This window comes from Indicator indicator, chromosome 30, assembly GCF_027791375.1.
Source record: "Indicator indicator isolate 239-I01 chromosome 30, UM_Iind_1.1, whole genome shotgun sequence".
NCBI classification, from domain to species: Eukaryota; Metazoa; Chordata; class Aves; order Piciformes; family Indicatoridae; genus Indicator; species Indicator indicator.
In genome coordinates, this window is record NC_072039.1 from 7,160,112 (window position 1) to 7,279,444 (window position 119,333).

Genomic DNA, 119,333 nt, shown 5'->3' on the forward strand with positions numbered 1-119,333 from the left:
CACAACCTTTTGCTGTCCCACAGCTTGGCTGCAACTCCACCTCTGAGCCTGCAAGTGATGGAGAGGTCAGCTGGTCCTTAAAACAACTTGGTGTGCTCTGAGGCAGAAACCACAACAGCTAAGGGGGAAGCACTTGTGGACAAGGCTTCACCCCAAAAGGCTCAAAGAGGCAGAAGCCCTTGATGTACCTGCTTCACCCATCACCTGCCAGGCCCAGAAGCAAGCTTGTGTTCTCACAGAAGAACCAGGTGGCTTCATCCAAACTGGAGACTCTGGTGCAGCATGGCCCTGGCACTGTCCCAGGCTGCCCAAGGCCCTGTTGGCTTCAGTACCAGACTCAGCTCCCACCACACAATCAAGCTGCTGCCCTGCTGCACATCCAAAGAGACAGCCCAGTGGGCTCTGTTGCTGTCTTCCCACTCCCAGCACACCTACATACCTGTGTGCTCACCTTGCTTCCCACCCACACCCTGCATGCTCTTTCTCCTCAAGCTCTGCAGGAGCAGTGGTACAAGCCCCCAGGATGTCCTGCTTATGGGCACAGAGAAGAAAAGCAATCATGAGGGCAGACACTGTTCAGATTTGAAACCCCTGGTCCCCTTCAGAGCCTTTCTGGATCATTAAACACAGCCAGCCCTGACCTGCTGGCCTCTTGTGTGCTGCATTTGCATAATACATGAAAAGTCATCACTCAAGAGACATCTGGAGGGGCTTAGCTGGGATTGAGGTTTTAACAAGGCAATGAATCAGCTTTCAGCATTAAATGGCAGAGGCAGGGCAGCATCCCCAGTGCCAACAGCCCCCTTTGAAGCAGAGGCACCCTTTTTCTTAGAGACAAGGCTGGCAATAATAATGACCAATCCCTTCTGACTGGGAACAAAGACCTGCAGCTCTTCTGCAGTCAAGACCCTACAACAACCTTCAGATAAATAAGTGGCTTGGGAGAAAAGGTCCAGCAGGATGAGGCCCCAGACTGCTCAGTAAGTGTGGGAGCACCACACAGAGATCCAGGCACCAGCTGCTTCACAAAGTGCTGGTTTGTGTTGTCCTGGTCACACACCTGCAGGCTAAGCCTCTATCCTGCTTGGGGACCAGAGGCTTCTGAAACCCTGCTAAGGCTGGAGGCCAACAGTTAGCAAGTGTGAGCAGAGCTTCCCTTCACACACTAAAGGACCTTGCAGAGCTCCTCTCACCTCCTGCCCCAGTCTGCACTACTACCTGAAGGGCACTTGACTTGCAGAGTCCAGCTCCAGTCCCTCTCCTCCTCCTCATCAGGACACACAAGGGCTGCATCCTCCAAGACAACTGAGTGCTCCTCAGTCCTGCCTTGAGTGCCAGAGGAACCAGCTGCAAAGAGAGAGGGAAAGGCAGGGAAAGGAAGACATTCTCTGCTGAATGCTGCAGCCTTCTCTTGCTGCTAACTCCAGCCCTCTCCTGCTGCTAACAAGAGCCAGTGTGCTCCTTGGGATGCAGAGCAGCCCTTGCAGGATCACTGCTGTGACAGGGACAGAAGAGGCCTGCACTTACTCCATGGTCCACAGCTGAACGTCCACAGCAGCGCTGCCAGCAGCTGTCTCCCTGGGAATTTTTATGCCATCTGAGAACAGAATCATTGCAAAAGCAGATAAACAGCCATGAGCACACACAGCCCTTGGCAGCTCTTCTCTCAGTCCCTCCAAAAGCAACATGACATTTCCAGTGCCCTTATCAATGTCTGGTGGCACAGACCCACCTGTGGGACAGCAGCAACAGCCCTGCTCCAGGGCTCCTCACTCTGCCAGCAGCTCCTGCTTCTGACAGGAGCCAGCACCAAAACCCCTCTGCAGGAGAAAGGAGAGTGCCTGGGCCTTCATGGGGACTGTTCCCTCAGATGCTGGGAGAAGAGTCAGGTCAGCCACCAATACACATCCTTTGGCGCCCTGGAGCAAGGTGGTCAAGGGGGTGAAGAAAGGAGGAAGGAGGTTTTAGAGGCAGCTGCAACATGAGTAAGGTTTCAAACACTTTTGAATCTTGGCTCTCAGCAAGAATCAGGTACCAAGCACATGGGAGAAGCTGGTCCTGGAGCTCTCCAAAGGGTTTCAAACACTTTTGAATCTTGGCTCTCAGCAAGAACCAGGTACCAAACACATGGGAGAAGCTGGTCCTGGAGCTCTCCAAACGGGTGATGGCATTCTGGCACTGGGGAATAAATGAGCAGATGCAACTCCAAGCAGTCAACCTCACAGACTGCTGTAAGCCTGCTGGTACCAGCTCATTGCATGCTGCACAGGGCCTGCTGGTTGGGCAGATTTGCACATCCATCAACCACTGCAATTGTTTCACCATTTTTTCTGATGGCCCTGTGCTATCACAGGGGCTCTCACCTCTCCTGCACCCAGCATAAAAAGGCAAGAAAGCCAGATGATGGCAGTCACTGAGGACACTTGAGTGGCCAAACTGATGCATGCAACCCCTAAATATGTATGTGCAAGCCCATTTAAGCCCAGGCATTTAAGAGGCAGCATCTCCCAGACTGGAAAAGCTGTGAGTACTGCTGGGCCTGGGCAGGACAGAGAAGTGCCTTTAGGGGTTGCTTCTGAACCTCCCACAGGGCCTGACCACACCACTCAGGAGTGCCAGCACCCCTACTGCAGCTCCCCAGGAAATCCAAACAAGTCTCTCACTTCTGCCTTGAGAAATCATGGAGACAGGAGTCTGTGCTCCCAAGCACAGGCTGTTTGGCACTGCCAGAGAAGAAAGATTGGGCATCTGCCAGAGCCTGAAGGGTATGTGACCTCCTGAAGCACACTGGACTCTAGGCTCCACACAAGTCAGACTGGCAGCTGGAGAGCTCAGCATCATGGAAGGTTTATTTAAAGTCATGGAGAACATAAAAACTATAGTTATAAAAAATATGAAAACAGTCCTCTGAGCCAGGCCAGCCATGCCAGGCCTAGGTGAGTCCATGGAGTTTAGTCCTGCGCCACAGCAATTTTTTTCCCTCGTCTCTTCTTCTTGGCTTTGCCCTGCTTCTGTTGGGTTTCCTGGCTGACACTCCCCTTCGTTTTCTTTGCAGCTGGAACTTGCTCAGCTTCATTGCCTGCACCACCTTTTCTTTTTCTGTTCATCTTCTTCTTCTTCTTTTTCTTCTTCTTGTCAGCCACAGCATCTCCTCCATTAACAGCTTCCTCCCCACTGCTCGCCGTTGCCACTCCATTCTCCCTGACCGCTCTGTTCTGCTTCTTGTGTTTGCCACCACCAGGCATGGGGCCTTTCTTCTGCTTGGGTGTTTCTGTTCCCAGGGCCTGCTCTTCTAGGGCTGCTGGCTCTCCATCTTCACTAGCAGCTGGTGCTAACCCATTCTCCAGGGGGGCTTTCTTGCGATTCTTGCGTTTCTTGGTCTCTGGTAGGAAGCCTTTCTTCTTCCGCTTCTGTGACTCCACTTCCTGCACAGCCTTATTGGCTGCCTTTTCCTTCTTGGGCTTCCTGCAGAGAGAATGTCAAAAAGTCAAGAGCAATTTAATTTACAGCCCAGGAGCAGCATGAGCCATGCTACAGGCAGAAGTGGAAGACAGGTGCAGGCATGCTGCAGGGACGAGCCTTATCCCTGGAGGTGGTCCTCAGTCTGCACAGGGACTGGTTAGATGAACAGCAGGAGCCAGCCCAGGACTCAAGAAGGCAGGTGGAGACTTGAGGAAGGATCCCAGTTCCACAGACCAGATAACATTGCACTTACCACCTTCCCAAGCACACCTGCCTGTGGCCCTGTGCAAAGCTACTGAGACACTGTCTGTGTGTCCAAGGTGACAGCCCCAGCAGGGCCTTCACTGTGCCTCAGAGGCCTTCCAGCAAGAACCACTGACAGACTATTCCAGTCCCATCTAGACAGCCTTGGTATGCATGCAAGGCAGCCACTGCTGATGCTGTTCCCTGACAGAGACCATCAGCAGCCTCAGCACCATCCAAGTCTATGCTGTTCTGCACCAGCTCAGACATCAAGGAGCCCATAATTCACTGGAGAAGATTGAAGGTCCTCCCTGGTATCCAGTCACTTTCCAGGACAGCCTCATTCTCTCCAGCCTCACATTTGCAAAATCAATCCATAGGGATGTGGTAGGAGCTTCCTAACTCATCCATCCTAGCCTAGAAATTTCTCTGCAGCTTTGGCGACAGCTTTAACCCAGGTCACCACTTGGGACTGCTGAAAGCAGGCACTTTATCCTTGGGTGATCAGCTGTCTTTCCTCTACTAGCAAGACAGAAGGAAGTACCAGATGTGATCAGATACAAGACTTGTGGTATGAACTCTCCCATCAAGGACCAAGCCCTAACCATGTGCACAGCTGGAACGATGAGCCTAGCATTGTTCCCAACAAGCAAACTGACGAGTGTTTCAACCTCATCAACTCCATTCACCTCCACCTCCAGCCTGAGCTCAGTGCCTTGATTTCTCTTCTCTTCCCACTTCCCCACCTGAATGAAGACAAGCAGCAGAGGCCCCCAGGCCAGCCAAGAAGCCTGGGTGCCCAGGGTACATACGTGTGATTCAGCCAGCGCATGGCGTTCCAGTAGAGAGAGTCGAGACGTGCCGAGCTCCCAATGCCCTCTGCCTGCTGCAGAGCTACCAGCACCCTGTCCAGCTCTGCCAACTGCACACCCAGCTTCTGCAAGAGGCAAGTACAAAGAGACAATGTGCAGGGTGAAGACAGGAGGGGCACTCTCAGCAGCAGGGCACAGGCCATCCTCAGGAGAAGATTACAGCAGGAATAGCCAATCCTGCTCAGCTTCTCCAAGATGCTGCCCTGAGCTGTTTGCAGCACCACTCGAACCAGGGGGCAAAAACTGGTGAGTCACACCATACCACCAGGTGTGTGGTTTGCTTGAAAACTGCGTCTCTAGCACAAGACTAACAGCTAGAATGGTCCTGACATAAAAGGAACTGAAAAGTCCTTTAGTACTGTTTCCTTTTCAGTTCACAGCTGGGAGCAGGGGGAAGAAGACAGATGACTATGTAACCCACCTACAGAAAGGCAGCAGCATTTTCAGTCTGGTTTCTAAAGGACATAATCATGCTGCCTTTGGCTGCTTCTACACCTTCTGTAACCCACTGGATAATTTCAGTAAAGCCAGGCAAAAAGAGGTGTCTCAAAGGCTATTCAGCTCCTACTAGAACCTTGGAAATAATCTTTCTCCTCCACCCACCTTCCTATTAGGTCCTCACAAAGAAACAGGCTGTGGTGTGAGCTCAGGGCTTATCAGTAGGAAACTGGGCTTCAGCAATTCTGCTGCCTGTGGTATTTTGCTCCAGTAAATTAGAGCATGTTGGAGACTTATTTTGTCATCTATAGAAAATCTTCTCGTGTTCAAAAAAACCTCCCATTTTTCATTAGCGAAAACAAAGCTTCACTCCTGCTCACAAAGCTCCTGAGGACCTCTGTTTCTGGAAACTAAAAATCTCTGGAGTTCAGTGGATAGGACAGAGCAATCATCTGGGAAAGCAACCCAGCTCACCCCTTTACCAGCAGTATTTCTGCTGATAGGAAAGAAGATGTCACATGTGTTTGCAGAACACTGCTCAAATCCTTCAACAAGGGCTTGGAGATCAGCTCACGAGAGCCATGATCACTCCCTCCCTTCAGACACAAGAGCTTTTCTGTCTTCAAATCCCACTAGGCTTTCCCTCCAGGGATATCTTTGGTGAAAAAAAAAAAAAATGAGGTAGGAGGCAGTGATGGAGCAGTCCCAAGGTAAAATCTAAGCCTGACATTTAAAAGAGGCCCTGGTGGTGTTCAGAACTACACATCAGGTCATGCACTCACCTGCTCCGTCACAGTTTTGAGGAGGAAGTTCAACAACTCCAAGCTCTTGGCAACTTTATCTTTCTCAGCTTTCATGGCACACTTGCCAATCATTTTCAAACTCTGGAAATTAGATGGGGAGATGGAGAAGAAATGTGCATTAAATGGGGAAATAAACCACTCTTCTCAGGAGAGAGCAGAAAGTCACTAATGACTGGCAGGGTTTAACCTGCCACCAGATTAACTCTGGAACACAAAACCCACCCAACTCTGGAAATGCTCTGGAGGGAACATGGCTGCAAATTGCTGATGCTCAGGTTAATTAAGAAACAACTGGACAAAATGACAGCAAGCAGACCACAAAGGTACAACCCTGCTGCTCTCCCTAGTTTCTAAGCTACAACACGAGTCATGTTGCTGCCTCCTGAAGAAAAAGGAGGAAAGACAACATCCACCCCAGCCCTGGAAAGGCCAGGAGGTTGCCAGACAACAGACTCACCTGAGGGACAAGAGCTACTCAGCTGCAGGAGTTGGGATTTACATGTAAAGTACTAATGCAAAAATCCATTAACACTTGGGCCTGGGCAATCCCAGTTGCCAGCAGTGGAACAGGGATGTCAATCAAGCTTAAATTCACTGAAATGACTGAGAGAAAAATCTCATTTCTCTGTGTTCCTGTTACGTGCTGCAGGGTTTCTGAGACACTGAAAGGTCTGGCTTAGAGGAAAATCACTCCAAAGATAGGTCAAGTAAAAGCCAGTTATTTACAAGTGGAGAAGGGCAGAAAATAGCCAGGAAAAGGCAGCTGGATCAGAGACATGGCCCAGCAGCTCAGGAGTACTGATCCTCTGCCTGCAGCTGGTCCTCACAGCCCTGCTTTTACATGGGAGGTTTCTTCCCCACTGTACTCGTGTGGATGCACAGAGCAGAGCAAGCCCCTCAGTTTGCATGGATTACAGCAATATGAGATAGGATTTGTAGGGACAAGCTTACTATAGATAGTGGCATGCCCCATCACACACCATTTCTCTAGAGGAGGCTGCACTTGTAGCCAAGTCCATCTCTGCTTGGAATCTGAACACACTCACCCAGCCAACAGGCAAGGTGCACTGAGCACCCTCAGTTCCTCAGGCAGCTTGCATTGCTGGCAAGTCACTGAACCAAACCTCAACTCAGAGGTGGAAGGTCAGAGCTCTTCAGGAGATGCAATCTCTCCCGTGAGACCACCTACTGCCTTTGCTCCGTTCAGACTGCAGCAAGTCTGAGGACTCTGAGCAAACCATTCTCCCAACTACCTCAGCATAAAGCTGGCAAATGAAGTCAAACCCCCCCCAGAGTCTGAGAGAAGACAGAAATGAATTCCCCAAAGCAAGCTCTTTCAGTAACAATGCCCTCAACCGAAAAATAATGAGGGACAACAAGAGTCTAAGGAACACTTTTGGGAGAAGAAGTGGAGAGATCAGATAACCTATCTGCAGAAACAGCAGCCTTCAAGTAGAATTATTTAGTGGTTGTACAGGCTCCACAGCCTGGCAGGGTCTTTTTTAAACAAAGATACAGTTATTTCCTGGCCAGCATGGTCCACTCCAGCCTTACATTGCAAAGCCACCACGTTTTGCTGGCTGGAATTCATGCCACAGCTTTATCTGATTATCAATAACTTGCTAATTACTCTCTCCTGATAGAGATAGATGCTCTGCAACTCTATTCCAGAGCTGTCATTAACCTACAAGGTCACACAATTCAATAGCTCTAAAGTCTCTCAGGTAAAATGAGAAACAAATAAAAAGAGAGGGGGGTGATTGTAAAAGAATCCTAAATCTTCACATGTAGGATATAACATCCCATGGGCTATGCACACTCTGCTTATTAGGCTTAAAAAAATATTAATAACAATAATAATAATTAAATTAATTAGGGGGGGACGAGGGGGAAGAGCCTAATCTGCATGAAATTTCCCTTTGCAATTTGAAGAGCAAGTTATTGCCAGGCTAACAGCCACTTACCTGTGGTTAAAGTAGCCTTCAGAGAGGCTATAAAGTTGAGATCTTTATTTTGCTAAGTTGCAAATGAGTTGACAGGAAGAGGGAAAAAAAAAAATAAAACATCAGTCCAGTCTGTCAGCTCTTCTGGACAAGAGGAATCAGGGCAGCACTGTGAGAAGGAGCCACACTGAAGTCAACTGTCAGTTCATCTTTTTAATATACAAACATTTTAGCATTAAGAAGGTGCTAAAAATAAATTGCATTTCCTCTTCACTGTAGATCAGTGATGTAGATGACAGCATCCAAATTGTGCTGGCTTGACTCTGGTTTTGCTGCCATCCCAGAACTGCCCTGATGCTTCAAAGGATTTGGAACAAACCCTATCCAAGTCAAGAGAGAAGTCCTGTAGGGGAAAAGCACCTGAGGGGCTGATTTTCACAAGGCTACCAGCAGTTTTCAGGTGCTTGGGAAATTGGAATATGCATCTAGTTTGGAGTGCCCAGCCAAATTCATGCAGACCTGAGGGACGAAAAGGGTGGCTTGCTCAGCTGGAGATGGAAGACACCACAGGTCTAGTGACACCAATGCCAAGAGACTAAGCATCTGTATTAAAAAGCAGTGATTTTGCATGAGTCTAGAAACACAAGCACAGTTCCACCAGCATAAACAGCCAGAAGCAATCCAGCATAATTTAGGTGCTCTGCCAACAAATAGCTCCCTACTGAAATGGATCACTTTTAAACAGCTCTCAAAGACCAGGAAGAAACAAGGAAGAGAGTAGGGGTGAGGGGGTGGGGGAAGAAGGCAAAGAAGCAGCCAAGAAGCAGCAGAGAGTTCATTCCTACACAATTCCTGCACAATTCTCTCTAGTGCAGAAGCAGAATGGCTGTAAGGAAGCTGGCTTCAGACAGCCTCACTGTTTCTCAATGTTTTGTCTTTTCCCTTCTGCTACAGAGGATGCAAAGGAAAATGACTCCAAAGAGCATAAAATTGCCAGCACCTCTGTATGTGGTATGGTTGAGCCAGTCAAGGCTCCTTAAAGACTTGAGTCCAATTCCTGCTCAGCTCAGTGTCACTTATCATCCTGATCTCACCACCACCATCTCACAGCACTTCCCCATTACATGAGATGGTATCTTCTGTCCCACATTGCTTCACTCTTGCCCTCCCAGAGCAGGGAGTGTACACAGCAGAGTGTTTGCTTCCATGGGATTTGTGCTAGCATGTGACACCAACACAAACTTGCTGCACTCTGCTTACATAAAAGAAGCTGACTTTGGACTGGGGCTGCTAGAAAGCCTTTGGGAGCAGCTCCCAAGGAATGAAATCCCAACTCTCTTCAATGGGAACTGGGTCCAAACCCCCAAAAGCAGCTTTTGAAAGCATTTGGTGTGTATGGTACTGACCATGCCGTGGGTTTGCACAGCAGACTGCTCCAGGCTGCTAACTGAAAGATGAAATTTGCACTGTCACTGTCACCCCAGTTGTGCAGGTCAATCATTTTACAGGCCCACTGTGATTTCATTTGGGGAGAAGTACAAAACACAATCATAAAATTAAAGCAAAAGCTGTTATGGAACAGATGGTAAACTGCAACACATGGCAAACGTGCCTTAAAAAGAAAAGTAGCATTTCAGTCAGCTGCAGCATCCTTAGGAGAGCCTCAAATGCTGATTAGATCACAGAAGACTTGCACAAGGTTGGCAAGTAGCTCCACTTTACATAGCAAGGCTGAGGCACAAAGCAGGGGTTTTGCTTCCAGCTATGCTACAGGTCAGTGGTGGAGGGTTAAAGGAAAACCCAGAAGAACTTGTCCAACCACCTGTTCTGTGATGGTCTGCCATGTGCTGTTTGCAAGGTATCCAGCTCTCACCCCCCCTGCCTTCTGGAAGCATTGCCAAGCTAAGAGTCACCTAATCCCATCACTCAGTGCTAAAAGCAGAGAGACCACCTGATTATCCTCAACAGCTACACTCAGGTCACTTGCTGACTATGTTGGTTGTCTCCCATTTTCTTCTGCTCCTTCAAGGAACAACCAGTCCTGCTTTACAGGGAAGCTCAGTTCCAGCTCAGTAACACCTGTGATGCTTAATCACACCTGTACATCTGAGCTGTCAGCACAGCTGGGCAGGTCATTTTCCAAAAGGGGAAAAACAGAGAGGCAGTTTTCCCAGCTAGATCTGCCATCTCATCTCAAGCCAATAGAGCAATATAGTTCCTGCCTCATCCCACATGGATTCAGCTGGCAGGGATGGTTGTGTCTTACGTCAAACATGCTGCTTCCAAAGCCTTTGGGTGTTTCTGGTGCAGGGCACTCCTGGATCCAAAGTTCTCTGCTTTAAGGATTTCCACCAGGAGAGCAGCACATCCCCAGCATCTCATCAGTCAGTGGTTTTTCTTATATTCCTAATTCCTGTATCACACGTGGAGGTATCCCAACTACTTCAGGATTCAACCTTCATTCCATCTCTCACTGCACTTTCACAGCATTCCTTCAGCTTCACAAAGTCTAAAACAAGTCTGCTGGAGCACAGGAGGTGAGCATCTGCAGTAATTCAATCATACAAGTAGGACAAAAGGCTGACAGGTAGTTACCCACACAGCTGCACACCTCAGTTTCCCCAGTATGATTTTAGTCTAAGCCCAAGATTGCCCTGAAACTGCCACACAGCAAAAAGCAGAGCCACGAGCATCCAGAGCCAAAGTCAACATCCCAGCCACTGCCCAACTTCCCCTGCAGGGGAGATGGCAATGTGCTGCTGTATGGAGCAGGCAATGCTTCTGGAAGGCTCCCCATTCCCACCCATCTGCAATCTTAGCCTTCCTGTACTCCTGGTCTGCCTGTATTTCTGCCCCTTCCACAGCAGGCACACCCTTAGCCCAGGCTTACAAGCCACAGCAGCGTCTCAGGAGAGCAGAGGAGCACGTTTCCCAGCTGGAAGTTTGAACCCCATTTACTATTTATGCATTCCCAGCACATCCTGCAGCCTATTTCGTTGTTCAAAACAAAGTGCCCTTCCCCTTGGTGGGATCAGCCTGGCAGCTCCATCACTGCCTGGCCAGCTGCAGCAGCCTGGCCAACCTGCATTCCTCTGCAGGCTGCTCCATCTCCATCCTTCCCCCCTCCCTCATGACACACCTGATGCTGACAGATAAAGGTGCAGATTCATAGCTGAACACAGTGCCAAGTGCCTTCTGCAAAACACATACCTCCACCCAGCCTGCCTGACCTTACACCCCCTGGCACAGCCCAGGGCTGCTAAGGGAATCTCTCTTCTCCAGCAGCAAATAGCTCAGCAACATTTGCACCCTACTGGACGTCCACAGGCACGATTACAAACTTCTCCAGAGGCCTGATCTCACCATGCTGGCTGTGAAAGCCAAACCTTGCCCTAGCTCCATGCTGCACATGAGCAAAGACACAACCTGGCATTTTTCTGCCACCATGGCTCTGGTCCCTACATTGGAGTCACACCAGAAGGGCTGCAACAAGCACATTTGGAGCCCTATGGGTGTGTACCCATCACCTGAGATCCCCCATGTCACCAAACAGGTAAGCTGAGAAGCCTGGGAGGGGCACAGCCTTCCTCTGCTATTTAGAGGCTAATAACAAACTGACAACCAAATGAAGTATTTGTTTTATGAAGTATTCTGTATGCTCACAGCTCATGTTGTTCTCCAGTGTAAGCAGCCTCACCTCTAATTACACTCACATTCCTCCTGAGAGGCAGGAGGTAAGCCAGCATCATTCCCTCCTTTCACAGAGGCTCAGAGAGGCCAAGTAAAACATAACTGAGTCACACAGACCAGGAGTCAGTTCTGAGCTTCTCAAAGCCCAGACAAGCCACCCCCCTTTCATGACAATATTCACTGTACAATAGAACCCAAGCTAGAACTAAATGATGGAAGACAAGCAAAAAGGGAGGAGAGAAGAGCAGGGCTTTACACATCACTTTCAAGAGCCAGATCTATTCCTAAATTCTTGTACATAAGGTACACAAGGAGAGGTTCTCACATCACCCACCTGAACAGCACAGCAGCTGCTGCCAAGAGCACAAAAAGGAAGGAAAAAAAAAAGCACTGACAGTCAGTCCTTCCTGCCTCTCTTCTCTCACTACCTTTCCAAAGACTGAAAGTATAAATGTTCAAATATTTTTTCCTTGACAACTTCTTTCCAGCAGAAACAAATCATCAAGAAATGCTCACAAAGGGAAGGGGACCACCAAGTTTCAGCTTGTCCCTGCCCAAAAGAGAGAGGGAAGGCAGAAGACTAAGCAGCCCCACACAAGCTGTAGGTTATAACTAAACAGATTTTTTTTCAGTGTTTATTTTGGCTGTTATTAGAAGGAGGAGCCCAAAAAGTCCAGAAGCCACTCTCACACAAAATGTCAATGCTTTCCCAAGTTTAGGGATATCTTTTATTTTTCCATGGGCCATACAGAAATGCAGCAGGGAAAAAAAAAAAACCCACACAGGACAGCTGAGGGAACAGAAGAGAATGAATTCTCCACAGAGACATCCAGCATTCTGAAAGCATTCTCAAAGATATCAGTTAAATCACTACTGGCCTCATTTTACAAGCTAAGAGGCTGAGAAAGGGCAATGAATTAAGAATTTATAAAGATGGACAGATAAAAGTTCAGGCAATCTTCAAGGAAAAAAAAAATGAAGAATGGCTTTTTCAGAGATTTGATGAAGTCACTGTTAATAATTTATCTCCCTGCAAATTAAGACACTGATAATCAGATGTGATGCCCTTCAGAAATGAAGGGCATGTCTACACTGCAAGGCTATCTGGTGTAACCTCCTGTCCCCCCTCCCAGCCCATTCTGAGTTATTTGAAATCCCCAGCAACCATCCAATTGCACCAAACCCCTCTAATGCCACACAATAAAAGTCTTCACAGAGCACACAGTAACTTTCAAATGATAGGAAGCTTGGAAAAGAGCTCTTGGGTTATCTGTACCACTCCTTGCACAGGCAACATGATCCCTGTCTGTCCTCCATCCATGTCCTTCTACAGGAAGAAGGTTGCCTGCCCAGTCCAAACCTAAGTAAGTGCTTAAGTAGAAGGAGGCCTCATGTGTGGATTTGTGTTTATTTCCCTCACATCAGGATTATTGGATTTGTATTTACATGCCTCACCTCAGGATTATGTGCTTATTTGTCTGGAATTCTCCAATCCTGGTGACCTGGAGTGCTGTGGTCTTGCACTGAACTTAGCTATTGGCTTCTGTGAGCATTTCTACATTCCAAGATGCCTTGAACTCATTTTGGTTTCAAACAGCTGACTTGGAGCACTACCTGTCCCTTATGACATTGAGAAAACAAGCAAAGGAAAGAGCAGTAGTAAAGTTGGGCCCTTCCTGAGATGTACTTACTGCAGAAGGAAACTTTTTCTATGGGCATGTGGTCACAGAACTAGGGGCAATGGTTTGAAAGTAGAGCAGGGTAGATGTAGGCTGGACATTAGGAAGAAGTTCTTTACTATGAGGGTGGTGAGACAGGTTGCCCAGGGAAGTTGTGGACATCTCATCACCTGGAAGTGATTAAGACCAGGCTGGATGAGGCTTTGAGCACTGATTCAATGAAAGGTGCCCAGGGCAGAGGGGTTGGAACTAGATGGTCCCTTCCAACTCAAGCCATTCTATGAAACCTTCAGCAAACTGCTGTGCACAAGCCAGAGAAATCAGCTTTAATAAAGATATTCTGAGTTGCTCAGCCATGAAAAAATGTGCTTTCTGGAATACTCCTCCAAATCCTTTCCCACTTTTCCCTGACTTTCACATTGTAACTGGGAGTTTCAGCCGAAGTTGGGAGGTAAGCTAAAGCACCTCAGTTCAGAAGGGCAAGTTGGGAAGGGGATGGCATTAAAAGGTAATGAACCTGTGTGCTCAGATCCTGGAGCTTCCTGCCCCAAATCTGTCATGGAATTAATAAAACATTGGCAGGGCTTCAAGATGCCTCTAAAGCAAACACAACAACTTTGTAACATAACAGAAAACAGAAATGTTTCTAACAAGGAGAACACCAAAAAGTGCCCACGATGAGAGCTGGAAGAGCTGAAGGACCAACTTGAGAGGCACTTGATGGAGTCAAAAAGACAGATCCCACAGAGATCTCCCAAACATGCAGCAGTTCCCTGCATGAAGTAGGGCACTTGGGTCTCTGGGGTTCTGCCACCAGCCTCCAGGCAGTCCAAACTCACAACCACCAGCACTCTCCTTAGATAACACAGGGACAGAGATTGCTATCCAACACTGAGCTGTTGTGAAGCCAAGTTAAGAACCAGTCAGATTATCCATGCACAAAGTGGGTCTCTAAGATGTCTCAAGAGACCTGAGTTTGATTCTTGGCTCAGCTCCAGGCCAAGCTTGTCATCTGTAAAACAGGGTGAACGACTTCAGTCAGCTAAAGACATCAGCTCTTGGCTTTCTGCAAAATGCTTTCTTCATTACATCAACAACTCACTGGTTTGAATTGCCTTTGTAAAGTGCTTTGAGACCTACTGATAAAAGAACAAAGCTCTCAGAGAGGAGGAAGAAGTCTCTGTTAGATGCTCTAGCACCTCAGGTGAGCTCTGTCATTTACAACATGAAGCAACTCTATTTATTTATGCTGTAAACACAACTGAGCTGTCTGGACTCCCAGCATTAGAATAAACTTGAACAACAGCAGCGAGGTTCTGTGCTTTGTTAGAGGAAACCAGGACCAGGGAGGCTAGGTCTGTGCCAGATCTATTTCTCTATTTGCTTACTTTTGCTTGCTGTCCAATAAAAACCACTCCCAGGGCAGCCCCAGGGCTTGTGGACAAGCCTTTCTGCCCAGGTGACCCAGCAGAAGAAGCCAAAAGCACCAGCAGCAAGCAGGGCTCTCACAAGAACGCTCCAAAGCACTAACCAGAACATCAAACTTGCCTCAGTGACAGTAAGGAGATGGCAAACATGAATCCCTTGTGGCTTTGATAGATGTTTTATAAGCATGCTTCAACATTTTGGGAACAAACAAGGTCAGGTTAGCTTATGTAAGCACAAGAGCCATTGCCTCCCCAGCAGCCAGAGCAGCTATTTCAGGAAGCTGTCTCTTCATTTAAAGCTCCTGGTCACTGATTCTCCCTCATCTGCCTCTCAGTTTTTCAAGCATAATTCAGTGATATCCAAGAATGCAGTTTTCTCCCATTGCTCTTTGCCCCTTTCCAGCACATATCCTGCCTAAAACCATGCCAGGCTCCCTGCTCCTCACCAAGTGATCTGCAGGCAGACACCAGGAGACAGCATCCTGTCCTCTCTCACAGCCTTACACTTGCAATGACAATCCTGCACTTCAATAGTCCCACACTGCACATCTGACAAGGGGCACAGAGAGCACAGCAAAGCCTTCAGGTGACAGCTTCCAGGACAACAAAACTGCTGCTTGAATTACGAGTGCACATCAGTACAAAGAGCTGGCCCTCCCAGGTTATTTTGGACTTCCCCTGGGCTCAAAGAGAGGAAGAGAGTTCTGCATTATTGGGTTTTTTTCTCTTAAAACAGCTGTCTGTGAGGGATGGTGGCAGGCATGACCAGTGACAGCACCTTTCAGCTAGAGGTAGGGCAATAAAAGTTCATCCTTTTCCACAGCATCATGAGCTGCTACTCCCAGTCACTATTCTCATGGGTAAGCACTCACATGCCACCATCTACCTACTTACATACCCAACTTCAAAAGCATGGCTGACCTGGACTGGCCCACCAGAACAAGTCTCAGATGAAAAGGGATGAGAATGAGCTGCAGGAGAAACTCTCAGTTCTGCAACTGCCCTCCCCACCCTCTCTCGAGCTAAGCAGAGGCACATGTGGACCTCAGGCACAGAAAGGGCTATCATTTCCAGTCCAGCCAAACTCCCCATGTCATTTCAACATCATAGAATCACAGAATCAGTCAGGGTTGGAAGGGACCACAAGGAGCATCCAGTTCCAACTCCCCTGCCATTGGCAGGGACACCTCACACTACATCAGGCTGGCCAGAGCCTCATCCAGCCTGGCTGCAAAAACCTACAGGGAGGTGGCCTCAACCACCTCCCTGGACAACCCATTCCAGGCTCTCACCACATCGTGCCCATAGCTTCCACCCAACCTGCAGCCTCTCCTTCAGTCGAGCACACAATCTCCAGCAGGCAATTCAGAGCTAATAAACTCCTCAAGGAGTTATTTTCTGATGGTGGATTTCTGCCTTTGACAAATACATACTTTCCACAGATTCTAAATTTGCTGTTTCCAGCCTCTGAGTTCAGCTACAAGGGATTTTTCACTATCTCCAAAAGAGATCAGCCATGATAGGAGTTTCATTCTTCTCCACCATAAAGCTGCTGCATGTTTGTGCAGCTATTACTCAGATAACTGAGGACTTCTGTGCCACCAAAAGACACAGATTACCTTGTGTACCTTCAAGAAGTTTCAGAGCCCTTGGCTACGAATCAAAACTATTACATGGAATATAAAGACTTCGATCCCTCCTAATTACAGCAACACTGAAAGATGTGCAGCAGTTCCAGCTTCAAGGAGCCACACCAGTAGAAGAAGGGAGCAGGAAGAAGGGGGACAAAATCCAACACATATATGTCCACTAACAGAGCTCTCATGTCAGAGCTTTTTCAGGCAAAAAAAGAGAACCAGCACCTATATGACACTGCCCTGTCCACAGGGTATACCTTGGACAGCCCAAACAAGCTGACAGGAATTCCCAGGAATTTTGATTTACTGACAGACGACCACAGAAATGAGAGGCACCAAGGAAAGCCTTGGTAGCAAAGCTCATTAAAATACTGGAAGAGCTGCAAGTTGCTAAACTTTCCCTGACAAGAACAACATAAAGGTATTGTAGATGTTTGTGGTTTCCCAGTGAATCACCAAGTCCTGCAGGTGTGCAGCTGTTAGAGAGAAACCAGGAGAAAATGGAGATGACTGGGTTGGGAGGAGAGGTGTGGCTCATGTAGTTGGAAATAAAATCATACCTAACTCTAGCCACTGGATTCCTGATATAAACAATAAATAAAAGCTACTTAATGAATGCCAGGGTTACCTGCTTCCTCAAGCATTAGAAACAGCACCTTTGAATTCCTTGATTTAAACCTGCTTAGATTTTTGTCCTTCCTTGACACAAGAAAACAGAGCTAATGTTCTGTTCCAATATGGTCAATTATGGAATGGCCTAAATTACCATGGAACCAGCATTTGAAGAGGTAAATAAAGAATGAAAGCCACATTTAGAAAGAAGTCAGCACTACAGTTATGTAGGAACACCAAGACTGGAATCTCCCATGTCATCAAGTTTAGCCACCACATCACAGCATTAATTTGGCTGCTTGGTTCCCTCCAGGTCACTCCACAAGAACACAATTGAATGGCTTTTGATCCCACAGATCACCTCCTACAGGATGGCTGCAGCCAAAAATTGTCCTCAGGTACAATCCACACCTGCCACTCAATCAGGAGCCCAGCAAGTTTTGTTGCTACCTTTTTTTCCTGCACAACTTATTTTCCAATGGTTTTTAAGGGTTTCCCTGATAACCAACATTAGGAAGGAGTCTGGTCCAGGAAGCCTGCAACACTTGACAAGTCAGAAGTCCACTATATTTCAACTCTATCTCTTTGGCCCTAAAGTCCATTCAAATCCAGAACTTGCATAACATTTTCTGGAATTAAAGAAATGTTCACAGTTATCTTTCAAGCTCACACTTACTTTTTAAAACCAGCTGTATGAACATATCCCCTAAAACTCAAATTCTGTCTCTTGGATCCACACACAGGCACCACTGAGCTGGACCACAGCCACATTTCTTGCACTCTGTGAAAATCCATCTCAGCAGTGGTGTCACAAGAATGGAGGCTGTGGAGAGGTTGGTGCTGGTCTCTTCTCACAGGTAATCAGTGATAGAACAAGAGTGGCCTCAAGCTGTGACTGGGTAGGTTTAGACTGGACATCAGGAAATACTTTTTCACAGCAAGAGTGGTCAGGCACTGGAATGTGCTGCCCAGGGAGGTGGTGGAGTCACCAACCCTGGCTGTGTTTCAAGGTGGTTTGGATGTGGTGCTTGGGGATATGGTTTAGGGGTGACCCTTGCAGAGTAGGGTTAATGGTTGGACTGGGTGATCTTGAGGGTCTTCACCAGCCTGAATGTTTCTGTGATTCTGTGAATGTTCTAATCTTGGTGGACACTACTCAGACCTGGTGCAAGCAGGCACAACCCTCCCTAAAATCAGTTAAGCTGAGCACAGCCACAGCCTCCAGCTGCGAGAACAAGCACCACACTTGTGCAAGCAGCACTCATTAGCTGCTATCTATACATTTAACACGTTGAAGCTCGTTACCTGTGTCACTTGGCTGATGCTTTCTCTGATCAATTCCTCCCACTCCTCCTCTGTCACAAAGAGCTTCAGTTCACGAAGTTGCAGAACCTTCTGGAGAAGCAAACAGGCCTGGGCCTGAAAGAGAAAAGGAGACATGAAACTCCACACTCTCTAGGGAAGGTGTTAGCATTGCAAATACCCTGCTGGAGCAAACAGCTAAGCACAGCATCCAGGCAGTGCCATGCTGCAGATCCTCAACACCACCTGTGTCCTCTGTTAGAAAACATTCTCTAGACCCTAACAGAGTCACTCCTCAGGAGACAGGGACAGAGCATTTGGTTGAATGCACATCATTGAAAGAGGTCAAAGGAGAAGGGAGGGACCATGCTGCTTCTAGATTTAGGCAATAATATCCAAAATATAGTTTAGAGCTGTTCTGAGGGCATCACTTCCTGTTTTCAAAAGTCCTTTCTGTGCCTCCACCCTTTACCATGCCCTGATGAATGCAGTAGCCACAAATATACAAAAATAAGAGCAGGCAGGTTTCAAAGGCACCCTACACTGAAACTGCTGTTCAGAGCAGCACTCAGCCTTGCCCTGGAGCCAAAGTTGCTCATTAAGGCTCTGTGTTAACACAGGAATGAAGAGAGTAGCCTCTAGAAAACCAACAGTAATCTGCAATCTTTTTACAACTCCTTTTCTATTCCAGAATTCCTGGTTTATGGCTTTCTTAGGTACAATAAAACCAGTGATAGACAACAGCAAATGACAGAAGTGAGCAGAATACACTAATGGGGATTAGTGCACATAGTCTAAAGGACTTAAAGGAAAAATTTTTGTAGCTGCATGGAGTTGGTGAGCAAATTCTACCCACAGATAAAGAAAAAAATATTGCCTCTAGCTGCCATCACACAGACTGAAACTGAATGCAGGTATAAATACTTAAAATCACTGGAAATTACATCAAGAGTCAATCTCCAAAGAAAGCAAGAGCTGCCATTTTTTAACCACACTGCAGCTAAACCCACCCTACAGAAAGCAACTGAGCAGACTTTGTAAACGTTGTCAAAAACTCCAGTGAGATCAAAAGGAAAAATGCAGTCTGGTGATACCCAACCTGCCCTCCAGATCCACCTTGGGTCCAAAGGAAGCAACTGGGAAAATGTGTAGCAGGAGGCTACCCACACTTCTACTGGAGCACCTTTAGGGAACAATTAACTGAAGAATTCAAAGTAAGGGAAGAGAAGAAATCCTTTGGATCTCCTAAGAGCAAGAAGACCACACAAATTTGCAGGCAGTCAAACAGAACACCTCATGAGCTCAAGGAGGTCTGTTTCCTATACACATATTCCAGGCTTCTGGAAGCAACAGGACACTGAACATAGGTCTCCCACTGGGTAATTCAAGCCCTCACATTTGTGTTACAGCAGAGTAATGTCCCAGTTTGCACCAGTATGGCCAACAAAGATACTATCCAAAGAGAGTGAGCTTTCACTCACAAACTGAAATCCTCCTCTTTACTTAAGGGAGAAAATGCAGCAGGGAACTGATGAGACTACATAAAAGATTTATGTTCATTTCATGAGAGCACCCTAATGCCATATCTGAGGCAGGCAAGCTTAGCCAGTCCTTGTAATTATGGGGAGGCCATGTCTTACAGAACAAATTATGGCCTGTCTGCATGCATGTACCTAATGTAGTGGAAAGTCACTGCAGTGCAATTACAACATGACCCTCAGAGTAGATGAAAGGTCATCATTCCTTCTGAAAGGCTCAGGCAGGGTCACAAACCTCAAGGCACCAGCTCTTCTTTGACCATGACAAAAGCATTCATACTGCAAGGGGGTGCAAAGCACAAAGAAGGGTCCTGTTAAGCTACCCTGATAGTACCTCAGAACTATAAGTTTACTCAAGAGGCAGACAGAGGACCAGAGGCAGCAGTGCCAAGGGCTTGCTCAGGAATCACACCAAACAGCAGTGGGCGGGAACACTGCAAGTCAATGAGGAGAAGACCTGGGAAGAAATCAAAGCCATCCAAAGGAACAAGGAGCTCTGGAGACCTGAGACTTGAACGCTGGACTGACAGAAAAGTTCCTGAATGGGACCCAGATCTCAGTAAGCACTGAGCTTGAAAAGGATTTTAAAAGAAAGGAAACCCACAGAAGAATTTCTTCTATGCATCATAAATGAAGAAGTCCAAACATGCAGACATCCAAGGATCCTGGCTGCTGCTATCACTCTTTAATAATTTTGTCACACTTGTACCTTTCATGCCTCCAGCCCCTACATTAGATCCAAGCACAGAAAATATGGTTTGGGTTTCACATAATTAAAACATTGCTATTACTGCAGTCAACATGATGCTGTGTTTCCTGACTGGATTTTAGCCCAATGATAATTCAATACTAAGCATGAATGACTTTTCTCATTTGAAAGAATAAAAAATAAAATAAAATATTTACCTGCTGGTTGAAATAAAATTTGGCTATTAAAAAAAAAAATCATTTCAGTCAGAGAGCAAACGTGACACTAATAATGACAAGGTCCTCAGTGCCCAGTACCATCTATGATGTACTTTAAGGTTACCTTACTCATCACAGAGTGACTCTTTCTACTCCTAGAGCTAGTTAGTCACATGTAGCTCCTGTACAGCTGCTTTTTCCAAAGCAAACTGCACAATTAAACACCTACAAGTTAAACCAGAAGGAGAGGAACTGATGTCAGCCAGAAAAATCAGGGGCAGAACCAAAACTAAACTTCAATTCTTCCCTCTCGAGGGCAGACCCATTAAGAAAAAGTGCTTCCAAGTACTCCTGCTGATGCCATCATATCTCAGCAAGTTCCAATCCAAACAGGAGTGGCACCAAGTTCCTTCTTTCTGAAGAAGTGCAACCACTACACCTCACTCACAGCATCCATCAGCATGTCAGAGGAGATCCTGGATACCCTATGTAGGCTGTTTAGAAAGTAAAGGTACTCAGAAAAAGCAACCTAGCAACCAGGACTACAAAGCTGCTACCCCACCTTGGAAAGTAAGTCCTCAGCAATGGCTTTTCAGATACAAATTCTTCTGTCAGGGCTGAGAAACTTCAAACCACTGCTGGAAGGGCAAAAAACAGCTCTCCATGGAATAGTCCCTGGCAGGATTTGCAAAAAGCATCTTAATCACTCAAAGCTTTATGCAGTTAAACATATGCTTTATCACCTAATGCAAGAGGGTCTAAGAGTAGAAGCACTTTGCAAAAGCAAAGAAAGACCCAGAGTGAGTCAGATCTCTAGGAACTATTTCCTTGAGGTCACAAAGAAACAGTTCTCTCCTTGCACTTCATTTTCCTTGTTTCATCTTCTCACATAGAAAGACACAACACTGCTGAAAGTAGCCACGTTAGAGCATGAACACCCATGAGGCTCTTCCCACTGCTAGCCACTGCTGAAAGCACATGCCACTATCATTTGCTCATGCTCCTGAGACAATACTAGCAACCCAAAAACATCCTTCAGAAATAAGAATCACAACCTCTACCTATTTTCTGTTCTGTGAAGCAGAGAATCATGGAATTGCTCAGGTTAGGAGGGACCTCAGAGATCTACCCCAACCTCCCTGCCAGCGCCAGGGACACCTCTCAAGGTGTCTTGGCTGCTCAAAGCCTCATCCAACCTGGCCTTGAACACCCCAAGGTAGGAGGCATCCACAACCTCCCTGGGCAGCCTACTGCAGAGTCTCACCACCCTTCTTGTACTGCATATGCACAGTCTTCAAGATGAGAACGTGTGAGAATGGTTACAAACAGTTGACAGCCACACTAGAGCTTTTTATTAAGAATAGAGGAAGAATGCTGCAGCCATCCTGTGCCTGAATTACTCCGTTGCCAAATCAAAACATTTTTTCCTTAATGTCTTGAAAAAAAAGAAAAAAAAAGAAAGAGAGAACATAAAACAGCACAAAAATAAATAAAAGTCTATTCAAGCAAGGAATAGTAGCTACATACATTCACTCCCACATAGATCTATCACCCATATGACTAAATGAGGCAGAAATGTTTATTATCAGGTCCATGTGGGAGGGGAGAGCAAACAGTAACTCACTGCAGGGCTGACCCTGTGGGTTTCTGCCAGCTTTGTTTATTTGTTTCTTATCTACAACGATTACACAAGATGCCATGCAGTAGAAACGGTTCAGATCTCTCCCTGAAATGGGGAACATGCTCACAGCAGTCCCTGAGATGTGCTGGCAATTCCCAGATGTGCTCACCTACCTTATTTAGATGCTGAAAGGGGGGTGCAGGCTGGTGGGGCTGCTGGATTACACAGCCTATCTTTACCCTTCACAGCAAAGGACAAGCCATGCAGCCTCACTATTTAAAATGGCAAGCAACTGATTAACCCCTAACAGTTCAGCCAATGCCTTCTCATTGAAAAGAACACCTAACCTAGGCATGGTAGCTGTGTAGGTCAGAAGAGCATTTGTCCCCAGTCCCCATCCAGGTGACTCACCATCTAGGAGAGCTGGTCAGAGGGGAAGAGACCAAGATGTCTTTCAGTCATTGCAGTGAAAGAGAGAAGCCAAAAGTAGACAAGCCATTTGCAATGTCAAGAGATGAAGGCCTGACCTAAATTCAGAGTTTTTTTTTTTTTTTTTTTTTACAAAGACAAGCACACTGTTAACAGGAAGATGTTATTTTCTGAAGAAAAAAGCATTTCTCACTCCCAAGTGCTTTAGGAGAGTGGCTGGAGGTGGCTTTGCAAGCAAGTGAAAAAAAGAAGATACCATGCAGCCATGATCCCATGAGAAAAGAGACTGAAATCAGCAGTCACCCACTGCCACCATCAGAGAAGTAACAAACTGGAGAAGTGCCCTCACTACAACATACCAAAGTCTGATGTTTCACAGAAGCATTTTGTCAGATGATCTCAAAGCAGTTTACAGGCTACAGTTGGTAAACCCCTGCAAATTCCCTTAGGGCATTTCCAGCTTCCAGAAGAGACGTGGTTACGTTTAACTGGCTTGCCTGAAGCATGTGGCAGGACAGAAAGGTCTCCTTAGGTCTGGCCCAGGACAGTATTTCAGCTACATCAGTCCTCCAGGTTGATGTAACAGAAGCACTGAGGAGCTTCAATGCTTACCAAAGACTTCAAAGATGGATTTTCCCCACCTTATGGATATCATTTTTGCATCGTGGACACACTTTTATCAACACGAAGCATGTCACAAGCTTCTATAGATGGGGGTTGGAACTAGATGATTCTTGAGGTCTCTTCCAACCCTAACAATTCCATGCTTCTATGATATACAAATAAAACATTACCTGGAAAATAACAAGTTTGCTCAACTCAAAATATATTTTTAGAACTGGAGCAGCATCAGGAGCTTTAGTGCTATCACCATTTCACTGCTCCTGGAAGCCCAGGAGACAAAAATATCCAGGTGGTATCACACCACCCTGGTATTTCAGAGCACTGATGTCTCCCTTTCTGGGTACAGGCTACAGCAGCAAAGCCACAGCACAACCCACCTGCCAGCACATCTGAGTCAGTGCCAGCACACCTCAGAGAGCAGCAGCTCTCAGTATGCAATCTTCAGCATTAAGACTCTCCTAAAACCATAGGGAGATGACCAAAAAAAAAAATAAAATTGCACTTGTAAAAATCCTCACCCACAGAGCCTTTTTGAGACTGCAATCACATGAATCACAGCCTGCCTTCGTGACAAACACTACCAGGAAAGCTGAGGTGAAACAATTATGTGCCAAGGAACAGGGGGGAGGGATTCTAAAGAAGCTTTCTGTGGATATTAAGGAAATAGCCAAACTGTGGAATAAATCCGTCAGCCATCTACAATTTGGTACATGGTGTTTCAAAAAACCCCAACAACCTCCCCCCAGCAAAATCCAAAGGTGTTCACAGGCCTGTTGGCTCTAGAACAACTTGTCATTGATTACTGCAAGGCAGGATACCCAGAGCACAACAGCAGAAGTCTCTTCCAATTACTGTCAAAGCTTCTGTAAGAAGAAAGCAAAACCCAAGCATGCAAAGCCACAGAGCAAGTGCCAATCTAACCCCATTTGTGCTCCCACAGTTAAACCACTCTACTTTCACATTTACATTGGGTGTGGGATGGGAGACAAAGGCTCCAACAGAGCACTTTTGAGGGCTTGCTTTTCATTTCTCTCCCACATTCGATTCATGCATTTGAGCATTTCTGAGCTTCTAAGGTATGAGTCTGTTTGCTAATGGGTTGGCAGGCAGGGTCCAAGTTGGAAACAGTCTAGAAGCTTATGCAAAATGGCAAATTATGAGAGGGAAAGGAGAATAAGGGCCACAAGAGTAGAGTTCCCTGTTCTGGACAGCAAATTGACAGCAGAGTGTTCAGAAGCAAGGGCAGTTCAATGTACTATAGAGATGGATAGATGGATGGAAAGATAGATAGATAGGTAAGTTTCTAACCTTCCTTGACATATTATAATCAGAATTCTAAAAGGCTGAGCACTCCCAAAACTGCAGGCAAGACAATCTTCTTGGCTGAGAACTGTCATGGCAGAGGACTTAAAGCTGTGACAAACTTAAAACTCCGGAATTTCACAAAGCCTCTTAACCTCAACAGCACCAAGCTGCAAATTCTCTGGGGGAGGTGAGAAGAGGGAGGGAAAATAAAGATTCTTTCCAAAGTTAAGGACAAACAAAAGATTCTCCTTCAAGATCCTTAACACATACCCTCTCTGAACAAGCATCAAACTTTCTAAACAAGCATTAAACTTATTTACATAAAATAGACAAAACTTAGCTGAAGGCTTTAGATGTAAAAAGTGAAAAGAGGTGATTAAGAGACATTTGCCAAGTTGATTTTTCTCCATCCACAAGCTGTAACTGCAGCATGGACACATCCCTCTATGTTCCAAATTGAAGGGAAGGGAAGGATAAAAACCATGAAAATCTCTCTGCAGAGCCATCTGCTTCAGGAGCTGAACTCAGTATTTCCTGCTACAACCCAGTGTCTTCAGACCAATCCATTGGCTCTTTCAAGATCTTCCCTCAGCCAGCCTTGATAAGGTCCAACATTGCAGGCAAAACGTGAGCAGGATGGACTTTGGCCAGCCCAGAAATTGTCCTGCCAGATGCCAGTTTCCAAGTCTGCAAATCTGCCCTCCTACCTCCAGGCACAGACAAGGCAGAAACGAACACTGACCAGAAACTCCCACCCATCAATCACCACCCTCTGCTCCTACACCTTCCCTGTGCACCAAGCATCACACTCTGGGCCAGAAAGGAGTTTCCTCCTACCCCTCCCTTAGTCTGGCCTTGCCAAAAAAAAAAAAAAAAAAAAAAAAGGCACAAAAAAGAAAAACCACACACAAAAACCCCCAAATAAGAGATTTATGAGCCCAGGAGCAAAATTCTCCTTGCCAAAAAGTGATCAAAACAACTGATATTTTACAGCTTACATTAAGTTCCTGCGACAAATGGATGAGAAAAATTTTGCAAAGCCAGTTAATTACAACATGTAGAGCATTTCAGTGACACCTAAATCATATTTTACAACCTGGGATGAGAAAGGCAATCTTAGTCAGAGCACTCCCATCAAACAGCCTAGGTCATCAAGCTCTTGCAGTTTTCAGGGGTTTAGAGTAAGCCAACCTGAGCCTGCTACCCGCTTTCATGAGGAGCAGATTGTACCTGTGCTTCCTTCCTCGTTAAAAACAAAAAGCAGATTTCCACAGCTAAGGCAGGATGCTTTCCATCCAGATACCTTTAAACAACTCACAACAGCTTGCAAATTAGCACACTGAAAATAACTAACTGTCACACGTGAGACGCATTTGGCTCATTTGATCACCATCATGTAGCTGAATCTGTTTGGGTCTTTTGAGTGCAAAATACAAATATCAATGAACTCTGTTGGGTTGGTCTTTTTTTTTTTTTAATGTCAATTTCTGCTTCTTTCAAACAGCCAACAGCCCTCTCTCTAGCTAGTTTCTAAACAAGCTAAACAGTAGTTTGCCAACACAAAGGTTTGTGTGTCCTCTTAAGGCACTGGAAGGTATGATCCCAAATAATTCCTAGTGTCAGTCAACTTCCCACTGTGCAGAAAATGGAAAAGCAGTCACCTGCTCAGCACTTGCTTGGCAGCAGCAGGGAGATTGAGTCTCTCACCTCCATGAGAGAGGCTCAACTCCAATGACTTCAGGAATGGTGGAAATCTCTTGCTAGAACACCTGCAAGTAGGGGAACATCAAACACCCAGGATGTGGTCCTACACTCAGACTTTGATCCCCACTTTGGAAACTCTGCTTTTGGATTTGAGGTTTCACTACCTAGCTTAATGAATAAAGAACAAAGCTCCTTGGAAGGCAGGAATGGAGACAAAACTGACTGAAGAAATCTCCATCTTTCTACTCCTTCTTCTGCCTCCCCTCTCCTTTTAACTTTATTATCCTTCATAAACCTCTTTACCCATGGCTCAGATGTCCTGCTTTAAGCAGCAGCAATGAGGAGTTAAGAAATCTATACAACTCTGCTGCTACTCCCAAGGCTCTCAACAGCAGCTGTCACATTGATCCGAGGGGCTGTTCAGTTCATTTTGATGCTCCTGAGTGCTTGTCTGTACTACAGAAAGTTTTATCACATTAGCTACACTGACACCTCCTCCTCCTCCTCCACAACATGCAAACAGCTATTGCAAGACACAAGCACTTAAACCACCATTGCTTGGTCTGTCTGAAAACGTGGAATGAGAAACTACCTATACAGAAACTACCTTTATATAATAGAGCTGCCCCTACATGAGTTATCCTCAGCCCTAACAGGTAAAAGCAGTCACTGCCTTTAATGACAAAGGCACCAGGATGGTTTTTTTAAGCATACTTGAGCCAGCAGAAAACCCAGGAGCAGCACTCAAGACACTGGAGCAGCCTGCCTGCAGACCAGGGCACACATACACTATCCACATACACACAGTCTCACAGGATATCAGAGGTTGGAAGGGACCTCAAGAGATCATCAGGTCCAACCCCCTTGCCAGAGCAGGATCACTTAGGGTAGTCTGCACAGGAATGCATCCAGGTGGGTTTTGAAAGTCTCCAGAGAAGGAGACTCCACAACCCCCCTGGGCAGCCTGTTCCAGGGCTCTGTCACCCTCACTGTAAAGAAGTTTCTCCTCATGTTGAGCTGAAATCTTCTCTGTTCAAGTTTGAAGCCATTGTTCCTTGGCTTATCACTGTGAACCACCCAGAAGAGCCTGGCCCCCTCCACTTGACACCCACCTCTCAGATATTTATACACATTGATGAGATGCCCTCTCAGTCTTCTCCAGACTAAATAGCCCCAGGGCTCTCAGTCTCTCTTCACAGGGGAGATGCTCAAGTTCCCTAATCATCCTTGTGGCTCTCCATTGGATTCTGTCCAGGAGTTCTCTGTCTTTCTTGAACTGGGAAGCCCAAAACTGGACACAGTATTCTGGATTTCTTCATGCTCTAAACCATCAATACTTCAGTCTTCTAATCAGGGACTCTGCAAATCACATTCTCCCTCTTACTTCTGAGGAGGGGATTTTTTTCCATGCTTGGTTCCTCTGCAAACAGTGCTCTGGAGGTTGCTCTTGTCAGAGCAAAAGCCTCATCTTGCACTTGCCTAACCAGAGAAGCCCACTCACTGCAAGGGGACAATTTTAGATTGGGTATTAGGAACGAGTTGTCTCATTGCCTGAGTTGTCAGGCATTAGGAAAGGCTGCCCAGGGAGGTGGTGGAGTCATCATCCCTGGAGGTGTTCAAGAAGCATCTGGACATGGCACTTTGGTACATGGTTTAATGGCCATGGTGGTGTTGGGTTGATGGTTGGACTCAGTGATCTCAGAGGACTTTTCCAAACATAACAATTCCATGAATCTATGATTTGTGCCCAATACAAGTGGGCATACTACAGCTGCTTCCTTCAGCACTGTTCTGTGGTTGAAAATTTCAAAGACTTGTCAAGGCTGGCTGGGAAATAAAGGGGGGAGAAAAAAATCATTAAAAGATACTTAATTATTAAACACAAAGGTCCCTCCTACAGCCACCAAGACCTAAGAAAAATGAAGATGTTGCTAGATTTTCAAGGCAGTAGAGATGAATCAGTGCACACATGGAGAAGATTTCACATCACAATGTTTTAGGGGATACCTGCACCTTAAATATTTGGCTTCCCTGGCAGGCTATTTGCCTGAGATAAAGGGTCTGCAGGACATGTGGACAGTCAGAACAATGAACATCCAAACTAGCACACTTGACTCCTGGGCCAGGCCTGGCTGATGGAATTAGATATTAGCTTTGAACATTTCATTTGCATACAACCAAGATACAGCTGGTGAGCATTCAAGGCTGGGAAAGGCATTATTTACCTTGTGCTCTTCTCCCACCAGAGGCCAACAGGCAGACCCCTCAGGACACAGCAATCCATACAGAACAATCCATATATTGGTCTGCTGCTCTGGTGAACACAAAGATTCATTTCTCCCTGGGGTAACCACTTACCATATCAGAAAGGCCAATCAGTCTTAATGTTTCCCTCCCCTCAAAAAAGTCAATATCTTATTATCCTAAAATTCTTGAAAAATAAAAAGATGCCATAATTAAGTGAACCAAGAGAACACATGACAGATCTGTAGCAGAGCACAGAGCAGAGCCCAGGAGCACTGGTGTCTTCTTGCTTTTTCCATGATGTCCAAATACAAGACTGAAACATTGGTGGGGATCTATTGACACCACAGGACATATTGAGACCAGAGGAGAAAGGAACAGCAATGAACTCTGTGCCATGCATCCAAGCCTCTCACTTCCCACATTAAAGAATAAAAATGGTTTAAAAACTATGCCTATTTCCACTCCCTCCTCACAAATACACTTCTCTCAAATGAAGAACAAAGTCACATCTCAGATAATTTGGTTTCTTAATACAGCCCTGCTTATTTTGGAGCTTTTCCCCTTTGCTTTTTACAAGCTCCTCACTCTGAACACCAGAGCAAGGAATGCTCTTCTGTTAAGAAATCAAAGCAAAGAAATCACAGAATTTCAGTAGCTGAGGCTCAAAGAAACATTACCAAATACCAAGAAACCTCTAAATCATCTTGGGCACTACCCTTTCTCTCAACCTTGGCTTCGCTCTTGATTAAAAATACCCAAACCAAATCATCCAATCCCCCAAGCTTTCATTTTGTCAGTTTTTGTTTCACACACACACACATCATTATGTTGTATTATCAAACATCAAGAAGCTCCACTGACACCTCAAGTTACTTTCACACCTTGGTAAGACCAAGAGCAAAACTGTCCCCTCCTGGCTGTTCTTCCCAACATTTTGGAAGCCAGATGTCTCCTCTGCACAACAAAGCCAATTTTCCTTAATTCAGGAGACATGCAATAGGATTTTCTTTAGGCTATTCAGAAAGTAGCTACCATACAAAGCAGCCTATTTAAAAAGGCTCTGCTAAAGTCAAATTTAATAATTTGGGAGATTTAAGAGCAGTACACATCCCCCCCCCAAAAAAACCCCATGTTGCCTAGGCACTGTGTGCCTTTTAGCAGCTGTCCTTGATTCACTGGACCAGCCTTGATATTGCAAGGACAAAAGTCTTCATCTTTTGGGAACATTTATCAGCAGATAATGAGAAATTAGAATTCCAATCCACTCAAACGTTAACTCTTGGAGTTTCTCTTTCAAGCAGTATCCAAAAAAAAAAATACTCACAAGTCAGTAAAATTGTTAGCTTGGAACACTGAAATGAACAGCACAGATAAGCAAGGAAAACAGAAAAATAGTTGGAAATTGCACGGGGTTGAACTTTGCAGATGGGATGCTCGCCAGCAGACTTCATCGTTTCACAGAACTCACCCAGAAAAGCACCATGAGATCATAGAATCATAGAATCAAGAAGGCTGGAAGAGACCTCAAAGATCATCGAGTCCAACCTGTCACCCTACACCTCATGCCTATCTAAACCATGGCACCAAGTGCCACGTCCAATCCCCTCTTGAACACCTCCAGGGATGGTGACTCCACCACCTCCCTGGGCAGCACATTCCAATGGCCAACCACTCTCTCTGGGAAGAACTTTCTCCTCACCTCCAGCCTAAACCTCCCCTGGCACAGCTTGAGACTGTGTCCTCTTGTTCTGGTGCTGGTTGCCTGGGAGAAGAGACCAACCCCCTCCTGGCTACAACCTCCCTTCAGGTAGTTGTAGACAGCAATGAGGTCTGCCCTGAGCCTCCTCTTCTCCAGGCTAAACAGTCCCAGCTCCCTCAGCCTCTCCTCATAGGGCTGTGCTCAAGGCCTCTCCCCAGCCTCCTTGCCCTTCTCTGGACATGCTCCAGCAATTCAACATCTTTCCTAAACTGAGGGGCCCAGAACTGGACACAGGACTCAAGGTGTGGCCTAACCAGTGCTGTGTACAGGGGTACAATGACCTCCCTGCTCCTGCTGGCCAAACTATGCCTGATGCAGGCCAGGATGCCATTGGCTCTCTTGGCCACCTGGGCACACTGCTGGCTCATGTTCAGGTGCCTGTCAACCAGTACCCCCAGGTCCCTTTCCACCTGGCTGCTCTCCAGCCACTCTGACCCCAGCCTGTAGCTCTGCATGGGGTTGTTGTGGCCAAAGTGCAGCACCCAGCACTTGGATTTGTTGAATGCCATCCTGTTGGACTCTGCCCATCTGTCCAGCCTGTCAAGGTCCCTCTGCAGAGCCCTTCTACCTTCTAACAGATCAACACCTGCTCCCAGCTTGGTGTCATCTGCAAATTTACTGATGATGGACTCAATCCCCTCATCCAGATCATCAATAAAGATATTGAACAGGAGAGGGACATGGCCTGAGACCCCCTTTCTCCTAGGAGGTTGTTAGGAAATCCCACAGAGGAATTCAGGTTCCTTTCTTGTGCTTTAACTTGTGCAGAGTGGCATTCTAATGCATGTCAAGGGAAAGCAAAACTAGAAGAAGCTGAACCCCATTCCTCCTGCACCCCCAGACGACAACAAGGGACCTACCACGTCCTACACAAACTCTTAAGAACACCCTTGTCAGTGAATACAGCCCAGGTTGACACTGTTTAATGCTGCAGAAGCCCTAATCTTTCTTCACATACCAACAGAACACCCTTCCAACACACTTCTTAGTATTTCCAAACCAAGATCCAACAGCCCATCACAAACACAGCAGAAACCATTACCTAGAGCTCCAACAAACAGAGATTCTCTCCTGATGTTTCTGTAATATTCTGCAGCATGAATATAACTTGAGCCCATGACTGAGACAGTCACCAATTTGATCACAACCACAGACATTTCTTCTTCCCCCTCCTGTTTTCTTGTCATGCTGTCATTAAATACATGACAATGATCTTGCCTCCAAGCAAACCTTCCCCATTTGCTCTACACAAACATCTACTCATCAAATTGTTCAAGGGGCTGTGGTTGGCAGGCTGAGCAGAACACACTTGGGTGGTTCACTCTCTTTTTAAAAGCTATCAACTCCCCATGTGTCAGATGGCAAGCTTCATTTAGGAGGCTAGGAAATTGATATTCAGTCTTAGACATATACCATATCATAGTGATTTTTCCAACTCAGCAAGTCCATCCAATATGCAGAGCTGTTAATGCTGCTGCTCAGTCCCATCCTTGGATAGCTCCTGCCAGCAGCTGTATCTACAGGAACAACTAAATTGTGTCTGACCTTGTCATTTTCTGACTTCTTCCTAGCAACAGACCAGAATTGTTCCTCCATTGTGGAGGGCTTGGTGCATCACCATCCACACCATCAGCTGGCCACTAGTGAGCAGAATAAGCACAGTCTGGACCTGCAGAGTTGGCATGAAGAGGCAGCTAAGAGCTTCATGTTCTGTTTGTGCAGCATAGAGTATGGTGGAACATAAAGCCTGGGACTGTAACTGGGCAGGTGATCTGTGCCAGTCCACTAATGCTTGGCATTGTTAGGGATTTTTATGTGGGCCATGCAGGCATCTATCTGCTAGACACTCCTTGCAAAAGTCACAGAGGCCATGAAGAAGCAACAAGAGTTATAGCAAAGAAGCCAGTATGACCAAAAAAAATATGAACATAAACAGCTAACAACGTGCCTGGTACTCCAGTGAGATCCTGCAGACTCAGTGACAGGGGCCTCTTGTTCAGCTGAAACACAACCAGGAGCACACAAAGTTCTCAGTGCAAATGCAAGTAGAGATTTCTGCTGTGGGATTTCAAGAACTTGGCTCAAACGCAGTCAGGTCAGCCTGAAAAATTGAAACTGGTCCTTTAATTTTTTCAACCAGCTTGCACAAGTGAGAGGAAAGGGAGAGAAACATGGCTTACAGAGCAGTTCATCAGAGCATGCTACACTTCACTGGGGCATCAGACACCTTTCCAAACAGCATCAGAGACTACTTAAAGATGCTGACAATGTCCTGCAACTCAGCAAAGGAAGATAGTTTCTTTGAGCTCTCCTAATGCAGGAGATGCTCTCAAAAATGAAATGTCGAGACACAATAATCCACACCCACACCCCACCCTAAAGGTCTAGGAATTAAAAATCTCTACGCAAAAATGTAGAGTGCTCTGGCCCTGACCCAGCAAAGCACTTAAGCATTCATGTGAAGTCCTCCCTTCTGCTTCAGAGGGACAGTTTACATACCCAGAGCTAGTACATGTCCCAGGGTTTTGCTGGCTCGTGATCAGATAGCTCAAAAACGTGCCAGAGCCCACCCATAGTTCAGCTTTACCTTGCAAAACACAGGATCTCCTTGACCATCTCCTTTCAAAATACAAAAACAGGCCCAGGAGCAGGACAGACAGGAGCCAAAGCATGCTCAGTTTGATACACATTTTCCAGCTGCAAATGATTTTCTCTCCATTGAAGAGAGGGCACACACTGAGCAGATGAGGGCAAAAAGGAAGAGACCTGCAGGCAGCAGCCACTCTATGTCACACAGAAGCTATCACTACCTGTGGGTAACTCACCCTCTGAAGGTCTGCTCACCTCCAGCAGACCCTGGGATGAGCCCTCCTTCTAGTGACACCTCTAGAGAGGACACAGCACAGTGTGTCCCTCTGCTGAGGAGATGGAGGTTGCTCTGAATGGTACCTTCTAGTCCTGGTCTGTTGCTTAGCTAGCACCAGCAGCCCACTTCTCATTTCTGATGCAAAGGAGGTAGAGCTGAACTGGTGCTGGTGCTTGTCTGGGGAGGTTTATTTTGCTTCACTGTTAGCAACAGCTTACACAAAATGTTCCATAGCAAGTCCTTCCTCTACCACCTGCTGGAAACTACCAGTGAGAATGCAGGCAAGGCCCAGTGCATTGCTGTAGGGAGGCATTCATCTCACACAGCACCAGGAGGAACACTCCCACACATACACATGGAGGGGTGCTGCATTCTGATGCTCTGCAGTGTTTTTACTGTTCTTGCTGTATTAAAAGTTTAATTACTTTTTAAACTTAGATATTTACATAGAACATAAACTGCTCAGAAGGATAACTGACAATCAGCCAACATCTCTTTGGCAAGGCTTTGGGCTCATATTTTACTCCTCTAGTGATGGCAGCTCTGGCACAGACTTGCTTCAGTTCTGTAAAATTGTGTCTATATATGTTTGATCCCTTTGGGGAGACTGCCAAAGCACCAAGATTAATTAACAACTTCCCTAAAATACATTCTCTCTTAGACAGATCTTAGTGGGTTCCTTGTCACAGACTGCTTCATAAAAACACATTTTGAAATATTAATGAGTCTATATGACATAAGATGACATTTTGAACTCTGTCTCAGTGCCCATTCTCATCTCCACACTTAACTTTCAGTAGTTTCATGACAGCCCTGCACTTACATCAGCTTTGCAGAGTCCTAGCCAATTCACAGAAAAGAAAGTCCCTTGATGGACAAATACAGCATTGTTATACTCCCAGCTACTGCAGCATCCTCAATCAATAGAGCTTTAAATGCAAATAAGACAGGAATGCAGTCAAACTGATGTGTGACTACAGTGCAAAACAACTGCAAAGGTTCTTAGGAACTGTGTTGAAGTGCACAGTCCTACTGCCTTTCCCAAAGGAAGAGAAGAAGGGGCAGGTATCAACTCAGTTGTGTAAACCCTGAGAAAAGGTTACAGAGGAGAAGTGGTCCAAGTGTCTGCCAACACAAGGCAGGCAGAGATAGCACCTCACACCTGGTAGCAGTGGATGTTTCATTTACTACTCTTTCTTTCCAAGCTGGTTTCAAGACCTGATGTCAACAAGCCAGATGTCTCAAGGACAAGCAAGGTTGTTCCAAGTCCAGGCTTCCAGAGAGGCTGTGTTCAGCTTGTTTCCAGTTCAGAGCTGGCATCTGCAGCATGCACTTGCCTGCAGCAGTAAGTAAGCTTGGGCACTGCAATGCAAGCAGACACATTTTCTTTCTTCACCTCATCCTCTGACTAACAGAGGACATTTTTTGGGTAGAAGCATTAAGTTCATGAACTCACCCAGTCCCCTGGCAGCCCTGGCACATATGAGAATGGAAGGGGAGCAATGCAGTTAAGAACCTCACACAACTAGCAATGCACCACCTAGGGGTTTGTGCTCTAACAGCATTGGAAGAACAACTCAAGACCACACAATTACAGAACTAGATGTTTACTGTAGCTATGCTTGTCACACTGATGCTGCTAAAAATAAACCAGGAAGTCATTCCTCATCTAAGGCTCAGGAGAGTTCTGCTATGTAGCTGAGTCATGCAACAATCACTAAATTAAATACATCTTGACCCCTGGTTTACACACCATCACTGCCAGCCAAAAACTCTAGGCTTTTGTGGTACTGAAAAAAGCAACGCTGCACCCACTGAAACAAGGCACAAGGAAGTAATTTGAAGGTCAAGATCTCCTGGAAAACAATTACAGTACTAAGGCCAAATTGCACTAAGAAATGAGGAAGCAAGAACAAGCTCACAGGCAGGTTTTTTTTCTGCACAGAATTTGAGAGAACATCTTTAGTGCCTGAGGAAGACAACAGACTGACAGCAACATCCTTAGTCAACAGAACAGCCCAAGCCTCCCCCACCTGTCAGCATTCTGCTTTGCTAACTGCAAAGCTCTGCATTGCCAATGAAATCACAGAATCATAGAACTGTCTTGGTCAGAAAAGCCTTCTAAGATGACAGAGTCCAACTGGTCAACCTCCCAGGCTCACAGGATGTTAGGGGTTGGAAGGGACCTCCAACAATCATCGAGTCCAACGCCCCTGCCAGAGCAGGACCATAGAATCCAGCTCAGGTTGCACAGGAACACATCCAGATGGGTCTTGAAAGTCTCCAGAGAAGGAGACTCCACAACTTAACACCACCATGGCCATTAAGCCACGTCCCAAAGTGCCACATCCACACATTTCCTGAACACCTCCAGGCATGGTGACTCCACCACCTCCCTGGGCAGCCTGTTCCAGTGCCAGACCACTCTTTCTGTGGAGACCTTCTGAAACAAGGTGATTTGGCAGATTCACTGTCATGCAGATCTTCATCTCCTATCTTTCCATTTTGAACAGGTACTAGGTGATTTCTGGGTGGGATGACAACCCCCTTCCCTGGTCAAGCATTCCCTGCCCTTATTTTCCTCCACTCACAAATGACACCAATCTCTCCAGCTCTTTCTTTTTCCAGGGTAACTGCTGTATTACCATCCCCTGCAGGTATCCACACTCCAGGAGCAACATCAGAGCAACAGGACTTGGCCACAGGTACAAACTTCAGTTTCAAGCTCTGTCTCAGTGAGACCATTGCAAATTCACCTTTCCAGTTTTAAGCTCGTTACACAGGTTGAACTTACTGTGAAGTAAGCCTACCAACCCAACCACTGTGAGCCAGGTTTAAAAGTGCCTTAAGAGCTCTCACCCCCCACAAAGTGCTGTTCATTTTATCTCACAAATTACTTCAGTGTGGAGGTGAAAACCTTACTGCTGCTCTAGGCATGTAGGAAGCATCAGAGGAATTTGATGGCAGTCACACTAAAGTTTTTATTCTAAAGCATCCTTTTTGTTTTTCCTTCTAAGCTTTGCATCAAGATGCACCCTGTGATACATCTGCTTTTGGATCACTCCTCTCTCTTCTCTATAGCAATCACACAGGTCAGAGACATGCACCCCAGCAAAACAACACCCAGCAGCTACAACCACCTCAGTCTTTACAGACACAGCTCTGCTGCTCAGAATTTCATGCTCCCTGGATTTTTAAGGTAACTGAAGGAGACATGATGCACAGAAAGGCAAAACCCACTTGCCCAAGTCAACAGCTACAGGCCACAGTCCACACAAACTCTACTTTCCAATGTTTTTATCCTCGCTTCACAGAAGCCATAATTCCATGTTAACAAACACTGTAGTTTGAAATAAATCACAGCTTTCACCCAGCCACTCCTGCCCTTGAATTAATAACTATCTTTGTGCCCTGAACAAGACCAGGGAATTGATCCAAGCTATTTTTAACATAGCAAAAGAGGAAAAAAAAAAAAAAGAAAAAGAAAAAGAGAAAAGAGTATGTGAGCCAGGGGAAGGTAAGTTTCCAGCCAAATCATCCTCATGTCTATCTTACAACATAACTGCATGGACACTTGGGCACCAGGCAGACAGTGAGGTCCCAGGGTCAGGACAAATAGCTGGGGCTGGAGAGGACAGATTGCTCCTCCTGCCAGCTGAGCAGCATTTGAACAGCTCCTGCATTTCCCAGAGGATTCTCTCTTAGTTACAACTGCCCAGAAACAGAGTTAGAGCTGCAGCAGCCTACAACAGGACAGGAACAACATTCCACATACAGTTTGGGTTTGCTGTTTGTCACAAGAGCCCAGCCAGGTCCAGGCACTGAGTGGCTTACTGAGCACCCAGGAAAATGTGCTGTAGATTGCTTCAACCAGGCTAGTCCAGGGCCATCACTTACTGATCAAGTTTGACTTTACACTAGAGCAGCAGCAGAGACCCCTGAAGCAAGAGCTGGACATACAGAATCATAGAATCAACCAGGTTGGAAGAGACCTCCAAGATCATCCAGTCCAACCTATCCCCCAGCCCTATCCAATCAACCAGACCATGGCACTAAGTGCCTCATCCAGTCTCCTCTTGAACATCTCCAGGGATGGTGACTCCACCACTTCCCTGGGCAGCACATTCCAATGGGCAATCACCCTCTCTGTGAAGAACTTCCTCCTGATATCCAGCCTAGACCTCCCCTGGCACAACTTGAGACTGTGTCCTCTTGTTCTGGTGCTGGTTGCCTGGGAGAAGACACCAATCCCCACCTGCCTACAACCTCCCTTCAGGTAGCTGTAGACAGCAATGAGGTCACACCCCTGAGCCTCCTCTTCTCCAGGATAAAATATACACCAGTGGCCACAAGATCTTGTCTTAAAGGCCTTAAAAACCTCAGGGAGCAGACTGGCTGAGAGGATGAAACAGACTCTCTACCTCCATGCTGCTCTCACCAACTCCGAGGTATTCAGGGTGAGGAGGAAGAACCACTCCCCCTTACATCCTCCTCATGAACCACTTTTCCTTTTGTTCAAAACTATCTAAAACCCCAGCCTGAAGGTGCATCCACTTCTCCAACCCTAAGAGGACTCCCCCAGGCCATCTGGGACAGTGGCCAGCAGCCCTGCTGGACCAGAGCCCCAGGGCTCATTACCAGGCAACATGAAACACTTGGCCAGAGCTGTGAGCCTCCACCTTCCCGTGCAGAGCACAGCTCTCCCCACCCAGCACAGCCTTGAGGATGCCCTGCCAAAGGGATGCAGAGAGCCAAGAAGACAAAAACCACAGTGGGATTAGCTGTTCACACAGATGCACCAGGCATAGCCAGAACGATCAGCATTAATAACAGAAGTGTCAGCAGGGGAATTAAGCCTCATGTCTCTGGGACTAAGCTAGGTGGATGATTAGAATCCAGCATTCAGGGGCTGAAAATGGAAGGCTACACCACTCACCCCTTGACCATCAGGGTAGGCCAAAGTCAGAGTATCAGGAGACATTTGGTGCCTTGAAACTTCTGAGATAGGACAACCCTGTGGTAGCTGAGCCCCTCCACTTCAGACCTCCAGGAGCTTTCAGGAGCTACAGAAACTTAGCCCTCTGCTTTACCCATAGCATCACTTTGCCCTTCTAGCTTGCTCCCTACTCTACCCATCAAAGGATACCATCAAAGCACATTTGCATTCAGAATTAGTGGGAAAATTTAACTGAAAACCTGGCAAACTGGACATCTGATGAGAGAAAGGCAGAATTCCTGAAAAGGAAGCAGTGTGTAAAACCAGTAAAGCTGTGACTCCAAACTCCACAGGCTCCCCTCAGCCTACTCTCCGTGCTGCCTTTGTTTAAATAGTAGTACACTCATGTCCTCTATCCAGTCTCCCACACACAATGCACTGCACATCCTCCCCTGCTCCACCCATCCACGGATAAACAGGCTATGGAAACAAAGCCTGAGTAGATAATTGTGGAAGCCCTGAAAGAAGGACAATGCTGTTCCCTGTGGGGAAGCAAAGACACCCACATAATGAAGCTGTCTGCTTGGGATGCTGTTTTGTCTCTTGAGGACAGGATCAAGTACATGCCTTACAATTGTTTTGTTTGTTAGTTGTGTAACACATCCTTATTTCTATCTTCTGAAATTACTAACAGCTTATTTTTACTCTCTTTTTTTTTTTTTTTTTTTGTTCCCCTTCCAATTACAGCCATTCTTGTTGGGTAAAACAGCCTGAAATGCAATTTACTCTGACAAGTAAAGCAGCCCTAATGTTAATGCCTACCTAGCATTTTACATTCCCTCCAGTGATCATAAACAACAAACAGCTACATATGAAACAGAAAAAAGTCAACCTAGGAGGTACTTATGCAGGGGACAGATGCATGTTACAGCTAGAGGGTGGGAAAGTTTGAGGCCCAGGGCTACTGGCCTGAAGGTGTTCTGGTTATTAACTGTGAGGAAGGCACCCCCAGTGCAGTGCATGCTGCAGTGAAAACCCAGACAGACCTCACTGCAACAGTGAGCTGTGCACTCACCCTGCAATGTTTTATTGATAAGGCTCCACTAATTTTGTGTTAGTCAGGCACAGGCAACCAACCATCACAAATAAGATCTATAGTACAGGTGGTTTGAAACCAGACACAGAAGCACACGGCCTGGAAAATGTGGGACAGCTGGGAAGGCACAGAGCAGCAGCTAGAAACTAACCTCAAGTTAGAAGGAGGAGGGAAGGATTACAACATGCTGCATTAACACAGAGGAACCTCTTACCAGCAAGAAAGTCATGGTATCATAGAACTGCCCTGGTTGGAAAAGATCTCTAAGATCATAGAGTCCAACCACCATACCCACTAACCCATGTCCTGAAACACCATGTCCACACGTTTCTTGAACTCCTCCAGGCATGGTGACTCCACCATCTCCCTGGGCAGCCTGTTCCTATGCCTGACCACTCTTTCAGCAAAGAAGATTTTTCCTAATACCCAATCTAAACCTCTCCTGGCACAATTTCAGGCCACTTCCTCTCCTTTCACCTGATACAAGGGAGAAGAGACCCAGCCCCACCTCTCTACAACCTCCTTTGAGGGAGCTGTAGTCACCAAGGAGAAAGTGACTGCAGGCACCCCCTACAACAATCAGGCCTCACTCCCAAAAGCTGCAGGCGGTTTTCAGAGGAAATGCTACCCAAGAACACCTCTGACTGTGAATTCCACAGCTTCAGTCACACACCTGAAGCAGCCAGGCAGTGTTTACAAAAGCTCTCCCTCCAGGAAGCCCACTTCTCCAAACTGGGCAGCACAAAAGGCAGCAATAAGCACATTAAGCATCACCTGAGCTGCTGTGACTAAGTGACTTCTCTGATTGTTTAATGTAGCTTTGCTTGTTTGCTTTTTTTCTTACCTGCTGATGCTGCCTGGTTGGCGCTGTGATAGACTTGACAAGAGTATCTACTAATGGCTTACACATGATCTGTAACAAAGACAGACACAGTCTCTTATTAGTGGTTTGCTGACAGACAGGTTTGTTCTTCAAGCAAAACAGTCTGTATTTTACACAGCTTCTTGAATGAGAAGAAAATGCCAAGAGAAAGAAAGGAAAGTGCCTAGAGATCAGCAACAGCTTACTTGAAAATTAACAGCTTTGCTCACACCAGCCCTGAGTGAAATCTTGATCACAAAGCAATCAGCAGCAACACTCTGACAGTGGAAAAATCAGGCAAAAATTCTTGATTTACATCTGTATCTGCCTAACACTTCCTGCAGGCCGTTCATTTTGTGCAGAGAAACAGTTCCAGAAGCAAAGGAGAACAGGCTGAGTTAGACTGCAACGAGTCTTGATCTAAACAACCTTTCTAGAGGTGGACAATTATCAGCAAAGCTTGATGAACCTCTGTTCTGGCCAAATCCACCAATTTCTGTTTATAGGCAATGTATTTCCAAATTGAGGGGCACAAGGAATGTGTCTCCTCCCACCAGACATCGACTCTGAAAGGCTGAAGCCCTTGAGAAATGGCTTCTGGCAGCTGTCTCTACTCACTCTGACCCAGAAAGCCCTGAAGAACTCCGTGACATTCAGACTCAAGGCCTGTTTCTTTCAAACTGCCTGTCCTCACACTGGAGACCCACTTCAGGTCAAGTTTGGAGGAAATACCTCATACGCTTCAGACAATGACACTGTCAGAACATCCAGCTTGCAGATCAGGTTCCAATTAGACTCTACACTCCACAGCTTTCTTGAAGAAAGCTGATAAACTGAGTCTGAGCAAAGCTGGACAGCAGCTACGTTAGCTGTCTGAACAAGCTGGTCCTTCTGCCTTTGTGCAGACTTTGCTCAGTTTGGAATACTGGTAAAAAAAAAAACAGTGCTTCTTAAGCTATGCTCTAAAGAGCAGCTTTCTGTTCACCTACATTCTTCAACCAGTATCCCAATCCAAACCACAAACGAGATCCTGGCCTTCTGCAGCGCTGCCACCAAAGCACGCAGCGTTTAACAGAGGCTTGAGCAGGTGAACATCCTAAGAAACCTTACAGCACTTTTTTTACTAGCCCACAATAAAGCAGAGAAGTTTCTCTCCCTGTTTTCCTCAGAATTGCAGCTGCACTTTGGAGCCCAGCAGAAAACAAACACGCCACAGCCAGCAGCACTCACCGGGAAGCGTTTGAAGAGATCGTGGAACATGGCACCTGTGAGGGCACTCTTGCGTTTGGTGAAGAATTGTGTCAGTGCCTGCTGGTATATCACAGTCACCCTCTCCATGTTCAAACACCCTGTGCTCACAAGCTAGGGGGAAAAAGCAGAACAAAAACATTTCCAGTGAAACACAAGGATGAATCACTAGCAATGAAGTAATTCTTTTCTACCGGTGCACAGAGATTTCTCCAACCTGTTCTTAGAATCATAGAACAGTCCAGGCCAGAAGGGACATCCAAAGCTCATCCAGTCCAACCTCCCTGCAGTCAGCAGGGACATCCCCAACTAGGATCAGGTTGCCCAGAGCCTCATTGAGCCTTACCTTGAATCTCTCCAGGGAAGAGGCCTCAACCACCTCCCCGGGCAACCTGTTCCAGTGTTCCACCACCCTCATAGTAAAGAGCTTGTTCCTAATGCTCAATCTAAATCTGCCCTTCTCTAGTTTGAGGCCATTGCCCTTCATCCTATCACTGCAGGCCTTTGTAAACAGTCTCTCTCCATGGAGAAGAGGAGGCTCAGGGGTGACCTCATTGCTGTCTACAACTACCTGAAGGGAGGTTGTAGGCAGGTGGGGGTTGGTCTCTTCTCCCAGGCAACCAGCACCAGAATGGGGAGACATAGTCTCAAACTGTGCCAGGGGAGGTCTAGGCTGGATATCAGGAGGAAGTTCTTCACAGAGAGAGAGATTGCCCATTGGAATGGGCTGCCCTGGGACGTGGTAGAGTCACCATCCCTGGAGATACTCAAGAGAAGCCTGGATGAGGCACTTAGTGCCATGGTCTGGTTGATTGCTTCGGACTGGGTGATAGGATGGACTGGATGATCTTGGAGGTCTCTTCCAACTTGCTTGATTCTATGATTCCTTCTTGGGTACCTTCTATGACACAAGCCTAGGAGATACACCACAGAACCATGAGGAAATAAGGGCAGCCCCAAATATGCTCTCCCAAGAACCAACAGCTTGTGACTCTCTCAGTGAAGGGCAGCACAGCTTTTTAGTGAGACTACACACACTGCATGTAGCGTGGTACAGCATGGGGGCTCACTGCAAGGTTTCTGGTGGGCATGTCTAACACAAGAGCTTCACAGAGAACTCAAAGACCATCCTATAGCAGCTGTGCTGTGTACAGGGTGTTCTCAGGTATGGAGCTACCTGAATCTGTAGATATTAGTGTATGTAGGTATCTACATCTACACACACTCAGCAGCTATGTCCAGGATTTCCAGGTATCCAGCAGACAAGCCCTAGCTGTGATCAGGGATCCAGCAATCCCAGAACTGTGTAAATGCTCTAATACCCACTTCTGGGGAACAAGAAACTCAGACATGCAGCAACCAGCTGAGACCTGAGCAGGCCAGAAACTTGTTAGTTTATGGTTCTCAACTAACAACACAGGGGTGACAAAAAGCAAAGTGTGAAGCATCACCTCCCAGCTTTCCTGGCTGTTCTCACATTGCCAGAAAAGCACCAAAAATTAAGGCCCAGGAAGTCAAAGCTGTGATCTTCACAACAGTGGATGAGCCTTTTGCAATCCTCTGTCCAAGAATTTTTTCCATGGCCCCACAGCAAGTCATAGTCATGTTACTGTTGTGTCCCATTCTCAGGTCAAGCTCCCAGTGCTACTGCAGCTGAATGCAGGCTGGAGTGGAAAATGGATCTTGCAATACAGGGCCTCAGCTAGCTAGTCAAGTGGCTGTTCTTAGCACTTATTTGACATATCCATCTGCTGGGAAAAATGGATTCCTCCTCCCATGCAGATGCTTACTGTAAAAAACTTCTTCTGTAGTAACAAGGCTTTGCCATATATGTGGTCACTGCATCACAGGGTCTGCTCTAGTTCCACTCTACTGCTTACTGAAAAGCTCACTCCAGGTTCTGCTTGCAAAGCCCTGTGAAAACACACCATACCTGCTCCCCCACTGCAAACCCTTCCCAACCTCAATACAATGGCAGCACAGGCAGCATCTCACAAACTGAACTGTGCCACTTCCCTCAAGCCAGCAACTCATTTCAGCTGCTAGCTGTGTCTTTGGCTGATCAGGACCACAGCTCTGTTCCTGAAGGAATAACAGCCTTCTCTGTGAAGGACAAGGAAGCTTAAGTATGCTGTGAAACATGTCTCACTCTAGCCTCAATGTCAAGTATGTTGTTTATATTCCACATAGATCTCTGGTTTTCTTTCCAGAAAGGCCCAGCACAGAACATGAGCTGCTTGGATTAACACTCCTGGTCTCTCACTAAGCCTTAGCAGCATTTGCTATCTTTTCAGCCACTAAGAATATCTCAGTCTTTGTCATTTCCAGGCCCTCCTTTGTCATGGCCTAGCTCTGTTTATTTCCCTCCACCACAAAATGTCAACAGTATTAAGTCACTAATTCCTGCACACAACCTGAGAGTTTCAGAGGGCAAGTATCAGGTGAAATGAAATCTTGCCAGGTTTCTGGTGGAGGTGGCTGGACTGAGCTGCCAAATACACAGGGTGGCCAAATTCAGAGACCTGTGAAATTCAGCAGACAGTAGGTGAAAGTGAAGCAGGCAGTAAGGCTCCCTGAGTAACAGACACCCATAGCACAACCAGATGAAGAATCTCCCTGCAAACAAATACCACTGAAACAAAGGCTGCTCCACACTCTCTTCATCCTGAGATAACCCAGGCCAAACCTCAGAGAGATCCACCACTGTCCTTGTGCCTCCCTGCTCCTCAGCACCCTCAAGAATTCAAGACTGACTGCCAAGAGATTAAAGGAACAAATGGCAAACTAGCCAGGGAAGCAGCATAAACATACATCAGGCTTCTCTGGCACTTAACCTGGATCTGCTGTACATCAGCAGCCCCTGGTGGCTGTGGGCAAGCAGACACTGCAGGAGCAGTGAGGAAACTGCAAAGACCACACAGTGAAATGGGATTAAGCAAGGACCACACAGAAATGGGCTAGGCACCTTTACTGGGAAAAACCAGAGCAGCCTGCTGCCTCACCTGGCAAGCCTGTGGGATGGGGTTGCTCTGCTTCCCTGGCAGAGAGGTAGGAGGAGTTGATGCCTTATCAGATGTGCTTCCTTTCAACACTCTGAGCAGGTATAATGAGGCACTAAAAAAGAAAAGAAAAAGGGGAAGACATAGCAGTTACCACAGTGTCACAGTGCCACTGCAAAGCCACCTGAGGGCAGAGGCCAAGCAATGAAGGAAGCTTCTTCTGTACCAAGAGGGGGTTAAAGAGTTCAAGAAGGCCCCTGCCCCTCTCTTGTCACACCTAAAGACAAATATATCTCAGGAGGACACATTTCATTATCTGTCACTGAAGTGGGACATCCCCACTATCAGCCTGGTCTCTTCAAGCTCATGCTTTTGACTAGCACTGCTTGGGGACTTCCGTATTTGCCCAGGATCTCCAAGCCTGCACAGCTCAGCCAGCACTGCAGCATGGTCCTCTCAGCCCAGGCTGCTGTGTGTCTGGAGAACTTGGGCACATCAGCTGAGAGCACATAGACAGCCTGCTGCTTTTGAGAAATGCTGTATGAACTGGGCATGTCTCCACTCAGCACTGCCACAGCCAAAAAGCTGCCAGGGAGCCATGCAGCACACACAGCCAGCTCTGTGCTGCCAGGGAAGCACCACAGTTCCTGCACAGCCACAAGGCAGATGTGATGGAGAGCCAGCACTGCCCAATGGCACTGGCTTGACTGTGTATGGTACCTGCTGCATGCACAGCTGTGATGAGAAATCTTAGGTGGAGTATGATAGTCCTGAAACTGCCTTCAAGTCACAAGAGAGCCTCCTGGCAAATGGCACTCCCATTTACACCAGGAAGCAGCTAGATTGCTCATGCCTCCTAACAACTACACACACAGCTTGTCCTAATTCACCTGTACTCAACAGCAAAGGAGGGAGCAAATACAGTTGGGAGTCATCATTATTGTCCTCACTGTGTTATCACAGAGACAGCAAACCACTGTACTTAGAGAACCATCACTGCAGACTGACTGCCAATCACACACAAGTCACTACTCCTCAAGGGAGCACTTCCCATCACCAGACCATTTGTGTTTCACAGAGCCCATAGATGATGATCACCAAAAAATGGGCATCAGTTTGAAAATGCTTCAGACTGCCAGGATGACCAGCTAGTCCTCATGTAAGACACAGATGCTGCCACCTCACCTTCATCCAGTCTCTTGTTTCTCTGAACTGCTTTAACACGCAACATTCTGTCTGCTTTATTTCCAAACCAGCCCATAGCACTGAGCAAAGATGTTCCTTTTCAGACACTCACCTGAAATAATAGAGAGCCACTGAGGTGTCAGTGAGCTTGCAGGCTTTCTTCACAAGCCTCTCCACAAAAGCATGCAGATCATCTTGCAGGGCATCCACTTTCCTGCAGTACTGCTTAGGTCGGCACAAGGAGTTCCTGAAGGGCATTAAAAACAACCCCAAAGCCATTACCTGCAGAAAGGGCTCTGGGAAATGGATTGCTATGAACCCTTATCACTGGGCTCAGGGCAACACATAAAAATGGTGCTAGCTGCAGGCAGCAGGAGAGGCAGTCACTGCTGTGGCTAGAGGAGACTTATTGCTCTTGGCCTTCAAGCACCTATTTAGGAATCAGTCAACTTTCCTCCATAGATCCCACACAGGGGACTGACTGCCTCAAACCTTGCTGCTGCAGAACTGCTTCTCAACAGGGGGTAGACAGCAGCATGGAAAATGCTTCAGAGCAGTGCTGAGGATGTCAGGGAGTGGTGTGCAGAGGACACATCATGACAAACACTGCCCGTAAGTCTGTGTCTAGTTTGTATCATGCCTCACATCTGGCTCTGAACAGAGATTGTTTTCACCTTGCCTGTCTTAGTAATAATTTGTTGGGAGTTTTGTTCCAGCCACAGCATCAACTCTGTAAGCCTAGGGAGCTGCTATATAGTCTGACTCAGAGGTCAGAGGCCTGTGGACATGATCAGTGACATGGCACTATGCCTGCAACACCAGTCTTTGCTCTTAAGGTTTCCACATGCAGACAGGTCTGACACTTGAAGTCCCTTAGACTAGAAACCCCAGATGCTAATTTCTTTCCTGCATTGTGTACTTGGGTGGTGCTGGTAACCTAATTCTACGTAATTTATAAGCACAGCAATTGTCTTCAGTCTTAGAAAGACTAACTTGTGGGATTCAGCCAACAGCACCAGTGTCCATCAAAGGCCAGTGCCCATCATCTGGAGGACTAAAGACACTTACCTGAAGATATTGGCTGTTTTCTGAAGGAATTCAACCTCTTGCTTGTCAGAGTCTGAGATCATGCAGTGTTCAATCACATGAAGGAGGGGCTCAATGACATCAAACACCAAGGGGTTCTCCGACTGCTTAGTCAGGAACACTTCAATCAGATCCAGCACCTGCAAACACCAGAGTCAATGACATGAGAACTGATGGGGACAGGGAAACATGATGGATCTACCAGGAGCAGCTCCTTCAGATTGGAATGGGCTACACAGGGGAATTTGCAGCTGAGATTTGTACACCTCCTGCCATCATTTGTACTGCTAGGGCATCAGAAACTGAAAAGTTCTAAACTGAAGTTTAAAGGCTGTCTATAGTCTTCAGCCTATTTTGTGCAGTGACACCATTTAGAAACAGCAGTTAAGAGAATCACTGTCACCTGGCCAGACCAGCAGTCACTGTAACTTGGCACATACCTATCAGCATCACTGACGGATAGCTCTCACCCCTGCAAGCCCCCTTTAACTTCCAGACAGTGCATAAAGTAAGCCTCTTCTAGCACAGCAGAGTGCAAATGCAGTAAAGCCAGGGGCACACTACATCGTTCAGCCTTCACCTTGCCTAATCTGACACCAGATTTCTCTAGGTGAACAGTTGTGCTTGTCCCTGGGTCCTGGAGTATCCCGGGCAGTCCATGCTGACACCAAGTGGCCTGAAGCCAGTATTACAGTCACAAATAAGCAGGGGGTGTTGGCCATAATCCCCCTGATTTTTTGAGTGTAACAAGCAAAAATGAATTAAAAAAACCCCCACACCCACCTTAAACTGCACAATTACCAGAGGGGTTTTATGCAAGTCACACTAAGGCACATCCAGCTTGTCCAGTTTACACAAACTGACAGACACTGCCTTTGGGTAGTTGTGGGGAAGGATCTCATCAACTGAAGTGTTTCAGCTTCCAGCAAATGGAAGCCACTTTTTGATAGCACAGTCCTGGGTTTTGTTTTTAAGCAGGCATGTGAAGCCCCTAGTAACTGACCACAATCCTGTACAAAGCCAGAACAATCCACTCCTGACCTCCAGGAGCCTATGACATACACAGAATGTCCAAGCTGTTTACTGTTGTGAAGTAGCTCATGGCATGCAGTAGGCTACAACTGACATGTTAGGAAGCCAGAGGTCTTCACACCACATCCTTCTCTCCCACCTTTATCTTGAAATCCCTCCGTAGGATCTTCTCTTTCCGCATTTTGTCTTTCTCATCCTTCTTCGCCTGGATCCGCTTCTGCTGCTCTGCAAAAAGGGCTGAGATGTTCTTGTCAAGAGCCATCATAGCTTCATCATCCAGCTCTTCATCACTCTCATCTCCTCCCTTTAGTTTTCAGAATGGAAAGACCACATGTCATGTACTTCAAAAAAGACAGTGGGGAGAGAACCAGAGCCAAGAGAAGACTCAGCAATCACAGCAGGGACGTAGCTTCAACTAGACCCAGAATAACAACATGGGGAGGGGAAGTAGATGCTTAGATCAACAAGAAATCTAGCTCCTATTTCCTACCAGGTAATCCTGCCTGCACAGTACTAACACACAGGGCTAGAGGACTGGGAGAGGGAAAAGGCTGATGTTTTGGCACCAAGTCCCTCTGTGCTGCTCCTTCAGTAAAGAGGTTAATACCTTACTGTGTCAGTAGCCTTTATAGGAATCATTAAATCACACTTCACTGCTGCTACAAGAAGTCTCTGGAGCAGCCTACAGAGATCACACTCCTCCACACAGGCCAATGCAGGCATCATGGAACAGTGTTCTCAGTGCCTTAGTTCATGTCAATCTTGTTTACTACAGGAAGGAATAGAAGCTGTATCAGGCTAGATTGGACAAGCGAAAGCACTTGAGACACACTAACGATAAATCAAAGAACAAGTGACTTGGAAAAGCCTGATCTCTTGCTTCAAATGCCATACAAAGCAGACTGCCAGAGGTATCACTGCATGGGCTCAGACAGGACACAGGCATTAGATGATCTTTCACCAGCCCAAACCTCCTGGTATCTGTATGAAGACAGGCAGTGAAAACGTACCATAGCATTGCCTGCCTGGAGAACATTCATCAGCTGACTGCGAAAATCATCATCCACTTCTTCATTCTTTTCCTCATCTCCACTGTCATTCTCCTCCTCACTGTCACCTTCATCTGAAGAGTCCTCGCTTCCTTCCTTGTCCTGCAGGAGAAAAGTTCACCTGTGACCACACTGCTCTTCCAGCCCTTAGTTCTCAGGTGTATCACTGTTCAGAACTAAAAGCCTCAAGCCTCCCCTCACCCCACAGCCTTGCTTTTAGCCCTCAGAGTCAAGCAAAGGCATTTCAGCTGATCAGACAGTAGGTCTTCACAAGAGCTAAAAGCAGAACATAATACAGATTTCTCCAATATCAATAAGTACCAAAAAGAAGCTTCCAAGGAACACCTGAGGTACCAGCCCCCATCTGACTTTCCTTTCTGCTAATGCTTGTCGTGTTTTGCAGCTGGAGCATCTGCAGTTATTAAAATCTAAGATCTTGAATGCAGATGGTTGTGTGCCACAGCAACAATTTCAATATGTGGCTGCAAAAAAGAGGCCTGTGCTAATTCCAGGATGCAGCCACTTGTTCTCAGAAGTCATCTACTCAAACAGCCATACCTACAAGCCAAGAAACTAATAAACATGCACTTCCATCAAGCCTCCTGTGTGCTGCACTTTCAAAATAAATCTTGATAGAGCAAGAGCCATTTTACTCAAGACAGAGAAATGCAATTACATCTATTGCCACAGATCAGGAGACACATTCTTTTTGAAGAGTGAAGATCTGAACAGCACTTGTCACTGCTAACAGCACATCAATTACCATGTCCTGGGCAGATTTCATCTTTTTTTTAGATTCTTCCATCACAACAACAGCACTTTCTTCATCTTGCTCTTGGTATGGATCAAGAACCTGCAAAAAACACAGGAGCTTGTGTTCTCTTTGGTTCTGTTTTGGTGCATTTGTGTACAACAGACAGGAATTTTGGCACAGTAAGCCAGCTGGATAAGCAGCAAATAAAGGCATTCAGCTTTCTGTCTTATGTTTGTTACTATGCTTCTCCATGTTTGTCAATATGCTAAATGCTTTCTGTAAGAAAAAAATAAAAGAAGAGATGGAGAGAACTGAAGAAGCTGGAGACATCACACATTTTGATTTGCTATAAATAAGGTATTATGTTCATCAATTCGTCTTTGCAATCCAGTATTACTCTCTCAAAAGACACCACCCAGTGGTATGACCAATTTAGGTTTTCAATGTCACTTATTATTAGCACCTTTCTGCTTAGCCTTTCTAGAAAAAAAAAAAAAAAATGGAAGTGTTACCATTTATAATCATGCATAAAATCTACCAGCTCTATAAACTGACCCAGGAATTTCTTCAGCCTAAAAAGTACCAAAGAACACAGCCTGAAGTTAGCAGACCTCAGCCTCCCACAAAAACAAACAAAACAACTCTCTGTAAGCTACATTTAATAGAATCATTTTGACTGGAAAAGACCTTTAAGATCACTGAGTCCAGCCAGCATCTAACTCCACCAAACCTGGTGCCAAACCATGTTCCTCAGCACTGCATCTCTGTGTCCTTTCAACACCTCCAGGGATGGGTACTCAACCACCTCCCTGGAGAGCCTATTCCAGGCTTTGAGAACCCTTTCAGTGATGAAGTTTCTTCTAACACCCAACCTAAACCCTACTTCAGTAGTTTTTATTCCTTTTCAGGAGGCTTTTATTTAATCCCGACGTAGAGACATGCCTATATATCCACTGGGGACAGGGCAGGAGAACAGTACAATGCCCTCTGGTGCCTTACTTACATCCAGAATCAGCTGCAGGCCCTTCTTGGTCAGGTTAGGGCAGATCTGTACAAATATGCTCTTGGAAATCCGCCGCATGAGCAGGCTGGGCTGGGCAAGGAGGGAGAGGAGGATTTCCACCATCACCTCAACCCAGCCTGGCTCTGTGTTGTCTGCACAAGAACAAACAAAAGGTTGAAAAGAAGGGGCAAAACCACTGCACTGGCATATTGATGTGAGACTACAGAAAGATTACCAATAAAAAAAATACAGTCCCAGCTAGCAGTACTCATTCAGCAGCACAGACCAGAAGTAATTAAGTGTGAAACTCAGGACTGAAGCTGCATTGGAAGGCTACTGACCTCAAGGAGAAATACATCCTGAAATTGACTTTAGGCCACTGCAAACCCAGCTGTTCATCAATCATTACTTGGATGAGCAGTTCTGCAAATCATGCAACACCTGCTTGGCCACGTTAAAGTCACCAGCAGCTAATCAGCAAAAGCACATGCATTCTGTGGTGTTCCCAATGAAATCTGGAGCCACAGCAGCTCATGAAAAGAGCTGGCATTTGAAATGTCTATTAGCCCAAAAGTTTGGGAATCCTGCTCCACACACAACCAAGCCACCACAGAATCACAGCTTTTATTTTTTTTTTCTTTTTTACCCTCAAATTTACACAGAGGTTTAAGGAGAACAACAAGACCACAGGTAGAGAGGAAGTCAAAAGACCAAGCCAAGTTCTTTCCTGGTAAAGCCCCAGTCCAGTTCCACAGGCCCTAGATGAGGACTGGCCTAAACAACAAGCAGGCTGTGTCTACACAGGACACATTTAGTTTGCCCAGAACTTGAGCTCTGAAAGCATCAGGTTTCAGGACTGCTGGCTGTTAAGGGAGCCCACAGCTCTGCCCAAACACATACCCCAAGCTACTGACCAGCAGGACACTGTCCAGACAAGCAGTGTCCAGTTCTGACAATGTCCCACCTATCCTTTAAGAGGCACACAGGAACACAATCCACTGAGGATGCACACAAAAGGCTGGAACAGGAGACAAGAGCTTCAGAAAGACAAGGAAAGAGAATGAAGGAAAGGGGGATCCTTCTGGGAATAAGTCCATCAAGCCAGAAGTGATGCAGAGTGCTTCACTAATTGCCATCTTCTGTCTTTTGACAGATCATGACCAACACCATTCCCTTTTTTTAATGTAGGAAGGACTCACCAGTTTTTTTCTTCTTAGGTTCTTTGCTGAATGCCCTCTCTGTGCAGTCCAGAAGGTCACTCAGCACATCCACTGTTTCAGACTGGTTCTGTTTGATCACAAGCAGACAGTAAATACCCTCTCAGAATTCCCCACTACCAACAGCAACAGAAGCAATATACTCAGAAACTGAGGACCTCTCTAAATAGGTACAGATATTAAAATCAGCTACTACAATCCCTTGGCAGAATTAAAAATGAAACTAAATAAAAATTGCTCCACTGAGGAAATCAAAAAAGCAAAACTAATGCTCAGGTCAAGCTTTTCCCCCTGTTAGTTGATGCCTATAGTCAGTATAAGAATCACAGTTTATCAGCTTTAAGTTGCCCATTTTCAGAAGCCAGAGGCTGTGAAAGATTGGATCTCTGAACAGAAAAACTCTCCAGCTCAGTGGTCAGAAAGCCCAGCTGTCAGCCCATTTTACACCACCCAGCTATACTTCAGAGGTCTTACCTTGAAAAGATAAATGGCCATTAAAAGCAGAAGCTGCTGGAAAGTAACAACTTTGGCATTGTCTGATTTATTTTCCTTCTTCTGTAGGTTCCTCACAGACTGAAGTGTTCTAAAGAAAGAAACCTTTTTGAGTCTCTCACACTCAAAACAAGAAAACCTCTCTTAAAACCAGACTAAAAACATGACCAAACCTACAATACCACTTTCTACACTTAACATTTAATTCATTGAAGCTGGACATATGTCCAGTACACAATCATAATCCAGTAACAGTATCTCACTGTGTGTGGCTTATAAAAGCTCTGCACTTGGACAGAGACTCAATTCTCAAAACTACAGCCATGGCACAGGCCTTTAGGGAAAATCAAGCTCAGAAAAGAGCACCAGAAAAGAGTCAGACAATTTAGTACAGGTATTAGGAGAAAAGAGTGGAAGAGCTACAATCAAGTTTGGGAGAGGAACTACAAGCAAAAATAGAAGAGCAGTTGGCCACCTACACTTAACTACACACAGAAAGAACAGGGTGATGTAAAATAGGCATCCTGAAACCCAGCCACAAGTGCAGGAGACTCAAAAAGCAAGAAATAGAATTGCCACTGCCTGTGAAACAGCTCTGCTACAGCAGCCAGGACTGCAGCAGGAGGATGAGAGAATACAGTCTCTCTTACTGGCCCAAAGAAGAACTAAGATTAGGGCTTTTCCACCTTCCTCATCTCACCAGCCCATCACCCACCTTCCCAATCCTCTCACCTCTCCCAGATATCCCTCTGTCCCTTGGTAAAAGGCTTCAGAGGTTTGATATGTTCACTGGAGAGCAGCTTGTTGGCATACTCAACAAGGAGAAAGATCCACAGCTTCCCATCTGCAGTCACACCATGGATGTGCTTCTCCCTCAGGGCTGCAGCCTTTGGTGTATCCCCCAAAACAGTCAAAGTGTTTAAGGTCTGAAGTAGCCTGCAGAGAAAAAGAGCCAGCAGGATCTGCTTTAAAACCTGCCATTCCCTTGTCCTGGAGTCAAACAAATGCTCCAATAGCAGTTCACAATCCCAGACCTTTTGCCTTGCCATTCACAAGTTAATCTTATCCTCAGGGGAAAAAAAAATATAAAAAAAAAGAGAGAAATTTCCAAGCTTAAAGCATGCAGCCAAAATCCTTACCCAAAGAAGTAGTTCTCTATGGCTGAATAAGTCTGCTCATCCAGGGGTTCTAGGAGAAGGACATTTGCCTCACATATCTGGGAAGTCTTTTTCTTAGTCTTAAAGAAAGCATGGAAGAAGCAAAACCTAAAATGGACAGAAATGAGAAACAAATCAAAACAACATAGCAAAGTCATAACAAAGTCACAACGAAGCAAAACCAGCCTATGAGTGCAAACCAAATAGAGCTACATATTCACTACCTTTTTTTTCAAGGATGTCCAAGCACTGGAAAAAAAAGTCACTACTTACAATAAGCCTGTTTTCTCAAGTTATACAGGAAAAGAGATTTCACAAAAGTGAAGTGCCAACACTTCAGGCCACACAATACAACACTCAGACTGTCAGATTTGGGTCATATCTCAAAGACTTTTAAACTAACAGATAAATTCTTACTAAGATCTGATGCAAAGTTTACAAGGAAGATCTCCAATCAGTCTACATCACCAAGAACCTAAAATTCACGAAAACAAATGGGACTGAGTTGATCTCAAGTGCCTGAACTACTGATGATAAAAGCTTGCCCACACCTACAGAGGGTTATTAAAAAGACAGTTTTTAAAACCATCACAAAAACAGAACTTAGTCTCTTAATTTATGGCATGGAATAGTTCCACTGTTGAATTTGCCTTGTGTCACAGGGACAGTTACCTAGAACGTGGCGCATAGAGCTAACATGAGGACAGTCACCTAGAACACTGCTCACAGAGCTAAGCAGAATTCCTCCAGACCCACATGGTGTTAAGTCTTTAAATCATTCCCACCTGGAAATGTCCATCACAAGGCTCTCTTCTTTTTCTGTTGGACATTCAAGGATGCTAACAAGTCGGTGGATGATCCATTTTCTTAATCTGCCAATCTTACGTTGTGCTCTTTCACAAAGGAATGGACAGAATCAGTACTCTGAATGATATCACAAAAACCTGTCCCAAAACCCACACAACCCACTGCAGCAAGAGGTGAATCCCAGGTATTTAGAAGCTTCACACTAAAGATGGCAAAGCTACACAGTAAGAAAGCAACAGGTACATAAGGACAGAGATCGGCTTCCCAGGTTTGCTTTTTACCATGCAGAAGTTTATTTACCCCTCTGAGATACTGCAGTTTAGCAAAGAGCACTTCAAGAACTGCAGCAGTCAGCAAGTGAGGTCCTATGTGCACAAGTAACACAGCCACACTGCTCTGACAGCTCTTTTAATATCTGCTTTTAACAGAGGCTCCCACAGTAGCCAGAACCCCAAGCTGTGGGCATTCAGTGAGCAGTAGCACCAAGGACAGAAGTTTCTCTTGGGAAGTTTTCCTAGCTAGAAATTGCTACAAATGCCCATCAAGGATACAAGTATTTACTCCCAAGACATTGGAGTGGGTGCTTTGCTGTGGGCCAAGGAGACAAAAGCACACCAGGCCAGGTGAAAGGGATCCACAATTCCTACAAAAACCTCAGAGTCTATAGTGAAAAAGGAAGGCACTGGACATTTTTGACAAAACAGTTGCAGGGCCAGAAGATCAGGATAACAGGATTCTGCTTTGGTCAGGCTGGCTGGTTCACTCTGCCTGCTCCTATCTGCAGAATTGTTTTTTGTCCCAGCAAACGAGCTGCATGCTGGGGCTAAACCTTCTGGGAAAGAGTACAGGTGACAATAGTCAGCTTGATTACTGGTTCCCTCTCCACAATGGCTGTCCAAACCAGGCTTCACACAAAAGAGAAAGAAGAAGGAGCACCAGGTGGGCACTCACATGTTAACACCTTCCTGGTTCTGCTTTTGCCTGTTACTTGAGAAGTCCAAGCAGCAGTCAAGGTCTGGCCTGAGGAACATGTCTTTGAGCCACTCAACATATTTTTGCAATGCCACTGGCTGCAGGTGTTTGACTACTCTGGAAGAGCTGGAAAACACTGGGTAGCCTTGATTGGTGAGAGTAGAAAAGCCAATGATGACCGCCAGCTGCTTCTCCAGGTCAGCACAGCTGCTCAGAAATTCATCCACATATCCTTCCATCTCTGGAGCAAACTTAAATCTATCTGGAAGCTGAAAAACACAGTCAAACAAGCAGGTTAAGGACCATACAGTGAGTCACAGTGTCTTTGGAAGTACAAATCACTTCACAGATTTGACTGCAGTAAGTAAATTAATTTTATTCTTCGACCCTTTATTGCAGGGTTGCGTTGTTTGCTGGCTTCTCAAGAAAGAAGGAGGAAGAGGAGCTCCGAAATCTAATTCCCAACTAAAATTCATGCTTAAAGCTCAGATGTGTTTATTGAAACAAGCACTAACATAAACAAAAGCAGGAGTTGTCCCTTTTTGTCTTTGCCTTCAAATGTTCATGCAACAGCAGCACAATGACAGACAAAAAGCTGCTTCTAGACACACAGAATCAAAAGGACTGTTAAAGGATGACATAGGACAGTGTCAATGTGCTGAGGGCTGCCCTCCCTCTGCTTCCCCCATCATTAGAGCTTTCTCAGCAACATCAGTGGAAGCAGGTAGGTCAGTGCTGAACAATTTCAAAGCCCTTAAATAAATCTGACTGAAAAACACAGAGATGGGCAATGATGATTAAACACAGTCTGTACCCAAACAGTGGTCACACAATAACCTTGCTTCTAGCAAGAGTCCGAGGTGGAAAATAAACTTATTTCATACAAGACAACATGAAACTAGAACTGGGGGTGGAGAGGACTTCTGCTCAGGACAGGGTCTTTGGCCCAGAGCACAAGTACTTTCAGAAGACCTACCTGAGATGTTACCACATGTTCTCCATAGTGCTGCATCACCTTCCCTTTCAGAACCATCTGTAGCTGATCCAGAGACAGCAAGGGCAGAGCACGGCCCAGCAGGCGGTAGCACATGTAACTGAGGGGAAAGAAAGAAGATTCCTTCAGGTAGAGCCATAGACAAAGGTAAGACAGGGAAGTGGTGGGGCAGGCTACATGGAGCATGCAGGAAAGCAGAAGGCAAAAATCCATGGATCCTCTGTTCAAAAATCCTACTGCTTTTCTTCTGACTGCAGCAGGTCCTCAGCTGTCTAGAGACAGATGAGTCCTCACCAGCAGTTCTTCTTCAGCTCACTTCCCAGATGTTTTATTTCCACAGGCCTAATAAAAACTTACTTAACTTCTGATTACACAAATTTACTTAGTTTTGATAGCAACTTGCTGTCAAATTTGACCAAAATTGCCCAGTGGGCTCAGGAGTTATTAAACAGACAGCATTAGCCTCGTTTCTGCAGGAAATTGGGCTAAAGCAGCAACACTTCTGAGCATTCAAAGGGTGTTTCCAGACTTAACCAAGAGGTAAACCAAAACTTTAACTGCTCAGGCTTGGAAAATGGTTTCTTTTCACCATGATACTCGTGTAATACATTAAGAAAATTTCTTGTAGGTGCATGTCTACAACTTTTAAACTCTTGATCTAAGCAAGGTTTAAACCTGACCATGGGCTGCCTCGCTACGGTGCAAACTAAACCAGGCATCCTCAAAAGGTTCACAGATTTGTATTCCAAATCTTGTATCATTTTCATACAGCACGAATCTCAACAGCCAACTTAGTCCTACAAAGGACTAATATTAGAGCTGGGGAAAGGGCTGAGGTAGCTACTGTTATACAGTGTTAGCCACAGCCATATCCTACTTAACATGACAGAATCCAAACACATCCAGGCACTGTAATTCAGTCCACTCCACCAAGCCTAAGTCCAGCAGTATTAGACACAAATTTCAGAAGCAGGGTTGTGTACTCAGGAGCTGTCCTTCTCTAACCACACAAAGCCAAATGACTCTCCTCAACCACTTACAGAGAAAGAGACAATACAATTCCTCTGGTAAGCCTTGCAGGAGCAAACTATATATTCAAGACACCTTTATGCCAGCAAGGTGTATCATCTTTATGTGTTGTCCTAGTTAATTTTAACATCAAATTTGTCATATGCCACAATTCTAAGAGAAACCTTATCAACTCCTGCATTTAGGCTCTCTATAAAGCTTCTCATGAATACTCAAGTAACAAAAAGCAAGCATTCCCACATTGTTCAGCAGAAATCACATATACCATCCTACTACAGGGCAGCAGAAAGAACAAGGAGGATAATATGGAAAACAAACAATGCATGTTGAAACAAACCTCACAGGTCCTGATTTCTCCTTCAACAGCCCATTCTCCACACCTTCTTTCCAGAACAGTTCAAAGGCATCTTCCTTCAATGAAACTTGCAGCAAATCAAACCCTACACTGGGCAATTTCTTGTCCTTCTTCTCAGCCTTGGCAGCACTTTGCAGAAGCTCTACAAGTCTAGAAGAAAGAAAGTAATGCAAGAGATCTAGCCTGGAAGATGACTGCTGAAGGCCAAATCCATCCTTCTGAAGAAGGTTTCCTGAGCACTGCAGGCTGTGCCACTTGGGAGAAATGCCAGAGCAGTCATTTAGGAGCATGCATAACAATTAGTGCCTAACCCTTCCCAGCAGCTGCACTGGCAAATGCAGGCACTTATCAGAATAAAAACCACATTTCTCTCACTGTTGGCCAGGAGAATGTTGCATTTAACACTCCTCATTTAAGACCTTACCTGGGAATATTTTCCTTATTTACAACAGTAGGTGAGCCAAACAGCTTCTTCAGATTTTTAGGTTTCATAACACCAGGGAATTTCTGTATGCCCACAAGCAAAAGGTGCAGGTTCTCTGGAGATGTGAAGGCTGAAGCTAGGTCACTTTGCAGGATGCCAAACAGGACCTCCTGAAACACAGTTTCAGGAACCTAGACAGGAATAAAAGTGAGAGCATATAAGACATATCTGATAGCATTTAACTTGCTGCACAGTCTATTCAAATATCTGCACTGTAGGGCAGTTAATTAAAATGTTCCAGTGTTCTAGAAACTTCAGAATTAGTCTTTATGGTGACACATCCAAAAATAAATAATGGATGTGTCCAGTACTGCCATAAAGTCCCCAGGTGCTTAACCATGTGGGGTAGGACAATAAGTTGTCATCAGATAGCAATTTCAGCCAACTGACTCCAGCTGCAATTGTTCTCTTGCTGTCCCACCGCTCCTCTCTGTACAGCCCTGCAGTCCAGGGAGGAGGAAACACTCTTGAATTAGCTTTTAATTGTATTTCCTAGAAAGGAGTTGCTTTTTTCTATAGGATTTGCCAGTAAACATCTACGCAGTGGTTTTACAGATGCAATGTTTTCATCAACAAAAGAAGAAAGGCACAAAAATTGCTTTATGAATTCAAAACTGAAACCCAACATCAAGACTAAGTGACAGAACATTTCCACACAAAACATTGTTTAGCATTGTTAGTCTTCACATCTACAAAAAAAAAAAATCTACATTAAAGAAGAAAACAAACAAACTCTTTTTTTACTACATATTGAATTCTTTCACTCCATGTCTCTACATCTTTTCATTCCAATTCAACCTTAGGCCCAGGCATGATGCATAAAAAAGAAGGTCCTGAGTTTTCAGTGTACTTCTATTCAGAAGGGCAGAAGGTCTAACGTGCCACCCAAACAATTCAAGTGGGAAAAGAGACTGTGGGTTTACCCACGATGAAATCACACTGGGCTAAACCAGAGCACCCCTCCCAGACAACACAGAAAACAACTCCTGCCCACAGGCAACACAGAAAACAGCTCCCACAGTTTAAATTCACTCTTCCACACCTCCCCTCCCTTTAACTTTCAACTATGAACAAACTAAGGAAAAAGCAGGGCCCAAAGCAAAGTCCTCCCTCCTCCCACCCACCACGAGCTGTGGCTGTACCTCAGACAGGATGTCAATAAGAGTTTTGCGAGGGAGATCTCTGAGGTGTGCCTGGTGATGTGCCAGCTGCTGGAGAAGCTGGATGCTCTCCAGCAGAGCTTTCTGGTCCTAGGAAGGAAAAAGAAGCCAAAACCAGAGGACAAACATCAAAGATTAAGCTGAAGGCTCAAGTAACAATCCACTCTTGAGATCCTTATGCCTAACTGAGGAGGAACTTCCTCACACTGAGAACGGTGGAGCACTGCAACAGGCTGCCCACAGAGGTGGTGGAGTCTCCATCTTTGAACTCATTCAAAGCCCACCTGGATTTGTCCTTTGCAGCATGCTCTAGGTGAACCCACTCTGGCAGGGGTGTTGGACTAGATGATCTCCAGAGGCCCCTTCCAACCCCCTTAACATGGGGGTCTTATCAATGCTTATAATCATAGTAAGAATCCTACACAATGCCATCTGGACAGGCCACTCAGCTTTTCCCCAAATGGTGTTTTCTGGCTGCATAAGATAACAGATCCTTTGTTTCCAGCAGAAATAGGAGCCTCCTGTACTATCTGACACAGTTCCTACACTCTACTCATGAACAGATATTTGAAAAGCACAAGTACATAGGTAATGCCAAAAAAAACAAACTGAACTTGATGTCTCCAAGTCCCATCTCATCAACTAGCCAAAGACCCAGCCTTTCTCTCTGGATCCTCTCTCCAGACAGCTCCAGAACCATTAAGTTTGCATCACACCAACAGTAATGTTACCTTGACAAGCCGGCCAGACTGAAAGAGAGCCATAACTCCAAAAAAGTTTCCAAAAGCAGCATTTCTTACAAGTTTCTGAAAAGGGGAAAAAAAAGAAAAAAGTCTTAAAAACCCACATCATTAAGCAGTTAGATTTCACATTTGGCTACAGCTCTGACCAGTGGAACACAGTAGCTGGAAGATCTACCCTTGAACACCCTGCCATATGGAAACATGCTGAAAAGCCATCCCTTGCACTGTTCAAGAACCCTCTGAGATTATCCTCCCATCTCACAGGTAATTCTAGGCTAAAACAGGGCCAGAGTACAATGCCATCGGTTTCTAGTTTTCACAGACATTCCCATTATTTCATTACAGCCATTTCTTCTAGCAACAACCCCAAAACTACAGTATTCAGGTACCAAACCTTCAAAGAACAGAGAATGGTTAATTTAACCTAGCTGTTGGACAGCACTGCTAGGAGCTGACTCACCTTCTTCACTTTTTCCAGATTGTGTTTTTCTTTTATCTCTTCCAAGACACTGCACATAGGAATTTCCTCAAAAGCCTGCAAGACCTGAGAACATGGATGGAACAGCTATGTTTGCAGTTATTCTGGTTTACAAAGTTTTGTTGGGCTAAGGCCAAGTAAGAGCTGAAGAGTTGTTCAGCTTAGCAGCAGACGTGCTGCTTTATTAGGCCAGAGTAGAGACAACTAGATCAGTAAAGGACGTGTCAGAATAGGAACTAGCGTAAACCTGCTGATATTCCTTTTTTTTCCCCTGTACATGACATAACAAAATTAATAACGAGAACATTTTGCTGCAAATACATGACCCTGTAGCAGAAGCAATTAAACTTCTCAGTATGGGCAAGGCCATGATCTAAAGGGGATGAACACAGGCTCTTCTGCATTATCAGCTTCTTAGGTGAGATGAGGTCAGATCCCACTGGTGATCCCAAGAACTGGGACTCTTGCTATGTTACAGACTCAAACAGCATGAAGGAAAAAACAACTTTGAAGTGTGTGTGCGTTTTAAAGTGTTGCCTTTTCACATCTCTCACACAAACAGATCAAGACCAGGAGCAAATCAATTTTAGGAAGTCAAAATAGCTATAAATGCAGCATATTTAAAAACCTGATCAAAGTTCAGAAATTAAGGATGGTTCTGGAAGCAGGACAGAATTCTGCAGCATTAGTGTGATACTGGCACAACTTCTACCTTTATAGGTGCTTCTAAAACTCACTAGCATCACTTAAACCTGCAGTTCCCTATGCTATCTGCAGAAGCCTTCCCTGCCATTCTCATGCAGAAGCTGGCAGAGGGGAGACCTCCAGCCTCTTCGCACACCGCAAAGTGCAACCCTAGTCCCTGCTGGGGCTGGCAAGAGGCCGCTGAGCGCTCTACCCGGCTCTGCAGACACTGACCTGCGCCAGGGCCAAGCTGAAGCCCGGGCGGGCGGCCTCACGGGTGGCTCCCAGTCCTTCCACCAGGCGCTTCAGGGTGTACTTCAGCTCATCATCCTGAAAAACAGACCCAGCTGCGGCGGTGCCTGCGCTGCCCCCCGCCCGGCGGGGCTGCAGGACGCCTCACCGCACCGCCACCATGTCCCTGCCCCTGTTTCCGAGTGTGAGCGCACGGAAGAGCCGTACCGACCCGGTGCCTGCCGACACCCACCGCCCTCCTAGCAAGCCAGCCGCGGCCCCGGACCCCTCCTCACCTTCTTGCCCTCCCGCAAGTGCCGCAGGAGGTTCTCGGTGGCGGCCAGCCGCACCTCCTGCTCCGGCTTGGCGATGTCCCAGAAGAAGTCAAGGAAGGCGCGGCCCTGCCGCAGCACCCCGCGAGGGTCGACGACCACGGGGCCGACCTGGCCCTTTTGGCCCTCCAGCTCCGCCATGCCTCCGCCGCCGCACGTGGGGCCGCCGCCGTCCTCCGCCTGCCCCGCCTCTTCCGGGGCAGCGGGGCCCGAGCGGAGCCGGGGCTTAGAGAGCCGCCGAACCGCGGCCTGGCATCCCTTCAGCGTCCGCGCCTTCTGACCGGGGCCTCAGCTTCACCTCAGCAACGTGGCTTTACCTCAGCGCCGCGCGCTCCCTCAACCCTGCGCGCCCCTCAGGGCACCATATTCTACTGTCTCCCAGCCCTGCACCTCCGCAGGCCTCGCTGGTCCCTCCCCTGCCCCAAAGGATTTTTTTTGCTCTCCCGCGCCTCGATTAACAGCTCTGGAGGGAGGTTTGAATCCTCCCCGCAGGAAGGCGAGACTCGGTGGGGGAAGAGGGCTGAAGCCGTGCGGGGTGAGCGGGGCACGGCGCGCTGCCCTTCAGTAGCACGATGGGCAAGATACATTGACACAATGTTGTCATACCAGAATCTGTACATCGTGGAGTTTTATAGAACTTGAAATAGCGGCCCAAGAAAAGGAAACATATCAATCTGTGCAAAGGGTACGTTGTTAAAAACACCAAAAAACTCTGGGGTGTAGCGCATTGTCTTTATTTACACTACAACACAGCACTGTTTTCCAGCTGACATGCAAACACCGCGCACGTTTGCTGCTTTCCTTCCAGCCTCTTATCCTGTGCTATTCCCAGGAGTGTAGGGAATAAGTGTAACGCCTGAAGCCCGAACCACCTCTGTCTTTGATCCTATCCGCAGCAACAGCAGGATGACTTGGGGACACAGAAGAGGGCTAACACACCGGAGCGGCTGAAGCACGCTCCAGGGACAACGACTTAGGCTGGTATCACCAATAGCCTCACAGCCCTGACTCGCAGTTCACACCGGGGACTGTCCCGAGGGCAGGGCGGCGCTGAGCAGAGCCGCGACCGGGTACGCCGGTGTCTGTGACGGAAGCGGAGGAGCGGCCGGTCGCCCGGCCCTACTGACAGGCAGTAGTGCAGACGACCCCGGCGGGGCGGGGAGCTGCAGACAGGCACCGCGAAGGGCAGCCCTGGCCCGGGCCCCGCCATATATAAGCGGCGCGGGGTCCTACAGGCGCGGTCCTGTCACGCTCGCACGGGGAGGAGGCTGAGGTGGCGATGGCGGATTTTGATCCTTACGACGATCGGGCCTACAGCAGCTTCGGCGGCGGCCGGGGGTGAGCCAGGAGGCTGGGCCGCTGGGGAGCGCCGAAGGCTCCCTTCGGAGCAATGAGGGAAGGAGGGAATGGCGCTGCGTGCCCACCGGGCCGGGCGAGGAGGGGGCGCGGTCGGGCAGGGCCCAGCCTGCCCCTTTCCCTGTGGAGATGGCGGGCGGGCACGGCGGGAGGGCGGGTGGAGAGAGGGACGGGGGGACGCTGTCTCGAGGAACCTTCTGAGCTCGTCTTGCTCCGCCACCTTTCCAGTTCTGGAAGACGGGGTTAAGCCCAGCGAGGCGCGGTTCCCTCCCGCTTTGTGAGGTTAAGAGGGGGCTGTGGTGTCCCAGGAGGGGGGTAGCGACCGTCCCGTTGCTACCGCGGGGTGAGTGCCGCAAGGTTTAGGGCCTGGCTGCTTGGGAACGCCGGGAAGGGGCGGGGAGGAGGGTGTCGCTGTGTTCCCGCCGGCCCGGAGGCGAGTGGAGGGGGGGATTTGGGGAAGTGCTGGGCCAGAGCCAAGGTAGGCCGTCAGGAGCTCCTGCAGGGACAGACCGGGAGATGGGAGGAGGGAGCTTCCCGTGAAGGACTGTAGAGAGACCCCTGTTCTGAAGAGACGCGCTTCGCACGGCCAGGTGCCCGGCGGCGAGGGGAGCGGCTGCGGCGGCCCCGAGAGCGGGCAGCGTGGTGATGCCTGCAGCGGGGAGGAAAACGGAGGGCTTTGTGGTGCCTTCGGTCGAGGAGGGCTATGAGCTGCCGTCCCGCATTATCCAGGGCTCCGGTGCCCGTTCCAAACCTTCGACCCTTAGGAATAGGGGTCCTCTCGTTTCTGTTTCATTGGTCGAGAGTGCATGTAGGCGAGCAGGTACAAAGACAATAAACAGCAATTTCGAAGTTTGTCTTAAATCTGGTTAGGTTGATGCAATTAGCAATTAACTGTTTTGAAGGTTGATGCCATCTAAGTTTCTGTGTGTGCTAAAATGAAACAGTAGGCATAAAACTACAAAATGAACAAGGTATGTTTCCTGATCAGCGGTGTTCTTTCCTGTTCCTGGAGTAATACGTCTTCCTCGTTTCAGACTGTTTAGACAGCAGGAGCTACAACTGAGGTTCTCGTGTCTTTGGAAACACTGGCACTTCAGCTCTGTAAGATTGCTTTATTCCTAGATACCCTTTGTGTCTAAAGAAGAGATGTGCCAGAACAGACACGATGTAGCCACTTACAATTCTGTTACGTTTTCTTCATTCTGTAGCAGACAACCTTGACAACAGCCTAAAGTGGCACTTGACACTGAATTCAAATGTTACTATACAGTCTGTCCTACCCAGTGTAGGCACATTCAGTGAAGTCCTAAAGTAAAAGTTAAAATGTTACTTCAGTGTTCAGATTTCAGCACTTAAACCTTCTCTCAGGTGTTTTTGTCAACTAAAGACAGCCTGCTGATTTGTAGATGCCTTTGCAGATGAGAAAATGTTCTTAATCAGAATGAGTTGTAGTTTTAAGCCTCAGATACTACTAATGAGTCCAACTTGTACTTTCATCTAATTTGTCATTATTGGTAAGTTACTAACAGCTAATTCTCAATTTCAGACCTTAACTGGTCTCTGTTTTGTATGAAGTCCTGTATATGTATGGCTGTTCCTGAAGGTTCTGATTAAAGAATCCCATGTGAACTCAGTGACTCCTACTCATTTTTAAGTGCTCTAAGAATAAGATTAGTGTCAACTCAACTAAGATATAGTAAATTTTGTGGAAATTGTATTTTGTATGACCTTCAGTTTGTATAGAGTGAGCACAAGATCTAAGTGTGACAGGTAGAGAACAGCCATGTGTAAATTCTAACATAATTTAAGATACTTGTGTTTCTCACATTGCTCCAGCTTATGGTAGAAAAGCAGCAGAATATGGCTGGTGTGATGGGACAAGGGTTTTGGTGCCCCTGAGATGCCTCGTAGTGCACTGATGAAGAGCTGAAGCATAATTCGGTACGCAAAGGCCACTTTGTTGCAGGTGAAGAACGTGCTGCTGACATTAATAACAAAAGGCTTACTATAAAAGCTCCTTGGTAAGGGGTTTGGGGCCCAAAATTTGACACAAAGCCCTGTAATTAAGCATACTGAGGCCTAGGTGAAACTCTGAACATCTATAAAGCCTCAAAGCTGATGGAAACTATCACTCCTAACTTGCTGGTAGGCTGTTTATTTAGGTGTGGCTTTAAGCACTGGACTTAATACTGGGCACGTTACTCAAAGGTTAAGATTCATCTGCTGCAGTGCTGAACAAGTGAAAATAGAGAGCTAGTCTCAATTCTGGCATTTTTGGGTCCTTACCCATTTAGTGTTACTAGATGTCTCCGAACTTTTAAGCTTGGGTAAGCTGTTTGTAGCTGTTGCTGTTTGCAGAGATGTACTGGATTGCTTGAATAAATTGGGTGTGTATTTAGAGTTGTGGTCTTGGAGACTCTCCACAAAACTTGCATCCTGCTGAGGCCTATGCTGCCTCTGGTAAAGCACGAAGGTTGGAATCCAGTCAGGCTGTTGTCTCTGTTGTGCAAAAAGATAAATGCTGAGCTATTGTTTCGATCCTTAGTGAAAGGCTGTTAAACTCAAATACTGGCTTTCAAGACATTCTTTGTTTCAAACTTATGATACATCTTGTTTTCTGGAGAGAATAACTAAGCTCTCTAAAAGAATAGCTTCAAAATTATAGTTTAGTTGTTCTGTCACCCCAATATGGCCTTACAATGTCATAAATTCAGCCCACTAAAAAGCAAGTCTCTCATAGAGGTGTTTGCTTCTGCATTTGCTAGAAGCAAGCTTTTTCTCTTCAGTTTTCTGCAAAGAAATCCAGTAGTTGCCTTTCAGATTCTCACATTATGATGACATAATTATTACCTAATTGTCTGAGCAAATTTTACACTAAGTGGGAAATGCAGATATTCATTAAACATTTTGATGTGACCCAGTTCACTTAGCTCAGATGTTTTTAATTATAGTTGACTTTTGTCCTATTTTGTTAAAAATGAGAGCATCTTTCCATCTCATTGTTTGGTTACTGAAGTCAGCCTTTTTTATTTCACTGCTTCAGTGTTGTAAAAACTGTAGGGAACTGTACAAAGTTTGGTTTTGTGTTGCTATACCTGGAAACTTGGTTTAGAACCTAGTTATTGACCATTCCTGTTTTTCAAATGGAGACTAAAGTAAGTACCCAATATATGGTTATATAATTGATATTTGAGACCTTAATGGATCAAATTAAAAAATGCTTGCTTTCTTGACTTAATATCAGTAGGGATTGCACAACAGGGCATGGATTTTCATACAGCACCCCGTGAAGTTCTGATTTGCTGTGATAGAAACAAGGTTTGTCTGTAACACAAAATTCTTTTGGGGATTGCTAACTTAAGGGTGTGGTTTCAGAAGTAGCTCAAATTGATCTGAGTGGAGGTTGCTGTTGAAAGCTGTAGTCTAGGCCCTTGTTCTCTTTTTCCTTCCCATGTTTGCACCATTGCTCTTTGCAGCTCTCCAGATCACCTTGTTGATCTGGCTGAGAATTCAACTTCAGGGCAATTTCTTCAGGTGGATCAGCTCACTGAGCCAGATGACTGGCAGGTCAGAGAACATGGTGAGATGGTGTAGAAGGGAATACTCCTTTTAGATTTAGCTGAAGCAAACTGATGTTCCTATAGAGCATGATGATCAAGGGTTTTGGCTATAAATTAAATTATGGTATTGTAATAGCTGTTTTTAAGGCCATAATTGAGAATTAAGGACAAAGGCATGGAACCAATTCTACATATTATGAAACTCCGCTTTCTTGGAGTTCTTTCTCAAGATTCCAGTCCTGTGACCACAGTACACACGCAGCACCCAACTGTAGGAGTGCAGTTCTCCAGTATGTTTTTGACTTGACCTATTAATGAGGCAAAGGCATATGAGGAATATTGTCCAAAATGCTGAAATTTGAACCTTGGTGGACACTAAGGATATGTAGGTTGTGACTCAAGTGTGTTTAGCAGCATGCTGATGGGGTCAGTGACAAATGACTCTTGCACAGAGCTGCTACCATAAAAAGGCACAAACAGCAGGTGAAGGGCACAAAACCCAGGCTTGCCTAGGAGAAGTTAAGGAGTCTTATTGAAGATGTCTGCTTTATCTGATTCATTAATAATATTTATTCTGGAATGAAAAGGGGGGAAGGGAAAGGGTACATTGCCAGGCAAATGGATTGTCTGGCTGTGTGCAGCCAGCCAGAATAAAAGGAGATAATAAAGTTATTTGGCCTTCTGTATTTCAGGTAGGACTCTGCAGAAATATAATTAGTCTGTGTCACACTAGCAAACTCTGGTCTGGTACAGTTTGTGTTCCACTGTGCTCTTAAATACACAGTGAGCCTCCTGGAAAGGGAGCAGGCTTGAAGCAAGCCCAGTGAGAGTAAGGCCTTGAAGAGAGCATGGGCAGAGCAGTAAGGAGGCAACTCGGGTAGAAGTCAGAGATTGCTTAGGTGGAGCAAATGGTGTTGGAACCAGTGACAGTGGCATCCTGTAGCCTGGAAATCCGGATCTGTAACATAAGGTCATCTTGTGCCCACAGTACACAGATCTTGCTGTCTGTAAAGGAGATAACAGCTCTAGAAGTCGACTCTACAGGAGATCCTTTAACAGGCAGATGTGTTGCATGTATGCAGTGGAGAATTTAGCTGGTACAGTCTAGTTTTTCAGCAAGCAATGCCAGTAGCCTAAAGTGAGGCTGAGGAGAAAAAACAGGGAGAAAGTTTACTTCAGTCTGTGATTGTGTTATCAGTTCAATTCAAAGCATTTCAGTCTGGTTATCTGACAATTATGGCAATAATTTTAGAGTTAGAGGAAGATGTTTCTGTTAGGCTAAATGCTGCTGAAGTAATTTTAGATGGAATGGCTGTTGATAATAAACTATTTAGTTGAATAAACATTGGATCCAGCTTAATTTCTAGGTAATGCCTGTGTCATGTAAGCATTTATTTACTGCTATAAATTAAGATTAATTTTTGTCTAGGATGTTTCTGGGTTTGCTTTTTTTCAAGAAGTGACGCTTTTCAGTAGGGGACAGTAGTGATAACCTTATGTTGGTTTTCTTAATGGATTATGGGATGAGAGAATTTTACTTATTTTATTACTGAGTTCACCTGTAATGTAGTTAAATATTCACAGAGTGGCTTAGGTTGGAGGGGACCTTAGAGATCATGTACTCCAACCTCCCTGCCATGGGCAGGGATGCCTTTCAACTAGACTTGCTTGCTCAAGGCCTCATCCAACCTGGCCATGAGCACCCACAGGGAGGAGGCAGCCACAACCTCCCTGGGCAGCCTATTCCAGAGTCTCACTACCTTCATACTGAAGAACTTCCTCCTATGACCCATCTAAACCTACTCTCCCTCATCTTAAAACCATTCGCCCTTGCCCTGTTGATAGACATCCTTATGAAAAGTCCCTCTCCAGCCTTTGTGTAGCTTCCCTTCAGGTATTGGAAGGCAGCTCTAAGATCCCCCTGAAGTCTTCTCTGGGCTGAAAACCCCCAGCTCCCTCAGCTTATTTGTTTTGCCACTGAAGTACTAGAGATGAGGTGGCCACTAGTGGAGGTGGCAGGTACAGGCAAAGGGATAGAAAAACTAATCCAAGTTGTGGGAAAAATCCACTCCCAAGAAGTCACTTGAGCAGTGCTTTGTCCTATATTCTCAGCTGTGTTGGCAGTCAAGTTCCAGAGACACTTTTTGTTTTGTTGACAGGTCTCGTGGTGGTGGCCTTGGTACTCGCAAACAGAAAGAGCTGCCAACAGAACCCCCTTTCACAGCATATGTGGGAAATCTCCCCTTCAACACTGTTCAAGGTGACATAGATGCCATCTTCAAGGATCTCAGCGTAAGGAGTGTACGACTAGTCAGAGACAAGGAAACGGACAAATTTAAAGGTGAGTGTTGAGAGTTGGTTTAGTTGTAGATGGCTCAACGGTGGGAGAAAGTAAGTGCTTCCAAAGTCACTTTATTGGGGAATTTCAGTCTGCTCTAAAGTGCAATTAGCACTGTTGAGCTGTGTGTTTCTTGTGTTGATTTATGCAAGTTTCTCATTCACTACCGAGTAAACATCTTGTTTGAATGAGATTCGTTGTTACTTCCAGCATCTTAAAGTACAGACTTAACCTGAGTGACAAGAGTCAATATTTGCCCTGTCATAAAAGGACTTTCTCAAACTGTTTGTCTTGCATGATCTCTAACAAGGCTGAAGTGTCTGACCCTCTTAAGATCCATGACCTTAAGTGTTTAGTGCTTACATGATCTTTAGTTCAGAAGACTCCCAGAGCTTCAGCTCTACTTTTTTCAGCAGACAGGGAGAAAAAGCAAGTAGACAAGCCATTCACACAGTTGTTTCAGAGGATGCAAATCTGATTTCCATTGGAATTGGCCAGTGGAAAGGGAATATGTTTGCAAATTTTAGGGAGGGGGAAGAAGGCTAAACTCTTAACAGGGGGTCTTAGAAAAGAAATTCACCAAAGGATGTGATTGCAAAATCAGAGTGCTGGCCAAGCAGGTACTTCAGCTTCTTGTTTAACTAATTAGTAACTAAATGTCACTATGCAGCTAAATAACTGTCTAGGGGCACAGAGCAAATCTAAGCTGTAATGAGAGCCCTTTGCTAAAAGGAATTCATTGGGCTCTTGGTGTAGTGCACATACAGTTCTGCCTCAAGACTTGTCCCCATCATCAAGAGGCAGAGGTAAATACATTCATCATTAATGGTGTCTGATTCCTGAGTTGTCTACATCCTGCACTTACCAGATCACAGCTGATGTTTGAAGGAGAAGGGAGGCTGTTAGCAGATATGCAGGAAGAGCAGCTTCTTACAGAGGCCTTATAAAGTGCTGGTATTAACTTCTTCTTACAGGATTTTGTTACGTAGAGTTCGATGAGGTGGAATCACTCAAGGAAGCTCTTACATATGATGGTGCAGTAAGTACACTTGCAGTTGCTTTGTGAAATAAAAAAAGTCTCAAAATTCCTTGGCAGCCCATATGATAAATTCTGAAGTGATTCTCCCCTCTGTTTAACAGCTTTTGGGTGACCGGTCACTCCGAGTGGACATAGCAGAAGGCAGAAAACAGGATAAAGGTGGCTTTGGCTTCAGAAAAGGGGGGCCTGATGACAGAGGTGACTTCCATTTTTCTAACTAGCTTCTTCAATGTAGTGGTTGTAGCTGTGACTTCTGGTGCTAACTAATGCTGAGATAAGGCATGCAGATGATATAAGAAGGAAATGTTTCATACATGTACACACGTTTCTAACCTAGCTGCTGCTGCTCCTGACGTGTCTGGTATTTAGATGTGCTTTGTGTCCAAAAGCTGAATGTTGTCACTTCTAGCCCAGGAAGTGAGACCAATACCCCTGGTAATGTACAGTGTCTTGCAGAGGACAATCATAAGCCCAACAGTCTGATCTGCTACTATTTTAATATGACATAAGAAAAGTGAGTAAACACAAGGAGACAAATACTTATTTTAGACTATCTCCTGTTCCAGGGTAAAAGAGGCTTTGTTTAGCTGAAGTAGACTCACTGAAGGTCTCCATTGAATGTGTGTTAAAGAAACCTTTCTGACCACTTATTCTTGATTAAGCTCAAGTGACCTTCTGTATCTGTGCAATGGAATTCAGTAGTACTGAAAGAAAAGGATTTTTCAGCAACATAACTTTGGATGTTGAAGGACTGAAACTTTGGTGTCCCCTTTATCAGTCTTTCCCGGAGTTTCAGACCTGAACACAATTGTGGCTTTTTTCCTAGGAATGGGAGGAGGTTCCAGAGAGTCCAGAGGAGGTGGATGGGATTCCAGAGATGACTTCAATTCTGGTATCAGTATTAACACTTACACAGACAGGCAGCCTAAAAGGCACAGAAATGTTCTCATTTCATGTCAGCTACATTTGTCCCTGTTACTGTTTTAATTGAGTCTTCTGTATTCAACTTTGAACATCCTGCAGCTGCAGTGGGATTCTTCAGGGGGAATCTCCCTTTGCTTAATAACAGAGGGAAGAGTCTTGCTTGTAAATTTTATTAAACAGTCCTAAATGATATAATACTTGTCTAGATGCAGCCTGTGGTGTCCAGGTCTTTAAGCATTTCTCAAATGTGGCCAAGTACATTTCTGAATAGTAGCAGAAACAGACAGTTCCTATGGAAAAGCTGAGAATGTATTCTTTCAGAGCAGAGGCTTTCACTTTCCTAAGGAGATGGGACATAATGATGTGTATCCTTGAAGCATCTGACCTCTCGAAAAATGTGTTCCAATGCACCTTCAAATGCCAAATGTGCCTAAACCTTTAGACTTTTTACAGTAATGCAAGTTACAGCACATGACTGAGCTTGCTGAGTGGAAGGTAATAATGGAGCCACTGGGTTTGCTCTTGACTTCCATTCAGCTTCTAGCTATTAGAATCCAAAGTGATATTAACACTATTGCTGTTGTCCTCTGAAATTGTGGGTTTGGTCCATTTTCTGCTGGGGAGATGCTGGCAAGTGCAATTCTGCAATGTCTGGTCTCTGCTTGAGTGGAATGGACAGAGGAGGAGTGGTTACCAAGAGTGCCTTTGCCACTAGCATGAGACTGAAGCATGGTGCTGGAGAGAAGAGGCTTGCTACAGCGTTGTGCTCAACCTGCCTGGTTGTCATAGCTTTATAGCTTCAGCATCAGCTTCTGCAAGTGTGGATGAATTTCAGCTTGAGAGGCTGGATGAGTGATTGTGAGCCAGAAGGTTAGCATTTTAAGGCTTAGCTGCTACAGAAGCTTTTCCTCTCAGGTTGTACAGCCTTGCTCTGGATCAAGACTTTAAAGATGGTTGTTTGGCACTGAAGTAAGTAATGGACAGTTCTGCAACTCTGCCAAATACTGAAGGAAAATCTCAGATGGGAATAAAACAACTTTCTCTTCCAGTCAGCTTCTGAAAAACTGAGTGTGTTCCCCTTAGGTGTGCTTTTAGCCTGAAGAGTCCTCCTCCCATTGAATGCAGGGGGCTGGAAGAGATCCTGTAGGGTAATCACTGGTACATACTGGAACTGTGGTCAACAACAGATAGTTCTTGATGATTTCGATGGATAAACTGAAGAAATGCAATTAGCTTCATATTTAAAGTATGAATTGTTTTTTTTTCAGTCTAGTAAATGCCTTGTCAGTTTACAGTACAACTAAAGCCTTGGGGTTTTGCTGTTCTCCAAAGGCTCTGTTTTCCAAGAACTAGACACTTCACTACCCCCTTGCTGTTCTCCCATTTGCTCTGCTCCTGCAGCCTTCATGCTCAGGCTGTAGCCAGTGTGATCGATTATCTGGCTACAGAAGTATTCCCTGAGCACTTCTACTGGTGTCTCTGAATTCAGCTAATGGTGTTAACAGACTGAAGTTGCAGCTGAAGCTCATATTTTAATCTCACTTGATGAGCCAGTCTCCAGCACTCCAGTAAGCTTCTTGGTGGACAAAGCAGTTTCTGCCTTTGGCAGAGTCTGCTTGGTTTCAAATGGAATCTGTATGAACCTGTTAGATCTGCGCAGCATACTGCCTTATGGACAAAGGCTTTCAGTGCATCCTCTTGGATTGACAGCAATGACTTGCAAGGTTTTCCAAGATAAAAATCTAGATGAAAAGCATTGCCAAATGTGCTCTTCAAACTCATTGTCTTTCACCTTCAGGATTCAAAGATGATGACTTCTTGGGAGGCCGGGGTAGAGGGACCCGCCCTGGAGACCGGCGACCCCCAGGTGCCTCCATGGGAAGTGGTGGCACTGGCCGCTTCAGAGATGGGCCTCCCCTTCGTGGGTCTTCCATGGACTTCAGAGAGCCAACAGAAGGTAAACTCTTTATATCCCCTCTTGACAGCTGGACTCCATCTTAGAGGTCTTCTCCAACCAAGACAATTCTATGGTTCTATAACCGAGATGATTCTGTAATTGAGTCTTCACGAAGGAGACTTGTTTCTTTGGTGGGTTAAAACTGCTCCCCCTGCCAGACAGCTCTTAAAACCTGAATGATTTTTCTTCCAGAGGAAAGAGCACAGCGACCCCGACTTCAGCTCAAACCTCGAACAGTTGCTACTCCCCTCAATCAAGTAGCCAACCCCAACTCTGCTATCTTCGGTGGAGCCAAGCCCCGAGAGGAAGTAGTAAAAGAGCATGACTGAGTTTGGGGTTGAGAGGGAATGGGGAGGCGGGAGAAAAAGCAAGACAGTACAGAGTGACTAGCTCTGCTGGAATGTCAACCCTGCAGTTTACCATTCCTACCATCGGGTATTTGTCCTCTTTGAAACTGAAAATACAGAGCTTGTGAATGCATGTCAGCTGTTAACAAGTGGTTTTTAGTACGTTCTTGGCTTTGCTGTATCTAGTGCCCGCTTTGTGCTGAGTTGCCCTCTTCTGTTTCCTTCCAAGCAGCACACTTGCCAGTAGATAAGGCAGTGTAGCTGCTTCCACGAGTGTGGAGGTCTCTGGACACAGGTGCTGCTTCACTTCTTCCTTTCTGGGTTTGTTTTACTTTAGAAGCACAGGTTAGACTTAGTTACTTCCCTGTATTGTTTTGTTTTGCTTCCTCAGTGCTCCTCTTCTGACCTGCATGTCTCGTTCTGTATTGCTGTGGCTCTGAAGAGGAAAACTGGAGAGTCCAGATGAGTTGAACAGAGAAATTTACAGTTCTAACCAAGTAGTGAAATACCATTTCTGACAACTGGTGATGGTGTTACTGGATGCAGCAGAGCCTCTGGTAAAACCAAGGGGACTGCTGCCCTTTCGCACAGGCTGCCAAGAAGTATCAATTTAATAGATGGAAATAAAATTGGCTAACACGGGGCCTGGTGAGTAGGTGGTAGAATCACAATGGGTAAAGCATCTGCCAGCAGACTCTTGCTGGTGGCTCTTGACATGGAAATGGTATGGTACTACACCTCTGCTCAAGGTTAGTCCTGCAAAACTGTGCCTCTTTGAGCACAACAGCTCACTGGCTCTTTCTGCTTACTTTTTTGGGTTTTACATGTTTGGGAAATTTTTAAATGAAGTTTCTACAAATAAAAATGGACTTTTTTATTTTTGTTTAAGGAGTATATACTTTGCCATGCAGTATGTAATCATCGTTAGCCCTTTGTATTTCTTTGCCCAGTGGTGTACAGTTTTAAGACCTCTGCTTTCAAAATAACTTGAAAATGGGCAGATTAGAAATCATTCTGCTATAGATTCTCTTCATGTAGAAGTTTGAGTAAAAAGCATCTCTGACTGCTGCATCTCTCTTCACTTGAAATGTTACTTATCAGTGTTGTTGGGAGGTGGGAGGTGAGGCTGGAGCGAAAGGAGAGAGACCATTAATGTTTTAAAACCACAACCTGAATCTACAACACTGAAGTGTGGATGTGTCCAGTGCATGAGAGACACTTGGGCCCCTAATGCTAGTGCTGACAGCTTTCAGATAAAACAGCTGGCACACCAGAGTGCTTGCAAGAGGAGTTTGGAAGCATGGCTGCTTCACTGCCAGCGTCACTGGCTCGTGGTGAATTCCTTCCCTAAAGGTACCTTTAATGTCAGAGTCCCAGCAATTTCCAGAACTACTCTTTTCCTTCCTTCTGCTGCCTGTCACTTAATCTGCTTCTGAGATAAGAACCATTTGTCTAACACTAATACTTAAGACAGACATGCATTTGTGTGGTTGTATTCCAAACCAATAATTGACCTATTTACATCTTCAATGTGGAAAAGATTTTTAAGAACAAATTCCCCATCTAAAAACTCACCTCTAGTCACAACTGTTGACTTTTAAATGTAAAAACAAAACCAAGAAAAAAAAAAAAAGGAAAAAAAAAAATTCCAAACACTTAACACATTCTGCTTCGTAACAAAAGAAATTTATGGATATGGTATTTTGTGAATGATCTTTTAAATAAAAGAAAACATTAAGTAATAATTTAACATTGGTCTTTATTGAGTCTGCTATAGCATGGTTTCTTTTTCTTCTCCCTCACCCCCTCCTCAGTTTTCAAACATTGTGTTCAATTTGGAAACTTGCTTCCTTAAATTTATTGGGGCAGCAGCACCAGACCCATTCTTACACCAGTAAGGGGGAGGAGGAAAAGATAAAGGGGAGGAAACTAATCTAAAGAATTGCTGGAACATGCAGGACAGGGTGAAGGGAAAGTTCTGTCCAAGTGAGTCCAAGTTCTTTGTCCTATGGCTCCAGTATAACTTCAGTCACCTGGCTGAGGCTGCCAGGCAGAATTCAGCTGTGCTGTAGCTTGAAGGTCACAGCTGCTTGTGCTGTTTCCTGAAGGTGGATTGTGCAGCCCTCTGCCCGGAATACTCTGCCTGGTCCAGGGCAAAAACATCACCACCTCTTGAGTGATGATCAGTTTAATGTGGAGTCTTTGTGGTAGGACAAAGTAAACATCAGCTTGCTGCTGTCTTGCCCAATTTCTCCCTTTCTCAGCTGCCCTGTTTCCCGCTAAACATAACTGTCACTGAGGCTGCTGCCCTGTCTTTGAAGTGTGAGAGCCAGGTTTTTATCGAGGAAATGAGCCCTGACCTTCCTGCTGGTTTTAGTGCATGAAAGGATGGGAGGTGTTCCTCCCAGTTACTCAGTCTGCTCTTCAGACCTGCTGCAGGGACAGCTTGAGCAGAGAATTCAAATCCTGCTCGGAAGCCCCTTGCTCCTGGCTGGCTTTAGATGAGCAATAGCTGCAGTTCACCATGTCAGAGCTGGGCTGGCTAGGTGAGATTGTGCTCTTCAGCTGCTGCCACGAGGCTTGCTCAGAGCTGGCCTTTCAAACCTGGCAGTGGAAGCAATAATTTCATCACTGTATGGAGGAAAGTAACACTGATTGGTGAGAAAGCCAGAGAGATGGGGAATGGCTCAGCTTGCTCTCTAAATATTTTTCTACATCTGCTTACCTTTTGTCAAGGATTTCCTACTAGTGAGTGCAGTCTAATCCAAATATTTATTTAGTAGCTCTTTGTGTACCAACATTAATGTACCTCCTGGTTGCTTTAAAGCATTTTGCTTCCCATATAGTTTAGGGTCAGGCTCCTCCAGTCCCTTTTCCTTTCCCCTTTTAAAACATTTTCCCATGCAGAGCCATGTCAAACTAGCTTGGGTCAACAGCTGACAAAACTGTATTTAATATATGGAAGTGGCATTTAAGTTTTGTAGGAGGTAACAAGATTATTTTTAGTCCATCCCACCAGTAGAAAGCAGTTAAGGTTTAATCTGTAGTGCTTAATTTTACTCACAGCTTAAAGCTAAGCCTGGCATGGCAAAGCCTAGACCAAGGAGGTTACTAGCAGTGGCAACATGGATAATTGTGGCTGTTGTTCTCACCAAGTTATTTCTAGTAGCTGTGCAGAAATTTCTTCAAGCTTGAACTTAAATAACTGAAGTGAGGAACACAGCAGACAGGTTTTGGAACTGAAATTGGATTTGCTTTGCTGCTGTAGAAAGTGCTTTGTTGTGTTTCTCCAGTTGGGTTGCAGTGGGGAAGGCTGGTGTGGTTTCTCTGGCAGGGCTGTGGGCCAACACAGGAGTAAGCAATGTGCATCTAATGTGCTGCAAAACTCCACTGGTGACCAGCAGAAAATAAACCCCACTGTGCTCCCAAGCCCAGGAGTGATTCTGGGAGAGCTAATCCCAGTCCTCAGATGGCAGCAGCCCAGAGCTGGCACGGGTGTGCTGCCAGCTCACTGGACCATGCAGGTCTGACAGCATCTGAGGGGCTCTTTGGGCTTGTGCTCATGGATGTTGTTCTGATGGCTGAAGAAAGAGGTGCAGGAGCAGTTGCATACTGAAATGATGGGCTGCTAAAAGAGTCAAGTTCAATTTATGCCCTTGGGAGTGGCTTACCTGTCTTCCTAGAGGACCAACAAGGTATTAACCTACTACTGAGATGCACTGGCACTACTAAGTCTCCAGTGATGACCATGAGTGGTGACCATGAGTGGCTGAAGTTCTGCTGGTTGTGACAGAGTGAACGTGGCTGAGACTTGCTGTCCCAGGGCAATTTTGGATGATGCTGATATTTTCCACTTTGTCTTCTGGGTTCTATTACAGTTTCAATCCTGACTTTAGCACATAGTAAAGTGGGAGTCTTTGCTACCTGTAGTGCTAGCTGCTGGCTTGTCTTCAGAAAAGATGAGAAAATAGTGACAATTTTAGAGCAAATCCTGCAGGATTGCAGGCCCTCCTTTTTGTAGGAAAGGTTTCACCCTAAAGCCAGCTCATTTTGAAGTGCTTGTGTGAGCCCTTCATCACCTATAGCAACCTGCAGAGCAGCCCATGGCTGGCTGACGGCTGTGAGCAGAGCAGTTTGGAGTGACAGTTCTCCAGGGCTCCCCCTGGTCACCCAGAGTGTGTTCTGGCCAAGGGCTGCATGTCCAAGCAGTGCAGTAGATAGATCAGGGGTAGAGCTCTGCTTTCCCACACCAACCTCTGTGTGGAAGCAGTTCTGGTGGTTGTATTCCTGCTGGCTTTCAGCAAGGACCTGGGTGATGAGCTCTTAGCTGCCAGCATCTGTAAATCTGTGTGCAGCTTCTGGGTTACATTCTGCTGGTTTCTGTGATTTGCTACCACACAAGAACAAAGGCCCTGAAGGGATTGGGCTGGTGGTGCATCCTGGCACATTCTAGGTTGCTTTGTGGTTGTCAAGGGCACTGCTCTGGACCGGATTCTTGGGGTGAAATTTCATAGGTGATGCTTGTCCTGCATTCTCAGAAAGGGGAGGTTCTGTGGCTGAAGGGGAATCTGGTTTCCAGCTGAGACTGGAATTTTCCAATCTGGTAGCTGAATCCCTTCTCTCAAATGCCACTTATCCCCCTGCAGGGTTGCAAGGAATCAAGTTTGTTTGGAGTGGCAGAAGGCCATCTTTCATTGGGTGCATCAGTTTCAGCAGGTCATCTGCAGCTTGTTCTGTTGTTTGTGGTACCACTCACTGCAGCAGTGTTACACTGGACCCATCAGAAGCATTTAGAAAGGTGCCAGCAGATCCTTGGACCCTGCTTTCTGAAAGGATTTAACCCTTCAGTGCCAAGACACTTGGCTCTCAGGCCTGATGCACCTTAGTAACAGCAATAGCTTGATGTCATTTTATGCTGGGGACTAACTGGAGAAACAGCACCAAAGCTGTAGGTGCAGAGCTTGCACTTCTGCTGTGCATTAGGGACTGCAGGGAAGCTTTGCTGCTTCCTCCCCATGCCTGCTCACTTCACCCCAGAGCTGAGATGGGCACAAGAAGCAGATCAGGTCCTGGTTGCACATGCAGTGTCACTGTGTGTGTACTGTGTCACTGTCATTAGGTCTAAGCTCACATTCCTCAACCTCACTGTAGCTGTTTGGGTGACTAAATCTAAAGCATTTTCTGGTTTCCTTTCCCATGGCTACAAGGACACTGCTGGGTGACATTTGCCTGCTCACCAGCAGCTTCATCATTGGCTTCCCTCATTTCTGCCCCCTTTGCAGCCAAGGCCATCCAGGGGCTTTAAGGACTTTCAGCACTGTTACAGGGACAGCCTGCTTACCTGTAAGCTCACAAATCCTCATGTAAAGCTCTAGAGTACCCCAGGGTTGATGTTTTGGGTATGTTGTTGCTGGGAATGCTGCCACCACCTTTCTGCCCAGTAGATTTCAGCCAGGTTAGTGTTCCCCATGGTAGGGATTTGCTTCCTGCCATGAGGTTGTTCTGTTTGTGTCACTGTGCTCCCGAGATCTGCCTCTTTCTTTTAAATAAACCAAAAAAAAAAAAATTTAAAACAAAAGATCACTAAGTACCTCTCTAAACCCCTGCCAAATCTGTACTGTACTGGATCTGTATCATTTGTATTGCTGTATAAAAAAAAATTAATAATAATAAAAATTCAAATAAAAGCCTTCAAACCTTCCAGGGTTTTGTGTTCACGATTCAGAAGTATGGTGTCTCCAAAGACGACCTAAGCAGGATGAGAGTGGGAAGAAGCTTTGCAGTGCCCTAGGGGTGTAAGAGGATCGATCATTGCAAACGGAGCACCCAGGAATCGTAGCTGTGAGCTGTCTTTCCTTCCACTGGGTGGTAGCAGCAAGTGTCTTCAGCTGTAAGGCTTTCGGTTTCAGCTGGGGGAGATCAGGCTTGCGGTGGGGCGTGCAGCTGGGGCTGGGAGGAGGTGGCACTTCCCCTTTGCCTGGGGAAATGCTTCACGCAGCCACAGCCCAGAGGAAAGCCGTTTCTTGGTCTGCACGAGAACGTGCATCTGCTACTTCAGCATGGCACAAAACTTCCTCCAAGATGTGGCTTTTAGTAAAGCCCCCAGGAGAACTTGGCCAAGCAGGTTGGGATGAGAGGTGTGCTTAAGTCCCAGAGCAAAGGGAATCTGAATGCTGACCTGCAAGGTAGGCAGCACTCGACTCCGAAGGCTTATGAGCTCTGGGAGAAAGAGGTTGTTGGAGCTCAGAAACCTCTCTTCCACACTTCCATCACTGGATGTGTTTCTGCAGCAAGGCCAGGTTTAGAAGCTGCATTGATTTCTGATCCTGCTGATTTCTGACCAGCTTGAGTCATAACACCTGGTTGAAGCAAACCCAGCTGAGCTTTGAGCAGACCCCACCTTTATCTAAAAGGATGTAAACTGACCTCCCCACCCCCCCCACCCCCCCACCCCGGCCATTTAGGCTTCCAGCCACAGCAGGTGAGATGGATAGGGTGGAAGCTGGGTTCTCACAACCTCTCTGGGCCCAAAGAGCTTTCTCTACAGCTGTTTAGCTGTGTTTCAAAGAGAGAAAAAGAGGGTTTAGTTAGCTGGTCAGACTGACTGAAGGAGTAGGTGCTAGGGGGGAAACAAAACCCAGCCAAAATGGGTAAGTCCCTCCCCAGCCTTCCTGTAGGTCTCCTTCAGATATTGAAATGCAGCTGTAAGGTCACCCTGGAGCCTTCTCTTCTCCAGGCTGAACAGCCTTGATTCTTTCAGTCTGTCATCCATAAGAGAGGTAGAGAGGTGCTCCAGCTCATCTTTGTGGCCTTCCTCTGGACCCATCAGGTCTGGTTTACAGCTACTGTAAGGGGGCTTGAAGCCAGTAGATAACTTCCTCATTATTCATAAACCCACCTCATTCTATTCAAACACAAAAAAAAAAGGAACTAGTTTGGTTTGGGTTTTTTTTTTTAAGAGCACAGTCAAATTGTGTCTGATGTCTGCAAGCTGCCAACGCTGGAGCCTGAGGAATGGTTTTCCAGACAAGAGCTCCATGTTTGGTCTCTAGAAACAGCAACCTCAGGCTGCCTTTGAGACTTGGAATCCTCTCTTCTCTAAGAACTAAGAGAAGACTTGCTTGCTTTATCTGCTATATGAGTTTGTACAGGCAGCATCTGCTGCTTCCAGCCTGCAGTGTTCAGTCCTGCGAAGGCTCTTTGCTTAAGAGGCTACCTGAAAGTTTTGGGGGCACCAGCCCCACCTGAACTCCAGGGCAGCTTGGGAAGGGTCCTTGGCAGCCTGCACAGTCCCTCTGGTGAGCCAGCAAGGGGCTGGCTGGCCGAGTGGCGGATGTTGGGGTTAGTGATTCAGATGATGACAGGAAACCAGCAGCTGGCTAAGAGAGCCCTGGAGGAACCAGCTCCAGCGTCGGTGGCTGCGGCCGTGAGGGGCAGGAGGAGATGGGACAGAGGCGGGAGAGAGGCTGAGGCTGTGGCTAAGGTGAGAGAGGGAGGGATGAGGTCACCCCTGGGGTTTATGTGAAGGCTCTGGGGCAGGTGGAGTGTCCCACTGGGTTTGGTGAGCTCAGAGATCCTGGCCTAGACCTGGGTGAGCCTTTTAAAGAGGGTTCAAGGGCAGCTCCGTAAAACCCTTCTGAAAAGCAACATGCTGCAACCTTACTCCTCACCACTGCTCATGGACGTCAACTGACAGGCTCCAAGGTATGAAAATTACAAAATATCTCTTCTCAGCAGCACTTACTGCCCCTCTGGACCCAAGATGAGTCTGTCCCATACAACCTGGATTGATAGTTTTACGATAGTGCTCTTTCCATCTCCCCACCCCATCTGCCGATGGCGGCGTGGCTGGGTTTTAATTCTGTTATTTCACATCTGCTGAACCATTCTGGAAGATTCAGGCTCACTTGAGCTACCTTCATCCCAGATCTGTTTGGTCCTGATTCTGACTCCTGCCTATAGCTTCTGGGACCACTTGCAGTCCCCACTTTCACCCCTCCAAAGCCCAGCCTATGGAATAGCTTGATTGGAACTACACCTCCTGAGTTTTCCACTGGTTTCAGGTTTTATGTACTTATTTTGCTACATGTAAGTATTTGAAATTGCTAATCCTGGATAGAATGAGCTTTGTCTTTGCATCACTTTTCTCTGGTGATCAATATTCAGTGTACCATGGTCCCCTTGAGCAAAACAGGATGATTTGGGGATAATCTTGTGTGATATTGGCTCATTTTCGTTGCTCTGGGCTGCACAGGAGTGATTAGTTCCATCCATATGTGTTGATTTGGTCTGCAGTTGCTAATGTGGCATCTCCATGGACTCCTCAATGGTAGTGAAGGATGCTGCCTGGCAGGGGAACTTAAGGACAGATACCAGAGATTTCTGTGAATTCCCTCCTTCTGCTGGCATCTTTGTTGTGATTAGGAATTTGTGCTGCATTTTCCACCTGAGGGTTTTTTTTTTTTTTAAAGCACTTTCTGAAGTGATAGTCTATGTGGAAATTGATTTATCAATTCCAGTTTTCCCTCTTGTCCTATGTTCTACCAAAAGACATCTACTGCTCCTCTGGTATAAAATAAAGCATGGGCTGCTTGAATAGCTGTAAGAAAAATCAAGACTTTAGCTGTGTGGCAACAGCTTTGCTGAGAAAGCTGACACTGGCATAAAATCTGGTAGGAAATGGGAAGTGCAGACCTCTGGAAGGGAGCTTTTCTGGAGGCTCAAAAGTGGCCATTGACGTGGTTCCAACCACAGGAGCTTCCCTGAGTCTGAGAGTTGAGTTTCCTTTGCTGGGGCTCCCTGCAGCAATCTGTGCAGTGCAGACAAGCAGAAAGCAGCATTTCTTTTCTTGGCAACCTTAGAGACACTGAGTCAAGCTGAATGTTGCATCTGTTCCACAAGCCTCTGCTCAGTTTCACATGCTGGGGTTTTAAATAAGCTCTCCTCTTGATATTTCATGCCAGTGACTCATCCAATCAGTCTGAATTAGCCTTAATTTATGGCAAATTGGGGCAGGCCACAAACCTTTCTGGAGGGGAGAGAAGGCGACTTGGTTTGTGTTTGCCTTTGGGGCATCAATTCGTTTGCAAATAGGTTGAATAGGTGAACATAAGCCTGCAATTTGATCTTTAGATTGTAAGATGAATTTGACAGGTGTGCAGGATGTCTGCAAAGGGCCCAAACAGCCTCACCAGCCACCACCTTACAGAAAACCACCTGGGTTCGCTGCTGCCACCTCAACCCATTCCTCCCTCGCCTGCTTTTTTTGGTAGAAGTTTAACTATGCTTTAAGGACTTTTAAGGGGGGTTTTAAGTGAGCTTTTTGCCTCTTTTGCTGCTGTTGCAAAGTTCTTCCAGACTTTCTATCCATCAGGAATTTTATTTCTAGCCTGTGCATATGCAGCTTTGTCCCCACTTGCTCTCTAAACTGCTCTCCAAGCAGCTTTCCTCACAGTGGTGTTTCTCCAGACAGGCTGACAGGGAATGGCACTGTGCTCTCACTCTCCCCTTTAGCAGACTGAAAAGCAAGAGACCTTTCAGTCTTCCCTTAAAATCCCTACCTCTCCTCCCCTTGGCTCTTCACAGTGAGCCTTTAATCCTTAGTTTAGGACTAGGAACCTTCCCCACCAGCACATGCAGAATGAATGAACTTTTGCAAGCTCCTTCATTCTTCCCATTAAGAAAAAAAAAATGGGGGGGGGGGAAGAAAAACATAAAACTTTGCCTCTTTGATTGCTAAAAACATCTGAGGCCATGAGAAGAGCAGTCCCTGTTCAGGAAGGCTGCTTCCCCCCTGCAGCAGAGGTGTCATGCTGCAGAGATCATGGCTTTAGCCAGCCCCCAGTGGCTTCTTCTGCCTGGAATCACTGAGTCCAAGCAGCTGCTCCTGCGGTTTTGTGAGGCTGTGGTGCTCACTCGGTGCTCACTGCCACGTGCCATGGCCTCACCAGCTTCCTCCTGCAAGGAGAGACTCCTGCCAGAGCAAAAAGGGGGAAAAAAAAAACCATACAAAAGGAGAACAGGGAAGTGTAGAAACACACCAGGGCGTTTCGCTGGGGTCTGAATGTTACTGCTGAAACCAGATGGGAGCCTGGTTTCTTACCTTATTTGAATTTAGCTTCTTGAAAGCACAGCTGGGGAGCAAGGATCAATCTCTGCTGTGAGGCCAGGCTGAGAGAGTTGGGGTTGTTCAGTCTGGAGAGGAGACAGCTCCAGGGAGACCTTCTGGTAGCCTTTCAGTACTTAAAGAGGTCGATAAGGAAGACAGGGACAGACTTTTTAGCAGGGTCTGTTGTGACAGGACAAGAGGTGATGGTTTGAAACTAAAAGGGGGAGATTCAGATTAGAGAGAAGGCAGAAATTTTTGCCCCTGAGGGTGGTGAGACACTGGCCCAGTTTGCCCAGAGAGGTGGTAGGTGCCCCATGCCTGGAAACATTCCAGGTGAGGTGGTTTGGGGCTCTGAGCAACCTGCTCTAGATGCAGCTGTCCCTGCTGATTGCTGGGGGGGGTTGCACTAGGTGACCTTTAAAGGTCCCTTCCAACCCAAACCAATCTGTGATTCTATGATTCAAGTCCATACAGCCCTCAGTGACTTGAGTCTGTTTATTGTCTTCTCTCATCTGCCCAAGGCAGAGAGCAGGGGAAGCATGTTCAGCCTTCCAAATCTTTTATTTATATCCCACCAGCCGTGAGTAAGTGCCTCCAGCCTTCTGCTTGTCAGAAATCTGCTCCTCACCTGCTTCTGCCAGCTCCTCCAGAGGGGTTTTGTACCCAAAGGAAGGATTTCCAGGGACCTGGGTGTTTGGTGAGCACAAAGAATAACCTCTGGGCTGGTGGTGTGCTTGTGAGCTGGTGCCCATGAGAGCCTCCTTGGCAGCCCCTGCACAGGACCACCTTTGGTGTTCCTGATGAGCGGAGGCTCAGCAGCAGCCTGGGTTTGCTGTGTTGCAGCAGAAATAAAGCCAGCTCTAGAAAGGTGATGGTGACCTGTCTTACAGTGGTACAAACCAGGTCAGTCCTGTCAGGTGCTTTCAGCTCAGCTTTGCCTTTACTTTAAAAAAAAAAAAAAAAAACAAAAACAAAAAGCCACCCCCAGACAAACCAACAGTATCTGTCACACCCTTTTGTAAAATTATTTTTTTGAGCCAACTTCCCTTAGCTGCCTGTTGCAGAAGCTTCAAAGATGACCCACAGCTCATGGTTTCCATGGGGCATGTTTAGCCTTGGAAAAATTAGGTCAGAAACCACATGGCTCTGACCAGGTTCCATCCAAGACATCCTGGCTGCTGGGGCTGCTGCTCCTGGGATGCTGGTTCTGCACCTTTAGGGTTTGCCTGGGGGGAGGGGAGGAGCGGGGTGTCTGGACATGTTATTGATCTAAAACAGCTCATCACAGCTTCTTCAGAGAGTGCTGCAAGAAGACTTGCAGGGAATGGACCTCAAGGGGTCTGAAAAGAGCAGAGCCATGGTGGAGCAGGTACTGGAGGTGTCACAACCTTGTGAGCCCAGCCAGCCTGGCAGGGAAGAGAAATAAACCCAGTCTGCCCACAAGCAGAGGGGATGGCATTTAAAGAACTTCTGTGCTGCAGGGAAATAGTTGGGGCTCCTCACACAGAGGTCTTGGCAGCTTTGGCTGTTTCCAAGTGCTTCCCTTTTTGCCCTCCTGGCCATGTTTGCTGATGGCACCATGGGTTATGGAGCTGGCAACGAGTAAAGCCAGGTAGGTTTTTCTTCTTTGTGCCATTGTCCTGTTCAGTGGGTGGAGATACTCCAAGGCCACTAGAAGGTCCCCCTGGAGCTTTCTTTTCTCCAGGCTCTCTAATTCTCTCAGCCTGGCCTCACAGCAGAGGGCTCCCAGCCCTCCCATCATTGCTGTGCCTTCTTCTGGCCCTGCTCCAACAGGTCCCTGTCTCTGCTGTGTTGAGGGCTCCAGAGCTGGCCCCAGCACTGCAGGTGGGGTCTCAGGAGAGCAGAGCAGAGAAGCAGAATCTCCTACCTCCACCTGCTGCCTATGCTGCTGGGGATCAGCCCAGGACACTGCACCCTCAGCAACTGCCCAGCTCTTCAGGGGTGCACAGGCAGAAAGCCTGTGGCTCCCTGGGGGGTAAAAGTTTTCCCTGCCCCCACTGCTCACAGCGTTCCCCTCTCTGCTGTGTTTCAGGCTGGATGTGGCCAGGCCATGGCACAGATGGAGCTGCTGTGGGCAGCTGCTGTGCTGATGCTGCTTGGGGCTGCCATCAGCCTCTGTGTCAAGTGCCAGCTCTCTGGTAAGGTCCTCCTCGTGTGTTTTGGGGTGCTGCCCATGTGCTTTGGGGGCCTGCCTACAGCTGAGGGCTGGAGGTCACTCTGTCCAGACCCTGTCCTCTTGGAATGTCCCCTCCAGGAGGGTTTGATTCTGCTCAGCCATGTACCAGCCTGGGGAGCTTTGCCTTCGCGGGGATGTTCCCAGCAGCTTGAGCTGGGAAAGGTCTCTGCTGAAGGCCAGGGAGCAGCTGGGAGAAGGACCTCCCAACCCTGCTGCACCCCTCCGTGGTGGGTGGCTCTGGGGCACCCTGCACCATCCCAGTGCACAAATCCTGTGGGGGCTCTGGGGCAGACAGGCAGGAGGAGGGCAGGCATGGAAGGAGAGGCTGGGGGATAAATTCATCCACACATTCAATACAGAGGGAGTGGGGTGAGCAGCAGCCCAGTGGGGGCTCAAGCCCACCTCTGAGCATTAGAGGAGTTCTACTGAGGGAGAGGGGCTGAAGTTTGGGGGTTTGAGGACAGCAATGTCTGGCTTGCCTTGTGGTGTTTGAGACAAACACTACGCTTGAGACCTGGTTTAAAAAACGCAGCAGCTGCTCACTGCCTCCACTGGCCTGTCATGCTCCTGCTTGAAGAGGTTTTGTGAGCGTGTTTTATTGTTCATTCTGATCTTTAACTCCCAAATCATCCTTCTCTAAGAGCTTTTTTCCCCCTTCTCTTCCAGCCACCAAGCGAGAGAAGCAGCTGAGCAAGCAGAGGAGCCAGTAAGTTGCCTTTTGCAATCATGCTTCTCCCCTGAACAGCTCACGCAGGGTGACACCCTGGCCAGACCTAGACCCACTCCATGCCCTGCAGCTGAAATTCAATTTATACCGAATAAAATCATCCCCAAATGGAACTCATGGGGCAGTGCGCCCAGCCCAGGGCACTGCTGGAAGGGTTGTGCCTTGACAAAGAATAATCCAAAATGAAACTGAAGCTCTGACAGTGCTGCCTGTGAGTCATTAACTAGTTGGGGAAAGGTCTGGGAGACTGGAAGGGTGAGTCCTTATCCTGTCCTGCCATGCCCTAGTGAAGCAGGGAGGTTGGTAGCTTCATAAGCAGCCCTTGGTTGGTGCTGGTGGGACCCTGTGGTAGAGCAGCCACCGACCTGCAGTGTCTGAAGGAAATGTGATTATGCACACACAACCCCCCCTCATACCCCCTCTGGTTTCCTTCAGCAACAGACAAACCACAGCTAAAAGGTGTAAAGAAAAAAAAAGTTGACACTTGTCACCTTAGATAGGGGAGCAAACCTGGTGCAAAGGAGCTCTGTGAAAGCCTCTGTGGAGTTGGGGTGTTTGCTTCTGAAGCTGAGGGACTTGGGGGGTTTATATTTACCCTAGAGAAGACTGAGGGGGGCTGGCCTCAATGATTATAAATACTTAAAGTGAGGGGAGGGTGTCAGGATGGGACCTCTCTTCGTTCAGTGGTACCCAGTGACAGGACAAGAGGTTATGGGCACAAACTTGAGCAAAGTTCATCTAAACACAGGGAGGAGCTTCTTTACTCTGAGGGTGGTAGAGCACTGGACCAGGCTGCCCAGAGAGGTGGTGGAGTCTGCATCTCTGGAGTCATTCCAAATCCACCCGGACACTGTCCTGTGCAACCTGCTCTAGGTGAACTTGCAGGGGGCTGGTCTAGATGATCTCCAGAGGTCTCTTCCAACTCCTAATATTCTGTGATTCTGCCCTGTTTGCCCAGGGCTGGGGGAAAGGCTTCAGTGTGGTCCAGTGCAGACTGATGGAGAAAGCACCAGTGGCTCTGCCCCTGCAGGCTCCTACTGAATTGTTCTGACTTCTTGAAATTTATACCTGGATTAGGAGATTTGGCTTCAGGCTCATGGTATTGTGAGCTGATTTTAGAGCTCTGGGTTGGGTTAGTTTGGGCTGTTTGCAAGGAAAATTGTTTAACTCTGTACATTTGCAGATCGTGCAATCAGGTCCTTTAACATCTCCTCTCCCTGTGCCATGAAGAGCAGCTTGGGACTGGGGGAGAGGAGAATAGGAGGGCAACTTGAATGAGAAGAGGTGGTGAGGGGGGAAAGGACAGTTTCAGAGTCCCCAAATCAGATCTATTAAGTGCCTGTGTGAGCCTGCAGTCGAAGAGCACAGCTGAATCCTGCTGTGCTCTGAGGAGCAGCTCCCTTTGCTCATTGAGAAGTCCAGAGGTTCTGGGCAGGGTTGATCACATCTGTCATTTTTCTCAGGTTGCTGTTAAGGGATGTTGGGAGGGGCAGGGTTGGTAGTGGAGGTGAGGAAATGAGGTTTGAAGCTATTTCATGAGGTTTTTGTGGGTGAAAATGCTCTTTCTGGCCATAACCAGTGCATTATCAGAGTAGGAATTATCCTAAGTGATGTTTTCCTCACTCCTGGCCCCTTCCCTTGGCTGCTCCAACAGTGGTCCATAAGCACACCTTGACCTGAAAGAGTCAGAGGAATCTGGAAACTTCTCCCAGCTCCTGAGGGTCCTGCATGAGTGATGGACTTTGGTGTTTCACTGAGCCCAGCATGGAGGCTGTGCTCTCTTCCCCCTTCTCACCAAACAAAGAAGTCTCTTGCATCAATTTTCCTTGCCATAGACCTCAGAATTCAGCTGAGGTTGTACCTCTCTTTGTTCTAGGCTCCAAAACCAGCGGAGATTCGAGGTGGTTCGAAACCACTCCAGTGAGTATGAGCACTGCATGCAGCTCCTGCATTGCAAGCTGGGGGTCCTGCATGCACAGATGTGGGGGAAAGTAAAAATAAAAGGGTCACCTTGAAGCCAGGCACTCAAAAGATTGTCAAAGCCACCTGAGGATGCTTCTGCGGATGCAAATTCTGAGCTCTAGGAAATCATCTCCCTTGCATCAAGAGAAGCACAGCCAGTAGGTCGAGGGAGTTGATTCTCCCTCTCTGCTCTGCTCTGGTGAGGTCCCACCTGGAGTACTGCATCCAGTTCTGGAGCCTCTATTACAAGAAGGATCTGGAGATGCTGGAAGGTGTCCAGAGAAGGGCCATGAGGATGATCAGAGGGCTGGAGCTGCTCTGCTATGGAAACAGACTGAGAGGGTTGCGGCTGTTCAGTCTGGAGAGGAGAAGGCTCCAAGGAGACTTTATTGTGTCCTTCCAGTATCTGAAGGGGGCTACAAGAAAGCTGGGGAGGGACTTTTTAGGGTGTCAGGGAGTGATAGGACTGGGGGGAATGGAACAAAACTAGAAATGGGTAGATTCAGATTGGACGTTAGGAAGAAATTCTTCCCCATGAGGGTGGTGAGACACTGGCAGAGGTTGCCCAGGGAGATGGAGAAAGCCTCATCCCTGGAGGTTTTTGCAGCCAGGCTGGAGGTGGCTGTGAGCAACCTGATCTGTGTGAGGTGTCCCTGCCCATGGCAGGGGAGTGGAACTGGATGATCCTTGAGGTCCCTTCCAAGCCTCACAACTCTATGATTCTATGCCATTGAAAAGAAGGCAGTAAAGCAGTGTCCCTGAGGTGCAGCACTCTGCTCACCCAGGGAAAATGACAGTGTGGGTGCACCCAAATCGACAGGAGTGACTCACTTCTCATCACCCCCTTCCTGCTTCCTGCTGCAGGTTGGGTCGGGCACTGACCTTTTGATTTCTATCCTGTAACAAGCTGCTGGCAGGGACCGCACTGCATGTCACCAGCTGCAGATGTGCTCTGCAGAGCCACTCCTTTCCCTGACACCTTGCTGGGTCCAACCTCATCACCCCTCCAGGAATCTTTGCTTGAGCCCAGCCCCAAGGAGGCTCACAACCTGCCACTGCCACTAATAGGATGAGGGGAAGGGAGCAGGAATGGAGGTAGCAAGGCAGCAGCTGGGGTTGTAGCTTCCTCCTATAGCTTCCTGGGGTTGTAGCTTCCTGGCCAGCTCGGTGCAGCCAGCAGCTTGTCCTCAGCTTCTTTCCCCTTTTGGCCAGTCCTGAACTTTCAAGGAACAGTTTGGAAGCTATTCTGGGATGCATTAGGAAAATGCTTCAAGTAACCAGGGAATCATCTCTGTGCTTATTAGAATGCCTGCTGCTGGCATAATAATTAGCAGTAAAACAATTAATAAAAAATAACAAGGAAATAATAAATAATAAGATAAATAATAAATAAATAATAAAATTTAAATGAATGAAATAATTTTAAAAATAATAAAAATAACAAGGAAATAATAAAAATAAAATGAATAATAAATTATAAAATAAAAAATGAAAATAAAATTAATTTACAAACCAATAAAAATTAACAATAAAATAATAAGTGATAAAATAAATAAATACCGTAAAATAATAAACAATAAATAATATATAATATAATATAATAAATAACATAAAAATAATTACATAAAAATATTTTTTAAAACTGATTAAAAATAACAATGAAATAATACATAATAAAATAAATAATAAATGATAAAATAACAATTATAAACCAAAATTAATTAAAAAACCCCAAAAGAATTAACGATAGAATAATAAATGATAAAATGAATTATAATAAAATAAAAAATAATGTTAAAAACTGGTAAAAATAACAAGAAAATAATAAATGAGAAAATGAATACTAAATATTAAAATAAAAAGAATTTTTAAAACGGATTAAAAATAACAATGAAATAAATAATAAAATGAATTATAAATTCTAAAATAAAAAATCGTAACATAAAATTAATTTTAAAGGACAATAAAAGTATCAGTAAAATAATAATAAAATAAATAACTAGATACAAAATAATAAAATAAAAAATAATAATTTTTAAAAATTAAAAACATTTTTTTTTCTTGCTGCTAGGTGCAACCCGAAGGCTGGAGCAAATTAAGGAACCTGAAAATCTATCAATAGCAAGGTAGGTAAAAAACAAACAAACAAACCAACCCCCCAGAAAACCCAACCAAAATGGAGCTATAGAGCCAAGGGTGGAAGAAGGTCACCCAAGACGTGTGAATGGTCAGGGTTTGGGTTGGAGTTTTGCACCCTATAGATGTGGCTTGGGCTGTAATTAGCATCACAGGATGGTTTGGGTGGGAAGGGACCTTTAAAGGTCATCTAGTCCCAACCCCCCTGCAGTGAGCAGGGACATCTTCAGCTGGACCAAGCTGCTTGATTTATTGATGATCAATAGCAGCTTTAGACTTTTTCTGGGTTTTCTGCAGTCTGCCTGTATTCTGCTGGCCACAGGTTGATTGCACCTGGGAGGTGAGCTGTGGCTGTCCCTAGCAGGTACGTCATGAGGGTGAGGGAGCACTGGAGCAGGCTGCCCAGAGAGGTTGTGGAGTCTCCTCTGGAGACTTTCAAAACCCACCTGGATGCCTTCCTGTGTGGCCTGCCCTAGGTGATCCTGCTTTGGCACGGGGGTTGGACTGGGTGATCTCTGGAGGTCCCTTCCAACCCCTAATATTCTATGATCATGAAAAAGACATCTTTGAGATTTCTTTGCTTATAAGCCATCTGAGCTGAGAAATCTCCTTCTCCCCATCACCAAAACCCCCAAGAACCACACAGCCACAACAACTCTGCTGCAATATTCAGGCACAGCTGTTCCCATTTGACCCCAAACTCTTCACCTCCCTTTGCTCATTGTATGTCCTGCTGTAACCTTGCAGGTAGCTTTCATGGATGGTCCTTTTGGCTTAGTCATTGCTGGGGTTTGTAACCCCTGCAGTGGTTTGCTCAGACCTGGGAATTTAGTTCCCTTTTCTCCCTTTCAGGAAAGCCACAAAGGAGCTCAGTGCCTCCTGCCACGCTGGATATGGTGAGCATCTCCCCCAGGATGGGCTTCCCATCCACAGCCACCAGGGAAGTACCTGCTGCAGAATTCATAAATGGGGTTGCTGCAAGTCTCAGCTTGTTCCTGTAGGAGCTGGCTGGGAGCTTCCCCCAGTTTGGGGAAGTCAGAGCCCCTCAGAGGTCAGACCCCAGGCAGGGCACAGTGGGGTTGTCCTGGAAACAAGCCAGGGGATGGTTATGAGTTGCTCCTGATGAGCTTCCAAGAGGGAACATATTCACAACAAGGAACATCAACCACTGGAAAAATCTCCCCAGCATCAGACACTTTGAAGATTCAGTTGGACAGGATGCTGGGACGTCTTGTCTGGACCATGCTTTTGCCAAGAAAGGTTGGACCAGATGATCCTTGAGGTCCCTTCTATGATTCTATGGTGACAAAACTCACTCCTGGTTATCAGCACTTACCCAGGATGCTGCACAGTGATGCTCAGTAAGGTCTACCCTGGGTAGGTTGGACATTAGGAAAACCTCCTAGACTAAAAAGATTCTCAAAGACTGGCACAGGCTGCCCAGGGATGTGGTTGAATCACTATCCCTGGATGTATTTCAAAGCTCTCTAGATATGGTGCTGAAGGATGTGGTGTAGTATTGGCCCTGGTAGGGTTAGATGATGGTTGGACTTGATGATCCTAAAGGTCTTTTCCAACCATGGTGACTCTGTGGTTCTGTGAAGTGCAGTGCTTGTCCTGCTGCAGCTGACCAGTCCTGGTCAGAGCCACGTTATTGACAATATCAGCCCTGTCCATCCCACCACCTCTGCCCCAAGGTGTCCAACCTTGCAGCTGTGTCCCCCAACCCTGAGCAGATTGCTGAGCAGGGTCAGAGCTGCTGATATTCAGAGGCTCCACCACAGAACAGCTGCCACAGCTCAGCTCTTCTGCTTTTCCCCAGGGAGCAAGACCACGACCAGGTACCAGAATTTCCTGATAGGTAAATGCTGCAGCAGCAGATCCTGGGGTGTGAGGGAGGAAGGGTGCTGGGGCCATGAAGGGGTTACTGGGACTGGGAGCCAGTGGGGAGCACGCGGGCAGTAGGCACTGCAGCTGGCAGAGCCCAGGCTGGGTCCATTTGGTGATTGCTTTGTGATCTGATGAAGAGAGCAGAGGGGGACAGGATGCTCGTGAGCCCCCCGATGCCTCCCAGGGCAGTGTGAGCTGGCTCTGGCCCTAAGAGGCTTACTGGTGCTGGGGCTGTGCTCTGTCCCCACGCTGGGGAGGATATTCCCAATCCCCCCACCAGCTGTCAGGATCTGCCCACAAGCAGTGGTGAGCCCTGGTTTCCTCAGGGCCTGAGGGAGATCGAGGCTGCCTCCCCCTGCTCCAGCCTCCCAGCTCTGCTTGTGGACAGACTTGGGGGCTGCTGAGGACATCTGTTCCAGCTGTGCTCAGGGACTTCACCCAGCTGTGCTTTGGGGTGGCAGCTTGAGTTTATGCAGCAGTGTGGTGTGCTGATGGCAAACCCTTTGTGCTTGCAGAGGACCACCTGAAAGGGGATGCTGTCTACGTGTAAGTAACCAGTGTGGTCCAGCAAATCCATACTGGCCCCAGTGCAGTCCTGGCTCTCTTGTAGCTCAGGCTGGGAAGGCCATGGGCTGCCTTGGGCAGGAGAAGCTAATGAGGCTGCTCTTCTTGCAGGGAGCCCATATCTCTGGATTACTACAACTGTGCCAGGTTCTTCACCCCACCCTACGGTAAGGTCTCCATGGGAGCAAGGCAGTTTTCTTTTCTAGCTGCCCTCTTGGCTGTCTCAGGGCTCCAGGGAGCCCACCAGGCTTGCCTAGGTCTGTGTGTTATTGCTGCATAGCCTGAAGCAAGCATGGGTCTAGGTGACACATTCATTAAGAGTTGAAGGGAGGCTGTTGGGCTTGAGGGTTGTCCAAGCCCCAGCCTGTCCATCTGAGCCTAAAGGCATTCATGGCTCTGACTGCACAAAACACTTTGTTGTTTCATCTTTGGGCAGCAGCAAATTAGGCTTTGAGGTTAGCAATATAGGGACTCAGGTGGTTCAGCTGCTCTTGGGCTCATCCAGAGAGCTGTAATCACCAGCTTGGGGTGAATTCAGTGAGCTTGGTGGGGGTTTAAAACTCTTTTAAGCAGGTTTTGGTTCTAGAGGCTAATAGATTTATGTGCTGGGCTCAGAGAAGTGTTGAGCTTAGACAGCTGGGGCTCAGTTCCTTCCCAGAAACTAAGAACAAGCCCAGGAAGGTACCACAGGCACAAGCTCAACACTTACTGGGAAGGACAACCCCCTCCTGACTGCTACCCTGGGCTGGGTGCCTGGGGGTTCACCCCTCACTGGAGCCAGCCCTGCCCCTGTTCACCTTAAGAGCTGCTGTGGGACTTGTCATTATATTTGGGGGGGGTGGGGGGGGGTCTATTCCTAGCCAGAAGAAAAATCATGGTGCCTCAGGACCAGATTTGGCCACTTGCCTTCAGGTGGCTTCATGGATGGAGCCATGGTCAGAGAGATTCAGCCAACCCTCCCTGGTGTCAGTGAAGGTTCTGCCATGGGGTGGTGACCACCTGGTTTGACTCCAAGGGGGATGCCTTGTCCCTGGGTCAGCCCCCAGGCTCTTAGTCAAAAGAATACTGATGGTTTTTTTAGCTAATGTATGGGGAAACAGCCCTCTGCAGAGGGTGCTGAGGGATCTTCCCAGGTCAGCTATGCTTCTTCAAGCCCTTTTCATCCCTCTTTCTCCTCTGCCAGAGAAAGAGGAGGATTCCCATTCCTATCAGAATGTCATCATTGGGGTGTCTTGTGGCTCTGGTTCAGGTAGGTGTTGCTGTCATGGTCTGTGCATGTTGTGCAAAGGCATCTGGAAGTGCAGAGAGGGACAGTGACCTGCTCAGCTGAGGGAAATCCCCCCTCCTTGGAAGGTTCAGCTCTTCCTATTAGCTCCTCACTGGTGGAACTGGGCTGCAAAGGGTTGATGTAGGCACAGAGCAGACCTGAAGCCATTTCCCTTTTCTACAGGAGAATGCAGGTGGTGATACCTGACCAGCCAAAAGCTCATCTCTGAGCTGAGCCTTTTGATCAGGAGGTCTCTGCAGAAGGCCAGGAGCTTTGTGGTCTGCATTGCTTCTCTAGATCTTTCAGTGTTGTTACAGCTAAGACTGCTGGTGGTTCCAACCCTCAGCTCAGGTTTCTCACCATGTCCAGCCCAAGGAGGCTGCAGCCTGTGAGCTGCTGGAGTATGGTGTTGGACCACAGTGCCTGCTCAAGGGCTTCCAGCTTCTGTCCTGGGATGTTGCAACCAAAATAGGAACTCAAGTAGGTTTCCTTCAGTGAATGAACACAACACTTCTGGCACTGCTAGAGCCTGCCCTGCTCCTGCCTGGCATTGCCTGGAGTGATCAGAGGAGGCAGGAGCAGCAGCACCAGCCTGATCCCCGTGCCCTGCAGACGTCCAGACATGTGGTCAGGGCTGGAAAAGCGATGAGGCAGCATCAGCAGACCTGTGGCAGGACAGCAGCTGCCCAGCTGGAAACTCAGCCACGTGCACAGGGTGATCAGGGTGTGGTGGTAGGAGAGGGAGGGTTCACAAAGCTCCATTTTCAGTCCACTTCAGCTTCATCCTGTCCAAACTCTTCTTAGTCACAGATGATGCTGAGGACTACGAGAACAGCACAGCCATATACAAATGGAAAGTGCAGCAAGCAGAAGGTATGTTCCCAGCAGCTGGTTACTACTCAGGGATGGGGCTCATGGGCAGGGTATCCATCATGCTAGACCTACATAGACCATGCTCAAGACAATGGGGCCATCACCTTTGTCTTCAGTTGTTTGTTGTTGTTGTGTTTTTTTTTCCAGTCACTTGTGCTAAACATCTAAAGCCATGTGCAAATTGTTACACACACTTGCAATTGAATGCTGCTGTGGAGGGATGTGGTGCTTCCACTATTCAAAAGGCCACCATGCAGGTGGCTGTGCCTAACCCCTGACCATGGAATGCTGCAGAGGATTGCCACTTTCATATCTATGTCCTGCTATGTTTTGAAGCTGCCCTGGTGCAGGCTCAGCCTTGTGATCCCCTGTGACAGAGCCAGATGCAGCACGTACACCCTGTGACTCTCTTGTAGTAACTGGGGGTGCATATCTCTTAAGCTGACCTTTAAGCAGCAGTTTAACCTAACCTGTGGCTTCCTGTGGAGCACAGAGGGTAGTCTGGTCTGGGAGATAGTGGTGAATCTATAGCTACATATAAATATATATATAAGAGCTTTCTGTCTCTGCTGTTGGAGCTGCCTGAGCAAACTGGTCCTTGCTCTCCTGTTTGTGCACTCTCTAGATTGAATCTAAGTCATTTTCTTTTGGCTCTGAAGTCCATGCTCACTGCTTGTAGAGTGTTGGCAAATTTTCTGTGACCATTCTGAAGCCCCTTCAAGGAGCCTCAGGTTTCTTACCCCAGGCACAGAAAAGTGTGAGCACCAAAGAGCAAACCCTGGCAGGACACACAGCATGTGGCTGGTGTGTGTGTGTCCTTAGACTGACCCAGTTGCTGATCAGTGCTTCCCATCCTCCTCTGCAGCTCTGCAGGCAGAAAGCTCGGATGAGGAGCCAGACTATGTCAACACAGCCCCTGTGTCAGGCCCTGCCCCTCTGTCAAAGCAAAGGTAAAAAGAGAGCAAATGGTTGATGTATTGATTTAGGGGTGGGAGGGTTGGTTTATGCCAAAGGGAGCTTGGCTGGAGCTCTGCTCCTTGCCGACAGGGCCAGCTGGTGCCCAGCAGCTCAGGGCAGCCTGAGGAGCAGGAGCAGCCTGCTCCATGCTGTGCCACATCTCTGGCTGATGCCAAGGTGACTAATGCTGGCTGTGGAGACAAATTTGTCCAAGTCTGTGTCCCAGTGTCACCTTCCTCCAGCAGGAACTGACAACCACTTCAGAGCAGCTTTGGGCAGTGCTGCTACGTGCTGCAGACTGGAACCCCCAAAACCCCTCCTGGCTGAGCACTGTGAGGGATTCCTTGGGCTCCACTGAGCCCTGCCTGCTACCACACATCCTGCCCCATTATCAGCAGCAACCTGACACTAAGGAATTACTGAAGGTAGTCAAAGTAAAAAGCATCTGTGCAGAGCTGCAGGAAGGCTGCATGACACTGAGTGAGTGGGGACACAACACAGGGTTAGTAAATGCAGACAACCAGCCCCAGATATTCCAAACTCAGGGACAGGTTTCGCATTAGCTGCTGTGGCTCCAAACAGTCTCTCAGAGGACTTGTGGAGCCTCTTGTCAGCAGTGTTAGATTGAAAGCATGGATTTCAAGTCAGTGGACTCACTGTTTTTCCCTCTCTTCTTTCAAGTGTTCCACGTAAATCTGAAGAAGTCCTTTGCCGAGCTGCAGGAGCACACCCAGCAGGCTTGCACAGAGGGAGAGCCAATGCTTCAATCCTTCAGTGAAATCTCTTCTCCAAATTGTCCCCAAGATCATAGAGAAGGGGTGCTGCTGAAAGGAAGAAATACTCTGCTTGAAGTCCAGCTGCAAACCTGCACCTGGAGAAAGCCCTCTGCCCAGCAGTGGCCGTGGGCAAGCCGAGTGTTTGTCATCCTCCTTGTTTCCCTGCACACCTACTGGAGGGCTGATGGGCAGTCTGGGCAGGGTTTTCTCCTGTCAAGCATGAAATGAATCTTTAAATTGCTGAGCAGTAATGCAGCCAGCTACTTAATTTGTCAGGGTGAGTGGTGCATGATGGTATTAGAATGCAGGGAGCATGTTCTAGTTCAGTTCCTCTGCTCTCCTACGGAAGCTGTTTCCTCAAAGAGGAACTTGCAAGGCAGAGAGGTTGCTTTTACAACTGCAGTGGTTCTCTGGAACTAAAGCAGATAGCAACCCATTCACAAAGGCTGAAGAGGATTAAATCCCCTCCTTATCCACAGCTTGTAATTCACAGTACCTGTCTGTGGCAGCTGTCCTTGTGTTTTGGTATCTGTTTTCTAATGATACTAAGATCCTGCAACCACCGAGAAGATCCAATCCACAGCTGCCAGCCTCAGAAGCTTCACCAGTCTTGGACCAGCCCTGAAATGAAACCCTTGGCTCTTGAGCCCTGATATGCAGATTTGGCACCATTGTGGCCCTTATTTATTAAAACTGAGAAGCATCCAGAGAAAACAAGGTAGTTGCTTGCAGCTTGCTGTGCTGGAGATAATGTCTGCATGCTTAGGTGAGACAGGCTGAGATGGGAGCACATGAGATAGCACAGGATGAGCTGTGTGGGATTTGAGGGGCAGAAAATGTAGCTACTTAAAACATTTTTCCTCAATATTAGTTCAGAAGACTGCTTCAAGAAGGGACTCAGCCCACACTCAACATCTCTGGGAGTGGTAAGAGTGGGCAGAGAAGGGGAGCTAAGGGTGAGCAAGCCCTGGAGCAGGAGAAAGGGATGTCAGGTGCTTCCTGCTGCAAATGACTGGGCTCTAATTTTAGCAGGGCTGCTGAGACCTCTGTTTGTGTAGCTGAAACAGTGGGTGGCTTGGTGTTTGCCTTAGAAGAGGATTTACTTTAGCACCTACAGATGCATTTGTTCCTGCTTCCAGGGGACTCCTACAAGGGACAAAATCTAGTGTGCTTCAGGGATCTACACACACAGGGGGCTACACTTGCTTTCTACCTGGCCCAGCTCCTCCCAGCCCAGCCCTCTGGTTTCCTGATGTTGAAATGCTCTGCAGTTTGACAGGTGTGGGACAGTGGTGTCCCAGTGAGCCTGGAGCAGAGATGGTGACAGCCATAGCCTGCCCTGGCTCTGCACAGGCTCACAGACAGGCAAGGAGATGAGGAGATGCCTTCATGCCTTAAACAATGTGACTGCTCTGGCAGGGCCATGACACTGCCATCTTTGGTGACCCATTCAGCACCTGAAGAAGCTCCCACTTCCCATCCATCAGTGCTGCAGGCTGTGGATTTGTTGCAGGAGGGGAGGATGAGCTTTGTTTTCAGTGATATGCAGTGATGTTACAGCTACTGGTGATTCACCTTGGAACCAGAGGAAGCATTTAAATGATTAGGAGATTAGCAGCAGTAAAGGATCCTTGGCACACAGCAACAGATCCAGCTACAGAGCTCCCAGAAGGTTCTAGCTGTTAGGTGTGTGCACAGCCAGGCACTAGATGTGCTGCTCTCCTTGCTAAGCAGGGAGGTGGATCAGAACAATGACATTTTCCTGGTGCTAGGCTCCTCCACTGCCTAAACCTGAGTGTGAATGTTGTGAAGCCAAAGCAGGCAGGACAGCAGCTGGATGTAGAGCATCATCCTTCCTCTTGCAGCTTTCCAGGACAGCTGTAGCAAGGGGTAAATCCTTTCTCAGCTCTGTAAAGCTCCTGAAGTGCTTTCAGCCAGCGATCTAATTACGTTGGAAGAGAGCCAGGGACTGCTAGGAGAATGTTCATTGATGTTATTGCAGGCTTGCTCTGAAACCCCTGATGGTTTGACTTTGCAGCAGGTGAGGACATACCTGTGTGTTCATTCAGGGTTTATTCTCAGGTGTGCAACCATTTCTGCTGCTCAGCCCAAAAGTGCCCAATCCTGTGTTGTCTGAACATAATGCAAGGAGAAACGAGATCTCCCCTGGGTCCATGTATCTCCCTCCTCACATTAGGTAGGCAGCCAAGTGAGCAATTCACTTCCTGTTTTCAATTTAAGACACGTTAGAAAAGCAGTTTTGGCACTGGTGAGGCTCTCAAATGGAGCTGGGAAGCCTTAGCAAGCTGCCAGAAAGGGTAGCTCTGCCCTTGGAGAGGCTGAGCAAGCACCTTTGGCAGAGCTGGCTGCGTTGGTGTCCTCAGACCCATACTGTTCCTCTTCTCAGGAACAGTGTGATTGTGTTCCCTCAGCGCTGCAGAAAAGAATCTGCTCCAAAGTGGAGCTGAAAACAGCCACTGAAATACAGTGCAAACCACTTAAACCAGGGAGGAACAGGAACTGTCACCCTCTCTTCCTCACCCTTTCACTGGCACCAACCCAGCCAGCCAGACAAGGCACTGCTTTGGTTAAGTTCAGAGGGACAAATGCTGTGGTGATGCCTGCAGGGAACTCAGCAGTTTAAGATCCTTAATGCTCCATTCTTAGCTGCCTATTGAATAGTGTTTGTGCTGGTAATAACAGTTCCCTGGCTAGGGACCAAAAGGTGAGCTCAATAAATGGAGTGTTGCAGCCATTACTCTAAGAGCTGTTTGCTTTATTCCATCTGGGAGCAGGCTGAAATGTGTCTGTGCTTTGGCTCTCAATTATCTGGCTCTCCTGCACTTTGAATTAAAAAAGGTTGACTTCAAGTTCTGTCAAGAGCTGCAGATAGTCTTGACCAGGCCATTTATGATGCCAGCAGCTCCTGCTGTTGAAACCTTGTCCCTGAGGTGAGCAATGGAAGGTGTAACCAGCCAGCTTCAGCTCAGGGGCCAGGCTTTAGACTGGAGCTGATAATGCTGCCAGTGAAGATCAATTTGGCACTGAGACAGCTGTGGAGTGGGCAACTGAACACCTGGGGTGGAAAGTGACAACAGAATGGGCAGGGTGAAGTGCAAGCACAAGGAACTTGTACCTCTACCATGTTTTGTTTGCTGCAACCAGACCATGTTTAATTACACTAAGCTGGCTCTGATGTCTGATAGGGAGGTGATCAAATTCAACTTGCTTTTGCTGTCACTCTGCATTTCACACTTCATTGCTCATCTGCACTGGCAAGGTGGTTTCCAAAACTGAACAGAGAGGAAAGAACAATGCTGTAGCTTTCTGGTATGCTGAAACTATAGCAAAATGGCATGAGCTCACCTGGACAAGCAAGAAAAGAGAGGGGACCTCAAAAACAGAGCATCCCAGAAGGTGGTCACATTGCACAGAAGTATCCAGAATGAACAGCAGGCACCACTAAGGCCTGTGTAAGATGCTTGCTGAAGACACCTCCTTTAAGCACAACATATAAACAGCAGCCAGGAGTGGCACTGCTCAGCATGCCTCCCTTACAACTTCATTAATTGTCCTACTTTGTGCAATTTTTTTTTCCTTCTTGGTGGTGATCAGACCATCACTCATGGCCAGGCTTGAAGTGTAGTCAACCAAGAGTGGGATTCAGTTTTTGTTTCTCCTGTTAAGTCTTGGCACTACTGACAAGAGCAGTTTTGAGTGCACTAAACAGATCTGGCTGTCACAGTTCTCTCTTCTACCTGGGTTATACAACATCTAAGAGTTCTTGGGTCAGAGTAAATTTTAAAACTTTATTAGTCTAAACAGAAAAAAAGTACAAAATGTTTTTACAATGGAACTTGGCTATACTTCTGCCATGTAGCAAAACCAAAGGCTCCCTGCAGGCAGGAAGTCAGGACACACAGGGAGCTGCAGCCCTTTCCCACCAGACCTTCACTGTCCAGAAGGCAGGTTTCAGCTTGGTGCAACACCTAACTGGCTGCAGGGGCTGTGGTCTTCTGACACAGCCTGGCCAGCAGTCCAGCCATTTGTAAGAGCGAGTTCACACCTTCTGCTATCTTCATGTGAGTGTACCCAATCTCCTGGTGAGAAACACAGGGGAAAGTCATGGAATTGGTTCAGCTGGGAAAGACCTCTAAGGTCATTGAGTCCCACCATCAACCTAACTTGATGTATAGTGTGACTAATGACTAAACAGAAATAGCTTTACTGCTGAGATCAACTTCAGTCACTTGAACTTCATAGAATCATAAAATTGTTAGGGCTGGAAGGGACCTCAAGGATCATCCAGTTCCACTCCCCTGCCATGGGCAGGGACACCTTACACAGATCAGGTTGCTCACAGCCACATCCAGCCTGGCTGCAAAAACCTCCAGAGATGAGGCTTCCACCACCTCCTTGGGCAACCTGTGCCAGTGTCTCACCACCCTCATGGGGAAGAATTTCTTCCTAACATCCAATCTGAATCTTCCCACTTCTAGTTTTGTTCCATCCCCCCCAGTCCTATCACTACCTGACACCTTAAAAAGTTGCTCCTCAGCTTTCTTGGAGCCCCCTGCAGATACTGGAAAGCCAGAAGAAGGTCTCTTTGGAGCCTTCTCCTCTCCAGACTGAACAGCCCCAACTCTCTCCATCTGTCTTCATAGCAGAGGAGCTCCAGCCCTCTGATCATCCTCATGGCCCTTCTCTGGACACCTTCCAACACCTCAGAGAAGTCCATCCAGAAGACCAACCAGAAGGCTTTTCTGCCTTCTTTTTTGTTTTTATAATCAAAGCCCCTGTTTCCCCATTTTCTTTGTGTAAGGTGCATCTATTAGAGGGCAGGTTTGAAATCTTTACCACTTGTCACCTGGCTGTTAATACAATTTAACATTTTATGATCTGTTGGACTAAAATCAAGTCTGCACCTGAAGAAAGTTCTCAAGGAGTTATTTTGAGGCTTTGATGTAACTAATTCAGCCAGCATTATGTTTGCTATTCATTCTAGTTGATCACTGAAGTGACTTCTGGCACTTCTGTGGGTGGTTAGATTTTAAATGTCAGGTGCCCTTTCTTACTGACAAACTGATGATGCAGTGTGGGAAAGAAAGAGGTAATAAGAAGATAAAAAATACTTTTTTTTTTTTTTTTAGCACTAACATATGGCAAATCTCAAACAGAAAACCCTGAGGCTGGCCCTCTACTATGGATCACTATGATCACATCCTCTTACAAAGGTCCAAAAGACCTCACCAGGAGCTAGGTTAGCACTGACCTTGATAAATTCCAGTTTGAGATATTCTGGCATCTGAAAGGTTTTGCACACACGGAAGATGTTGCCAATGACATCTTCTGGAGAGTATCCAAGTCGCCACAGGTGGGCAAGGATCTGTGGAGGCAAGAATAAGCCTTCATTTATCTGCAAAAGCTATCAGCAGGTGAGTCAAGTATATTCACTTCTGGAACAGCTGTATGTTACTACTGGAACTGTCTGGGAACTTGAATTGTTCAGCAAGTGATTTCAGTGCAGTTTGGCTTTCTGCTTGTTGGCTCAGTCATCTGAACAGAGTCCTGCATAAAAAGGATTTAATTCATCTCACCTGCATGGTACTGCCCTTATCTTAAGAAGAAACAACACACACTGTGAATTCCCCAAACCAAACAAGAGTTCTGTAGGGAAAAAGTGTGCTTGTGCAGACACAACAGATGAAACCAACCTTGTATGCTTCATCTATATCTGCATTTGTGCAGTGCTGTATCATCTCTTTCACAAGCAGGGGATGAGGCTCATCACATACCTGTAACCAAAGAGAAATGTTGCATTTCAAAATAGCAGGACCCTATATTAAGCCCCTGCCTGCTATCTTCAGCAGGCTGAAGTACTTTCAGAGTTAAGCACTGAATCAGACACATTCTGTAATACAGATTAAATTTTATGTAATCTGACTGCTCAGCTATCCTGCTGTGGCAGACTCAACAGCATGAAATGAGAACACCCAAGTAAGAGATTCCAAAGATACCACTGTGAAATTTCCCAGCAGTTGTGTGCTTTGAGAGAGCTGGAAAGCCACAAAGTCTCAGCCATGCTGTTAGGCACTGCCAGTGCTCTCTCCCTTTTCCAAAGGCACACTCTCCTCCAAAGGCTGTCTCCCTTTCCCTACAGCCCACTGCTGTCTGCACACTGGCTCAGATGTCTAACCAAAGGCCTCACGCAGCTGTGGTGTTGAACTTCAAGCACCACTGCTTTACATTATTACTAACCTTAAAGACATTTTCACTGTTGATAAAGCCAAAGCCAGAATATGTGGACTGCAAGTTGTTTAATGCCTGTGAAATTAAAAACAAGACTTCATTTATTTTCTGCAGTGCTCTACTTCTCACTCCCCTCTTCAGGATGAAAATAACACTTTTCAGAAACCGATGCCAAATAAACAGTTTTCAATTAAGCAGCAGAGTAACCACAAACGTGCAAAGACTTTGCTTCCCACCCAGAAATTTGGTACCCAGTTCCCCCCAGTTCACTTTTAAGGAGCACATCCACCCTAAAACCTCACAAAACCAAATAGTTTAGTTATTTTTGTGCCACAGGTCACACCCCCCTTGCTTTACCTCTCCAAAGATAAATCCTCAAGAACCACAATTCAAAGGTTTCTTTGCTTTAATCAGAAATCTTTGTTTCATTGCCTTTCTCCTCTTACCTGTCTCATGTCTCCTTGGGCTGTGAAGATAATGGCTTCTAGTCCATCATCTGTATATGGCACATCCTCTTTCTCCACAATTTTCAGTAGCCTTGCAAGGATCTGTGAATCTGTCAGCTTGGTGTAACGCAGCACTGCACACCGGGACTGAATGGGCTCTGAGGACAGAGATGTGTCATTAGCATTCCCCTCTCTTCTCAAAAAAAACCCAAAAAACATTTGTTTTCATCTTGGAAAAAGACATCTCAGCTTCCAGCTCTCCACTTGTCTTCTTTTAAAGAAGAACATGTCAGCTGCAGACAGAATAGAGCATCTCCTTAAGCATACATAATGGCTCTAGTCCTTTTGTTGAGCCCAGATGTGGTTTGGTTGTTCAGAACTACCATGGTTTCTTGCAAGGATCAGGTCCAAGGTATTTCTGAAGACTGCCTTGGAGGTTAGCCAGTGGTCTGGAGAGCATAAGACAAAAGCTCTTGGGGCCAGGCAGCACTTTACCTATGATCTTGTCAGAGGCATTGCAGGCGAGCGCGAAGCGCGTTGTTTTGGAATAGATTTCCATTGTTCTTCTCAGCGCTTGCTGTGCTCCATCTGTCATGCTGGGGGAGAAAAGAGGACAGATTTTGCCCTTCATTGGCTTATAGGTGCAGCCTAGTAACTATTTTTACAGAAGCTTGAGGGTTTAATGATATTAAGCACTGCTCTGTAAACGACTTGATGCTTTGGCAGGATAAACTAAGCAGCTTTCCCTAGCCACGTGAACAAACGATCCTGCAATGCAGGCACCGAGACCTGCACACAGCTAACATGCAAGAATAAACCAACACTCTGAAAAACACTGCTAAGAACACTGCAGATGGAAGAGAATGGCCTCTTTTCATCCAGTGAAACAGCCTAAGTGAGCCAGACTCTTTTCCAGGGGGAAAGAGCCAGTAAACTGGAAGATGCTGCTTCATATCCAGCTAAATCACCAAGGGTTTAACTTTTTAGCATCTCCTTTGCAGGAACGGTCTCTGCTTGATGTAAGAGAATCCAATGGAGAGCCACGAGGATGCTTAGGGAACTTGAGTACCTCCCCTATGAAGAGAGACTGAGATCCCTGGAGCTATTTAGTCTTGAGAAGACTGAGAGGGGATCTGATCAATGTCTATCAATATCTGAGGGGTGGGTGTCAAGTGGAGGGGGCCAGGCTCTTCTGGGTGGTTCACAGTGATAAGCCAAGGAACAATGGCTTCAAACTTGAACACAGAAGATTTCACCTCAATATGAGGAGAAACTTCATTACAGTGAGGGTGACAGAGCACTGGAACAGGCTGCCCAGGGGGGTTGTGGAATCTCCTTCTCTGGAGACTTTCCAAACCCACCTGGATGCATTCCTGTGTGGACTACCCTAAGTGATCCTGCTCTGGCAGGGGGGGTTGATGATCTCTTGAGGTCCCTTCCAACCTCTGATATACTGTGAGACTGTGATAAGCAATCTCATAATAACACTGTTCAATGCATAGTTATTTCCTAACAGATTATTTAACCATCTAAGATGCAGAGAGGACAGATCAACACGTTGCATGTAGCAGCTAAGGTTACTAACAACCTACCTGTCTGCTTCATCGAGGATGATTATTTTATGCCGACCTTTTGGAAGTGTGACCTTTTGCTGGGCAAACATTTTGATTTTGTTTCTCACCACATCAATGCCTCTGGAACAAGAGTGCAAGCAATTCAGGATCAGCTGGGTGAAATTACATAAAGAGATTTTATCCAGGAGCCAGAGTGGCTGAAGCATTCCTGAGCTCTCTATTCTGCCACTGTTTGTTCCTGCCCCTTCAGCTGTGCTGGTGTTAAGTGCTGTGAAGCCATGCTGGAAGGCAGGCTGTATGTGAACACCAATTCTTCTCATTTTTGGGGGCTTTGGAAAAATAATTTAACACTGGCAGTATATATATAGATATGTAGAGATATATGGAGATATAATAACAATAGCAGTGTGTATGTCACTGATAATGTGTATTATCAGTGACCTTACTTGCAGTACTGCCCCAAAATGACTTCTGTTTGGCACAAGCTAGGGGACATAATTCAAGGGCAGAAGCATCTAAGATTGCTTTGCTAGTCCTTCACAAAGCTACAGCCACATACCCAGCCCTAACTCAGAGGAGCAAACCAGCTGGATAGACTGCATTGCTTTAGCACAGCAATGGTGATTTCCTAGACAGAGTTCCAACAAAACTTGCCCTTAAAAGTAAAAGGTTTTACTCTTTATCTTCTGTTTAGGAAATGAATGTTGTGATTCTATAGCTCTGCTAGAAATGGTATGAACAAAGGCAGGTAAAATGTGTTGCACTCATGATCAACCCTCAAGGAAATGTCTTCAGAATACTTCAGGAACTTGGGAAATACGCTAAGCCTTTAGTGCCTTGCAGTAAAGTCAGTGTCCTCTACACACTCAGCACCCTTATCCTACACTTGAATCCCCAACTGCCTTTACAGTGCTAATTTCTATCACTCCACTTTTTTTCTTTAAGCATTGAAGAGTTCCATTACAAACAACTTGTTCAGTTTTCATTCTGAGGAGGATCCTGAATGCAAGGAACTTAATTCTTTGAAGTAAATTCAAGCAAAACAAACCATTCTGGATTCTGCACGTCATATGTTCATATGTTTGTGTACAAAAGTATCAAAACATCAAGTAATAACATCTGTGTTGATGGGTGGACACCAAAGATTGTTTTTTAGTTGGAAAAACTGCAATAAAATAAGGACTGGAGGCTTTAAGCCTATCATACTTGCCTGAGTTGAACTAAAGATAAAAAGGGATACTTGCTGCTTCAAAGTTTGAAAAGGTTCATTCATCCTCACCTGTCATTTGAGGCATTCAGCTCCAAAACAGCATCCTTTAGTGCAGGACCTAGCAGAGCTCGAGCCAAGCAGAGGATACTGGTGGTTTTACCTGTTCCTGGGGGACCCTAGAAACACAAAATGCAACAATTGCTGATAAGTTGAATGTCATTTTCTAAGCTCTACTCTCTACAATGCTCCCCAGTCATGAAAAACAGGAACTGCAGAGAAGATGTCAGACTAGAGGCTGCCTGAGCTCAGGATCCTGCTTCCAATAGAGGAGAGAAACGCTTCAGGGAGAAGCACAAAACACGCTTCAGGAGGTATCCAAGGGACAGAACAGGTTTTAGCAGAAAGCTGTTCACTGTCTGGCCCAGAATGCAGCTGTGTCCTGGGCTGCATCAAAAGCAGTGTGACCAGCAGGCTGAGGGAGGGGATTCTGCCCCTCTGCTCTGGTGACACTCCACCTGGAGCACTGCATCCAGCTCTGGTGCCCTCAGATGGAGTGGGTCCAGAGGAGGCCATGAAGATGATCAGAGGGCTGAAGCACCTCCTGTATGGGGACAGGCTGAGAAAGTTGGAGCTGTTCAGCCTGGAGAAGAGAAGGCTGCAGGGAGACCGTACAGCAGCCCTCCAGTACCTGAAGGGGGCTACAAGAAAGCTGGGAAGGGACTTTTTACAAGGGCTTGTAGTGATAGGATGAAAGGGAGTGAATTGAAGCTTGAGGAGGGCAGATTTAGACTGGAGATTAGGAGGATTCTATCAATCTGTGCATTCTGCCAAAAACACTGCTCTGTGACCAGACAATCCACATCTCTCCTAGCAACACATTCAGGCACAATGCAAATCCATACCAGGAGGCTACTGTGGCTAGATTTCAGAAGGCAGGACCAGCACAGTGAAGCACAGTAAAACACAGCAATACTCACAGCAATTATAATATTTGGTACATTTCCCTCTTTGGCAAAGACCTATGAAAGAATAAAAATTGTAAAAATTATATAGAAGAGCAGGAGCAGACACTTTCCAATTTTATGTCAATAATGAGATGCAAAGCTACAGTTTTCTTTCCTCCTGCTTTTATGTTTTGAACCTTGGTTGCTTTCATGTGTTTTAATTGAACTGTTAGAAGTCAGTCTCTAGAATAGTATGAAAGAAACTAAAAGCACTTAATCCCACAGATCTTTAGTACTCTTGCTTTTCCTTGTCATCTATGTTTGCCAGTATAAATTTTCTGTTAACTAACACTTGTGTTCACAAATAAACTAGTCAAAGAAAGTATTTTTCTTACAGAAAATGTTGTATTTATCTTTCTGTAGTTATTTATTTGTTCATTGAAACAGTGTTACTACAACAGCTACAAATTTCCCAAGTTGTATCAAACCAGGGCCAATTTAAACAACATCCCAACTCGAAAAGGCATGATTTCCTTCAAACACATCCTAAAATAAGGAATTTCTTAAGTATGTCAGGAAGTATTTTCCCACTTGCTCAATTATGGATGTAAAAGGACAAAATTCTTTTTACTGGTCTGTGGATCTATGCAGAATTGGTGTTTAGAGCTAAGCCCTAACAGAAGAGAAGGGACAGCTACACACCTCCAGCCTGCTCACTGTATCTTCATTTCCAACTATTTCACATAGCTTCATGGGTCTGTATTTTTCCACCCTGTAAAAGGAAAACCCCACGCAGTTCAGTATGTCTCAGAAAACTTTAACAGCGTTTTACACTGAGGATCATCTTAAGACACATGGGACAGAGGTGACTTGATGTGTCTTCAGTGCAAACGCTGCAGGGTTCCCCCTCATTGCTAAGCACAGTGTTCCACAACAGTAATTCCTGAAAGGGTGCTTTAAATACGTAAGGAATTCAAGGATACTGTACTCAGACACGAGTTTGGTGCCTCAGGCTGGTATGACAGGGCTAAAGGGAGATGCCATGGTTAACACAGGGCTCACTTTGGACCGGACAGGGCCTTCTTGATTTCCACCCCAGGTTGCTCAGCGCGTTCTGCCCCCTCCGCAGCTCTTCCGAGATAAATTATGGGGTGTAAACAGAGCTCTCCTCACTGCCAGGACCCCCGTACTTCCCACTGAGATGCAGGTCCCGCAGCCCGCCAGGTCCTACCCACACGATACCCTCAGCGGCAGCCCCGCACTGCAGGACTCATCCATGAACGGCACCAACCCTCCCGACTTCCCGCCAACAGCAGGCCCCGCCCCTACCTCTCCATAGGCTGTACCAGGGCAAGCCCCACCCCAGCCCAGCTCTGCACCAACGGCGCTCGGCTCCCCCTCCATCCTTCCCCTCGCATGCGCTCAATGGCTCCCTCGCCCGCCGCTGTCTCTTTGGGCAGGCCGCGCTGCCTCCGTCGCTCACCAGGGCAGCTCGTAATGGCCGTTGCCCCCGGCAGAAGTCCCTGGGGCGGCGGCAGAGCTCCGCTTCTCGCCTGCCGCGGGTCCGGCCTTCTCGTCCTCTACGACCTCCACTTCCATCTCCATCCCGCCGCCGCCTGTCTCCCTGCCGCCTCGGGGAGGGCCGGGCCGTGCTCCCGGACCCGCCTTACGGGGCGGGCCGGCGAGGGCCGGCGGGGCGGGGGAGTCGAACGCTCCCTCCCCGGCACAGGGAGACGTCGCTGAGGTGGGCACCGTGTGTGCATCCTGGCGGGTTGTGTGGCTGTCGGCAGCTATGCGAGCGGCGTGGGGCCGCTCACAGCGCGGCTGGGGGCGCTTGTGCTCGGCGGTTCTGTAGCGTGTTTCTTCTAGCTACCATTCTTTCCCCCTGTAAAATGAAAACGATGAAAGATGGGTTGCAAAACGCCGTGAGCAGTTACGTTATAACGGGGGTGTGTGGTTGCCGTTAGAATTTGGGTGTCAGCACCGGTTTTAAGCTTCTGTAGTTCCTGGAGCCTTGGTACACCTTGAAGCGCTGCTTATGCTCTACAGCATCATTGACATCGGTGTCAGCTGAGTGAGCAGAGGGTCTGTTGTCTGTCCTTCAGTCAGCTCTGGTTGCTTGGGAAGTGCTTTCAAGACTGGTCTGAGGCAGGGAACTTGGAACTAATTGCATTTGAGGCTCTACGTGAGTGGTGATGCTCTTCTAAATGAGTAACTTCCTATCACTCGCCACAGCATTTGCATTCTGATGTTATCGTCAGTGCCTGTTACTCAGTGTTTTGAGGTTGGCACATTTGACTATTTGCTGTTGAAAGCATTGCCTTCAGCCTGTGGCACTGCTTCTGACTGTGGCCTCGCAGTGATGGCATTTGCTGAGTTTCTTGTAAAGCTCTAAAGCTCTGGAGGGTGAAGTTTCCCTTACACAAAGTGCAATCTCATATCTCAGCCTTTATGTGGGGTAGTTAGAGCTTTATAATCTTCATTTGCATATTTATTTATCTGTAGCTCTATGTGGGTTGTAGTGGTTTCAGGGTAAGTGTTTTTTAAGGGTGAAATTTGGAGTGAGCTGTAGCCTTTACACAGCTGGCTGAATTAACTGGGGATTAACTTTGCCTGCTTTGGGGAAAAAGAAAAATTGAAAATTAAATAACACAATTAAGTGGCATAGGAGGGTGAGACAGTTGAGTTTGTTTGCATTCAGATTGTTTGCAGCAGAATTTACGTTTGCATCCTAAGCTACTCACTTGGCATTCTTTTCCTCACCTATACCAGATGAATGCATTGCTCCTCTACTACCTCGGCCTCCCTTTGCTACTCTTGTCTTAGGATTGCAGAACCCCACATGAGACAATGAATTACTCCAGCTCCATGCAGCACTGCTGGCCATAAAAGTCTGCCAGCACAACATGCTGGACACGCTTTGGTTTCTTGCCAAATGAAACAGTTGTTGTGCTCTCAGTACCACCCTCTAGATAAGATATCATTTTCCTGGCCAGCATTAATTCTCCCACAGTATGTGCAGGATTGTGTCTGATAAGCACATGAAGGACAGTAAAAAAGGCTGCTCACAAGAGTTGTTGTGAAGAGCCTGATGACAGATGTTGTGATACGTGTGCACCAGTTGCAGTGTGTGTTTCTCTGGAGCATGGTCTTCTAAAGTGCTGCAGCCCCTGTGTGGACAAGAACTGCCTTACTCACAGTGGTTCTGCAGTTTACCAAGCACAGAACAAGCATTGAGGGCAGAACACTGTTGATCACGATGTCTGGCAGGTGGGCAAGCAGACCTGAGCCTAAATGAGCTTTAAAGCCCATCAGCCCCAAATATGTGAATTGCTTTTGTTATAATCTGTCTGTGGAGATCACAGGATAGAGCCAGGATAAAATGAATTCCACATTCAGTGCTGAGATGGCAGAACTCTTTTGGTGTGTAATCAACAGTGCCTGACCACACAGGCATGCAGATGTACTGTATTATCCTGAAAGGAGAATAACCCTGAATTTAAGATTATTCTTTCTGGCCTGACTCCCTCCCACGCCAAAAGATCCATAGAAAAATCTTATTAAGTGTTTGTGAACAGTCTAGAGTGCAGATAAAGGCTTTTTGTTAATGATTTATCTAGCAAGGAGAATGCTTCTCTTGAATATATTCAAACAGCATCTACTACTAATGGAGATCACCATCAGAGAAATAAATAGCAAGCTTGTGGTCATCCCAGGAGCAGGGAGGTTCCAGCTGCAGGTGTTTGATATAGGGAACAGTCCTTTAAGAATCAGATGGAGCCTCCTCTTAGATCAGCTCCAGTCAAGGGCTCATGCTGTAGCCCCTGCAGGGAAAACAAAGGCCAATGCAACAGGTTGGGTAAATGCAGAAGTTATGGCAAAAGAGTTGCAGCTTTGCATGCTGTGATTGGTGAAATGAGGATGGCTTGTTTTGAGTGTGAGCAGCAAGTTGAAATTAGCAAAGATGTTAAAGTGAGGCAGTAGTTGAAGACAGCAAAGAGCAACAGTGATGAAATGATGATGGGGGAGTGGGGGGAAGTGTAAAATCCAGAAGGCAGAAGAGAGGAAACTAACTTTAGGCAGCCATTAGTGAACAGTGTTTGTGCTGCATGTTCAGTACAGAATATGAAATTCCATACAGAAAAAAATTTCTTATCTCCAGTGGTTTGGAAAGGGAGGGGAGAACTGTTTTGTACTCAAGGGCATTCTGCTCTTGGGCTCAATCTGTGAGGTCAGCTCACTGTTCTTGCTGGGGCTAACACTAGTGTACATTATCCAGCAGGTCTGAAAGGCCAGGGGCTGAGATCTTCAGTTACAGTGTTAAGAGAAGTGCAAAGTTCCTCTGGCTATCCATTGCCTCTCCCCCCAGCCCTGTGGTCCCAGTTAAAGCTGTCACCTCCTATTGCAGCCTGCTGCTGCTAGCAGCCACAAATAGGTCACACTGCACAGATGGCCTTGCTGCTGGGAGTGTGGAGCCTGTGGTCCCCTTTGAGGGTTCTCCCTGTTCACTCAACTCTCCCTTTCACACTGTTAGGCTGGAGACAGTGGAATGAATTCTGATGCTAGCAACAATTTTATCTTGTGCTCAGTGAGGCTGAACGCATAAAGCAGTGCTGCTACAAATACCAGGAGTGAAAGTAATGAGAGGGTGGTTGGAAAGGAGGCTGGGCTGGTGCTTTGTGAAATAGGGCATCATGTATTAGGAGCTTTCAGAGGCCTGACATGTCTGCACTCAGACTGGCAGTGACCCTGATTCCTGCAGAGCTGCTGTGCTTGCGCTGTTTGAGCAAAACCAGGGATGACATTGTACACACAGGGTATTGATTTGTTCTTGTAGCATCACAGCACCCTCCAGTCTTCATGTGCATATTATCCACAGACCTCAGAGGTACAGCTGTGCTGAGCTGAGCTAATGTTATGTGTGCCATTTAAAATTTCTTTTCCTGGGTGGAAAAGACCTTAAGACCACTGAGTCCAAGCACAACCTACCGTTTCCCTGTACACAACTGTTAGACCATGTCCCTCATCTAAATGTCTTTTAAACACCTGCAGGGATGGTGACATCCCTGGACAGCCTGTTCCAGTGCCTGATCCCCTTTTGGTGAAATTTTCCCTAGTATCCAATCCTTCCCTAGTGCAACTTCAGGCTATTTCCTCATATTCTGTCACTTGTTACCTGGGAGAAGAGGCTGGCCCCAGCCTTGCTCCAACCTTCTTCTAGGGAGTGGTAGAGAACAATGAGGTGTCCCTTCAGCCTCCTCTTCTCCAGACTGAACAACTTCAGCTCCCTCAGCCATTCCTCCTAGGACTTCTGTTCAAGACCACTCCCAGCATTGTTGCTCTTTTCTGGACACACTCCAGCTCCTCAATGTCTTTCTTGGAGTGAGGGGCCCAAAACTGAACCAGGTACTTGAGGTGCAGCCTCTCCAGTGCCAATGCCTGAGGTCACACACTCTCCACCAGCACACAGCCACCTCACAGCTTATTTCCCCATCCACTGCCTCACCCTTCCTCTCTCCTTAGCATCTCTGGTAGCTGCAGAGCCCCAGCAGCTCAGCAGAACAGTCTGGGTAAATACAGCATGACATCTGCCCACCCTGCTACCTGAGAGCTTTTATTTACAGCATCTCATTGCCTTTTCCATTTTCATTAAGTACCTCCAAATGTTTTTTTAATGCTATCACAGGGCATTATAAGCAGCATGCTTATAGTCTGCTTCTTAGCCTGCAGTTAGGAAACCCATACTGCTAGAAGGTCACAGGCTGTGGTGACAGATTAAATGGAAAGATCAGCTTCAGCTTATTGCTACCAGGAGACCCTAATGTTGCATATGTTTACAATTCTTTTCTATAAGCACTTGAAAGTGCTTTTAAAAGAGTGGATTTAGTTAAATTTTAAGTCAGAGAAGTTTCATTATGATTTTTAGCTGCGTGTTGAGGAAGAAAATGTAATTTGTTGTGCAGTACACCAGGTTACAAGAAAAGGACTGGGAAGCAGTGACCTGCTAGTCCTGCTCTCTTTGGATACTTAAGGCTAATGCTGTAATTGAAATTTCCTCCTTTTTTGTTTTCTTTTTTTAGCACATCGGAAGCAGATGGAGCGTCCAGTGCAAGCCCAGCCCTGTGCTTACAGCTCCAGTCAGTAGAGGGAGTATGGACACCTGGATTGAGAGCCACCCAGGGTCACCCAAAACAGACTTTCTCCTAGAATTCAGTCCTCTTTTGACTGCCGATCCAGGTAAATCCTTTAGGTGTATGTTTTCCTAGGTGCCAAAATGCAACTGTTAACTGCTAATGCTGTTGCTAAAGCTGGATGATCCTTCGTGCTTGCCCTGCCTTTCTCCTGTGAGCACTCTGCTGCTTGCACCTGCAGCTTGGGGCTGGTGTAGAGCAGAATCTTTTCTTTTCCATGTCAGGATCTTGTGTGACCATCAGTGACTGTAGCAGGGTTCTGTCTGCACAAACAGCTGCCACCAGGGAGGACACAGGCTCCTGTTCACTGAGGAAGCCATTGCATGTGTTCCTGCCCATGGCAGGGGGGTTGGAATTAGATGATCTTTAAGGTCCCTTCCCACCTAAACCCTTCTATGAATCCATGAATTTCTGTGGCCAAATATAGGTGCTAGAGCAGTGTGTGTCTTGATGAAGAAGAAAGAACCTGGTGGCTCTGTGGGCATTCTGCTTGAAGACTCAGCCCTGAGCTGGTGCAAAACCAGAGCAGTGACTCGAGAGCTGTGTCACCTAAACTCTGATGACCATCCAATAGCAGTCTGGGGACATCCATTCTTCTACCAGTCTGCCACCTGGTTTGTGTTTTCAGATGTAACACCTGCTCTCCCTGGCCTCCATTTCTCATAATATTAGGAGTGTGGACTGACTTGATTGATGTTTATCAGAAACTTCAAAAGTAATTTGCAACGAAGTTGACACAAAGTGGAGTTTACTTGACTGATAGTTACAGTATTGCTTGACTTTTGGTCAGACTCAGGGCAGCCAGCATACAGCACAATACTCCTGTTTAGTGCACCCAGCATTTCTGCTTTCTTGTGTTCATTCCTTACATCAACAGCTTGGGGATATTCTCCACTGACTGCCCCTAGCTGGTGCTGCATGACATGATGCAATCCATTTCATCTCTATCCAGTCCCTTAAATGCTAGGTAAAACGTGATCAGAGACTTTGTTTGGCTGAATGGAACAAAATAAATGTTAAATATCATTCATTTGAACTCATTTTCTAAAGGTAAAAGATGAAAAGGCAATAATGTTGTTTGTCAAGAGCCTAAGAATTACCAAGCTGTAGCCCTCTGGATTCCTTCAAGTTTGCAGAGTGTGGATTTAGAAACAGCAGAGGGAAGAGCTGCAGTATTCCAAACCAAGAAATTCCTAAAACATAAAGGAGGCATTTAGCAAAAGATTAAGGCAAGGTTCTAGTCTGGCTTGACTGTAGGTTGCTTGTAATAGAGGAAGTGAGGAAAAAGCTGACAAAAATAAATGTGGTTGTTATCTTCAGACCTCAGTGTGTGTAGGTGAATTTTACTCCAGATATTTGGTGTGGGTTTGCCTCTAGATATGCAATGAAAAATAGGACTTAAAATGTCTTCTTGTGGCTGCAAAATAAGTACTATGACTGTCCCAAGAGAAAATGGCATGGGAGCCTTTCCTGAGGCTGGGAGGATGGAGAGGAAGCAGCCCTGCATTACTGGGTGAAGGTGTGTTCTGGTTAATGGGGTTAAAGTCCAGCAAACCCAGGGTGCTGCACTAGCTGGCACTGCATGGTTAGAACTGGGTGGACCTTGAGCTCCAGTAAGCATTGTTCAATTGAGATCTGACAGCACAATCCTGTGGAGGTAAACCTCTGGGTGTTTACCCTGCAGTCCAGGCTCCATTCCACCTGGGCTAACTCCCTAAATTTAGGGCTGCCTCATGAAATTCCCCTTGCCTTGATTAGGTTCAGTGTATCCTCTGATTAAAGACATTCCTTGTTCATTGTTTCCAGTGCTCAAGTTATCACAGAAGTCTGAGAAATGGGGGTGAGGAGAGAAAAAGCTTTCTTTCCTGCATTAGTCATCTGAATGTTGCCCCTTTCCAAGTGAAAGCTGATGTTGTAGTGTTAGTCATAGGCTGGACTTGATGATCTCAGAGGTCTTTTCCAGCCTCAATAGTTCTGTGATTCTGTGGACAAATCCTATCAGAGCCTCACCTGCAGGTCTGAACACAGGCAGCTTGGAGCAATCCCCTGGTATGGGCTCACTTCTTGAAAAGTTCTGATATCCCTGCAGCCAGGCTGCCCTTTTTCTGCTGACCTACTGTGAGGTGGTGATCCTCTGCAACACAAACACAGCAGGGAAGGGCAGTAAGCTCCAGTGTCAAAAGAGCTCTGCTTAAGCTGCAGAGTAATTTGTCATTTCAGTTAAGCACTGTGTAAGAACAGGATGTTTTAAACCAAATGAGACAGTTGGGTTATCTTATCTAGTAGCCAGTAAATCTTGCTTTAATGGTCTGTCAAAGCACCAGAGTCAGCCTAGTCAAAGTTAGCTTATGTAGCCCTTCTTTTGTAGTCCTTTTCACCTGCACTTCCTCAAAGCAGCTTTAACTTTAGCAGGAAGGGAAAATCCTTGCATCACTCTCCTCTGTTTCGTGCATTGGAAGCAACTAAGAGCACTTTAGGTGCATGAAAGCTGAGCTTCAGACCTCTTCCTTGGTTGTTTGTACAGCATTAACATTGCAAGTCACAGGATAGAAAGTGTCTGTCAAAACTGGCTTGGAGAAGCCTCTTCTTACTTAGGGATTGTTTATTATGTATTTGACAGGCTGTCTTTAGCAGATATCCAGGTGCTTAAAGAGATGTTTATACTTTTACATACCATGACAGGTTTTGCACAATGCTTTTGGGCTCCCTCTGGATAAAGTGTAAGATCTCTGTAATCATCATCAGTCTCACAGAGGCCCAGACAGATGCTACCTGACAGCACACCTAGCAGAAACATCTGTGGTGTGAGGGGATTTAAAGCTTTTAAAGAGCTTTGGCAAAATATCTGCTTCTGTTGGCTTCTGGTTAGAGCACTGAAATTATTCTCAGAGTTTTTAAAGTGTGGGGGTTGGTGATTTTCTATGTTGTTTGGTTTGGAGTTTGTTTGTCTGCTTTTTGGTTTGGTTGTTTGGGGGTTTTTTCTTTGTTGTTTTTGTTTGGTTTGTTTTTGGTTTGGTTGGTTTGGGTTGTTGGTTGGGTTTTGTTTGTTGTCATTGGTTTTGTTTGGTTGGGGTTTTGTTTGGGGGTTTTTTTGGGGGGGTTGGTTGGTTCTAATCTGTGTCAAGATATTTGTGGCTGAGTTCTGTTGAGGAGGGAGATGAGGGCCCATGCCTTGGCAAGGGAAAAACTGCAGGAAGCTGAAGAGCAGAGGAGTGTCCTGGCTCTGAATGCTGAGTTTTCTCATGACATCTCAGAACTTGCCTGCCTGAACTTCAGATTCCAGTGGGTTTTGCATGCTGGAGGCATCTGAAGGCAGTTGAGTGGGATTTTCAAGCTCCTAAATGAGGGTAGCCCTGGTGCTGTGGCAGTGCAGAAGAAAATTCCCATGGACTTGAATGAAACCAGGATTTCATTTAGGGAGGGTCTTTAGGGAGTTTTGTTGTTTAAAAAATGCCTTTCTACAACAGTAATCTTAGGTGGTGCTTCCACTGATAGAGAATTATTTCTCCCTCCCCTTCTCCCTCCGTACCATAAAGAGCACCTTAAATATGACTTTCTCTTTTATCTAATCCCACCACATGCCATGATTAATCCATATGTTTTACTGCCACCCAAGGAGGCTTTGGATATAAAATGTTGGCATCATTAAATGAATGTTGGCTGCTGCATCCCAGGGCATACTTTGCTGCCTCTCCTGATGTGTGGTGTTTGGTTGTTTGGTGTTTTGTTTTTTTTTTTTCTTTTTCTTTTTTTATTGTCTTGGTTTTTAACTTTCCTTTTATTCCAGCTGCCCTGCTCTGACTTGTTTCTCATCTGCACAGCCCTGCAGGGGAGATATTCTGGAGGCTAATATTCATTAGAAGGTAATTAAAACAATGAGGGCTGGGTGTTAATGTAAAATGCTGCATTTCTGTTGTAATTCCTAAGCCTTAAATCTTCCCCTGCACGTATCCTCGTTTAGGAGTCTGTCAGAAAGTAAGAAGTAGCTTTGGGTCTTTCCTTGGAGAGTACAGAAATCTGCAAGGAGGAGATCACACTTCTCAGAAAGGTCTTTTTTTAGTGTCCTGTGCAAAATAATTAGAATTCAGAGGCAATCAGCCCTAATGGTGAGGCTATGAAGTTGGAAACAACCAGGTTTGAGCTGTGAGGGGGCTGATGGTTGCTCCACAGGAGCAGAGCTTACAGGACACTTCTGTGTGGCCAGCAATTAATATCTGCAGCTCCACATTGATCATCTTCAGCAACTGAAGGATTGCAGAAGATTGTCTTCTCTATACTAAGGGTGGTCTAAGGAAATGGAAGAGGACTGTCTGGCTGTGTGGGGTGCGGAAGACAAGATCTCTTTCCTCAGGAAGGTTCTGGTTCTGAGCTCAGGTGTGCTCCTGTTCTGAGAGGCTGCTAAACAGCCTCTATTTTTAGGACATGAGAGGAGTGTGGCCACGTGGGGAGAAAGAGCACCTGGAGAACTCCAAGCAACAGCTTGTGCAAATGGTTGAGGTGAATATGATCCTCTCTTGGTTTAAGCCTTGGAGGGATCCCATCCTGGTACACATCCACACCAACCCTGCTGTGCACATTTCCCTGCAGGACAGCAGCTGAGTTTGTCCCTGCTGCACTGGGTCACCACACAGGACATTCAGGGTGCAGCATGCCCTCTGTGAGGCTGGTAGGAAGGCAGCTTTCATGCTTCCATCTTCCACCCACGCCTCTCCTTCTTGATGTCCTGGACACTTGCCAGCTTGCCACCGAGTGCCCCCAAGAAATAGTTACTTCCTGGTTGGTTGGTTGGGTTGGTTTTGTTGTTGGTGTGGTTTTGTTTTTTTTTTTTTTTTTTTTTTTGCTTAGACCTCCAGAGGCCTTATTTTTCATGAATAAAATATGAGCTGTCCTCCTGGAGCCATGAAGGAAGGAAACCACTGCCAGCTGGTGTGGCCACTGCTTTTTATTGCTGTGGTTGCTGATGCCTCTGCCCTCACAGGCAGGGAGAGCAGAGAAGAGAGGAAACATCTCCAAGGGTTTTGTTTAGTGAGTCTTTCCAGCCTGAGCTGTGCTGTCTGCAGCCTCTCCCCAGCAACAGCTGGCTTGGTAATACCTTGTTTCAAGCAGTTTGTAACCGAGGAGTTTAAATCTTTCAATTTGAACTTCAATTAGCCATGATTTTCTCTTTTGCTCAGAGCACATCTCTGGCTAATGCTCATTTTCAGTCTGTTGTAACCAGCAATTATTTCCCTGAGGTTTCCCCCCTCCCCTCTCTTTTTTTTTTTTTTTAAATGTATTTATTGTTTATTTGCCCAAATGAATGTAGAGCTGTACAATCACTTGTCTTAGCTGAATCACATCTTGATTTCCCCATCTGTTTTGACAGTTTAATTGAGATTATTTTTCATTACTTTCATTTTTTTCCTTTTCTTGCAGCTCTTCTTGTTTTGACATCTTGTTTCAATTTCATACACATGATATCCAAATAATGATGTTAAACAGTAGCATTTACTCTCTTGGTGACTGTGCTTGTGCTCCCATACTTTGAAACAGAACTTAATGGATGAGGTGAAGGGGTGTCAGATGGCACTTTCCCACCTAGGTGAGAAAATAGCAATGCATTGTCTGACCCACAGAAGTATTTAATATGTTCCTCCTGGGCTTAGGGAACTATTATCCTCTTAAACATCATCTGTCCTGGAAATTTCCAGATTGCCAGGCCAAGCTTTTCATGCAGGTGTTGTTTTTGACTATTCAACAAGTACCAGGGCTGAGAATCTCAGAGCATTAGAGGTTGGAAGGGACCTTGAAAGATCATCCAGTCCAACCCTCCTGCCAGAGCAGGATCACCTAGAGTTGGTCACACAGGAATGCATCCAGGTGGGTTTTGAATCTTTCCAGAGAAGGAAACTCCACAACCTCTCTTCTGGGCAGCCTGCTCCAGTGTTTTGTCACCCTCGCAGTGATTTTTTTTTTTTTCTTATTTTCACATGGACTGAAAGAAATCAACCTAAATGCAAAAAAATCCCACCCAAAAAATTAGTTTCAAGAAACTGTGACAGTTTAAAGCATCTCCTTGCTGGAGGACAAAGAGTATTTTAGCCCTGTTCCAGCCAAGAAAGTAGATGAGGCCACAGAAATCTTACCCTTTTTCATTGGGGTGAGTATGAGCTGGGCTCAAGCTGTTGGCTTTCTCTGCCTTGCAGGAGTCCATCCCCTAGAGATAGGTGATACAGTAACACAAATGCCACCTGCTCTGAGTTCACAGCA

At 46.5% G+C, this 119,333-nt stretch overlaps 4 protein-coding genes across 7 annotated transcripts; 2 read left to right on the forward strand and 2 right to left on the reverse strand.

The window, feature by feature from the left end:
- Window positions 1-2,951: 2,951 nt before the first annotated feature.
- MYBBP1A (MYB binding protein 1a) lies at window positions 2,952-61,633 on the reverse strand. Its single transcript, XM_054394350.1, has 27 exons — window positions 61,457-61,633; window positions 61,164-61,259; window positions 60,228-60,311; window positions 59,756-59,830; window positions 59,007-59,114; window positions 57,805-57,995; window positions 57,363-57,530; window positions 55,979-56,096; window positions 54,982-55,271; window positions 54,009-54,116; window positions 53,206-53,331; window positions 52,799-53,002; window positions 52,049-52,157; window positions 51,557-51,644; window positions 50,358-50,509; window positions 49,364-49,453; window positions 48,562-48,702; window positions 47,691-47,855; window positions 46,502-46,659; window positions 45,546-45,680; window positions 44,252-44,363; window positions 41,232-41,363; window positions 39,984-40,052; window positions 18,112-18,225; window positions 5,798-5,899; window positions 4,518-4,642; window positions 2,952-3,465 (listed from the first exon to the last, which is right to left on the reverse strand). The coding sequence occupies exons 1-27, from the start codon at window positions 61,631-61,633 to the stop codon at window positions 2,952-2,954; spliced, it is 3,951 nt and encodes a 1,316-aa protein (XP_054250325.1).
- Window positions 61,634-62,745: 1,112 nt separating this feature from the next.
- EIF4H (eukaryotic translation initiation factor 4H) lies at window positions 62,746-74,707 on the forward strand. Of its 4 annotated transcripts, XR_008489397.1 has the most exons (8): window positions 62,746-62,830; window positions 68,568-68,749; window positions 69,721-69,785; window positions 69,887-69,983; window positions 70,612-70,677; window positions 72,508-72,666; window positions 72,859-73,101; window positions 73,405-73,414. XR_008489397.1 is itself a non-coding variant. In XM_054394498.1 (7 exons), exons 1-7 carry the CDS (start codon window positions 62,772-62,774, stop codon window positions 72,993-72,995), a joined length of 762 nt encoding a protein of 253 aa, XP_054250473.1. In that variant the 5' UTR covers window positions 62,746-62,771; the 3' UTR covers window positions 72,996-74,707. The 4 variants fall into 4 exon arrangements, 3 of the variants coding, with proteins under 3 accessions (XP_054250473.1, XP_054250472.1, XP_054250474.1); XM_054394498.1 differs by having other exon boundaries at window positions 70,612-70,683; window positions 72,517-72,666; window positions 72,859-74,707; XM_054394497.1 differs by having other exon boundaries at window positions 72,859-74,707.
- Window positions 74,708-85,192: 10,485 nt separating this feature from the next.
- Window positions 85,193-95,691, forward strand: LOC128977102 (linker for activation of T-cells family member 2-like). Its single transcript, XM_054394570.1, has 8 exons — window positions 85,193-85,280; window positions 85,985-86,024; window positions 87,922-87,965; window positions 92,549-92,579; window positions 92,709-92,764; window positions 93,781-93,846; window positions 94,669-94,737; window positions 95,603-95,691. The coding sequence occupies exons 1-8, from the start codon at window positions 85,193-85,195 to the stop codon at window positions 95,689-95,691; spliced, it is 483 nt and encodes a 160-aa protein (XP_054250545.1).
- Window positions 95,692-100,436: 4,745 nt separating this feature from the next.
- RFC2 (replication factor C subunit 2) lies at window positions 100,437-108,498 on the reverse strand. The gene is made up of 11 exons (XM_054394340.1): window positions 108,377-108,498; window positions 107,596-107,665; window positions 106,927-106,968; window positions 106,019-106,125; window positions 104,758-104,859; window positions 103,661-103,761; window positions 103,166-103,323; window positions 102,729-102,794; window positions 102,185-102,265; window positions 101,743-101,856; window positions 100,437-100,570 (listed from the first exon to the last, which is right to left on the reverse strand). Exons 1-11 carry the CDS (start codon window positions 108,496-108,498, stop codon window positions 100,460-100,462), a joined length of 1,074 nt encoding a protein of 357 aa, XP_054250315.1. The 3' UTR covers window positions 100,437-100,459.
- Between the last annotated feature and the right edge of the window lie 10,835 nt (window positions 108,499-119,333).

Coding starts and splice junctions, on each gene's coding strand:
- MYBBP1A (XM_054394350.1), bottom strand. CDS start 61,633: ATGGCGGAGCTGGAGGGCCAAAAGGGCCAGGTCGGCCCCGTGGTCGTC. Junction 59,831..60,227: donor ATCTGGAAAAAGTGAAGAAG/GTGAGTCAGCTC, acceptor TCCCCTTTTCAG/AAACTTGTAAGAAATGCTGC. Junction 41,364..44,251: donor CCATCCCACAGGCTTGCCAG/GTGAGGCAGCAG, acceptor TTTTCCCCCTAG/CTTGTGAGCACAGGGTGTTT.
- EIF4H (XM_054394497.1), top strand. CDS start 62,772: ATGGCGGATTTTGATCCTTACGACGATCGGGCCTACAGCAGCTTCGGC. Junction 69,786..69,886: donor CTCTTACATATGATGGTGCA/GTAAGTACACTT, acceptor TCTGTTTAACAG/CTTTTGGGTGACCGGTCACT. Junction 69,984..70,611: donor AGGGGGGCCTGATGACAGAG/GTGACTTCCATT, acceptor CTTTTTTCCTAG/GAATGGGAGGAGGTTCCAGA.
- LOC128977102 (XM_054394570.1), top strand. CDS start 85,193: ATGGCACAGATGGAGCTGCTGTGGGCAGCTGCTGTGCTGATGCTGCTT. Junction 87,966..92,548: donor GGTGGTTCGAAACCACTCCA/GTGAGTATGAGC, acceptor TTGTGCTTGCAG/AGGACCACCTGAAAGGGGAT. Junction 93,847..94,668: donor GTCTTGTGGCTCTGGTTCAG/GTAGGTGTTGCT, acceptor AACTCTTCTTAG/TCACAGATGATGCTGAGGAC.
- RFC2 (XM_054394340.1), bottom strand. CDS start 108,498: ATGGAGATGGAAGTGGAGGTCGTAGAGGACGAGAAGGCCGGACCCGCG. Junction 106,969..107,595: donor ATACAGTGAGCAGGCTGGAG/GTGTGTAGCTGT, acceptor ATTCTTTCATAG/GTCTTTGCCAAAGAGGGAAA. Junction 102,266..102,728: donor ACAGTGAAAATGTCTTTAAG/GTTAGTAATAAT, acceptor CTTTGGTTACAG/GTATGTGATGAGCCTCATCC.